General features: G+C 41.6%; 3 protein-coding genes across 8 annotated transcripts in view; 1 reads left to right on the top strand and 2 right to left on the bottom strand.

Moving 5' to 3' along the window:
* The window catches only part of arhgap18 (Rho GTPase activating protein 18), a 46,564-nt gene extending 33,797 nt beyond the window's left edge, over positions 1–12,767 (bottom strand). For 3 of the 5 annotated variants that reach the window (XM_079887552.1, XM_079887551.1, XM_079887553.1), the window contains exons 1-2: positions 12,559–12,767; positions 8,286–8,372 (exon numbers count right to left, since the gene is read on the bottom strand). In XM_079887552.1, coding sequence (XP_079743678.1) covers positions 8,286–8,372; positions 12,559–12,743 — 272 coding nt within the window. In that variant the 5' untranslated portion in view covers positions 12,744–12,767. The remainder of the gene's footprint in view (positions 1–8,285; positions 8,373–12,558) is intronic. The other 2 variants (XM_079887554.1, XM_079887555.1) reach the window with 1 other exon arrangement.
* A 19,664-nt stretch (positions 12,768–32,431) lies between these two features.
* On the bottom strand, positions 32,432–45,476 carry tmem244 (transmembrane protein 244). Its single transcript, XM_079887635.1, has 6 exons — positions 44,973–45,476; positions 44,651–44,736; positions 43,303–43,379; positions 38,993–39,118; positions 32,779–32,823; positions 32,432–32,693 (listed from the first exon to the last, which is right to left on the bottom strand). Exons 1-6 carry the CDS (start codon positions 45,063–45,065, stop codon positions 32,596–32,598), a joined length of 525 nt encoding a protein of 174 aa, XP_079743761.1. The 5' UTR covers positions 45,066–45,476; the 3' UTR covers positions 32,432–32,595.
* Positions 45,477–48,537: 3,061 nt separating this feature from the next.
* l3mbtl3 (L3MBTL histone methyl-lysine binding protein 3) lies at positions 48,538–141,052 on the top strand (the record flags this gene model as incomplete). 2 transcript variants are annotated; one of them, XM_079887536.1, is made up of 22 exons in its annotated part: positions 48,538–48,805; positions 50,655–50,780; positions 51,247–51,358; positions 54,255–54,405; positions 60,811–60,940; positions 63,008–63,092; positions 63,178–63,272; positions 84,840–84,944; positions 85,025–85,160; positions 88,019–88,110; positions 88,742–88,893; positions 91,071–91,147; positions 93,081–93,166; positions 93,402–93,512; positions 103,181–103,295; positions 117,202–117,304; positions 120,703–120,846; positions 122,367–122,471; positions 123,832–123,923; positions 133,479–133,633; positions 133,767–133,829; positions 139,373–141,052. In XM_079887536.1, 21 exons carry the CDS (start codon positions 50,679–50,681, stop codon positions 139,514–139,516), a joined length of 2,355 nt encoding a protein of 784 aa, XP_079743662.1. In that variant the 3' UTR covers positions 139,517–141,052. The 2 variants fall into 2 exon arrangements, with proteins under 2 accessions (XP_079743662.1, XP_079743661.1); XM_079887535.1 differs by lacking the exon at positions 48,538–48,805 and adding an exon at positions 49,457–49,480.
* Between the last annotated feature and the right edge of the window lie 3,127 nt (positions 141,053–144,179).

The following is a 144,179-nucleotide window of genomic DNA, read 5'->3' as shown; positions in this document are numbered from 1 at the left end:
GCATGACACAGCAGGAATGAAGAGCTCCCGCTGCTTATCCTGCCAACGGGATCAGGACAGGAAGTCCCAAAAAACAAGGAAATAAAGATGCTATTGTGAGGCTGATTGTTCGCCTGGTTTCTGGGGCAGGACGGGCACAGAGAGCTCTCTCAGACGCTGGATGAAGGTATAAATAAAAGCTCAAAGCTCAGCACTCTTCACTGCTGCTGGACATCCGAGACACTTGATGTCGGCAAGCGGTTTTCTGGCTCGGATCAGGCGTGTAGCCAAAGATTTCAGTTCACTGAGGTTGTAATGGGGGCAGTCGCTGGAAAACGGTGATCAAGCAGAAAGTAGCTCTTCAGTTTCTGGGTCACGGCTGCTTTAACCCCTTAACTGTCACCCCCCTTTATGAGAATGGACGTTAAAATGCACTATTCAAACTTAAATGGTTGTAATTCAAGAATGCTTTTGGGTATAGACCCTAGATTTGGTCTTGTTTTAAAGAAAACACTCAGCAGAGTATTGCTGCGAATTGTTGAAAGCACTTCAAAAAAATGTAAGTATGAAAAAGTTATGGAAGTTTAAACTTACAGTAAATCAAATATACTGTACTTAATATTTTTCCTTTTTTTATAAAATATGTATTTTACAAAATATTTTTTACTATAAAATTAAAGCCATATATCTAACCAAGTTGTGTTCCAAATTTGAAGTTGATATCACAAAAATTGAAGTTCCCATGAGATTTTGTTTAGGCGTAGTACCAAAAATAGCCACCGGGTGACATTGAATTCCCTTGAATTTAATTGTATGCATTCTGCCGTAGCAAATTAATACATTTCTGTCCAAATATCACTTCTGTCACAAAATATGGGACCTTGAGACTCAGACCTTTCTGACAATATGTGTTTTGTCAAGATTAGAAAAGGTTTTGATCATAAATTATGAAACATGACGACGCCCAAAAGGGGAGAGGCCAGAAAAAATAATTTAGAGTACCGTTTCTATGGCAACACAACGTCCAATTTCAAATCGGTTTTCACAGGATGAATTCTGAGTTTGTAAGCTTTCAAATGATACCTAATTTATGATAACTACTAAAATATGTGATGTATAAAAAAGCGATAAAAAATATATTATATTTAGAGGATAATATATATTATACTTTTTAGAGGATAATTTTATATATTTTTTTATGGACAAATACTAGTTTATATATTTTGGTTAAAAAAAATTAGCATGAAAACCAAAGTTTCAATTATTAAAAGTGTGTGCGTCGACTTTTTGTGACGAAGGCCAGAACTCCTGTTATGATGTAGATTTTTTGAGGTGCACTAATTGCATAAATTAATCTATTTTTGTTCCTACATAATTTTTAACAAAAAACAGTGGCAAAATATCTATTTAGGAGTCTTAGACCTTTCCAACGATATATAGTTTGTCATGATTAGATTAGGATTTTATGGAAGCATATTGCATTCACCTGAAGAAAAAAATCTACTCTGTTTTTCTGAATTAACGAGTTAATTATCTCAGAATTACGAGATAATTTTTCATGAAAAAAAAGTTTTTGCTCTGTTTTTCTGAATTAATGAGTTAATTATCTCAGAATTATGAGAATTTTTTTTCTTGAAATAAAAATATTTGATCTGTTTTTCTGAATTAATGACTTAATTATCTCAGAATTATGAGAATTTTTTTTCTTGAAATAAAAATATTTGCTCTGTTTTTCTGAATTAATGACTTAATTATCTCAGAATTATGAGATCATTTTTCATTAAAAAAAAGTTGTTCTGTTTTTCTGAATTAACGAGTTCATTATCTCAGAATTACGAGATAATTTTTCATGAATAAAAAGTTTTTGCTGTTTTTCTGAATTAATGACTTAATTATCTCAGAATTATGAGATCATTTTTCATAAAAAAAATTTGTTCTGTTTTTCTGAATTAACGACTTAATTATCTCAGAATTATGAGATAATTTTTCATTTAAAAAAAATTTGCTCTGTTTTTCTGAATTAATGACTTAATTATCTCAGAATTCTGAGATAATTAACTCATTAATTCAGAAAAACAGAGTAGATTTTTTTCCTCAAGTGAATGCAATACGCTTCCGTAGGATTTAATAGTAATATAGTGCAGTAACCTTAGGTGTCCCGGTACCGGGACGGTGACTGAACCTGACGAAGACCTTCGGGTCGAAGCGTCGTACAGTCCAATAAAGAGACTCACTGGAAGCAGTGGCAGTGCGCCGACGTTTCTTTACTCTCAAATCAAAGGGTTTGACCATTTTTTTAAATAACATCACTGACCAGAAACTGGCAAATCATGTTTCAAGGCCGTTTCAGAGAGAAGGACATGATTTGATGGGGGAACGAGTGTTTGATTGAGCATGAGAAGAGAAAGAAGTTCATATATCTGCTAAAAGCTGCTTAGCCAACATTTAAGAGTACACTAGCATATAGCAACTAACACTTCACGGGGTCTTTAATATGAAGACACCATCCAGCCAGAACAAATCAAACATTTACTCTTTTAACAAATCACCCTTCTTCGTCACGTTGGCTGAGGTGATTTGCATTTGCAGTCGGTCACATGCTAATAGTGGCATCTCAAATCATTCATTGCGAATACACGGCTCTCGAACGAAAAGGGGGAAAATCAACAACCTTTCCTCGGCCATAAACGCTGCGGTTCATGGTTTAGCTATTAACAAGGGTTGGTGTCGAGGGGAACCGGGGGAGTGAGCGCGTCTCTCGGTGGACTCGACATGCTAAAGGTCAGGCTGAAACACAGCAGATAAAGAAAGAGAAAGGGTCAAGAGTCACATTGTTTCTCAATTTGCATAGACAAACAAAAGAGGCAGTCTACAGCAGACAAAACACTAACACACTGTGTGTCCTCGCGGAGATGTGCGAGCGCGGGACGGGCTGGCGGTGGTTACAGAGGCCGGTCAAAGGGCCAAAAGCAGTGTAGGAGTGCGAGCCGTTTCTATGAGGAGCGGGAGTGTGGCGGAGGAATGCGGCGGCTTGGAGACGTGACGCGCTTAAACATGTGCTTTCATGTTACACTGCTGAGAGAGAAACACACTGAACTGGCATGATGTGATGCATTTCAAAGGGAAACAGAAATGGATCATGGGACTTGAGTTTGTTTTCAATTTAAACCAATATTGTAGGCGTGTAACGATGCCCTCACGTCACGATTCGATACATATCACGAGACTCAACTCACGATACCATATTATTGTGATACTCTAAGATATATGATAGAAGGATAACAAAACAATTTTTATTAAAATACTGATTTTGTGTTACATTGTGTGTGTAAATGAACAGGCTTGGACTTGGTGCTGAAACCCAAAACACAGGACAATAGAGACGCCAGAATAACAATATTCATGATTCTGAAGCTGAAAATACTGAATTATTTAGATGAATCTGCTTGCACTCTTTCACTGACTAGATATATTTAAAATAGTGTAGGACACTTTTTACTGCTAACATCAGACATTTGGCATTATTAAGAACCATAAATATTCCCCCATTGCATTATTATACATTATATTCAACATTATATATAGCAGTTTAATGTAGTTCTGACACTAAAACTCTGAAAACTTGAATTTTTTCTCACACAGTAAATTTTATGGTAATACTTTATTTTACAGTGTCTTTGTTACATATGTTACATGTACTTACCATAGTAATAACAGTAAATTATGCATAATTACATGCAACTAACCCTCAACCAAAGCCTAATCCTACCCTAACCCTATAGTAAGTACATGTAGTTACTTAATATTACTCAGTACTTAAATATATAATTACACTGTAACAATGACACCTTAAAATAAAGTGTAAACAGTTTTATTTTGGGTGAACTATCCATAATACAGATTGCCACTGTCCACGATACATATTGTTGCATTTTTGTATTAAGATTGTGACACGATATATTGTTACACCCCTACAATATTGCATATGCAGGTTAAAATGACTTAAAGCACCACTTTATTGGTGTGTGTTTTTCATGAGGTGCTCTTTTCACTTATCATTGGTATATGACATAACCATGGTAAATGACAGCGCTACTGAAACACGCATAGTCAGATAATATGACCTCTCCTTTAACGCTCTCTGATCTTGATTAGCTGATGATTAATAAAGTGCAGCTCATATGTATCTGTTGCTTTCGTTGACTTGAACGTTAAACTTGCATATAGTGCGGGAACTGAAGACACTTGAGGCCAGGTGTAAATCCTGCACCGTTTTAACTAATCAGATCCACGCATTAACTGACATTATTTTCTATTTTAGTTTTTTTTTTTTATGTCAATTTTTATTTATATTTTAGTATGCATGTATTAATATTCAAGCATGTGTGTGAAGCTAATTAAATTACAGTTTTCTCATTAAATGAGAAATTATCATTACAATACATTTTCATTGTGTTTTATAAAGAAAAAGATTCTAATTTTAACAGGCCATATTTATGGAAGCTTGTTTCCGCCACAGAATAAAACATTTTAAAAGATAATTGCGACAGTTTATCTCACAATTGCGAGATATAAAGTCAGAATTGCGTGAAATAAAGTCAGAATTGCGAGATATAAAGTCAGAATTGTGTGAAATAAAGTCGCAATTGCGAGATATAAAGTCAAAATTGTGTGAAATAAAGTCGCAATTGCGTGTTATAAAGTCAAAATTGCGTGAAATAAAGTCGCAATTGCGTGTTATAAAGTCAAAATTGCGTGAAATAAAGTCGCAATTGTTGAAGCTCCGCCCCCTGTGCCGGGAGCAGCAGCTCATTTGCATTTAAAGGGACAGACACAAAAAGGTGCGTTTTTGCTCACCCTCAAAAAGTGACAATTTTAACATGCGATATTAAAATATCTGTGGGGTATTTTGAGCTAAAACTTCACATTCACACTCTGGGGACATCAGAGACTTATCTTGTGAAAAGGGCATTATACCACCCCTTTAAAAAGTCGCAATTACCTTTTTTATTTTTCACTCTGGCGGAAACAAGCTTCCATACATATTTTACCCACACTTAATAAATAATAAGCAGAGCTGCATGTACTGGGAGTGAAGTCACTGAAGGTTTCTCTGGGGGCTCGTATGATCTCAGTGTGTGTGAGTGTCGCGACACACACTCCTCTTCGGGAAATAACAGTGGATTATGAGCTGTGTTTCCTGATCCTGTGGGACTCGCTGCTGGCGTCTCCATGGGAACGGCTCAAAAGCTCAGGAGTCCGAGCGGGATCGGAGGAACAGCCGAACGCTGATGCATCAGGACCGTGTAGATCGACCTTTACACTGTTCAAGAAGGATGGGGAAGAGACGTGTGTATATATGATGCTCAGGTTATAGTTTATCACATCAGCACTTCAGATGCGCGAACACGATCGACTCAGAGTTAAACTATCTCTCAGAGCCGTCTGAGAGTTCACACGTCTCAGCATGAGTGGAAACTATTTCATGCCTACCTTTGTTTCTTTGCTTCCTGCAGGAAGACGTTAAAGCTCATTCTCAGTGGCACACAACAAAACACAACGAGATCGTCCCTAAAAGCTTATTTTTTTAGGGTCGCTTTTATCTGATTATTTTGAAATTATTATATTTTTGGAACTTTTGATATTATGCTTTTATTTTGTTTTTGTTTTTCACTTTGTCTGTATGACACTTTCATTAATGCATTCATTGTTTGTATAATTGTATGTTTTATTGGATCTCATTCTTGTGAAGTGCTTTGAGATGCTACTTTTAAAGATGCTTTAGAAAATAACGTTTATAATTATTATTATTATATATTTTTATTTAAAAGATTGCATAATAAGACCATGTCACGTCACACATAATCTCAACTTTATTTGTGTTGAAGTGAACTTCTCAAACCAGACATAGAGGAGCAGATGATCTGTGTCTGTGATGATTGCGCTTGTTTATTCTGTACAGTGTGTGTGTGTGTGTGTGTGTGTGCGTGTGCGTGTGTGTGGTGAAAGAGACATCTTTGAGTCCTGACCCTGCTGAACATCCAACGCCCATCACAGACATCACACACAAAGCACGAGCGCACTATGAATGAAATATTCATTATGCAATGGTACAGCCACACAGGATGGAAAGTCAAGCGATGTTTACCATGTCAGCACCGGTTAAACCATCAAACACAACAACACAAAACACACACACACACACACCCTTCCATGCTCCTCACGGAGATACTCCCAACGTCATGAGCATGATCCATGTGTACCTTCACAGATACTTCACCTTCATCAGAGAGATGCCGAAATCCAGCCACATTATGAGCTAACGCACACACACACACACACACGCGCACACACACACGCACCGACTCCACAGGCTGCTTTATTTTTTCCAAATTCAGTGTTTTCCATTTTAATGGTTTATGTACAATAATCTTATTGAATGAATTCATGAAACTTTGACGTTAAACTTTAAATGTTTTATTTTTAGAGCTGTGAGTTTGTGTGTGAATCTGACGATAGTTTTCTGAACTCTTTTTCTTTCCTGAGCGATGAGACTTAAGTCCAAAGTGCACTTCGGCTGTCTGTGACGGTCCTTGCTTTAATATGCATCTGGGGTCTCATTTATAAAACTGTGCGTAGGATCCTTACTAAAAGTGTACGTGCGCCCGAAAGCCAAAAATGGCGTACGCCACGAAATATTCAGACTTATAAAAGCATTCGTACGCCAGAACCTGCGCTAGATTCACTTTATAAATCCCAGTCAGCGGAAGATTGTGCGCACATGCGTCTCCACCCGATATAACCATATATGGAGCTTACAACGCCTAGTTTTACTATGCAGATCCTCATCTACATATCATTTGCATATGATTATTCATCCACGTGATAATGTTTAACGGTACAAGACACATTACATTAATAAAAATCACGTAGCCTATCCTTCCCTTGTTTTTGAATATATAAATCAAATAGTGTAAAATACATTTCAGAGAAAGTTTTTCTCAATCTTTTCCACTTGCCGAATTGTATTTTTAATTGATTTATATTTTTAATGGAAACAGATAGGCCTTGGGCATTATTTGCACAAAACTATTATCTCAGACAATCTTGTATTATCATGATAAGCAATTATCTCTGTGGTTAAAACTTTAAAACACAGCATGCCACAGGAAAAGTGTTCAGAAGCGTCGCATCCACTACAAATATATCTATTGTATTGTAACTTCTCAGTAATGATTTCATGTTTAAGTGTTTAACTCCATTAATTTGAATGGCATATTTAATCTAAATGTTTATATCAGAAGTAAAACATTATTTTATTTATTTAAACAGTTATTTGCGTCAGTAAACGATCCATCGCGCCATTTAAGAAGGGATGGATATTTGCTTCAAGTGACAGGCTTGGTGAGTGAAATTATATTTGTATTATCTTTCTGTATGCGTTTAATTTTCTTAAGATTTTCTGTCTAAAAGTGACCAAAAATACATTTAACTCCAGCTCACCATCGGTGTCGCCAAAGTGCTCCATCTCCAAAACATTCGTACGCATGGGTCAGAGTTTGCGTGAAGGTGCGCAAATTTTTTTAATGTTTTTATAAATCACAACTTATGCGTGGGAAGTGGCGTACGCCTCTCTCAGGGCCTGTTTGTGCGTACGCAACGGGTATAAATGAGTTTTCGGCTTTTATGTCGGGCAGAATCTGCGATCTCTGACCCAGTTTGTTCGCTGGCGCCCATGGCTGAAAGACGCTGTGTTTCCCACCAACTGGCAACCCGGGGTGTCGAAACCCCATTGGGTGAACTGGCAGTGGGCGGAGTCACACAGACCAAACCAGCAGTTTCCGGCTGTAGAAGTGTTTCTCGGAGAGACCAGTGCGTGTTTCCTAAATGTCTGCAAACATATCATTGTATTTTTATGCTTTAGTACGGTCAAACAAACACATACAGCACCTTTAACATGAGCGAGCTCAGCAGAATGATGCATGAAATCAACGAATGTTTGGTAGGGAAATAAACTACAATAATGCATTCTTAATAAAAAAAGTGCTTAAATAGACAATTTCCTTTTATTTTGAGCTGGAATTTGACAGACGTTTCTTTGTGATGGACTATTCTCCCACACAGTGCTCTGTTAGATCCAATTATAGACACAAACTTCTTTTTTTAAACATGCTTCCATGCTGAATCTAAACAACAGGCCCGTCTGCAAACAACCAGCAAAAAGCAGATGCCCGAGCAAACAGCCAAAGGCCAGTTGGCAGAGCCTCACACACACACACACACACACACACGAGGAACACAGAAACCTTCTCCTCAGGCCGCTGTGCTCCGGCCGGACGAGTCCTCGAGGGAGTTGTGGTCGCAGCTGCTGAACGAGGAACACACCTGTACATCTGAGGACACACACACACACACACAACAGCCAGCATCCCGTTTCACCACCGTCAGCTCCAGCAGGAGCACACACACACACACACACACACACACGTCACAGAGTGGACATTAGTTCAGACGGTCTCTGTTAAAGGCACCATGAAATCAAAACTGACTTATTCTCTTCTCTGATGACGAGGGCGGAGCAACCTGTCAATCACACGAGATCCACCAATAAGAGTAGGGATGCGCCAATACCATTTTTTCAGAACCGATCCGATCCAATATCAGCAGGGTTTTTTTTAAATCAATGTAGAGTTTGCTGAACTGATAATTACTCTTGTGTGTTAAAGGGATACTCCACTTTTTTTGGAAATAGGCTCATTTTACAACTCAAGTTAAACAGTTGAGTTTTACCGTTTTCGAATCCATTCAGCCGATCTCCGGGTCTGGCAGACGCTTATTATACTTGTGAGCGGCTCATATGAGGAGTTTCTGGGTGTTTCTCCCTCAGATCTGCTTCGAGGTCTTGATTGTGGCATTTATTTGAGGTTTAGAATCCATTATTCCTGTAATTCTTTTGTCTTTTATGAGTTTAATAAAGAACTCTGTCTCGTATTCTGTCCAAACACACCGCGTCATCTACGTCAGGTGACTGTAAATGCGTTTCCATTGCAGTTTTGCGAAATATTTCTTTTTCGAATTGCCTGAAAAACCCCCTCATGCGAGCGTGAAAACTTTTTTGCGATAAATGGGAGTTTCCATTGGCCGTATTTTCAATTCGCAATTTCAATTTGGGTAATGGAAACGCAGCTAGTGTCTGTCGGCCTCCACCAAAGACCCTTTTTGACCCAGGAAAAGCCCTGAATCGGGAAGAAAATATCAGTGCAACTTTTTTCAACTTTTTAAAACTGGTCGACTGATATGGGATTTTCGATGGCTAATGCCAATTATAAAGAACATCATGTTTGACCGTTTGTCATTGAAGCTGTTCAAATATGTTATAATAGCTACATCAATGACAATAGATTAACATGAAATGCATTAACAGTGAACACAGTAAACTAGGTCTTAACGATATTCTGTTTTAACATCGACATCGCGATGTGCGAATGAGCGATATCACATCGCCGGAACATGCGATGTGAAGGGTAGTAGCACCCATGGTGTATTAAAAGAACGGTAGCACACAGTAAACACGAGTTTGTTGTATTGCTTGTTGCTGGGGTGACATACACGTTCCGCGTGCTTGCACAGTGATTGGTTCGCTGAGCCGCTGCTCACCGCGCTCACAGCCAACATTCACTGGCATCCTATAGCTAAAAATGGGCGACGAAGAATAAAAAATAAATAAATAAATAATTTGATTTCGTACCAAAAAGAAAGTCAAAATCAGCTATTTGGGACTATTTCGTCTACAAAAAGGAGGATGTTGACCAAAAAGAGGTACTTTGCTGGAGTGTTATAAAGTTGTGGATGGTTGTCTTTTTTAAAAAGTATTTTATTTTTCGTGTTCGCATTTATGAGGAAAAAACAATGTTACGTGACAGTTCTCCATTACGGACGCGACCGTTATGAAAACGGCACTAAAAGACTGCTTTAAAACTTTCACAGAGACCTCAAACAGAAAGCACAAAGCCTTTCTTTAAAGTGAATTTCGTTTTGTATTAATTATATCTTAATTTTAATCAGTGTTTCTTTATCCAATTTCCTGGATTTAATAAATAAAAAGTAAATATAGCAGACATAATCACGACACGGAGGCGCCAGCGCCTGAATCCATGAACCGAAACTCAGCGTATAAGGTAGCCTACTCGCCTCACACACCTAAAAAAAATATATAAATATATCTATTATCTACAGAAATCTCTACTTTTAAACAGAACCATTCAAAACAAAATAAAACTATGTAATCCCTATGAAAAGTCCATTTCTCTCCCACGCGATCACTACTGCGAAGATCGTCAACTTCATCTTTACAGAAAACACTTGTTTATTAATAAACAATTAAAATGTCTCATTGTAGTATTTTACATATTCATTATCATTACTTTTGCTGGTTCTTTGTGACAGCTTTTAAGTGCCGTTTACATGAACGCGTCACTGCATCAGCACCGAAAACAGAGAGACAGAGAGAGACACAGAGAGAGAGAGAGAATAAGATTTTTTGACAAATATTTTTTTCGAATTCTGACAGAAATATGTTCTAATTTTGGAATAAAATATTAAGTGGCCTTTTTGTCACTTGTAATGAAGCTTGCTTAGTGAAATTATTAATATCATGGAATGGTAGGCTAATTATTGACTTTAGCCTGGATTGATGGCACGCAATATCGCAATATATATCGTTGGGAAAAAAATATCGCAATTTAATTTTTTTCCAATATCCTGCAGCCCTACAGTAAACCCTAATAAGTTAACAGAACTGGAAAAAAATGTAGAAGATCAGTTAAAAAATGTGAGGTTAATAAACTCCAAGACTAGAGCTTTATATTTTGGATTTGTACTAAACAAGTAAGCTATAAACACTAAAGTTTAGCTAACTGATCTTAAGTGTCCCGTTGTGCCTGTACTCACGCTACTATAATATTCACTTAAAATATAGGCTAAGCGTAGCCCATTATCCACTGATAACACTGTCTGTGAGGATGTGTGGTTATCGGCTGAGGCTATAATTGTGTGAATTATAAGTCAATGTTTTGTAGCATTTCAGGAATATAACATACATCTCATTCTTGTAATTCCGTTGAACTGCATCATATCAGCATCAGCCACTGATAAACCTGTGGTTTGGTCATGTGACACTGCAGTGTTTACCAGCTTTGGTCATCCAATAATGAGTCGACTATTAAAATGAACAGCTATGTTATTTCTTAACAATAGTTAACAAATAAAACACAAATGTTTTTTTTTTTACTGTGTTGTTATAGTTATTATTTTAGAATTATATAAAAATTATGAGAAAACTTGATGAGAAATATAGTTCGTTTTAATAAATAAATAGAACAATAATAGTTGCATTGTTAATGTTAATGTTTGTTTTATTGATGGTTTAAGTAATGTATATTTATTTAAGCTGAAGATGGTGTCAACACTAAGGGTGTGAAACATTAATTTACATCTGCACGCCTGGTTAAAGGGTTAGTTCACCCAAAAATGAAAATTCTGTCAGTAATTACTGCACGTCACCACGTAGGCTCACAATTGGCCGAAGCAGGTCATGTGTGTGATGCGTGATGACGTGCAACACAGACGCGCAACGCAAAAACACTATGTGAAAAGACCCGAGGCCCAGAGAGAAGGAAATGAATAGTGGAATAAAGTCGTTATTTTTGTTTGTTCTTGCGCACAAAAAGTATTCTCGTCGCTTTATAAACTTAAGATCGAGCCACTGGAGTCACTTGGACTATATTAACGATGTCTTTAATACATTTTCCGGGCCAGCAAGTTTCAGTCCCTTAGAAGCCTATGGAGGAGTGATCCAGCTCTCAGATTTCATCAAAAATATCTTAATTTATGTTCCGAAGATGAACGAAGGTCTTACGGGGTTGGAACAACATGAGGGTGAGTAATTACTGACAGAATTTTCATTTTTGGGTGAACTAACCCTTTAAACTACCTCATGTCTCAAAGCACATAACATTACAGTAATAATGAACGGCCCTAACTCTGCATAGCAGGTAGGACATCCTATCACTGCATTCGGACCGAATCCAATGATTGGACGAACATTTTATGGTCCTACACCTTACACACACACACACACACACACACACACACACACACACACACACACATTTAGACCACTTAACTTAGTAATTGCTGTCAGGATTTGAAGAGACTTTCAACCAGCATAACAAAAAAAAATTCTGGAACAAATCACCTAAGTTACCCTGCCTTTAAGCAATATACAGTACAAGTTCCCAAATACTACACAATCCCTCAAAAGCTGAAGTAACTTAGATCAAACCAAACTCAACTCAACAGCAATATTAGGTTACCAGCAGCTGCTTAACAAACTTCCACAAAATCTCCACAAGATCTGTCCATCTTCACAGATGTGTAATGCCTAGCTAGGCAGCACGGTGGCGCGCACGTATATGACGCCCACCTCACTAGGTTTGAGACACAGCCCTAGGATACAGTTGCCATAAATAGTGCACACTGCTCTGGGTAATAAATGAATGCGTTCATGCGATCCCTCACCTCGCTCCTAGAAACTCCGTTTGCTCTTCCTTTGCTCTCAGCACGGCTTCAGCATTGCTGGTGTAAGCGGTTAACACGACGCCCTGCTCGTCCTGCTGTCGACTCATCTTCAGTGCCACATTATTAGGGAAGTTTCGGTGTAACTTCGGACGAACTGCGGCCGCTCGACTCTCCCCTGACAACATGAATAATCAGAGTCATGAAGCTCCGCCCCGTGGGCGGCGACACGACCAATCCTGGCGTGGCGAAGACTCGTCTAATGAATATTAATCGCATTATGTCACGCTTACCCACCTGATTGGCTGAAATGCATACGTTGTTATCGTTTATTATGGTGAAGGCTTGACTCATGAATATTAATAAATTATGTACACATAAAAGATACGAGTAAATGCAGCGGGGCGAGACTCATGTTGTGCTGCTCTAAAAAAACGATTAAACGTTTTAAATTAGACAGTAAACTTCAGTCAGTCCCTCAGAGATTAAATCATGTTTATATACTGTTGCACAGCGGCATCTATTGATCCCCAGTGATTTACCTCAGCTCGCATCTCAGCTGATGTGTATTAATTTAATTACCTTAGTTCCGTTAATTAATAATGGCACCTCATATCTATCGGTCAGGTTGATGTGAAAAATACTTAAAAGCTTAGTGTATTGTTCTGTCACGTATAAAGCTATGTTGAGACCAAAAACCCTTCAGTTGATCAGTGATATTTTCTCACGGACGTCGTTGCCTTTTCCACTACATCGATTTCTGATTCTGACTGACCTAACTCCCGTTGCTCGTGTTTTCCTGCTGTTCTAATTAGTTTTAGCAGTCCATCTTCGGGATCTCTTTTTATCAGAAACACCATCAGCTTTACTCGTGGATATGGAATGAAAATATGCTTGACTGCGTTATTGACATTGTGGCGATGTGAACTAATTTACAGTAGCCTAGTCAACATTTGAAGTGGATCAACAAAAGTTCTTCTAAGTTGTAAAACGAGTATTTTTCAGAATTCATTTATAACTTTGATGAAAGGTTTTGATCCATTTCAAGTGTTGACTACTGTATATTAGAATAATACATCAGGTATAACTCTCTCCAAACTTTACTACTTTGCTACTGTCTAAACTTTACGTTTTACTGCGTGCAAAACAATAAGCAGTAAGCACCAACCAATGGTAGTGATTTTGAACTTAAGAAAGCTGATCAAAATATATGCTGAGGACCAATAGCGAAACATAACCTCCAAATAAATCTGCATTAACCCGCGCTTGCTCTGTCTCTCACGGTGCCGGAATGAAAAAATCCCAAATCTGACATTTTCCGGAACAGGATCCGGCTCAAATTAAGCACTGGCTGTACGCGAGTCTGGCTCCGGTGGAAGAGTGACCTCTGACCCGACGAGTGACCTCTGACCCGACGCCTAACGAGTAACCTCTGACCCGACGCGTGACGAGTGACCTCTGATCCGACGAGTGACCTCTGACCCGACACCTAACAAGTGACCTCTGACTCGACGAGTGACCTCTGACCTGACGCCTGACGAGTGACCTCTGACCCGACGCGTGATTAGTGACCTCTGATCCGACGAGTGACCTCTGACCTGACGCCTGACGAGTGACCTCTGACCTGATGAGTGATCTCTAATCCGACGCATGACGAGTGACCTCTGACCCGACGCCTAACGAGTAACCTCTGACCCGACGCGCGACGAGTGACCTCTGATCCGACGAGTGACCTCTGACCCGACACCTAACAAGTGACCTCTGACTCGACGAGTGACCTCTGACCTGACGCCTGACGAGTGACCTCTGACCCGACGCGTGATTAGTGACCTCTGACCCGACACATGATGAGTGACCTCTGACCCGACACCTGACGAGTGATCTCTGACCCGACACCTAACAAGTGACCTCCGACTCAACGAGTGACCTCTGACCTGACGCCTGACGAGTGACCTCTGACCCGACGCGTGATTAGTGACCTCTGACCCGACACATGATGAGTGACCTCTGATCCGACGCCTGACGAGTGATCTCTGACCCGACACCTAACAAGTGACCTCCGACTCAACGAGTGACCTCTGACCTGACGCCTGATGAGTGACCTCTGACCCGACGCGTGATTAGTGACCTCTGACCCGACACATGATGAGTGACCTCTGACCCGACACGTGATGTAGGAGTAGCGAAAGCTCAGGTGAGAGTCGACGCCTCTTGCGGTTCAAACAACGAGCTGGGCAACAAACTCTTATTATAGTTTATTAGATTATAGTTTTTTAAAGTTATAAATAGGGGTATTTTTCTTACACAAACGCATGGCTTCGCTTCAGAAGGCCTCTATCAACCCCCTGGAGTCGTAAGGATTACTTTTATGATGGATGGATGCACTTTTTTGGGCTTCAAAATCTAAAGTAATATTGAGTCCCATTATAAAGCTTTGAAGAGCTAGGACATTGTCTAATATAACTCTGACTGTGTTCGTCTGACAGAAGACTGTCATATACACCTAGGATGGCTTGAGGGTGAGTAAATCATGGACTAATTTTCATTTTTGGGTGAACTATCCCTTTAAAATGGGTTTTGATCTCAGACACACGTTTAGGGATTTTCCAGTCAGAAATATACTTTTGCTGATGTCATTGTTGTACAAAGAGCAGAGCCTATCAGAAGATTCGGTGACCCAACACAAGCCTAAAGCTGAGACATGTGCTCGTTTTGTTCCATTTGCCTGTAATTTGCCTTTCGTGTGTCAACAACAACGTTCCCCACAGTCAAGATTAAATTACATCCTCCTTCCTGATGACATATTAAACTGTGACATATTATTCCCCAAAATCTTCATACAGTGACTACCAGTAAGATTTATAAAAAAAAACTAACAATTTTTTTTTACACTTTGATCTGACCATGTTTTGCTTAAAGGGGTGGTATAATGCCCTTTCCACAAGATGGAAAATAATTATTTGATGTCCCCAGAGTGTGTGTGTGAAGTTTTAGCTCAAAATACCCCACAGATATTTTTATATAGCATGCTAAAGTTGTCACTTTTTGAGGGTGAGCAAAAACGTGCAGTTTATGTGTGTGTCCCTTTAAATGCAAATGAGCTGCTGCTCCCGGCGCAGAGGGCGGAGCTACAACAGTTTGTGGGTGTGGGTGTGTGTGTGTGTGTGTGTGTGTGTGTGTGTGTGTGTGTGTGAGCAGCTCCGATTACCTCACACAGACTTGCACTAAAAATTTCAAAAACTTTTAGTCTTTTATGTTCAAACCGGAGTCAGACAATGATGGAGAGAATCAAGAAGAAGTGACAACATGTAGAAGCAACAGGACATTTCTGAATGGTTAGTTGATGAAGTTATGAAGCTTATGTGTAGTTATCTTCTAGTCACTGATTAGCATATTTTGTCTTGATAATCTATAAATCGTGTTCCGGGGGCGGGGTTTATGTAAATTATAGGGTTGGTGATGTCACTAACCCGGGAGGAGTGTGGTGTAGTCTCTACCAGCCGTTTGTTGTAGTCCTTAAAAAGCGATTTCTGTAAAAGCAAATATCTCCCTTTGCTTTGAACTTTGAGCGTTGTAACTTTGCAGATGTTGTTTATGCTAAAAAAGCAACATTACACACTAACTAAAGTTAGAAAAGTCAAATCATAATCAACCACCCCTTTAAGTGTGTTTTCTTTAATTGCTAATGCTCTTTTTACACACAGACTGAACACAATGAAGCATTGCTTGGTGATTGGTTGAGCTAAACTGGTATTATCTAATTGTGTAGTTAAATTTAACAGCTGACAGATATTCAACATAATTCATGTGTGAGACAGTCTAACAGAAGGACGGACTAAACCAGTCAAATATCAACTGAGTTCTGCTCATCTTTTACTACCATTTTCTAGACTATAGCGAATAAACTGTGATAATGTGAGAAATGTTGAAGGTGTCTGAACACACTGAGGTCTGACTGATGGCTGTGTTTGGGCCGAGCTGAGAGTGGAGGAACACCGGTACACTGGAGGACATTATTTATTCAGTTCAGTTCCTTAACGCTCTTCAGAACACAACCGCACGTTTCCATTACCATCATCAGAGCCGTTTGTTCAGCGTGAGCGTCTGCAAGCTGTGCACGGTCCAGTCAGAACAGAAGCACATGCTTGTTTTCACAGCTGATCTGTTATCAGACCCATACACTATATTAATGAGGACGGCAGAAAACACAAACATGGATTTTGCATTGTCTCATGTGGTATTATCATTGTGTTGTATATTTAAAATAACAAATTTAAATGATTTTAGAGGTGTTTGAAGACAATCATGCATGGTGTGTTAGTGACACAATCAAAATATTGACTGATTAATAATTAAGCATCAACTGCCTTAGGTGAATGGTGTAATTTCTGCAACAAAAGCAAAAGCATATCATTTCTACCAATTCACTGTAAAAAAAAATTATATGATCAATAAGTTATAACAACGTGTTTTTACATTGCTTTAACTCGTCAAAATAAGTAAAGCAATTTTCAACTTTTTTACAGAAGTTATGCAAGATTCAACTAATTTTTTTAAGTCAGTTTAATGTAATTTAAGTTGAAATGACTTAAACATCCAAGTTGATTGTACTTAAAAAATTAAGGCAGCAACTTTTTACAGTTGTGTGCGCCACCGTACATTTACAGTGGTTGCTAGGGTGTTCTAGGTGGTTGCTATGGTATTTTGGATGGTTGCTCGGGTGTTCTGGGTGGTTGCTAGGCAGTTGCTAGGGTGTTCTGGGTGGTTGCTATGGTGTTGCTAGGTGGTTGGTAGTAGTCAAAGATGGTTACTATGGAGTTTTTAATAGAGTTCTTAAAATCTTTAAGAACGAGTGCCATTAGTACGGCATTCAGTGTAATGAAAATAATCATTTTGAAAATGAAAATGAAAATCAGTGTAATTTACAGTGTAATGAGTGTTGTGTGTGCCACCATAGGGTTATGTGTTACTGGTATGAGTAAAAATAAAAAAGTTGCTTTGTCCAAAATTGTGTATGGTCAGAGTAGGTACTGATGAAGAAGAACTTAGCCTACTTTCCGTCTGTTAATGAAGTGCTAAAAACACCAGGAAACGTTCTTTAACTAGCGTTCTTCCAGTAATGTTAATAGATCGTTTTGTTTCAAAGTTATCTGGCCTTAATGTTCTAAAAATATTAGCATATTTATACATTGTTCATTGTTTGTTTAGTTGGAATTTCATCTTACATTTAAATGTTACTACTTGTTTCAGAACATTCAAAAGTAACATTTCCGTAATGTCTGCAAAATGTGGTGCAAATCCAGCGTTTAATGTTGTTTATGTGTCTATGTGGTGTTTTTAATATGCTTAAACCATGTGTAACTTCATAAGTCGACAGCATTGCTGAGTATTTCCTCCTTAAAACTGCAGTGAACCAAAGACAGTCTCAAAAACACGCTTTGAAATCGCTGGTGTTTCTGACGTCACAAACTACCTTGTAACCAATCAGATCAACGTGTGATCGTCAACCAGTGGATCTCTGAGCTGAGTGAGTGAGTGGAGGCGGGGCTCATTTGCTTATTCATACAACCGCGCATACTAAATGAGGCAAGGGTGTCGAGTTACATTCAAGATATTTTAAGGCATGAAGACATTAATTTCAAGGAAACAACATTTAAATGTAATTTTAGTGATCAAAGATGAGTTTTAAGGGATAAAATGATTGACTACAGGGGGAAATAGAAATAACATTTTCCTATTGGGAATGTTAGCAAAACGTTCTTACAACATATATTTGTTAACAGGGAAGTATGTATGCGAGTAGTTTTCGTAGAAACTAACTATGTAGTGAGTACTGACATGCTACAGCCACCAGGTTGAAATCGTCATGTGACCTGTAACGTCATCCGTCATGATGCTATTGACTGGCATGCACAAATGTGCTCTTGAACCTGTCAACACTTAGTCAACATTCCTATTGGTGAAAGATGTTTCACTGAGAAAAGAGGAAGAAATTATAAAGTGAGAGCTCTATTCCTTGAGAACATTATTTCTGCCCCTCCTGCAATCTCATATTGAACGGTCTTTTTGATCATTTAAATTGGAAAAATATATGGTCCGGACAGCAAAGGCTTCTCCTCACAAACAAAGTAAAAGAAATATCTTTTAAATTAATTCATAATATTCACCCAGTCAAAAAATGTCTTTTAAAAAAATTCAGATTTGATTTTGACACTAATTGCTCTTTCTGTCAGAATGACACTGAGACTCTTCTTCACTTGTTGTGGTCGTGCAGTTATACTCAGTTACACTATGTTATACTATGCAACTTTGGAAAGATGTTAGTTGGTTTATCTCAAGCAATATCTTGCAAAATTTCTCTATGAATCCCAAAACTGTTTGTTTTTGTTTTTTTTTTGATTTTTGGAAGTGGATTCAAATGCCTGCTTTATAATAAATTTAATTATTTTCCTATGTAGATTTTATATTCACAAATGTAAGTTTTCAAATTGTAAACCAATTTTTTTTGGTATTCTTACGAGAGATAAAACATTATTTGATTACAATTTCTTCCTCCCTTAACCCAAAAGCACTCAGAACATGTACAATTTGCTTTATATCGTAATAAATGTTTAGATATCTTTTAATTTAAGTAATGCCCTCTTGTCTTTCTTTTTTGTCTTGTTTTTGTTTTTTATTTTATTTAGGCCTACATCACTGTCTAACTGTTTTTTTGTTTTGTGTGATGATGTTGTTGAAGTGTTTTCTTTCACTATTTTTATATTTTTGTTATTCTTAATAATTATTGTTGTGTTCTGATTCTGTTATTTCACATTGTAAACTGAATGTTCAAATAAAGCATAAAATAAAAAAAATAAAAAAAGTATGCACAAATGTGCTGGATGTTTGTGGGACGTCTGTGGGATTGTTTCAGCATGGAGCGTCTGATCGCTGTCCTCAACAAACACATGACCTCAGGAATCATGTGACGTCCGAAGCATGATGGGACAAAGGACAAAGTTTAGTACTGAGGTTTAGGGGTTTGTCATTAATGACAAATGTTGTTTTTATCTCAGATTTGCTTTTTTTGTAGTCTTTTGTTCACCTTTATCATGCATGCTTTTTTTGTGCAACTTTTCCCATATTTGGATTATTTTGGCTAATGCATTTGGTAAGTTTTGTTGTTTTCTTCAGTTGACATCTTGGACAACTTGAACACAGTGCAATATTTTGACCAAAACACCAGAAATAGGGGTACAGTAGGAGTCCATTTCTGTCCCCCAAGGTACAATCTACACTAACGTACCCCATAGGGCTTATTATTGGACCTCAAGGTACATATATGTATCTTTTTGAGGATCAAAAAGCATTAAAAGGTACATACATGTACCGTTTCTTTTAAAGGTTAAGGTGCAATATTGTACCCTTGAGGGTACAGCCCCAGTGACAAGCCACTGTACCCCTAAAGGTACAATTATGTACTTTATTTTCTGAGAGTGCAGTGTTAACAATCTTCAGGAAGTCAATCTATCAGCTTCTTTCTTATAGATAACTTAGGGTGGGAAAACATGAGCATAGAGCGAATGGCAGGTTTGAGCGTCCTTGTCGAGCTCGTGTTGTGATACTGCCCTCTAGTGTTCACCGCTCACTTCTGCGTCTTCAGCCTCTCTCTGTTTCACACAAACAAACACATCATTCTGGCAGTTTACAGCCATTACAGAGCCTCCTTCTCATCTGAATCCGTTTCTACACTTACTTTTATGCATTTGACAGACGCTTTTATCCAAAGCGACTTACATTGCACTTCAAGGTAGGCTACATTCTTATCAGTTCTTGCTTTCCCTGGGAATCGAACCCATGACCTTGGCCAAGACCAACGCTCTACTGTTTGAGCTACAGGAAAACAGTCAGAAGCCACAACATGGTCAGTTTCAGAGAGTAGCAGGTCAGTTTGATCATCTCTGAGTCTTTATCATTCTTAATAGGCTTAGTTTATTTGTGGCTGTCCACATCTTAAAGCTACACTGTGTGATATTTCCCCCCATCTAGCGGTGAAAGTGTATATGACTACCCAGTGAATATTAGTTTCTGTTCCTTTCAATTCCGAGGTAGTACCCCAGAGTGCAGTCTGGACGATGGGGCGGGGCGACACTTTTAGGCGGGGCGACACGTGTCGCTCCGCCCACACCCAATTTAATTGGTTTATAATACCGCAATCTTATTGGTGTAGACGATTCAGGTCTGAGCATGCGCATTCCTTTAAGTACGATTTTATGAATGATTTGGCCGTATTAAAGAAATATTAAATGCTAACTTTAATCGTAGGCTATATGTCTATCTTGTCGGTTTACCATGGTAATTTTTGTTAAGATCTATTGGCTAATGTTTTATTGTACTTAAGAAACAGAATGAATGAAGTTATTGTTTAAAAACGAACGCAGGCCTACTTCAAGGAGATGTTTTACAAACTCGGGATTTTACGCAAAGGATGATAATTCACTGTAAGAATGTAAAAGCAGCTGATTTTAATTTTTAAAGCACGACCGTTTTTTGTTGTCATTTTTTTAACGAAAGGTTGTCCAATGCGTGCATTATTTGGTAGGCTACAAAGTGCAAATAAAATGTTTAATGGCAAACTCACGTTTCTTTGTTAATAAAATGAGGGCCTGTTGGTTCTGTAAATCCCTATGTTATAGTTTTAAAGATTCATGTTTTCTATAAGTGTCAACCGTAGGCTTCTTTGACTATCTGTTACTGTGACATCAGGCCATTGGGTTTTGTGTGTTGGCTACAATAGAATTAAAACCGTGTAGTGCTGAAATGTGAAAATAAATAAATAAATATGTATTTACTAAAACAGATTTATTATATCGATCTGGGCTTGTATAGCCTACTATTTGGTAGGCTAGCCTATTATTGTCTTATTTGTCACTGTGGTTTTGCTTTAAAATAAAATAAAACACACTTTCGGATTTATGCGATGTTTTATTGAAATACAGTGAATTATCATCATTTGTGTAAAATCCCGAGTTTGTGTTTATTCACTGATCCTAATGGAAAAACGAAGAAGCATTTACGAATGATTTGAAATTCCGGAGCCCTGCATGACACGCGGAAAAATATTGTCTAGCCTATATCAGCCTATAGAAATGATCTCTCCTTTGATAGCCTATGCTATGCCAGTAATTTCATGCTGTCATGACCATTGCTCACTAAAAGTGGCACTGACTTATCTGCAGGGTAAATTAATAAATATAAGAGTAGGCTATCTAGGCTAAATCTCAAACAGTAATTTATCAGCAACATATTTCATGATATTGCCTAGCCCTAAAACTGCTCAAAATTAGCCTAAGCTTACAATATGATTTTTTTTTAAAGCTGCTTTGAGACGATGTGAATTGAGCGCTATACAAATACATTTTGACAGTAACTTCATCTAACTTGATTCGTAAATTCAGCAAAATATTATCCAATTGATCATTAGGCTACTGTACTGAAATCGGAAATCCCCATGGTTATCATCACTTAATATTTCTGTAGTATGGCCAAACAGCGTCGTAGTCGTAGATCATTCATAAACTCCTACCATAGACTCGTACATAAAGGAATGCGCATGCTCATGCCTCAAGCGTCTACGCCAATTAGATTGCTGTATTATAAACCAATAAAATCGGGTGTGGGCGGAGCGACACGTGTAAAAGTGTCGCCCCGCCCCATCGTCCAGACTGCACTCTGGGGTTACTCATTCCGAGGGCATTTTAACTTTAAAGCTATTCATCACCTGTGATCCGTCGCAGCACAGATTTATGTTACAAGGTAAACAATACTTTTTCACCATTGACACGAGGAAAAGTAACGCAAGTTATACTAGAGGTCGTTCTGGCGTTATGCACAACCATGCTGTGGTTAGACAAGCAACTATAAAACTTCGAATTTACACAAATAGGCTGAATTACCTGTCGAGAAGAAAGCAGGCAACTTCGGTGTCCATTTTAAAATCTTTGCTCCTCATGAACTCTTTCCATCTGGGAAAAGTTACTCCAATATTGACTATGGTCTTGTTGATTTGCCTGTCGCGTTGACGTTTTAATTCTCTCTTTCGCTTCCTTGGCGACTCTGCTACATGTCCTCGAGAATAGGCGTGATCCTCCATCAGCAATCTTTCAAATCTGCCGGCAGTCGCGAGTAATCTCCCTCTCGCATTCGTCTCTGTGTCACAGTGTAAAACGCGAAAGGCGAAGCTTGAATTTACAGGTATGTCCCTCTTTGGCGAATGTATTTTCAAGATGGAGGCGCAACATGGCTGCCGCCATTTGAGCGACTCGCTCGTATGCATTATAAATGGCAGATTTTACGCTTAGGAGAATACTTTATTAGTTGGTGGAAGTAATTACACATCAATGAGCACATATACTTTTGATAGAACAAAGTGTTTTTGCTAAGAATCAACTTAAACAGTTACACAGTGTAGCTTTAACCCTCATGGTGAAACAGATGAGCCAGACACCAGCTCTGAAGCCACATGTAATCACTGACGTCAGACGCATTTGTTCAGTGTCGTGGTTCACATTGAGGAGCACTACAGATTGTAGCTTCAAATTCAGGTTCATTCAACTTCATTCAATGCTCTGAGCTCTTCTTGAGTTTATTTAATTTTTTATTTAAAGAAAACTATTTGTCCTTGGATCATTTTTCTAATAACTTCTGTATTTGTCATTCAGTTTGTGACGAACAACCCTTTTTGTGGAAAGTGCTGTTTCAGTGCAGTCGTTCCCTATACAGTCCCTCCAGGATTTCACGATTTTTTTGTGTGATTTTTGCGATCAAAATGACTGATTTTGTGGTGGTAATTTCCAGAAATTTGTGAAAAAATTTGCGATTTTTATATTTTATAATTAGGACATCACATTTACCATAAAAGTATTATGTCAGATGCACAATAGTCATACATGACACAAATCACAAACAAAATGCATAAAGCTTGTTTATTTTGGTCTAATCAAATTCTCATCAAATTAACTTTTAAAACAACCTATGGGCACAACCAGGAACATCCAAGAAATTATTTAAATAATCAAGTAAACACTCAGTAATGAAATAAGAACAAAGGAACAAATAACAAAAAGAAACAAAACAGGACAAATAAATACAAGGATACAGTTACAAACAGTGGATAATTTACGTTTTTTTAAAAATTGTGCTGTAGCTATTGTTGTTGCTTGATTAACATTAACAACACTGACAACAGCAGGTAAATTAGGTTACTGTCACTTTAAGACCTACTACAGTAATGACAAACGTCCCAATCAGTTATTACTGATAGTTTTACGTAAATACTCGCCAAGATTAATATTTTGAAGTAATTGTTGCTATGTGTATTTGTTCAAGCGCTATAAAGAGAATTTACGCTGACAGGCGGTGACACGCAGTCAGTCACACACACGCACACGCACGCACACACACACACTGCAGTCAGGCAGTCACTCGGTCAAAACAAAACAATTTACCCCCATTCTCGTGCAATATATCAGGATATTGCTTAGCCCGCTCCTTGGCGCTTATGTGAGAGGGCAGGTGAGACAAATTTTCTGTCGCCATGTTTCTGACAGACCGCTCACAGACATCACGCGTGCGCAACATCTGTATCCACGTAAATGCATTGAAACTTTAATTAAACTAGAGATATTTCAATTGGGTGATTATAATTTAATGTTTTGTGAGGTCTTTTTCATTTTTGTGATTATTTTGCGGTTAAATTAGGAATTATGCAGGATCGCAAAAAAATGCGACAATTTGTTGATTTTGCGTTGTATTCAGCGATCGCGGAATCGCGAAAAACTGGAGGGACTACGGCCATTACCAGCCGCTTACAGTCAAACTGGAACTAGCAACACGTGGCATCACAAAAGATACAGCGTCCTAGATTCAGATCACGAGGAAGACGGCTGAGAAAGAAACGTTGAGCTCAAACTCCACAGAAATCTCATGCTCTGCCGGAGGAAACAGCGCTTCTCCTCTCTCAGGGTGAAATGGATACAGGCCGGCTGAAGAATGGGCTGAAATGTTATCTGTTAATAGCGGAGGTGTCAGAGCTGCTCCACACATGCTGCGGTTATCATGCATTTTCAATCAGCGTCTCTCTACATGCTGCTCTTGTTGATGCACTACGCGTTTCATGAAGTTTACATTTTCATCAAATTTCATCAACATCATCAAATGCATTAATGTTTGCAATGACTTTGACAACCAGTTTAATTGTATTTACAGTTTCAGGCAGAGAAGAAGTCAAAATCACACAACCACTACTGCAAAGAAAAAGTATTAAGTAGTATTGAAGTATTAACATTTGTCTGAATGTCTTTGCAGTTAAACTAGTCCTATGTCAAAGCAAGCATCACTTATAGTAAAGAAAGTTGCACAAACACACTTTATAATCAAAACAATCAAGTTTGTCGGGTTTGAACGGCTAAATCAATAGATGAAGACGGTTAATGCTGTGTGTTTGTTTGTGGTTAGTTAGTTAGTTAGTGGGTGATGTTTCTGGTTCATGTGATTCTTGAGCAGAACTGACTTCATACGTCCACTAAAATCACCAAAACACCAGCTGATTCAAACACAACGAGACTTCAAACATGATTAGCTAAAAGTGACATTAGTGAAGAGAAAAACCCAGCAGCGTTTGACAGACACAAACGGAAAAGGTCCTGGTAATTATCTGTCAGGATAACTGTGTTAAGTTTATCTCCTTTGACCCTAAAACACAACACAATGCCAAGCGTAATTCAAAATACTGGTAAAAATTCAATTGCCCTGTTTTTACAGGCAGCAAATACAGTGACTCTTGATCTAAACAGTTTTTTGTGCCTCAAACACGTCCTTTTCTGAAAGATCCCAGCGGTCTCACCGAGAATGAAAAGCCCGGCGTACTCACCAGAGCTGCAGGTAACACACCAGTTTGGTGACCATGACCTCGGCCGGGGTCAGAGGGCTGTGTGACCCCCGTATGGCAGCATGTACTGAGCTCAGTCCTCACGCACCTCACCTGCTCCCCTTCTCTCCGCCTATGCATAATCCCATTAAATGATTAATGAATTTTTGACACCACGAGAGAATCCTCAGACACAGGACGCCGCCAGACAACCTGACCACACACTGCACTGCGAGCAGGAGTTCTTTGCTATTTTACTTTTTCCTAATCTTTTATGTTGAATCAGTCATTTTACAGCTGCATGAATGTATTAAGCAGATCAGAAAGACCTGATCGCCTGTGGAATCTCTCCATGTTTAGATATATATTAAATCGGGTGCTGAGGTGACCAAATACACCAAATAATGGACACAATTTGCAATTTGGTAATGCTTTCCACCATAACTATCGTGAGGCGGTGGCGTGTTACTGCTAATACTTCATGCACTTAATCCAACCGGATTACAGGACAGCGGCTGTTCAGGATTAGAGCACACTTTAACTGCACTGCTACATCTATAGTTCCCTTCTAAGGGTACGTCTACACGACAACGATATGCTTAAAACGTAGAAGTTTTTCCTTTGAGTTTTCCACGTACAGACGACACCATTGTCAAATCGATCCCCATTCACACGGATCCGCGAAAATGACTAAAAACGATGTATTCTGCTGCCAGGCCACTAGATGGCGCTGAAACACTATAGACTGAACACGTGATACACATGTGCATGACCTCATCGTCTTCACAGATTCGCGTTTTCGTTGTTTACATGGAGACGGTGTCGTGTAAACAGCCCCTAAAACTTGTCTAGGTCACATTTCACCACAAATTCAATTGAGAAAAAAGCCTAATTCAGTGCCTGTAGATCTTTTGCATCTTGTCAGTAAACAATTCCCCTCCAAAGTGGATCTTAAACGCTGCGATGCAGTTGACGCGATGGGAAAGCTCCTGCGTGAGGCGGTGTCTGAGAGACGTGTCTAAACACGGCAATCTTATTGGTCAAATGTATGGACGTGGCGACATAGCATAACGCGTCAGTAGCCACGTTTCCATTACCCTTCAAATTGTGCAAATTGAAATTGCGAATTGAAAATATGCTCAATGGAAACACGTCAATTTCGCAAAAACTCCCGAATTCGAAATTCGACAACTCCTCGGCAATTCGAAAAAGAAATATTTCGCAAAACTGGAATGGAAACAGTTTTTGCGCATTTACAGTCACCTGACGTAGATGACGAGGTGTGTTTGGACAGATTACGAGACAGAGCTCTTTATTAAACTCATATAACACAAAAGAATTACAGGAATAATGGATTCTAAACCTCAAATAAATGCCACAATCAAGACCTCGCAGCAGATCTGAGGGAGAAACACCCAGAAACTCCTCATATGAGCCGCTCACAAGTATAATAAGGGTCGTTCCTTACCATTAATGCTTGAAAACACACACATATCTCCTTCCATTAATAATAATGGCCAGTGCAGTGGCTGGGATATAGTACATAAACCCACCAACGTCCGTTGCCATGGTTTTGGGAATGATTTTACTGATCACGAGAGGAAAAATTAAGTTTTAATCGCATAACATCGGTTAATGGAAACGCTGTCATTTCGCAATAGTTTTTTGTCGACATTTAGAGGAAAAAAAAACGCAAAAGTTTTGCGCAAATCTGTAATGGAAACGCACCTAGTGAGACCATAAATAGATGCCAGAAATGCACGTCGCCAGCTTCTCCGTCTTCAGAAGCTGCATGTGTGAGTGTGTGTCTGTTCTTGTGTGTGTGTCTTTAGTCAGTAGTTAAGCTGGGTGCACATTTTAGCCACGGTTTGACCGTCTGAGACACATTTAGCAAATCCTTAAAGAGTCCGCTGATTCTACCCAGACAGCAACATAATGTCGGCCCACATCTGGTACACGTGGATTCCACACGGCCCAGATTTGGGCCGGATCTGGGCCGACACTATGTTGCTGTCCGGGTAGGCTAAAATCTGAAGTCTCTAATCGTTAGTTTGACATGCTCACCGACAGCCGATTCATGACCATTGCGATAAAACTTTACCTCGACGAAATTCTGGCGGTTTGATTCACAGTCCTGCAGTGACTTCTCCTACGACACCATTGTTGAGATTCACGTGCTGATTGTTGATGTCTGTGTGTGTCATCGGAGATTAACTTTTCGTGCTCATGTTTGTCAAAATCTTCTAAATGATTGCTATAATATTGCTGGATCTCATGCTGCAGTCACACAGGGTTAGTGATGTGAATATTAATGGTACAACACAATTGTTAGATCAGTGAATCCGTCTATTTCATGATGATTATAAAGCCATCAACAGGTAACCATCATCACCTGATCTCATTTCACTTTAGCTTTCTTTACTCCTGCAAATGTGTTTGAGAAACACACCGTCACAGCAGCAAAAAAAGACAAAAGATATAACGAGTTAAGAGCCCAACTAATGGAAACACTAATCACCGTTATGGTGACTTCTAATGAAACACAGAGTTAAACCCCTGTTAATTCTCAATAAAAACTTTTGTAGACGTCTGACAGAAATAAAGTCAGTCTGGTTAGTAATAAGTGAAGCTGGTAATGCTGTTTGTGGAGTTGTTTAATCCTCCTCTGCTGAGATCTTGAGAGATTTAATGTCGTCTTTTCTCTTCAGTTGATTTCATCTAAGGCTGTGTCTGAAGTCAGTTGTAGTTCTTGTGTTTCTGCTCGTCTCTTTTCCTGTTCTCTTCTTTCCTTCAGTGATTCTGCTTGTTAACAGGCTTATTAAGGCTGAGATGACTCCATATTTAATATACACAGATTCAGGGTTCTCAAGTTTGATCAAAAGCTTGGAGTGAGATCACATGTGGTTGGGGGAGGAGCCTAATGGAGCCCCGCCCCCACCCCCCAATTTTATCCATTGTTAACCCGCACAAATTGAAATTATAACAATTGGTAAATCTAATAAATGACAGAGCAATTCATCACATCAAATATACTCTTTAATGTTATATTTCAAAATTACAAATAAGTTATACAAAAATTACAAAAATATAATGAATTGCTCCAAACAGTTTGGAAAAACAAATATTTTTGCATTTTGAATATGTCTAGTCGAAACGGTATAATGATTTATTGTGTGGTGGGACATGTGAACAAATGACATATTAGAGTATTATTAAGGTGTGTGTGTGTGTGTGTGTGTGTGTGTGTGAGTGTGTACACAAGAGTACACACTCCAGCTTATGAAATGTGTTTTGTGTTGTAAGTGTTTGAAAAATACAAATGCAATGGCAATGATTAATGTATGTTTTGACAGGATATATATTACCCAGAGCACTCTGCTTTAATACGTATGTAGCCTTAATGTAACTAGAAATACTATTAATACAGTATAATATATAATTTAAAATAAAATAAAATAAATAAATTTAAATTTATTTAAAATAAAATGAAGAAATACATCTTCATTCCTTCCCATACCCACTAACATTTCCCTTAGTTTCAGATAACGTAAGCTAGCCAAACTGAGCCAAAGCTTCTGGCCTGGTTGCAAAGTAGTTGTAGAGTTTTTGACTGCATCAATAATAATGTATGATGGGCTATATATTAAATGTTCTATGCTGCGTTCCAGTCCACTTTTAGACACGCACTTGCGAACTTCCCTAAGCACTTCCCCTCGGGGGAATCCCTGCCGCCATTTTGAAGTGCGTTCCACTTCGTGAAGTGGACAAGGGAAGTTTAAATGGACAGACCCTCGTTCCCTCGATTTTGACCGAGGGAGCGAGTCTGCTTCAAATGTACACTTCAGGCACCTATATGTCCCACAATGCAACACGATTGTGACGTCACCGCATATCTCGTCTAATCACCACCACACAGACAACTCTATGATATATTAATTATAATTTTTTTAAAATTTAAAACAACCCAAACACACCTATAAACATTTGGATGCTGCATTAAACAAATTCTTAAAGGGAAAAAAATGTAAATAATAAATCAACTCCACAGCTGATTCCAAGTGATCAAGGGGTTAGGACGTTCCAGTTCAGCCCATTGCAGTTTCCGCCAGTAGTGGGCACTCGCAATGACGTACATCCGAGTGAACGAGACGAAGGGAAGTTAGCAAGTGAAGGGCATGACAATTTTGGACTGGAACGCAGCCCTAGCCTAAAAATGTTAGACGAGCTTTCTTCCAACTTACCTTCTCCATCATCACGACGTGTGTTCGCGCGATGTTGTTGGTTACCTAGTAACGAACGTACGGTGGCCGAGAATGTTCCGTCAACTTCCGTGTGTTCGCGCATCTGTGTTGCCTATTAACGAACGCAATCTGGCCAAGATACGCGCTGGCGGCAGGAAACTTCACTTTGTGTGCCCGCGCCTCGTATACAACGTTATATATAAAGCTTGCATGACAACTTGGTTGGCATTGCCTTTTCAGCGTGAGAAATACACGGTGTGGCGTGTGAGCGTGTGAACTGGTTGAATTGCGTGTGTCTCACGGCCAATGCGTGAGACTTGAGAACCCTGCAGATTTTATGGCTCAGATAAGGCCCAGTTCTGGTGTATTTCTTTGCTCTTGGCTGATATGTGGCATTGCTATGGCCTGCTTGTGGCCCAGATCTGGCAAACAGGAGTGAGCCGCCCAAGTGCCGTCATTCTGCGCCGCATGTGGGCCAGATCATCTTTCCACATGTGCCAGATGTGGGCCAGATCTGGGCCGACACAATGTTGCTATGTGGGAACCGGCTTTAGAAAAACTATGTCAGGACTAAAGTACAGTAGATGTGATGCCATGGCCCTGCTTCATTAGGCGGGCGACTGTGTTTGATGTGTTTCATGCTAGGTCAGTCCTTGAGTGGGCTGACTGTGTTCAATGACACAAGTTTAGCTTACCAGGGCAAAGCATACCAGCAGTGTTGTAGTCGAGTCACCAACTGTCGAGTCCGAGTCGAGTCTCGAGTCCCCGTGTTCGAGTCCGAGTCGAATCACCATTACCTGAGTTCGAGTCCGAGTCGAGTCTCGAGTCCCCAGTGTTCGAGTCCGAGTCGAGTCATCAAGGTTGAGTCTGTGTTATATTTCAAGACTGCCTACATTTCTCTACTCTGGCACCTTTAAAGAGCTGATATAATTATAAAAGAGGGTCTACATTAAACAAAAATGACACCACTGTGTTGTCAAATATAAATAAATAAATAAATAAATAAATACAATATAAATAAATATAAATAAAAACTTTTGATTTCAATAATGTAGGCTATTAGTAGGCTAAATGTTCAAATTAACATTAACAATGCTGTAGAAGTGCAGTTTATTAATAGTAGCCTAAATGTTAACTAATGTAGTTAACTAGAGTTTAATAAATGGAACATTATTGTAAAGTGTTACCGATTTGTTATACACCGATTCAGACGTCTCATGAGTTCGTTGTTGGACAGATGGACAGTTGTTTTAAGTTGTTTGTCTTGGAGCCCAAAACAGGAAAAGTGTAACATCTTATATCAAATTTGAAAACCTATTTAGTCAGAAACTTCATCCAACGTCATTCATTTGATGAATGCTCAAGTCCGATTTTATATATCCTCGAGTCCGAGTCCAAGTACGAGTCATCAGTCCGCGAGTCCAAGTCAAGTCACGAGTCCTGAGAATAGAGTCTCGAGTCCAGAGAATAGGGACTCGAGTCCGAGTCCAGGACTCGAGTACTCCATCACTGCATACCAGTAGCTTCCTTTCGGCCTAGCCTTCCTAGACACCTTCATCAAGTGCATGGATGCCACTCTGACTCCTCTGCGACTCCAGAGCATTCGTAGCCTGGAAATCCAGACCCAAATCTGAAAGATTAATGCTGGGTACACACCAAAAGATAATCGGGCTGATTTTGGGCCGATTTCACCCCTTTCGACAATCCTAGCTGTGTCCCGATTATCTTGATGGTTCTACAGATTATCTTATCAGATTTCCCCTTGGTGTGAGGTGTGTTAAGAGTGTCCGAACCTGATCGGAAGAACGTCGGAGCCGCCCCGATCGCGACTCGTAAATATTCAACATGTTTAATATTTACGATCAGAAATCCTGATGTGTGTGTGGGGGAGAACCCCGAGAACAAACGCACGCACGCTCTGGAGATTATCACGTGAAAGGAAACAATATCCAATCAGAAAGTGAGATGATGGAAGACGGAAGCGTAACAAACGCAGTCATGGCGCAGCACAAAGTGAAACTGATGTGGACAGCAGAGATGGAGGATCAGCTTGTTGATCAATCCAACAAGTATTGTTGTTCCAACAACAAAATCATTCCAAACAATATCATCGCAATTTCTTCCTGCATATCGTCCGCCAGTCTCGCGAGATTTTACAAGATTTCCTGTGTTCACAGTCGAGACTCTGGTTGAAAATCTGTTGGTGTGTGTTGTGCTGTCTTTGTCACATCATGGCACACACACACTATAGGAGCAAAATGCTTAAATGTAGGATTTTTTGTCCTCATGTTTGTGGTCTATCACATTTTGAAAATCTTATAAGATGTAAAAAATCTTTTGGTGTGTACCCAGCATAAGGGTCTGGCGTGGACTAATGAAACTCGCCCAGCTCGAGGGGCGGCACCAAGCATGCATTTGAAAATCTCACTGCACGCAATTGGATAACACTACGACCAATCACTGTCGTGATTTAGCTCGCCTCTGGCCCGCCTATATCAGATAACCCGATGTGATTGGTGCAGCTCCGATACAAGGGCATATTTAATGAGCATCCTTACTCGATGCCAGAGTAACTCGCCGAGCAAATTCAACTTGTGCTCTCGCAAAAACTCTGGATTTCCAGGGTAGAGGATTCGTGTACTCAACGACATTAGCCCAGTCAGAAGAGTAATAGAAGAGTTAGTGTTTTGCGTTTAAATGTTAGAAAGGCCACCAAAACAACATGGTTTACTGGAATTATTTTATCAGCATAAGCAGTTTCCAAAACAAATCCATAATGCAAAATATTGAGTAGGAATAACAAAACCATTTCAAACTACACCATGATGTAAAAAAAAAGTTAAAACAGTACAAAACTGAGAATATCGATCCCTGTACATTCTCCTCAGTGCGTCAGAAATCCTGAAGATCTGCGGGATGTACAAAATTATATCTGAAGAGTCGGTAAGCCATGAGTTGCCCTCCAGAAATCATCATCAGTAACCCAGAGCCTAAAGGAGAGAAGACAGACGTACAGTTATCATTACATTACGCACACGAGGAGTGGCCTGATTCACTTTAGAGAACAGAAGTTACCGAGAGCAATCCACCAGTGCTCTGTTGAGGGAAAATCAGCCATAACTGAAACAAAAACGACAGACAAAACAGGAAGACAAATTAGCCATCATGTGCTTTCAAATATACATTTATAGTGGATATAAAAAGTCAAAACTGCTGGTTTAATACAATGAAACAAAGATAAATCATATCAGAATATCATGATGTTGATTTAGTTGTGCTGATGATTAGTTCATTCTGAACACATGCGATTATAAAGGGGTGTGGACACTTATCCCGTTAGTTTTGATCTGAAATCACTCTGTTTTCAGTGGCATTGGTTGAAATGTTTACATCAAATGTGCAAAAGTTCTGAAATGATTGACAGTAGTTGAGAAAAGTGATGTTGGGCCTAGAAAAACTGACATCATTTTGTAATCATATTGCGTAGTTGTGCTTGGAGTTGTTTTATTTGTGATAATAACGCAATGAAACATGCCAAATTGTGCTGACATCATTTTTGGCCATACAAAGAAATTGAGCATGCAAAAACAGTGAGCCATCCAAATATTAATAATTGATTAAGTTTTAATGACTAATGTTTTTCTTTGCAAAGTAAAATAAAACCTGTAGCTTGCAAAAATAATTTTGTAATATTTAAAAAATATATAAATTATTTTCCTCATATTTTGATGGTTTAATCAAACTTGTAGGGTCATTAAAAGCAAATATTTCCTCCGAACATCATCTTTGGCAACTACTGTAGATCAATATTTGCTGAAAAGCTCTCAAATGAAGATAATTCAAAGAGATCTGCCTAAACTTTTATGCCATTCAAATAAAGCATCGAGTAGAAATATGTCTGTAGAAGCCCTTATATTTTGTGCCTGGCCACTGACGGCCTTCACACCACAGTAATCGCTTCAGTCCAAGCCGTTCACACAGGACATGTTCCTGTATTTCATCTGGTTGGTTTATGCACATGTGAATACAGTGTCTCTGTTTCCATTACAGATTTGCACAAAACTTTTGCAATTTTTTTCTAAATGTCGACAAAAAACTATTGCGAAATGACGGCGTTTCCATTAACCGATGTTATGCGATTAAAACTTCATTTTTCCTCTCGCGATCAGTAAAATCATTCCAAAAATCATGGTAACGGACGTTGGTAGGTTTCTGTACTATATCCCAGCCACTGCACTGGCCATTATTATTAATGGAAGGAGATGTGTGTGTGTTTTCAAGCATTAATGGTAAGGAATGACCCTTATTATACTTGTGAGCGGCTCATATGAGGAGTTTCTGGGTGTTTCTCCCTCAGATCTGCTTCGAGGTCTTGATTGTGGCATTTATTTGAGGTTTAGAATCCATTATTCCTGTAATTCTTTTGTCTTATATGAGTTTAATAAAGAACTCTGTCTCGTATTCTGTCCAAACACACCGCGTCATTACATCAGGTGACTGTAAATGCGTTTCCATTGCAGTTTTGCGAAATATTTATTTTTCGAATTGCCTGAAAAACCTCCTCATGCGAGCGTAAAAACTGTTTTGCGATAAATGGGAGTTTGTGCGAAATTGACGTGTTTCCATTTAGTGGAGCGGCTAAGTGCTTATGTTTGGCAGAATCGTTCAGTTTATGATACAAGTGTGAAAATTGGCATGAGCAGTCTCCATGGGTCACTTGACAAGAAAATTGTCCGAGCCACTTGAAATTTCAAGATGGCGGCCATTTTTCAAGATGGCCGACACCTTAGTGGAGCAATTAGGCTTAAGAAATCATTTAGTTGGTGATACAAGCATGAAAATTGCCATGAGCCTAATTGCTCCACTAAGGTGTCGGCCATCTTGAAAAATGGCCGCCATCTTGAAATTTCAAGTAGCTGTGGGTGGCTTATTGTCTAGTGACCATCAGAGACTGCTCATGCCAATTTTCATGTTTGTATCACCAAATAAACCATTATATCACTTAACTGCTCCACTAAGGTGTCGGCCATCTTGAAAAATGAAAAATCTTGAAATTTCAAGTGGCTCGGACAATTTTCTTGTCAAGTGACCCATGGAGACAGCTCATGCCAATTTTCACGCTTGTATCATAAACTGAACGATTCTATCACTTAGCCGCTCCACTAATTGGGTGGATTTTCAATTCGCAATTTCAATTTGCGCAATTTGAAGGGTAATGGAAGCGCGGCTAGTGAGTGTGCTTTAGTGAGGTGTGCAGACTCACAACATGAAGCTGCTACTTCAAGCTTGATTACTCTGAGAAATATTTATTACAGAAATCAAATAGCCACAGGCCACAGGCCACACACTTCATTGTATCTGTCTTGGTAAACATACTTTTTCACTAAGCATTACGTCATTTTCCAGAACGGCAACTCCAGTTCACAGATTAAAAGAAAAAGACATAATTCTGTGTATTCACTAATCTAATTCATTCAATCTCCACAGTGCAGGTCTCTCACCGTACAGTGAAAAGAGCTGAACGCTGTTTTACAGTCGTCTGAGGCTGACAGAGTGTTGTGTGGGTGAAGATGCTTTTCCACTAATAGATCTCTCAAACTCATCATGAACTCTGATGAATGCAGCACTGACTGAGACACGTCAGGATTTAGCTCTTATATTAGGGATGCTCACACAAAAATCAACATTTTTATCAACATTTTAAGGTCAAAGGCACTAAAGAAGAAAATGGCGAGATTTGCTAGCTTTTTACTTCTTTGTTTACTTGAATTATATGGCGTTCGCTGCACCTGAACCCCAGATCAGCTGAATTTAGTGTTTGCAGCAAACGCATCCGCTTCTGTTCAGTTACAGTCAGGACCAGTGGTGGGCGAAACACATTACAAGTAGCGAAAGTTACATAATCGGATTACTTTTTTCAAGAACTACAGTTACTAGTAAACACATTACTTCTAAATTCACAACAAAACATATGAGTTAATTTGTTTGTATTTAATCTCACTTTATTAACCTGCTGGCCTTCGATGATCCAATTCAACCATACTAATAAGCAAAAATCACTTTAGATAAACATCACATTTTTGTTTCTTTTTTAAATTTATTTTTTATTGCTGAAGTCAGAGTGTTGAACTTTCTTCTTCTTCGGTCCAGGACAGCAGCACAGCTGTGAGGTGTGTTCGAGCGGTGCCCTCTACTGTATAGGCTTCAATTTGCATTTCTTTCAGCCTGAGGGTTATTCATTTCACTTTTGGTGAGAAAAAGCCTTTACAATTGCCAAAAATAGAACGTTTGTTTTATTTTTCTTATTAAAAAACAAAAAAAAGCAAGCCCAGCCAAGGTGAAAAATTTTATGCAAAAATACTTTCCAAAAAAGTTACTAAGTAATCAGTAAAGGGTTCAATCAGCTAGCCCAACATTTGGTCAACACTGCAGCAAAAATAGGAAACTTTGATGTCAGGGAGATTTCACCACACCCAACAGCAGTATCAAGACACGTAAAAATGTTGTTGACGAAATCACTGCAATAATATCCAAGTTTGGATGCGCAATTACAGCAGACATATTGACAGAATATCGTAAAGCATCATTTTTGTCGGCAAATATTCATTACATTAATGGCCAATCTGAGCTACATTCAAGAGAGCTTTTTGCTGCCCCTTTCGACCCAAGCACCTCAAAGACGGGTGCAAACATTCGAAGGCTCCTGCCGCAGAATCTCAGAGTATTTGGCATTGATGCGACAGAAATGGGCAGTAAGATCGTGCCAACATGATCAGTGCCTTACGAGGAAACACGAGACTAAGCTGCACAGCATACATACTAAACGTGACCCTGTCCCGGGCGTTTGCTCCAGCCGTGATGGAAATATCACCAGAGATCGCTATAATGACATCAATATATACAGTAAGGACTGACAACGGCATCTGGAACATCTGCGCGCTGTCCTGAGATCGATGAGGGTGGATGGGCTACGGGGCGTGTGGAGGTATGGTATCTGGGCTTTCACTTGGGACATGGACCGGTGCGTCCCCACATTGATAAGACCAGAAAGGAGGTGAGACAGCTCCTGGGGCTGGCGGGGATATTATAGGAGGTTTATTCATAATCATTCTGAGCTCACCAGCCCGCTGACAGACCTCACTAAAAAGGAAGCACCAGATTTGCTCCAGTGGACGGAGCTGTGCCAACAGGCCCTAACCAAGGTAAAGGCTCCCCCATTCAGTGGCCCGCTCTTACACTCTCCTAACTTTGATCTCCCTTTTTAGTAGCAGACGGACTCGTCTGACAGGGGTCAGTCCTGTCCCAGGTGATCGGAGGATAGGAGCAGCCAGAGTCGATAGCTCTCAAACAGAAAGACTAGATACAGCACCATTGAAAAATGTAATAATAATAATAATAATAATTTGTTACATTTATATAGCGCTTTTCTAGGTACTCAAAGCGCTTTACATGGAAGGGGGAATCTCCTCAACCACCACCGATGTGCAGCATCCACCTGGATGATGCGACGGCAGCCATATTGCGCCAGAACGCCCACCACACACCAGCATACTGGTGGAGAGGAGACAGTGATGAAGCCAATCAGTATATGGGGATGATTAGGAGGCCATGATGGACAGAGGCCAAGGGGCAAATTTGGCCAGGATGCCGGGGTTAAACCCCTACTCTTTCGATAGGTAATGCGAAGTCATTGATGATGATGATAACCCCTGTTTTTAAATCCAGTGATTGGCGGAGAGACGGGATATAAGCGCCCTGCAGACCTGGGACAGCGAGAGAGATTCATGCTGCACTGATTGTGTTTGGACTGTTTGTTTTGGTGAACGTGCTCGCCACTCTGATTCTACGTCATTTCTATCTGTGAACGTTCTACATACAGATTTTTTTTTTTATTATTAATTGTCAAACTATCTGTTTATAACTTATTTAATTATTAAGTAAAATAAATATAATTATAAATATAAATTATATATCGACTAGGGCTGGTTAAAAAAAATATCGATTTCTCGATTTTAATCGGTCATTTTTACGAACCGATATCGATTCTTAAATCCCATGAATCGATTAGTCATCCTGTTTCCAGTTGATGAATGAATGTAACATTGTTGCGCATCCCATCCAATAAATCGCTATAATCTTTGTGCTTTGCTACTATTGATATGAAACAAAGTCTCAGATTTCAAATTACGTCCATTTTCTTACGAAATTCAAAAACATAAATAGCATTTTGTCGCTGTGGCGTGAGATCGCTCTGGCTCAGCTCAAGAGAAGCACGTGATCTTCTCTTCCGCCTTAATAACACCAGTTACAGCGCGAAATAAACATGAATGAGCTTCTGAAAGTGTGTTAAATGATAGAGTACAACTTATCGAAATCCGTATCATGTGACATGGAATCGCTCAATCAGTGTTTCAACCGTGGAAAGACGTCAGTAAATCAGCTTGTAAACAATGTCATGTAACGTCACATTTACCTCAGAAAAACCATATCCAGTGATCATAAACTCGTTAGTCAGCGAGAAATATTAACTCTAGAGAGGAGCATTTTGCTAAATATATGCACCATATTACATATTCATTATAATTTTTAATGTTCTTCAATTTTTAATGCATGTTTGAATAAATCTGGCAGGTTTTAATGACAGCCACCATTTAAATGTTTATATTTCATATAACTTTATTATTATAAAAATAAATAAAAGTGTAATTGAAGTGTTTGTACACAAATCAGTTCATTTTTACCTTCAGTATTACAGTAGGCTAATGAAGCCTATAGGCTACAACTGACTCCCATAGTTTACAGCATTAGTGAAGAGATTTGTTTTCCTTGAGAAAATTTGCAATGTATTGTACCTGATATCCAAAATAATCAATATTGAATCAAATCGAATTGGAATCGAATCGAAAGCTTGTGAATCGAAATCGAATTGATTTGTGAAATTTGTGTCAATACCCAGCCCTAATATTGACCATCAGCCACACAAGATATTGGCATCTGCAATATTTGTCGACCAGTTATGCTCATATCAAGTTCTGTTTTTGTTTTGTTTTTGTATCATGTTTATCATTTTAGAATAAAACTGCACGTGTGTTCACATCCTCGAATCGCCATCAGTGGATTCTCATTACACTGAGAGACTAAATTAAACTACTTTCTGTGGTTGTCGGCAGCATTTTACTGCTTGGCTTGTTTTGAACCCATAATATCAGGCATTCAGGTTAACTTGTCAAATTGATTTGACCAAATATGCTTAATCTCAGGTCTTTAATGTGTGTTTAGATGCTCTCACCGGCTACGGTCAGTCCAACGTGCAGCAGTGTGACAGTGATGGCGTAGTCCCACACACACTCCTCTACGATCCACGCGAATATCAGACCGCCCACAACGTACGTCACCTCTGTGGAGATCACACTCACTGTGCAACAAACACACACACACGTCTGAAGGACAACTGCCGATGCAAACGCATGTTTTATTATGCACAAAACATCAGAACTTCTCTAATCAGAAGGTTGAGATCAGCAAATCAGCACTTCTTCGGTTTCAAAACTTACCAAGATCCAATGTAAAATAAGTGCTAATTTCCGTTATTGTTAATTGGTACCATCACTAAATTGTGTTGTGTCATGTATTGTTAATATACATCAGCATTATATGTGTCATAATTCCTGTCTTAACTTGTTTAGCTTGTTTGCCTGTTGATTTAAGCCCTGTGTCTAGTTTCAGTCTTTGTGAGTTCTTCTGTAAGGCAGGGGCAGGGGCTCCACGTGCAGCAGTCTTTATTAGAAAAACTCAAAACAAATTCGGGAACAGGACTCTGGGGGAACAGGGCTCGGAGAACAGGACTCGGGAACAGGACTCGGCGGGAACAGGACTCGGCGGGAACAGGACTCGGCGGGAACAGGACTCGGCGGGAACAGGACTCGGCGGGAACAGGACTCGGCGGGAACAGGACTCGGCGGGAACAGGACTCGGCGGGAACAGGACTCGGCGGGAACAGGACTCGGGGGAACAGGACTCGGGGGAACAGGACTCGGGGGGGAACAGGACTCGGGGGGGGAACAGGACTCGGGGGGAACAGGACTCGGGGGGAACAGGACTCGGCGGGGAACAGGACTCGGCGGGAACAGGACTCGGCGGGAACAGGACTCGGCGGGGAACAGGACTCGGGGGGGGAACAGGACTCGGGGGGGGGAACAGGACTCGGGGGGGGGGAACAGGACTCGGGGGGGGAACAGGACTCGGGGGGGGGGGGACAGGACTCGGGGGGGGGGGGGACAGGACTCGGGGGGGGGGGACAGGACTCGGGGGGGGGACAGGACTCGGGGGGGGAACAGGACTCGAGGGGGGAACAGGACTCGAGGGGGGAACAGGACTCGAGGGGAACAGGACTGGGGGGGAACAGGACTGGGGGGGAACAGGACTGGGGGGGGAACAGGACTCGGGAACAGGACTCGGGAACAGGACGGGGGGAACAGGACGGGGGGAACAGGACTCGGGGGGAACAGGACTCGGGGGAACAGGACTCGGGAACAGGACTCGGGGGGAACAGGACTCGGGGGGGGGACAGGACTCGGGGGGGGGACAGGACTCGGGGGGGGGACAGGACTCGGGGGGGGGACAGGACTCGGGGGGGGGGGACAGGACTCGGGGGGGGGACAGGACTCGGGGGGGGACAGGACTCGGGGGGGAACAGGACTCGGGAACAGGACGGGGGGGAACAGGACGGGGGGGAACAGGACTGGGGGGGGAACAGGACTGGGGGGGGAACAGGACTCAGGGGAACAGGACTCGGGAACAGGACTCGGGAACAGGACTGGGGGGGGAACAGGACTCGGTGGGAACAGGACTCGGGGGGAACAGGACTCGGGGGGAACAGGACTCGGGGGGGAACAGGACTCGGGGGGGAACAGGACTCGGGGGGGAACAGGACTCGGGGGGGAACAGGACTCGGGAACAGGACTCGGGAACAGGACTCGGGAACAGGACTGGGGGGGGAACAGGACTCGGGGGGAACAGGACTGGGGGGGGACAGGACGGGGGGGAACAGGACGGGGGGAACAGGACTGGGGGGGGGAACAGGACTGGGGGGGAACAGGACTGGGGGGGAACAGGACTGGGGGGGAACAGGACTGGGGGGGAACAGGACTCGGTGGGAACAGGACTCGGGGGGGGAACAGGACTCGGGGGGGGAACAGGACTCGGGGGGGAACAGGACTCGGGGGGGGGGACAGGACTCGGGGGGGGGAACAGGACTCGGGGGGGGAACAGGACTCGGGGGGGGGAACAGGAGTCGGGGGGGAACAGGACTAGGGGGGGAACAGGACTAGGGGGGGAACAGGACTCGGGGGGGAACAGGACTCGAGGGGAACAGGACTGAACAGGACTCGGGGGGGAACAGGACTCGGCGGGAACAGGACTCGGGGGGAACAGGACTCGGGGGGGGAACAGGACTCGGGGGGGGAACAGGACTGGGGGGAACAGGACTCGGGGGGGGGAACAGGACTCGGGGGGGGAACAGGACTCGGGGGGGAACAGGACTCGGGGGGAACAGGAACAGGACTTTGGGAACAGGACTCGGCGAACAGGACTCGGCGGGAACAGGACTCGGCGGGAACAGGACTCGGCGGGAACAGGACTCGGCGGGAACAGGACTCGGCGGGAACAGGACTCGGCGGGAACAGGACTCGGCGGGAACAGGACTCGGCGGGAACAGGACTCGGCGGGAACAGGACTCGGCGGGAACAGGACTCGGCGGGAACAGGACTCGGCGGGAACAGGACTCGGCGGGAACAGGACTCGGCGGGAACAGGACTCGGCGGGAACAGGACTGAACAGGACTGAACAGGACTCGGGAACAGGACTGGGGGAACAGGACTCGGGGGGAACAGGACTCGGCGGGAACAGGACTCGGGGGGAACAGGACTGAACAGGACTGAACAGGACTCGGGAACAGGACTGGGGGAACAGGACTCGGGGGGAACAGGACTCGGGGGGGGGGAACAGGACTCGGGGGGAACAGGACTCGGGGGGAACAGGAACAGGACTTTGGGAACAGGACTCGGCGGGAACAGGACTCGGCGGGAACAGGACTCGGCGGGAACAGGACTCGGCGGGAACAGGACTGAACAGGACTGAACAGGACTCGGGAACAGGACTGGGGGAACAGGACTCGGGGGGAACAGGACTCGGCGGGAACAGGACTCGAGGGGAACAGGACTGAACAGGACTGAACAGGACTCGGGAACAGGACTGGGGGAACAGGACTCGGGGGGAACAGGACTCGGCGGGAACAGGACTCGAGGGGAACAGGACTGAACAGGACTGAACAGGACTCGGGAACAGGACTGGGGGAACAGGACTCGGGGGGAACAGGACTCGGGGGGAACAGGACTCGAGGGGAACAGGACTGAACAGGAATGAACAGGACTCGGGAACAGGACTGGGGGGGAACAGGACTCGGGGGGAACAGCCAACATACAACGTTAAGAACTCACAAAGACTGAAACTACACACAGGGCTTAAATACACAGGCAAACGAGCTAAAAAAGATAACAAGGGGGGCGTGGCTAATTAGAAACACCTGGGGAGACTAATAGACAAGAAAAACTACAAAGGACTACAAAACATGGCACAGGACAGGAAATGACAAAAAGTCCACACAAGACAAGGGGAACACAAGACAGGAATTATGACAATATGTAACTCTCAGCATCTGCCTTCCCTTATGTCATTTTGACCCGAAACGTATTTATTTAAAAAAAAAATTTAAATCAGAGGGGTCCAATACCTTAGGACTTGTGTCACACTTGAACCACGAATACACACACAATGTTTTACTGGATTTGAGGAGTTTATGTGGTTTTAATAAAAAAAGAAACAAAACCTTTCCTCGCAGGTCAATTTAGGAATGTGAGGAATGCTTCAGTATTCATAGAAAAAACTAAAAATGCTCCAAATTCAAACTAAAGATGCTAAAACTTTAGCAAAAGTTATTTAATAATGTCTACAAGTGTATCCGAATGCACACTGAAGAGATAAATTCAAGGACTGACTTAAGGACCCAGAGGAACAGCTCATTTGCTCCATATAGAGCTACAAGGCCATCTAGTGGCAAGAGTCATGACATTTCATGATATATTATTTTTTTCCACAAGAGGGCGGCAAAGACACCAGAAGTGACCCAATGTGACAATTATTTTGAGCTGATCTGAGCTGGTTTATGCATGTTTTGAAAAATTTATTTGAATTTAAGTTAAAAGAATGTGAGGGATGTGCTTGAATATATTATTTATTAATAATAAAAAAAATAATAATAATAAAAAAAAAATTATATATATACCAAAAAACTGATTTAAAAATAGAAAAAAATATTATAAAAATGAAATGATATGACCTTTCTGGACAAAAAAAAAGGGTCATTTTGACCCGCGAGGGAAGGATCTGTTCCAGAATGAGAAGATGAGGGTTAAACAGTCCTCAACTGCAGATCATAATGCAAAGTTTGTGTGACTGCAAGTGTGAGTCTTGAGCCAGTGTTCAGTCAACTACAACTTTACACAACATAAAGTATCCACTGTATCCTTGAACCAAGCCTACCCAAATATTTTGGACTTTGCCATGATGGTTGAGTGGTGTAGTCGAAAGGCGCTAACAAGCTGTCAACCTCGTCGACCCTGATTACAACAAACAAACAAACAAACAGACAGCTTGATTCAATTCTGTAACATCTCTGTAACATTAGTTCAGATCAAGAATGGGATAACGTTAATAGTTTACTACTGTAATTAAGTTTACTGTAGCTAAAAAACAACAACAAATGGATTAGGAGAGTAGAATCCAATTTGCATCAAAAATGATCCTGCTCTATTCTAATTTAACATCACAAAATTCAGGAGACCGGGGCCTCTTTTATAAAGACGTGTGTGGGATGATCCTAAATGTGAACATACAACAACTTACAAAATGTTCCTGTGATCGATTTTTTGAAACGTCCATATGCACGTAAAAAAAATTCCTAAATGCATCGCACTTTATAAATCCACAGAATACCCACAAATATGGTACAAACTTTATGGATTATTTTTATTATTGTTGGTTGGTACACATGCCCTACAGTTGTCAGATGCATAAGAACATTTTCACGTCAGTTTCTGCCTTTATAAATCCTGATTTGTTCCTCATCATGTTGGATGAAGTCCTAAACGAGGCCCCAGACTTTTAGAAGGAAATGTTCTATATGGAACCATAAAGGGGTCAGTCAGGCACTTCACAAACCTTTTAGGGGTTCCCATAATGTGATCATTGTATTTAGCTTAAATGAATTAATTCTGTATTTTAATTCAATTTTATTAATTAAACAGCTCGTAAACAAACTTTATCACAAAAAAATAAATAAATCAATAACCCATTAAACATGAAAGTATTATGCAATCATTTAAGACATTTCTCCTTATATAGAACCTTTTTGGCAAGAAGTGTTTGAGTCTAGAACCCTAGAGTTCTGTATAGAACCCCACGGAACCTTTCATTCCAGGAGAGTGCAGATGTCACATCACATAGTGACCCGACACATGTTTCTCGCACAAAACTAACAGAAAAAAAAGTCCAAATGTTTTAAATATAACATGAACCATAGCATAGGCCCAACAATATGTTAATTAAGAACACGATGTTCATGGGTTGAATAGGAGAACTGGACGTTTTGTGAATGCATAAAGAACAGCAGCAGTGATTTACATGAAACTAATATCACAAAGTGCTAAGATCCACTGACGTAGACTGTTTTTTGCTCAATACAGGAAGTCAGACGATCACCACATAAAAAACAGACACACAGAGAGAGAGAGAGAGAGAGAGAGAGAGAGAGAGAGAGAGAGAGAGAGAGAGAGAGAGAGAGAGAGAGAGAGAGGGAGGAAGTAGTGCCGCTCAGTGTGGAGAACCTCACCTGAGAATGCCGATGCAGAGACTGACCACAATATAGTAGACCGAGTAGAAGCACACCATACACATCAGCAGGTTTTCAAGAACAGCCTGACAATAAACACACAACACAGTTGTTTGACTGCTGGGAAATATGTCTACACAAGTTATAGTCCTAGTTTTATCAGTATTGTTTTTGCAGTGTCTAATCAAACATGTTCCATTGTTCATGAGCCTGAATTATTTGTCGGTCACAGAAATCAATCACAGAAGCCGTCTGGAAGTAATGCATATAGACATGTGGCGCTAGTAGTAAGTGAACTATGCTGGAGTGGATCAAACTTTACCCATGTGTCCTGGATCTTGCCGTTGATCGGCAGCTGGCCATGGCGTTTGATCAGAGTGGTCCCACAGCACCGGCAACAGTAGTCCAACAACATGAATGGCCGGCGATTCTTTGATGGACGCTAGCAATAGCACAACTCTGAATCTGCGCATCTGTCATGGCTGCTCTTAATAAGATTAGCAACACTCCCGTAAATCTGTTGAGGATAAAGCCCACCGACAGGCCTGGTCTACGCTAACTAATTACACACACACACACACACACACACACACACTAAAAATACCCCTCATTCAGTAAGGACCCGCTAGAATACCTCACATTAGCACACCTGCTAACAATACTTCTAGCATTGCTAACTTGTGAACACATTTTAGAAATGGTGCAGATTTCAGAAACAATATAGGTCTGAGTTACTCCACAATGACGCACACAATCAAGGCCTACTTGCTTGAGAACCGGGTCATTCCTGTTAGGAAGCACCTTTATTATGGATCGATTTGAAAGCAAGCAAGCAAGCAACTTTATTTATATAGCACATTTTCAAACAACAGACGTTGCCCCAAAGTGCTTTACAAAAATGAAAACATTAAAATCATATAACAAAGCAAACATAACTTATTTCGAAAGCTAAAGAAAATAAATACGTTTTTAAATAAGACTTAAAAAGGGAATATTGTGATTAAATAAAGGAAATCTAATGGCATGCCCTCAAACTAAAGTAGCCTATACCAAATGTATTTTCTGTTTATTCCTGTGTTCACTTAATCATGATACTTTGATTTAAAAAAAACAAAACAACTAATTTTCTGACAATTAAAACCTTTTGATTTTAATATATCATCCATATATGCCAAAAAGGAGCATGTTTGGCTTCTCCAGTAAAGCCAGTGAAGAACGTTCTCAGTGCTGTGCGTGGTTTTCTAGAAACATCTACATAGTTAAGGGAGGTTCTGCCGCACAGAGCCCAGACCCGAGTCCCACTGAACACCTTTATGATGAATGTGAACGCTGACCGTGAGCCGGGCCTCACTATGGCTCTGATTGCAAACACACTGCAAAAGCCTGAAGCTTCTCCTCTGCAAACAAAGGCTGTCCTGCAGAGCTCAACACACCTGCCTGCAAGAGTCTAACATGCCTACGATAAGACCTTGGCTGTGTCCGAACTACATTTTTCCCTACTACATCACTCCACTAATATAGTCCACTTGAAGGAGTGAATGAAAACGAGTGATTGAATTCAGACACTGAGTGTGGAGGAAGGGTTGCCACTTTTGCATCGTTTCTGCGGTTTAATAATCATTTGAATCGTAGCACACTGGCAGCTCCAGTCGTAGGCTAATGAACAGATTTATCCTAAACTCTGTCATGGAAACTAGCATATTAGAAAGGAATGTATACCTGTATGATATTACGCTGTAGCCACATTGGACCAGCGGTTTGGAGAAAGGATGGATGGATGATTCAGCTGCGGCGCCATCTTCTGGGAATACATTTGACGAGTGGCGCTCACAGTGCATTATGGGTTTTTCTCTAACCGTTGAGAGTACATCAGTTGTACACTCTTTATTGCAGTGCATTGTGGGATTGAATGAGTGCACTTCACATGATTTCCCACACCACTACAAATGGCTGTTCCTTCAAATACGTCCCTATTTAAGGGTAACTGGGGCGATTTCAGACACAGGTGTGTTTAACTGGGGATGACGCTGAACTCTGCAGGACACTGGCCTTTTAGGAACAGGATTGGACACCCCTGCCATGGAAGAACCAATTCTGGTTCCCCAAAGAACCTTTCAGTGATCAGTTTTTAAAAAATAACTTTCTTAGTGTGAAGAACATTTAAAAAAATCTAAAGAACCCTTTTCTACTATAAAGAACATTTTGTGGAATGGAAAGATTCCATTGATGGTAAAGGTCCTTCATGGAACCATTGATACCAATAAAGAACATTTATTTTTAAGAGTGATGGGTAAGGTAATAAACAAAGCAGCTTATAGATGAAGAAATATTTAGCGATTATTTTTGCGGTGCTAATAGCGATCTTCTATGATCAGAGCATCTTACAAGACTAACAAGACTAGAAATGTAATAGAAGAATTGAATCTGTAGAGATATAGTAACAGGTCCAGCGATAAACCTGACACAAGATCACACGAATCATCTCTACCTTGAAAATCAACAAAGGCCTACATTTTTCATGTTGGCATTTGACTCTACTGGAAGTCGCAAAATTTTAATTAAAGCTAAAACCAAAGCCACCTGTACATACTGCAACTTCATTCTTGTTTTAATAAATTAGCAAACAAAATATTTACATTAGTCTATCTAGTCTATCTCTAGTCTAAATGGATTACCAGACAAATAACACAAGGTCTAAACTAGAGTTTGATTAGAAGTGTGGATGACAATAGATAAAGTCTGAGTTACAGTTGGATTGCACTGATAATTAGCAGTTTTAACGGGAACAAATTGCTCAAATTACTTAGTTGGGTAACCTAATAGTATGGCCAGTTTATTTTATCACTGTTTGTCATGATTTACCCCTGTTTCACAGACAAGGCTTGAGTCTAAAATGCATGTTTGAGCTTAAAATATATCAGTGTCATTGTTTTGTCTCAAGATGCACACAGTAATGTTTTTTTGCTAAGGCACGTTTATAAAAGCTGCATAAATGTCCTAGTTTAACTAAGGTCTAATCCTGGCTTAATCTAAGACCTGTCTGTGAAACCTTTTAGATAAAGTGATTACATTAAAAGTGTCAGCATCATTTACGTGTTGAACAGCAGTGTGTGTGTTATTCATATCAACTGTTAAATCCCACCTATTTTAAGACTGGACTATAGTATAGTAGAACATAATTCAGTAGTTTTGTAGTACATTAATGTACCTAGTGTTGTTCATAGTTCAGTTAATTCATTTTTCTAGTATATTTATTGTTAAGTACAGCTGAATATGGTGTATTTCTTTAGATGAGTAGAACTCAATATAGTTTTAAATGGTCAATTATAGCATTGTGTTGTTCTAAACTAAACTATTCTATAGATTAAGTTAGTTCAGATTAAAAAAAGGGGCTATTTTGTGGTTCTGTACAGCACAGTTTAGTAACATAGTTCAATATAGTTTAAACACATTATTCATGGAACGTGTTTACCATGTTATAGTTTCAGAACGTTCATAGAACAATAACGTTCCTAACAAAATGTAATGTTCACATAACCAGAAAACATTTACAAAGCAGGACGTTTTGAACGTTCAGAAATACTGGTTTCATAACTTAATGGGAAGGTCAGCAAAACGTTCTTGTGATATATTTTCGTTAGCTGGGCTGTTGTTTAGTTTAGTAGGCTATAGGCTACAACAGTAGAGCCAGTGTTTGCTGTTCAGTTCAGTAGTCCAGCAAGTATAGCTGGTTGAATATGTTCACCTACACGACGAGAGCAATGCAGACAGCTATCACACACTCACATTTCTACATCTCCTCTCAATAAAACCACACGCAACACGCCAGAGTTTGATTGTTTGTATTTACTGAGATGTTTATGCGCATTTTGGAAGGGTCGGTCGCGCGCAGGAATATATTCTTAGTAACAAACACAGAAATGGCGATGTTTTACGCCCTCGGAGCACGTCGCTGCGCATTAAAAGCCGCACAGACAGGTTTGAGACGAGCCTGGAGGGTCCGTGAACGTGCGCGATATCGTCGAGATTCGTCGGGATTGTTTCAGCGCAAAACTTTCGTTATTGTCATGATGGGCGAGTGTGAAGCGCGACGGCTGTGCGCATGCGCACTGGAGTCCGCCTGGCCAATTTCTCAGTACTCGTGGGAGAATTTGGGTAAGAAACAGACAAATTAAAACAATCGCACGCTAGGATAAACTGCTCGTGTAGCATTGTATACTGTATAATAAACCGTGTTAGACTTTCGCGGGAGGTTTAATGCGACGGAATAATAATGAAAGTTAGATATAAAGTAGAAAACGCCTGGACGTGTCATCAATAATATGAGCAGCAGGAAGAGAGAGAGAGAGAGAGGGAGAGAGAGAGAGAGTATGAAATAAAGAATAACGCTAATGAATGACACTCAAAATAGACGCAGTCGATAGAAAGGATCAAAGTGTGTATTTGTGGCTGATGGCAGGAATAAAGCGTGTATTTATGAGTGTGTGTAGAATAATGCAAAGCAGGAGTGCATTCGCTCCTGTACATGGCAGGAACTGACCGTGCGAAACAAAACATGTCTCGATCAGCCCTGCGATCATCTGCTCAATCATTCACTTTAAATGTCATTGATCAGCAATAATGACGCGATTCGCCAGGCCTGTGTCTTTCAATTATATAGTGAATATAATTCCTGCTCCGCCATTTTGAGAAACTGCCTTTAAAACACATTAAAGAAAAGTGTTTTAATATCTGACACTGCGCCGTCTGAAATATGTCATCACTGCTCGTCCTCGTCGATATTTGAGGAAAAATAACACCGTCGAGATGAATAATTTCACCTCATTCAGTGTAAACTATTTAATATAATAGAGCTGGATACAAGCAAACGCGTTTAATAGAAAAAAACCTGGTGCGTCAAAACTCATGTATTTTATTTTAATTTGTTTTTCATTTAAAAAATTACATTTTATTTCAATCATCATCATCGTCGTCTACAAATTTAATCTTAAAAATCATTAGTAAAAAACTGTTATCTGAGTAGATGTCGATTTTGATGTCGTATTGTACTTCACGTTAAAAAAGTAAAGCGTTTGCTCGGAGATTTTAAATATTCGTTGGGAAAATGAACTTAGTTTATTTATACAACCTAATAAATACCAAATGCAGCAGCGAAAATCATTTCACGTGCAGATATACCACAATTATTCAACTTTGACTTAATAATTTAATGCTAAACGATGTTAAAATTAATCAAAACACGCAATGCGTAAAGAAAATGTTGTAATATGTGACAATATTGCTAGCATTTCTTTTGATTTCATTGTTGAAAGTTTCCAGTAGCGCCGCGGCTGAGCGACCCCTGTCGGCGGCCGAGGGAACCACACACACACACACACACGCTGTAGGCCTCATGCGCCACTCACACACACTTCTGCTAAACTGGCTTTAGTTAGCAGACACACTGTGTGCTCTAAACACTGCCTGTGTGTGTGTGTTCATAGCCTGTTTATGTGTCCTTCCAGATCAGCTTGCTACTTAAGCTATAGAAACAGTTGTATTGGTTTATGGTTGTTCAGGAGTGACTTTTAGGCTAAAGGTTTTGAAGGACAGATAAGAAGACTTCTTCTAATATTTTTTATGATATATATATAGATTATAAATGATAGAGAGCTTACAAATGCATTGTCTACTGTCTAAATGCACAAAAACAGTGCAATTCATTAGGTGACAGCTGTTAAACCAGTTCTGGACTAAAATAACATGGTAATTGTTTACATAATTGTTTGCTGGAATAACCTTTAAAAAGTGTTGTTTGAAATGATTTTTCATTAGTATACGGATGAATCCCACAATCCCTGTAAAGAATATGTCTGGGCTGCATTTTACCTCAAAAACTAATACTTAATCAACATTTAGCTTTGGTTTCCTGGAGTAAAAACACACTTAGAGGTGAATTAATGTGCATGTGAAAGATTTTCAGTGGTGTATTGTTAAGTGTGTGAGGTGTGCTGTGCTGTTGCAGGTTAGTCGTGTGTGTGCGTGTGTGATGGAGTCGTCGGGCCCGAGCGCAGCCGCTCCAGAGTTTGACGTGTACGAAGCCATGGACTGGAAGGACGGAGTGGGAACTCTTCCCGGCAGTGAGCTCAAGGTGAGGGAACACACACGCAACCTAAAAACTGCATTCCCAGCATGCAATAGCCGTCATTTCACCGTCTAGGTTAACTATAGACCCGATATAGTCCGGCTTTAAGTAACCCACTTCTAGCCAAAATAACCTTGAATTTGGTTACATGTTGTTTTTTGCCAAATAACTTGTGAGATTTATGATATTCCATCATGTAAGCAAAGTAACCAGTGATTGGTTTCATTTCTTCACTCTAATTTCTTTGTATCTATGTGATGACTAGTCTATTCTTGGGCTTTGGTTTAAACGTCTATTAAATTCTCACTGACAGCCCAAATTTCTCCTTGTTTTAGCCTAGACGTCTGGACTGTGTTTGGACGGCTATTAGATGTCTTTAAAACGCAAAATTGCTCGCTGGGTTAATCCTGTGTGTGTGTTAGTCGGGTACATCCAGCAGTGTGTGAGCGTCTCTGTTGTGTGTGTGTGTCAGTTCCGGGTGAATGAGTTTGGGGTCCTGGAGGTCATAACGGACGAGATGGAGGAGGAGAGGGGCAAAAAAGCTCACGCCACCACCACATGGAGCGTCCCCACGGCACAAGAGGGTAAACGCACAATAACACACTCACGTCTGGTGTTCAGTGCCCTTTCCCTAAGACACTTTGCCCCTTTGTTACTGTCTCAAGTTTTTATTAGTTCACTTCAGTATTAAAATTTCCTGATAATTTACTCTCCCCCACGTCATCCAAGATGTTCATGTCTTTCTTTCTTCAGTTGAAAAGAAATTAAGGTTTTTGACTAGCCTGGGAAAACCCAGACAACTTCCGGCAAATTTAGATTTGCTCTGCAAGTAGTCTGGCAAAGAGCTCATTCAAGCCCATTTCTAATCCGTCGAAATCGCGGCACCAGGTCTATCCAATTGACCCTTTGCAGGGAGCTTGATTGACAGGCGATCTAACCAATCATAATCCGCCATCCGCCATTTTGTCCGACAAAGCAGTCAGGAGAGATAGCAGATTAACATGGGAGGATTTGAACTTGAAAAACGGAGTGTACTGACACCTTTCCGTGGTTAAAACAATATTCCTTCTTATGTTCATTCATGTTTATTTGATGCTATAAATTAACTAGAAGGAAGAGATGATCGGTTCACGAGCAGCTTTAACTGATGCTCTACAGCGATCTGTCAGACACATTTAAGAGCCACAAAACGGTATGTATCGTTTAAATTTCTTTTAAAAAATGACCAAATTTGAAAGGTGAGACTTTGTTTAATATGTTTAATATCAAAAGTAACCGAAAAGTAACCTGGACTGTCCTGTCTGTCAGCGTGTTGTCAGTCTCCTCTCTGCTCCGCGATGTATTTTTCACTGCGTGAGAACATGGTGTGGCGTGAGAACAACGTGGCTTGTCGGGCATAGCGACAGTAACTAAGGGGGGCGGGTCTTTGCGAAGGGTCAATTGCGCCCAGAGGCATTTGAGCGACGTCCGTTCAACTTTTAAATGCATTATTATTATATTCAAATTGCAAACACATGAGGACAGTCTCCATGAAAGACCCACTGATGAACGTGCTACTACATTTCTCTCCGAAACGGTAGGAAATGAAATTAGATTTAATAGAGGATTTTAACTGTGACACGATGATTGACAGGGCAGTTTACGTGAAAGGACGCACGCGACAGATCCGTCCGATAAAGATGACGAAGTAGTATGTCCCAAAACTTGCCTACTTTTTTGCTACACATTCAAAAGTAAATACCTTTTCTTCACAAAAAGAGTTCATACTTTTATGGCGTAGTGTAACTTAGGACGCAGCATATGGCTTTACACGATGCCGATCGCTCTGATTGGTTTTAGGTCTATCCAGCTGCGCCCAGAGGCATTTGAGCGACGTCTGTTGGTGACGCCCCTTTGGAAATGAGTTATTAATGAAGCTTTGCCAGACCATAACTCAGTTACTACTTTAACCAGGCTAGTTTTTGAGGAAAACATTCCAGGATGTTCCTCCATATAGTGTCTTCAATGGGGTCCAGCGGGTCGAAGGTCCAGATGTGAGTTTCAGTGCAGCTTCAAAGTCTCGACACGATCCAGCCGAGGAGTAAGAGTCTCATCTAGACAAACCAGCGGACATTTTATAACAAACAATAGACATTTATATACTTCTTAACCACTAATGCTCGTCTTGCACTAGCTCTGCGATGCGCCACACATTACGTAAATGAAAGGTCAAGCGTGTTCCGGTTTAGAAAGGGAGCGTAGCATAGTTTTTTTACCTTTTATTTATTTATTCAAACCGTTGTACCCTGATTGGACCCCTTTGAAGTCACTATATGGAGAACAATCCTGGAATGTTTTCCTTAAAAACCTTTCTTTTCGACTGAAGAAAGAAAGACATGAACATCTTGGATGACGTGGGGGAGAGTAAATTATCAGGAAATTTTAATTCTGAAGGGAACTACTCCTTTAAAGTGGTAAAAAATAGTGGATGCAGTTTTCAAGTGGGCTGGAGTGAGATTTTAATCTGCCTTAAAGAAATTGCTAAATGACACAGTAATGTGATTAAAAGAATCTGGAAAGAGAAAAGCATCTTTTGACAGTGATTTCAGCTGATCGCGTCAGTGCTGGTGAACAGATTCAACACGTTTACAAGAATAACTTGTAAATAGTTATGTGTTGTTTTAAATGATCTATATGGATGAATCCCACAATACTTGCCATGCACATACAAACAAACAGCATGATAGCTACTAAATCAACATTTAGCTTTGCTTTTTTGGAGTAAAAAGTTTTTAATGGACTCCTACTAGGGATGCAGGATATATATCTGCCACCATATCGGTATCGGCCGATATATGTTCATTTGTAATGTTATCGTTATCGGCCCAATAAGAAAATTTGGCCGATATATTAAAGCTGATAAATAATTGAGTATGTCCTTCAGCTGAGTCAATTCAGATGTTCACTGTTCACCATGGTGGCTTTAAATTGCTTGAAATATGATTGGAGTCACTTCAAAAAAGGAAAATACAGTTCAGTGCAACTGAAGTGCAAAATCTGTCATATCGGCTACATAAAATAATGAGAACATCATTATAATCGTGTGCTTGGGACATGGATTTAATGGTGAGACTTTTGTTTTTGTAATCAGGCTCTCAAAAATTATATAAAAATTTTAATTTAGATTTATCGGCCAATGTATCGGTTATCGGCTTTTAAATATAAAGAATTATCGGTATCGGCCAAAATTTTCATATCGGTGCATCCCTAAGTTTGGGAATGATTCAAGATTGATTTAACCTTGCCTTTAAAGCTATCCAAACACACCGATTCTCCATAGCCTTTCATCTGAAGAGAGCCCAGGTTTGTCTGAGACCGCAGGTGATGATTGGTCAGTAATGTTAGAATCAGTCACTCAGTTAGTGGAATATTGTGATGTGAATGATGTTTAATCTCCCTGAGGATTGTACATTTTCTCTGTGTTGTCCTGATTTCCCTCAGCTCTGTCCTCACGGCCGGTCTCACAGGAGGAGGCGTCGTGGGCCCAGCGAGGCCTGGTGTGTGTGCGCTGTAACAGGAAGGGCTCTGTGGTGGACTTCCTGTCTGATGGACTTCACTGCAGCGAGCGCTGTCTGCAGCAGGACCAGCAAGAGTAAGTCAAAGTCACTCATCACTCCACGGACGATAACTATAACCATAAAATATGGTTCTTGAAATCATTATAAATATTAAAGAGTAGCAGAGCCCACAGCACAACTATATCGACACAGAGGAACGATATCGTTTTAATCACTTTCAGAATGAGTGTAAACGATAAAAACATTGACAGCCAATCAGAATCCATCCTGCTTTAAAGAGCGCAAGCATTTAAAGTGACAGACAACAAAACTGCAGCGTGCTTATAATAAACGTCTCGGGTTACGACTGTAACCCTTGTTCCCTGAGAAGGGAACGAGACACTTTGGGGGGAACGCTCTTAGTGTAACGCATCTGAAGTATGAATGAAACGAATCCAATCCTGATTGGTGCTGCTTCATGACGTAACGGAAGCTACAAAGGGACGCCGGCACACAATAGAGTTAGCTTCTGTGATGAAGCAAGTCGCTCCCAGGCAGGGGGAGTCGTGGCAAAGGGACGCAGTGTCTCGTTCCCTTCTCAGGGAACAGGGGTTACAGTCGTAACCCGAGACGTTCCCTTTTGAGGAAACTCGCACTGCGTTGATGATGACACTTTGGGGAATGAGTACCCACTATGTCACAACGAGCCCTGCCTGTCCCAGTGTGAAGCTGCACACAGGCACACTTAGGACGAGAGCACTAGAGTGCCAGGCGTAGAAGGAATTTCCAGGCTATAGAATCTGATGAAAGTATGAGGGGTGGCCCATCCTGCTGCATCGCACACTTGGATTCGGGCTCCTGAGAGGAAGGCTCTAGAGGACGCCATGCCTCTGGTTGAATGATCCCTCACGGCCAAAGGTGAAGGCAAGGGTGATAGGCCATAGAGATAGCCTGAACGATCCAGTTGCTGATGGTCTGTTTGGATGTGGGAAGCCCCTTCTTGGGTGACCTGAAGCACACCAGCAACTGATCTGACTTCCGCCATGAAGACCTCTGAACATAAATCTTGAGAGCTCTGACAGGGCAGAGCAAATTAAGTCTTTCTTCATCCACCGTCATGTGAGGTGGAGGATGAAAAGCCTGCAGAACCGTAGGGCGTGCCACATTAGATGACACTTTAGGCACATAGCCCGGTCTGGGATGCAAGATAGCCTTAATATCGCCTGGAGCAAACTCCAGCACCCGTGAGATATAGAAAGGGCCTGACGATCTCCTACTCTCCTCAGAGAAGTAATGGCTAATAAAAAAGCTACCTTGAGGGAAAGGTTCTTGGCCTCAGCCGACTCTAGAGGTCGGAATGGGGCCTCGACAAGCCCTTTGAGAACCACTGCCAGGTCCCATGTGGGAGCTCTGGTTTCCGCAGGTCTCATCCTCCAAGGAGGAAACGTATGACCAGCTGATGTCTCCCCTGGGGCCCATCACCCAGAGGAGCGTGGAAAGCCACAATGGCAACCACGTACACCTTGAGTGTGGACGGGGTAAGACCAGCCGAGAAGCGATCTTGGAGGAACTCCAGCACTGAAGCCACCCGGCAGTTAACTGGGTCCACCTCATGCTCTCTACACCAAATGGTGAAAATTGTCCATTTTAGGCCGGACGGTTTCCTCATGGAGGGAGCTCTAGAGCCGAGTATGGTCTCGACTACTCTTACTGACAGACTGGCTTCTAGGTACTATACCCCCTCAGGGGCCAGACCCACAGTTTCCATAGCTCTGGGAGAGGGTGAAATATTGAGCCCTCTGCCTGCGTCAGCAGGTCCCTCCTGATGGGAATCTCCCATGGAGGGCCCTCTAGGAGCGATCTTATGTCTGAAAACCATACTCAGGCCGGCCACAACGGAGCTACTAGAAGTAGACTGACCTCGTCGCGTCGGACCCTCTCCAGAACTCCCGGGAGCAGAGTGATCGGGGGAAATGCGTATAGACTCAGCCTCGGCCACGTCTGCACCATGGTCATGAGGGAGAACCACAGTGGACAGTGTGTCATCTCTCAAAGATGCAAACAGATTCACTTCTACTGGGCTGAACCTCTCGCATTTTAACTCCACCACCTCAGGGTGAAGTCTACATTCCCCGGGCCTCAGCCCCTGCCTCGACAGGATGTCTGCTCCCTGATTCTGGTCCCCTGGGATGTATGTTGCTCTGAGAGACAACAGTCTCCCCTGAGACCACAGGAGGATCTGATACGCCAGTATGCATTTAGAGGGTGTGATCTCAGAACCCCCTGATGATTTAGATAGGACACCCCTGACCATATTGTCTGTTCTGACAAGAACGTGATGACCCTTGAGGTCTGGCAGGAAACTCCTCAGAGCTCAGAAGACCGCCAGCATTTCAAGGCAATTTATGTGCCAGGGGAAATGATGGTCCTGCCATAGACCTCTTGTAAAGTGGCCGTCCAAGACCGCGCCCCAGCCCGTGAGGGATGCGTCTGTCGAAACTGCTTCCCGGCGACATGACACTCCCAGCACGGGACCTTGGGACAGGAACCAAGGTCTCTTCCACATAGATAGGGAACGAAGGCATCTGCGTGTAACCCTGATCATGCGGAACGGGTAAAACCCCTTGGTTCTCAACCACCATTGTAGGGCCCTCATGTGCAGCAGACCAAACGGAATGACATTGGACGCTGCTGCCATGAGCCCTAACACTCTCTGAAAATGCTTTACAGTGACGGCTTGGCCTGGCTGGTCACAGTGGCCAGGATGGGCTCGATCCATGCAGGAGACAATTGTGCCCGCATCGTGACCGAATCCCACACAACACCAAGGAACGTGGCTCTCTGGGCTGGCACCAACACACTTTTCTTTGTGTTGAGTCTCAACCCCAGGCTCTGGATGTGGGCAAGGACGACATCTTGATGCCGAACTGCCATCTCTTGTGAATGGGCCATAATAAGCCGTTGAGTCGTTGATATCATAAGTCGTTGATATAGTTCAGCACCCTGATACCCTGAAGCCTCAGTGGGGCTAGAGCTGCATCTATGCATTTGGTAGGCCAAATGCATAGATGGCCAAACGGAAGAACTCGATATTGGAACTAGGCCAAACGGAAGAACTCGATATTGGAACACTTCGCCCCCTGAAAGCGAACCTCTGGAACTTTCTGTGAGATGGAAGGATAGATATGTGGAAGTATGTGTCCTTCAGATCTATCGTGACCAACCAATCCTCGGATTTGATTTGGCTCACGATAATGGGAATAGTGAGCATCTTGAACCTGAATCTCCTCAGAGACCGATTCTAGTGCCTAGAATTGGATGCAACCCCCCCATCCTTCTTGGGAACTATGAAGTAGCGGCTGTAAAACCCGGACTCCCTGTCCGGCGGAGGAACACGTTCTATAGCCTCCTTTGCCAACTGGGAGTTTACTTCTTGTTTCAATACCCAACCCTGCTGTGGGTCACCTGTTTTTCAAACCACCCCGTTGAAATTCGGTGGGCGGAAATTGAACTGCAGCCTGTACCTATATTCTACTAAGGGAACCAGGGATTTCGGGTATAATTCGAGATTCGTTCTCGATCCCCTGAAGCGGCTCTCCGGCAGGGTTCGGTCGAAAATGATTCTCGATGTGCGGACGCAAGCGCTGCCTGGCCGCAAGACTCTGGGGCAGACAGAGCAGCGTGTGTTCGCTGGAAACCGATGTGTCCCGAAGCGCACTTGACGGCGGGATACAGACATCGATTTCCTGAGGGCTCCCCAGAGGGGAGGCTCTTTTGGTTTCGTTCTCAACACCCTGAAACGGTACCCTGGAAATGTAGAGTTCTCGTGAGAGCACAAGTTGAATTTGCTCAGCAAGTTTACTCAGGCGTCGAGTAGGTGTTTGGTGTTTTTAGCCCCCAACGGCGCCTTCCAGGCAGTGAGGGGATGGGTAGGTTTAAGGTTGAGGTTAGGGTTAGCTGCCTGGAAGGAGCCATTGGGGGCTAAAAACACCATCGAGCTGTCGAGTAATGATGCTCATTAAATATGCCCTTGTATCCGAGCTGCACCAATCACATCGGGTTATCTGATATAGGCGGGCCAGAGGCGAGATGACGACAGTGCTGTGACGTCGGAGTCATTAGTAAACATTACAAGATGGCTATGGATGAACACCAGTTGTTTGAAACGGCTTTGGCCGCTACAATGAGCGAGTTAGACTTGGCCTTTTATCTAAAAGAGGAACAGAAGACGCCGCTCGAATCCTTCCTTTGCAAGAAGGGCGTTTTTGCTGTTTTGCCGACCGGATACGGCAAGAGTCTAATCTACCAGTGAGCTCCGCTGGAAGCTAAGCGTATGGGGCTTGTTGTGATTGGTCGTAGTGTTATCCAATTGCGTGCAGTGAGATTTTCAAATGCATGCTTGGTGCCGCCCCTCGAGCTGGCCGATTTATCGTTTTCAGCCTATTAAGAAAATGTGGCCGATATATTAAAGCCGATAAATAATATATTATTTCATTCAGCTGAGACACTTGCACTGTTCATCATGATGGTTTTGAATTGCTTGAAATATGATTGAAATCTCTTCAAAAAGGAAAATACAGTTCAGTGCAACGTGCAGCGCAAATCTGTCATATCGGCAACATAAAATTATAATGAGAACATCATTATAATCGTGTGCTTGGGACATGGCTTTTCATGGTGAGACTTTTGTTTTTGTAATCAGGCTCTCAAAATTATTAAAAAAATTATATTCGAATTATATTCAAAATGTTCGGTGCATCCCTAATAAAAACGCATGTGAAACAATATGCAGTATTGTAAATATTTCAAACAGTAGCATGCTTAATTATAGTCACATGACCTTATTACACTAAGTGGCATTTAGTTGGGTTGGAAATAAAAGAGTTATTTAGTGTTTTAGTCTACTTTTGTGTAAAATCAACCTGACGTTTGTCTCTCTGATCAAACAAGTCGAAGGAAATTACAGGCAATATGGTTTCCGGAACATTTATTCATGAAGAAGGAAGGTCAGCTTGAGTGCAGTGCAGTGTTTGGACACACAAGGTTCCCACACTCATGAAATGTCTAGAAATGTCAGGGAAATTTAGCAACTCTGAAATTGAAGCTTCATTGGAGGGTATGAAGATTCATTGTTTTTTTTAGGGTATGAATTACACCAAACATATGTAACACACTGTTGCATCCCATTAAGATATAAGTTCAAATTATTATTAGTGAGGACTTATGGAAGAATTCATACTTGAATTAAGGAGAAATTTTGCTCAGTGATGATGTTCAGTTTTAGTGCTAAATTTACTAAAGAAATTTAGCAAAATTCATGCAAATCAGGCAATGCACAAATTAAAATTAATAACCAATTTAGTGCTTCTACGGCGCAAGACTAGCACAATCTAGTGTGCTTTACTGGGTTTTTACAGCATTGCTCAATATCTGCTTGTGTTTCTGATGCGTTGATGTATTGCATATTGATATAGAGCTACGAATGACTACGAATGAAACTGCTGTATCATTTTCTAGCAAAAGTGTTTATAAATTTATAACTGTGAACGAGTTACATTACAAAGAAAATGTTAAATGAAAAATGTTAGCATAAAAAAAAAAAGTCTGACATAAAAATATGTTACTAAACATAGATATTCAGCACACTTGTGGTAGGGCTGGTGCAACCGTTGGCAGAAATCCTAACACGTAAATACTGTTTTAAGAAAGAGGCCACAGGATGTTGTGCTGGGGTTTTCCGGTCTCTCACATGCTTAACCTGAGAATGAATACAGAGTTATTGAATGAGTGAATCTGTGTGACATAACGCCACATGTGTAATGAAGATGAACACTATACCCCACAGCACTTCCTCTCTCTCAAACACACACACACACACACACACACACACACACACACACACACACACACACACACACACACACACACACACACACACACACATATAAGCACAAACAAGATGATGGTTATGAGATGGGTAATTGGACCCATAATGGGACATGAACATTATTTTCTTATACTTGATATCTACAGGACATGTCTCTGTTCAAATAGTATTTTGTCATTCAAACTAAAGTAGATTAGTCAAGTCTAGTCAGCTTTATTTCTATAGCGCTTTTTACAGTACAGATTGTTTCAAAGCAGCTTTACAGAGATAACAGGAAAATAATGCGACAAAGTTTGTTTCCAGAAGAAAATAGCGTAACAGTCCAGCTTAAGTAAGCTCAGTGATGCTTCATTTGTGTTGTAAAAAAGTTATTAATTTAGTTAATTTATATATATAGCCGCTCTGGAGAAAACAGTGATGTCGTCGTCCAGCTCAGTTCAGTTCTCATGTAATAATGTCAATGCAGGAAGATCAATATTATTGTTGAATATTAAATTAAATGTCCCAACTAAGCAAGCCAAAAGCCGTAAAAAGCATCTATATATTAAGATGCACAAATGAATAAAGACTGTAGTTTTCTCTGAGTCTGCAGTGATGTTGTGGTGCGTCACAGAGCGCTGAAGAGAGACGGCTCCAGGACGAACGGAGAGGTGGTGGTGAGGAAGAGATCCCGTCTTACGGAGAGGAGCACTGAAGACGTGGACAGCTCCATCGAGGTCCCCGAGGAGGAGGACGACGACTATGTCAGTTTACCTACTGTTACTCTTCATCTTCCACTTTCATATCCTTTATAGAGCAGTGACGTGTGGGTCGGACAGAGAGAGGTCACTGTGTTGACATTTTAAAGGCACAACATGTACAGGCAAAACCACTAGAGCAGTGTTATATACAGTACTGTGCAAAAGTCTTAGTCATGTTAATACCCCCCCCCCCCCCGCCGACCCAAAAAAAAAATGTTTTTAAGTCAGTGATTTATATCTTTTGCTGTAGTGTGTCAGTAGGAAATATCAGTTTACATTTCCAAACATTCTTTTTGCCATTAATTGTAATAATCCAGTGAGATTTGTGTATGCACAAGGAGTCTGACAACAGCCGGTATGATCTGATCTCACCATCATCGAGTCCGTCTGTGATTACATGAAGAAACAGAAGAAACTGAGACAGACTAAATCCAGAAGAACTGCGGGAACGTCTCCGAGACGCTTGAAGAAACCTTCCTGCAAAGCTACAGGACTGTGAAAAGCACTGGCACTTGTGTTAAAATGCTGTAAAGTGAGAATGCTTTCAAAAATAAAATCACAAATTGAATTTATTTATGATTTAACTTCTATTAACTAATTCAAATCAATATATGGTGTAACGACCCTTTGCGTTTAAAACGGCTTTTGTCCAGGTACACTTGCGCATAGTTTCTCAGGGAGCTTTGCAGGAAGGTTTCTTCAAGCGTCTCGGAGACGTTCCCGCAGTTCTTCTGGATTTAGTCTGTCTCAGTTTCTTCTGTTTCTTCATGTAATCACAGACGGACTCGATGATGGTGAGATCGGGGGGGGGGGGGGGGGGGGGGGGGGGGGTGATATTAACATGCCTAAGACTTTAGCACAGTACTGTATTTTGTTGACTTGTGTACTTACATTATCCCAGATGTTTCCAAGAATGTTGAAATCCAGAGAAATAAGTGTCCGTGCGTCGCCTATCAATGACATCACACCCGCATTATCCTCGATTTCTGGTTATATTTTGCAGAAACCATGGAAACACTAAAGACGCTTTAATATATTACATGTTTTATTAGCCAAGGGAACAACTGTATGGATACATTTATCATTAATCGTTGTTATATATCTCAACACTGTTAGTCTTATTGTTTGAATCGCTTGTTTTCTTGATTTTCCGCGAGTACCATGTTTTTACCGTGCCTCAGAGAAAAACACTATCTTGTCAAGTTGCTAACATAACATAGCTTTATTTTTAGTAACAATAATGCTGCATTTTCTCCACCATACAATATGTTTTAAAATTAATTGCATGCCATTTAGCAACACAAGCCATCCAGCTTTTATTAATATGAAAAACTACAACCTCTAGTGGCGAAAAACTACATATTGTGCCTTTAACAGTCCCTAAAATAAAAATTCATTATTTTCCACTTGCAGCCTCAAAAAACTTTGAATGTAGTGTATAAAAAAAATCTATAAAGTTATATAAACAAGTTATCATAATGTTACACATGTAAACCTTTTAAAACACCATTTGTGGTAGCTATACACAATACTGTGTGCAATCAGTATTAGGCCGATTTCATAATTAATAATGAATTTTTTTTTTTCAGGTTTCACAAAAATAACTAAACTAAATAATTTTCTTCAGAATAACCAGTATTAATTCCCCCCCCCCCCCCAAAAAAAAAAATTAACCTTAAAACAAGATACATTTGCTGGTGGAGTTAAAGATAATGCATGCGATGATAGGACTTGTTTTCAGTGATCTTGAATTAAGGTTCCTCCTGTCAGGATTGAATTTAAGGAAGGGACTCAAACGCAGGGGATAATAGGTGTTTATTAATAAAAAAAAAATAAAAAAACTTGTAGGGGAGAAAACTAGATCCACTTTAGGGCAAACATCGTGAAGAACACATCAAGAATAAACAGGGATGCAAACAGTCATAATTATCAGATAATGATCAATAATTCAGAGAATGGGACACCGTACTTGGCTACACGTCACTTTCACTCTCATGTGTTTCTTCTGTTAGCCAGTGCTGATGAGGAAGCAGATCTGACCCTAGATTCCTGTTTTGATGTGTGTAACAGGAAGAGAAAGAAAGCCGGCGACCGGCGCGCGGGGCTACCAGAGGCCGAAGGAAACGCAGAGGAGACGCAGCTCTGCTCAGATACAGTGAGACACACACACACACTCACTCCTCCAGGCGACAGTCACATGATCGCCATGATGACACCTGTGGTTGTTTCCCATGATGCAGCGGTGCCGTATGGAGGCAAGAAGAAGGCGTGGTGCTGGGCCTCGTACCTGGAGCAGGAGAGAGCCATCGCTGCCCCCAGTAAACTCTTCAAAGAGGTGAGACGACACGGGCCTTTGATTCCACTTTTATACACACTTATATTTATACTTATATAAGTTAACTTACACCCAGCTAGCAAACATTTTCTAAGAATGTTTTGCTAACATTCCTGTTAAGCTATGAAGACGTTATTGTTCTCTGAACATTCAAAACGTACAGTTTTTTACATGTTTTGAAAGCTTTTTTTTTCTTGGTTTTGCAAAAGTTAAAGGGGTGGTTGATTATGATTTGACTTTTCTAACTTTAGTTAGTGTGTAATGTTGCTGTTTGAGCATAAACAACATCTGCAAAGTTACAACGCTCAAAGTTCAAAGCAAAGGGAGATATTTGTTTTTATAGAAATCGCTTTTTAACGACTACAACAAACGGCTGGAAGAGACTACACCACACTCCTCCCGGGTTAGTGACATCACCAACCCTAGAATTTACATAAACCCCGCCCCCGGAACACGCAACAAAGGGGGTGAGTCCATGTTGAGAAGAGGTGATAGCATTTGCTAACACACAAACTGTTGAAGCTCCGCCCCCTGTGCCGGGAGCAGCAGCTCATTTGCATTTAAAGGACCAGACACAAAACGACACGTTTTTGCTCACCCTCAAAAAGGGACAATTTTAACATGCTATATAAAAATATCTGTGGGTTATTTTGAGCTAAAACTTCACATACACACTCTGGGAACATCAGAGACTTATTTTACATCTTGTGAAAAGGGGCATTATACCACCCCTTTAAGGGAACATTTTTATCATTTGGAAATGTTGCTTTTGAATGTTTCTCTGAAACAAGTTATGTTCATGTTAATGTTAGACGAACATCCATCTAAATATTTTTGGAAAAAACATTCCATGATTGATGTATAATATTTTTGTGCTAACATTTTGAAAACATCATAAAAGACCAGATTACTTTGATCGAACATTCTAGTAATGTTACTGGAAGAACGTTTGTTAAAATAATTTAAGTGAACCTCGCCAGAACGTTCGCTAAAGTTCTGAGGACGTCCCGTTAGCTGGGCATCTAGCGAAGCACCCGTAGAGGATTGTTGATTAGATGGATTGTATTTTCATGTTACAGCTGCAAACTAACATGATGGCAATACTGTAAATATGTCAATCTTACTTTGTACATGGACTTTAAAGTGGACTTAAACCTCTTTTTAGTTGTGATAGTGTGTCACACACAGTCCACATCACATTCACACTGGGGTTTTAGGAAGCCAAATAATATTTCATAATAAGTATATTTATTTAACTTGGAACTACAGTAATAAAATGACAATGCTGTCTTGATTCCAACAGTCAAACCCTCAAGCTGTGCTTTAGGTTTCTGTGAAAACAGGTTTACACACGCTGGACGGTTTATCTATCTGGCTCATACAGGATATCATTTATTCATTTGTTCATTTAGCAGACGCTTTTATCCAAAGCGACCGACAAATGAGAACAATAGAAGCAGTGAAACTAACAGTAGGACAACAATATGCAATATGACCCTTCCCAGTTTAATCTAACACAGTACATGTATTTATTTATTTATTTTTATTTTTAATAAAGATAATAGATATAGAATAGAAGAGAAAGTGTTAGTATTACTGGTCAAGTGCTGTCGAATAAGAAGCATCTTCAGCCTTTTCTCGAACGTGGCTCAGCCGCTCAGGGGTGTGTTTCCCGAACAACGCCGTAACTCGCGGCTTCACTACCGTAGTGCGATGCATCGTTGAAGAAATCAACTAGCTAATCACAAGTGTTTCCCGAAACCGTATTGTTGCAAAGTGATCGTTCAACCACGTTGGTTTATGACGTCACGCACGTGGAGGAGTAATAACTTCTTTTAATGAATCTGTTTGAGATCGAGTTAACGCTAGATGTTTTGCTATAAATTACAGACATGACATCTGAGGACTATTTATCATTTTTCTCAGTTATTTTGCTTTATTTCCAGATTCAATCATAAGCTCGTTCTTACATAGCAGAGCACGTACACACTTGCACTCTTCAAAAACGGTGCTTTAAATCTCTTGACACACTAAAAGTCGTAAATGACATTTGTATGTACTCTAAATTAAAGACACAGGTTGTACTGAATGTCAGCTTGCTTATTTGGCTCAAGATCAGGATTTATTGAGTCCACATGTTATGAAATCTAGAAACTCTGCTTCTAACCACAGGTCGAGATCTGTCGTCCCAAACACACAACTCTGCGATGCTGTTTGCGAATGTTCGTTAGAACGATGGCTTCGGGAAGCACAGACTCGTTGAACTGCTGATAACGACGGAACTTGCGAACATAGTTGGCCAACGATGCTTTTGGGAAACACACCCCTGGTTGAGTTAGATCATTCCTCCAGCAGGGAACAGTCCGGGTAAAGCGACGTTCGCTTGCAGAGCGCAGGTTTCTGGATGGTACATAAGTTTGAAGTAATGAGTTTAGGCAGAGCCCGTCTACGGAGAGCCTGGCCACTCCCTATTGTACCGAATTGTGGTTGTAGTTCCACCAGAGCTCCACTGGGGGCGATCGCCCATGAGTGCAGAATGAATGGGAGTCTATGGGGCTAGACGGCTAAATGTGTCTCTTTCACCTGATTGCCGTTGAGAAATCTCAGATTTGATTGTAGGTTTTGCAAGTTCAACATGGGTTATAGGTCGACAGTTGAATGAACGAGTACGTATGTCCTTTCCATTTCTTACAGGTTGAGTTGTTGTTGCCCATAACACGCTAGCATTCTGCTAATGAACGCTGATTGGTCAGTGAAGGACTGATTACGACCAGAGATACCGCTTGATGGCATCGTGTGTGTGTGTGTGTGTGTGTGTGTGTGTGTGTGTGTGTGTATTTTCGGCGTGGTCTTTTAAAACAACAAAACAAAAACTCTTCTAGCATGTGTATTTCCCTGTGTCAGCTGTGTTGTGTGATTCCCTGTGTCAGCTGTGTTGTGTGTTTACCTGTGTCAGCTGTGTTGTGTGTTTACCTGTGTCAGCTGTGTCGTGTGTTTACCTGTGTCAGCTGTGTTGTGTGTTTCCCTGTGTCAGCTGTGTTGTGTGTTTACCTGTGTCGGCTGTGTTGTGTGTTTACCTGTGTCAGCTGTGTTGTGTGTTTACCTGTGTCAGCTGTGTTGTGTGTTTGCCTGTGTCAGCTGTGTTGTGTGTTTACCTGTGTCAGCTGTGTTGTGTGTTTACCTGTGTCAGCTGTGTCGTGTGTTTCCCTGTGTCAGCTGTGTTGTGTGTTTACCTGTGTCGGCTGTGTTGTGTGTTTACCTGTGTCAGCTGTGTCGTGTGTTTGCCTGTGTCAGCTGTGTTGTGTGTTTGCCTGTGTCAGCTGTGTTGTGTGTTTACCTGTGTCAGCTGTGTTGTGTGTTTACCTGCGTCAGCTGTGTCGTGTGTTTCCCTGTGTCAGCTGTGTTGTGTGTTTGCCTGTGTCGGCTGTGTTGTGTGTTTCCCTGTGTCGGCTGTGTTGTGTGTTTCCCTGTGTCGGCTGTGTTGTGTGTTTGCCTGTGTCAGCTGTGTCGTGTTTCCCTGTGTCAGCTGTGTTGTGTTTCCCTGTGTCGGCTGTGTTGTGTGTTTCCCTGTGTCGGCTGTGTTGTGTGTTTCCCTGTGTCGGCTGTGTTGTGTGTTTGCCTGTGTCAGCTGTGTCGTGTTTCCCTGTGTCAGCTGTGTTGTGTTTCCCTGTGTCGGCTGTGTTGTGTTTCCCTGTGTCGGCTGTGTCGTGTGTTTCCCTGTGTCGGCTGTGTTGTGTGTTTCCCTGTGTTTACCTGTGTCAGCTGTGTCGTGTGTTTGCCTGTGTCGGCTGTGTTGTGTGTTTCCCTGTGTCAGCTGTGTTGTGTGTTTCCCTGTGTCAGCTGTGTTGTGTGTTTCCCTGTGTCAGCTGTGTTGTGTGATTCCCTGTGTCGGCTGTGTTGTGTGTTTCCCTGTGTCAGCTGTGTTGTGTTTGCCTGTGTCAGCTGTGTTGTGTGTTTCCCTGTGTCAGCTGTGTTGTGTTTCCCTGTGTCGGCTGTGTTGTGTGTTTGCCTGTGTCGGCTGTGTTGTGTGTTTGCCTGTGTCGGCTGTGTTGTGTGTTTGCCTGTGTCGGCTGTGTTGTGTGTTTGCCTGTGTCGGCTGTGTTGTGTGTTTCCCTGTGTCAGCTGTGTTGTGTGTTTCCCTGTGTCAGCTATGTTGTGTGTTTACCTGTGTCGGCTGTGTTGTGTGTTTACCTGTGTCGGCTGTGTTGTGTGTTTACCTGTGTCAGCTGTGTTGTGTGTTTGCCTGTGTCGGCTGTGTTGTGTGTTTCCCTGTGTCAGCTGTGTTGTGTGTTTGCCTGTGTCGGCTGTGTTGTGTGTTTGCCTGTGTCGGCTGTGTTGTGTGTTTGCCTGTGTCGGCTGTGTTGTGTGTTTGCCTGTGTCGGCTGTGTTGTGTGTTTGCCTGTGTCGGCTGTGTTGTGTGTTTGCCTGTGTCGGCTGTGTTGTGTGTTTGCCTGTGTCGGCTGTGTTGTGTGTTTACCTGTGTCGGCTGTGTTGTGTGTTTACCTGTGTTAGCTGTGTTGTGTGTTTACCTGTGTCAGCTGTGTTGTGTGTTTCCCTGTGTCGGCTGTGTTGTGTGTTTGCCTGTGTCGGCTGTGTTGTGTGTTTGCCTGTGTCGGCTGTGTTGTGTGTTTCCCTGTGTCAGCTGTGTTGTGTGTTTCCCTGTGTCAGCTATGTTGTGTGTTTACCTGTGTCGGCTGTGTTGTGTGTTTACCTGTGTCGGCTGTGTTGTGTGTTTACCTGTGTCAGCTGTGTTGTGTGTTTGCCTGTGTCGGCTGTGTTGTGTGTTTCCCTGTGTCAGCTGTGTTGTGTGTTTGCCTGTGTCGGCTGTGTTGTGTGTTTGCCTGTGTCGGCTGTGTTGTGTGTTTGCCTGTGTCGGCTGTGTTGTGTGTTTCCCTGTGTCAGCTGTGTTGTGTGTTTGCCTGTGTCAGCTGTGTTGTGTGTTTGCCTGTGTCGGCTGTGTTGTGTGTTTGCCTGTGTCGGCTGTGTTGTGTGTTTGCCTGTGTCAGCTGTGTTGTCAGCTGTGTTGTGTGTTTGCCTGTGTCAGTTGTGTTGTGTGTTTGCCTGTGTCAGCTGTGTTGTGTGTTTGCCTGTGTCGGCTGTGTTGTGTGTTTGCCTGTGTCAGCTGTGTTGTGTGTTTGCCTGTGTCGGCTGTGTTGTGTGTTTGCCTGTGTCAGCTGTGTTGTGTGTTTGCCTGTGTCAGTTGTGTTGTGTGTTTGCCTGTGTCAGCTGTGTTGTGTGTTTGCCTGTGTCAGCTGTGTTGTGTGTTTGCCTGTGTCAGCTGTGTTGTGTGTTTGCCTGTGTCGGCTGTGTTGTGTGTTTCCCTGTGTCGGCTGTGTTGTGTGTTTCCCTGTGTCAGCTGTGTTGTGTGTTTGCCTGTGTCAGCTGTGTTGTGTGTTTGCCTGTGTCGGCTGTGTTGTGTGTTTGCCTGTGTCGGCTGTGTTGTGTGTTTACCTGTGTCGGCTGTGTTGTGTGTTTGCCTGTGTCGGCTGTGTTGTGTGATTCCCTGTGTCAGCTGTGTTGTGTGTTTACCTGTGTCAGCTGTGTTGTGTGTTTAGCTGTGTGTCGGCTGTGTTGTGTGTTTCCCTGTGTCAGCTGTGTTGTGTGTTTCCCTGTGTCAGCTGTGTTGTGTGTTTCCCTGTGTCAGCTGTGTTGTGTGTTTCCCTGTGTCAGCTGTGTTGTGTGTTTCCCTGTGTCGGCTGTGTTGTGTGTTTACCTGTGTCGGCTGTGTTGTGTGTTTACCTGTGTCGGCTGTGTTGTGTGTTTGCCTGTGTCGGCTGTGTTGTGTGTTTACCTGTGTCGGCTGTGTTGTGTGTTTCCCTGTGTCGGCTGTGTTGTGTGTTTGCCTGTGTCGGCTGTGTTGTGTGTTTCCCTGTGTCGGCTGTGTTGTGTGTTTCCCTGTGTCGGCTGTGTTGTGTGTTTCCCTGTGTCGGCTGTGTTGTGTGTTTGCCTGTGTCGGCTGTGTTGTGTGTTTGCCTGTGTCGGCTGTGTTGTGTGTTTGCCTGTGTCGGCTGTGTTGTGTGTTTACCTGTGTCGGCTGTGTTGTGTGTTTACCTGTGTTAGCTGTGTTGTGTGTTTACCTGTGTCAGCTGTGTTGTGTGTTTCCCTGTGTCGGCTGTGTTGTGTGTTTGCCTGTGTCGGCTGTGTTGTGTGTTTGCCTGTGTCGGCTGTGTTGTGTGTTTCCCTGTGTCAGCTGTGTTGTGTGTTTCCCTGTGTCAGCTATGTTGTGTGTTTACCTGTGTCGGCTGTGTTGTGTGTTTACCTGTGTCGGCTGTGTTGTGTGTTTACCTGTGTCAGCTGTGTTGTGTGTTTGCCTGTGTCGGCTGTGTTGTGTGTTTCCCTGTGTCAGCTGTGTTGTGTGTTTGCCTGTGTCGGCTGTGTTGTGTGTTTGCCTGTGTCGGCTGTGTTGTGTGTTTGCCTGTGTCGGCTGTGTTGTGTGTTTCCCTGTGTCAGCTGTGTTGTGTGTTTGCCTGTGTCAGCTGTGTTGTGTGTTTGCCTGTGTCGGCTGTGTTGTGTGTTTGCCTGTGTCGGCTGTGTTGTGTGTTTGCCTGTGTCAGCTGTGTTGTCAGCTGTGTTGTGTGTTTGCCTGTGTCAGTTGTGTTGTGTGTTTGCCTGTGTCAGCTGTGTTGTGTGTTTGCCTGTGTCGGCTGTGTTGTGTGTTTGCCTGTGTCAGCTGTGTTGTGTGTTTGCCTGTGTCGGCTGTGTTGTGTGTTTGCCTGTGTCAGCTGTGTTGTGTGTTTGCCTGTGTCAGTTGTGTTGTGTGTTTGCCTGTGTCAGCTGTGTTGTGTGTTTGCCTGTGTCAGCTGTGTTGTGTGTTTGCCTGTGTCAGCTGTGTTGTGTGTTTGCCTGTGTCGGCTGTGTTGTGTGTTTCCCTGTGTCGGCTGTGTTGTGTGTTTCCCTGTGTCGGCTGTGTTGTGTGTTTGCCTGTGTCAGCTGTGTTGTGTGTTTGCCTGTGTCGGCTGTGTTGTGTGTTTGCCTGTGTCGGCTGTGTTGTGTGTTTACCTGTGTCGGCTGTGTTGTGTGTTTGCCTGTGTCGGCTGTGTTGTGTGTTTCCCTGTGTCAGCTGTGTTGTGTGATTCCCTGTGTCAGCTGTGTTGTGTGTTTACCTGTGTCAGCTGTGTTGTGTGTTTAGCTGTGTGTCGGCTGTGTTGTGTGTTTCCCTGTGTCAGCTGTGTTGTGTGTTTCCCTGTGTCAGCTGTGTTGTGTGTTTCCCTGTGTCAGCTGTGTTGTGTGTTTCCCTGTGTCAGCTGTGTTGTGTGTTTCCCTGTGTCGGCTGTGTTGTGTGTTTACCTGTGTCGGCTGTGTTGTGTGTTTACCTGTGTCGGCTGTGTTGTGTGTTTGCCTGTGTCGGCTGTGTTGTGTGTTTACCTGTGTCGGCTGTGTTGTGTGTTTCCCTGTGTCGGCTGTGTTGTGTGTTTGCCTGTGTCGGCTGTGTTGTGTGTTTCCCTGTGTCGGCTGTGTTGTGTGTTTCCCTGTGTCGGCTGTGTTGTGTGTTTCCCTGTGTCGGCTGTGTTGTGTGTTTCCCTGTGTCAGCTGTGTTGTGTGTTTACCTGTGTCGGCTGTGTTGTGTGTTTCCCTGTGTCAGCTGTGTTGTGTGTTTACCTGTGTCGGCTGTGTTGTGTGTTTCCCTGTGTCGGCTGTGTTGTGTGTTTCCCTGTGTCGGCTGTGTTGTGTGTTTGCCTGTGTCGGCTGTGTTGTGTGTTTCCCTGTGTCAGCTGTGTTGTGTGTTTGCCTGTGTCAGCTGTGTTGTGTGTTTGCCTGTGTCGGCTGTGTTGTGTGTTTGCCTGTGTCAGCTGTGTTGTGTGTTTGCCTGTGTCAGCTGTGTTGTCAGCTGTGTTGTGTGTTTGCCTGTGTCAGTTGTGTTGTGTGTTTGCCTGTGTCAGCTGTGTTGTGTGTTTGCCTGTGTCGGCTGTGTTGTGTGTTTGCCTGTGTCAGCTGTGTTGTGTGTTTGCCTGTGTCGGCTGTGTTGTGTGTTTGCCTGTGTCAGCTGTGTTGTGTGTTTGCCTGTGTCAGTTGTGTTGTGTGTTTGCCTGTGTCAGCTGTGTTGTGTGTTTGCCTGTGTCAGCTGTGTTGTGTGTTTGCCTGTGTCAGCTGTGTTGTGTGTTTGCCTGTGTCGGCTGTGTTGTGTGTTTCCCTGTGTCGGCTGTGTTGTGTGTTTCCCTGTGTCGGCTGTGTTGTGTGTTTGCCTGTGTCAGCTGTGTTGTGTGTTTGCCTGTGTCGGCTGTGTTGTGTGTTTGCCTGTGTCGGCTGTGTTGTGTGTTTACCTGTGTCGGCTGTGTTGTGTGTTTGCCTGTGTCGGCTGTGTTGTGTGTTTCCCTGTGTCGGCTGTGTTGTGTGATTCCCTGTGTCAGCTGTGTTGTGTGTTTACCTGTGTCAGCTGTGTTGTGTGTTTAGCTGTGTGTCGGCTGTGTTGTGTGTTTCCCTGTGTCAGCTGTGTTGTGTGTTTCCCTGTGTCAGCTGTGTTGTGTGTTTCCCTGTGTCAGCTGTGTTGTGTGTTTCCCTGTGTCAGCTGTGTTGTGTGTTTCCCTGTGTCGGCTGTGTTGTGTGTTTACCTGTGTCGGCTGTGTTGTGTGTTTACCTGTGTCGGCTGTGTTGTGTGTTTGCCTGTGTCGGCTGTGTTGTGTGTTTACCTGTGTCGGCTGTGTTGTGTGTTTCCCTGTGTCGGCTGTGTTGTGTGTTTGCCTGTGTCGGCTGTGTTGTGTGTTTCCCTGTGTCGGCTGTGTTGTGTGTTTCCCTGTGTCGGCTGTGTTGTGTGTTTCCCTGTGTCAGCTGTGTTGTGTGTTTCCCTGTGTCAGCTGTGTTGTGTGTTTACCTGTGTCGGCTGTGTTGTGTGTTTCCCTGTGTCGGCTGTGTTGTGTGTTTCCCTGTGTCAGCTGTGTTGTGTGTTTCCCTGTGTCAGCTGTGTTGTGTGTTTCCCTGTGTCGGCTGTGTTGTGTGTTTCCCTGTGTCGGCTGTGTTGTGTGTTTACCTGTGTCGGCTGTGTTGTGTGTTTACCTGTGTCGGCTGTGTTGTGTGTTTCCCTGTGTCGGCTGTGTTGTGTGTTTACCTGTGTCGGCTGTGTTGTGTGTTTACCTGTGTCGGCTGTGTTGTGTGTTTCCCTGTGTCGGCTGTGTTGTGTGTTTCCCTGTGTCGGCTGTGTTGTGTGTTTCCCTGTGTCGGCTGTGTTGTGTGTTTCCCTGTGTCGGCTGTGTTCTGTGTTTACCTGTGTTGGCTGTGTTGTGTGTTTCCCTGTGTCAGCTGTGTTGTGTGTTTACCTGTGTCAGCTGTGTTGTGTGTTTACCTGTGTCGGCTGTGTTGTGTGTTTACCTGTGTCGGCTGTGTTGTGTGTTTACCTGTGTCGGCTGTGTTGTGTGTTTCCCTGTGTCGGCTGTGTTGTGTGTTTACCTGTGTCGGCTGTGTTGTGTGTTTCCCTGTGTCGGCTGTGTTGTGTGTTTCCCTGTGTCGGCTGTGTTGTGTGTTTGCCTGTGTCGGCTGTGTTGTGTGTTTGCCTGTGTCGGCTGTGTTGTGTGTTTCCCTGTGTCAGCTGTGTTGTGTGTTTGCCTGTGTCAGCTGTGTTGTGTGTTTGCCTGTGTCGGCTGTGTTGTGTGTTTGCCTGTGTCAGCTGTGTTGTGTGTTTGCCTGTGTCAGCTGTGTTGTCAGCTGTGTTGTGTGTTTGCCTGTGTCAGTTGTGTTGTGTGTTTGCCTGTGTCAGCTGTGTTGTGTGTTTGCCTGTGTCGGCTGTGTTGTGTGTTTGCCTGTGTCAGCTGTGTTGTGTGTTTGCCTGTGTCGGCTGTGTTGTGTGTTTGCCTGTGTCAGCTGTGTTGTGTGTTTGCCTGTGTCAGTTGTGTTGTGTGTTTGCCTGTGTCAGCTGTGTTGTGTGTTTGCCTGTGTCAGCTGTGTTGTGTGTTTGCCTGTGTCAGCTGTGTTGTGTGTTTGCCTGTGTCGGCTGTGTTGTGTGTTTCCCTGTGTCGGCTGTGTTGTGTGTTTCCCTGTGTCAGCTGTGTTGTGTGTTTGCCTGTGTCAGCTGTGTTGTGTGTTTGCCTGTGTCGGCTGTGTTGTGTGTTTGCCTGTGTCGGCTGTGTTGTGTGTTTACCTGTGTCGGCTGTGTTGTGTGTTTGCCTGTGTCGGCTGTGTTGTGTGTTTCCCTGTGTCAGCTGTGTTGTGTGATTCCCTGTGTCAGCTGTGTTGTGTGTTTACCTGTGTCAGCTGTGTTGTGTGTTTAGCTGTGTGTCGGCTGTGTTGTGTGTTTCCCTGTGTCAGCTGTGTTGTGTGTTTCCCTGTGTCAGCTGTGTTGTGTGTTTCCCTGTGTCAGCTGTGTTGTGTGTTTCCCTGTGTCAGCTGTGTTGTGTGTTTCCCTGTGTCGGCTGTGTTGTGTGTTTACCTGTGTCGGCTGTGTTGTGTGTTTACCTGTGTCGGCTGTGTTGTGTGTTTGCCTGTGTCGGCTGTGTTGTGTGTTTACCTGTGTCGGCTGTGTTGTGTGTTTCCCTGTGTCGGCTGTGTTGTGTGTTTGCCTGTGTCGGCTGTGTTGTGTGTTTCCCTGTGTCGGCTGTGTTGTGTGTTTCCCTGTGTCGGCTGTGTTGTGTGTTTCCCTGTGTCAGCTGTGTTGTGTGTTTCCCTGTGTCAGCTGTGTTGTGTGTTTACCTGTGTCGGCTGTGTTGTGTGTTTCCCTGTGTCGGCTGTGTTGTGTGTTTCCCTGTGTCAGCTGTGTTGTGTGTTTCCCTGTGTCAGCTGTGTTGTGTGTTTCCCTGTGTCGGCTGTGTTGTGTGTTTCCCTGTGTCGGCTGTGTTGTGTGTTTGCCTGTGTCGGCTGTGTTGTGTGTTTCCCTGTGTCAGCTGTGTTGTGTGTTTGCCTGTGTCAGCTGTGTTGTGTGTTTGCCTGTGTCGGCTGTGTTGTGTGTTTGCCTGTGTCGGCTGTGTTGTGTGTTTGCCTGTGTCAGCTGTGTTGTCAGCTGTGTTGTGTGTTTGCCTGTGTCAGTTGTGTTGTGTGTTTGCCTGTGTCAGCTGTGTTGTGTGTTTGCCTGTGTCGGCTGTGTTGTGTGTTTGCCTGTGTCAGCTGTGTTGTGTGTTTGCCTGTGTCGGCTGTGTTGTGTGTTTGCCTGTGTCAGCTGTGTTGTGTGTTTGCCTGTGTCAGTTGTGTTGTGTGTTTGCCTGTGTCAGCTGTGTTGTGTGTTTGCCTGTGTCAGCTGTGTTGTGTGTTTGCCTGTGTCAGCTGTGTTGTGTGTTTGCCTGTGTCGGCTGTGTTGTGTGTTTCCCTGTGTCGGCTGTGTTGTGTGTTTCCCTGTGTCAGCTGTGTTGTGTGTTTGCCTGTGTCAGCTGTGTTGTGTGTTTGCCTGTGTCGGCTGTGTTGTGTGTTTGCCTGTGTCGGCTGTGTTGTGTGTTTACCTGTGTCGGCTGTGTTGTGTGTTTGCCTGTGTCGGCTGTGTTGTGTGATTCCCTGTGTCAGCTGTGTTGTGTGTTTACCTGTGTCAGCTGTGTTGTGTGTTTAGCTGTGTGTCGGCTGTGTTGTGTGTTTCCCTGTGTCAGCTGTGTTGTGTGTTTCCCTGTGTCAGCTGTGTTGTGTGTTTCCCTGTGTCAGCTGTGTTGTGTGTTTCCCTGTGTCAGCTGTGTTGTGTGTTTCCCTGTGTCGGCTGTGTTGTGTGTTTACCTGTGTCGGCTGTGTTGTGTGTTTACCTGTGTCGGCTGTGTTGTGTGTTTGCCTGTGTCGGCTGTGTTGTGTGTTTACCTGTGTCGGCTGTGTTGTGTGTTTCCCTGTGTCGGCTGTGTTGTGTGTTTGCCTGTGTCGGCTGTGTTGTGTGTTTCCCTGTGTCGGCTGTGTTGTGTGTTTCCCTGTGTCGGCTGTGTTGTGTGTTTCCCTGTGTCGGCTGTGTTGTGTGTTTGCCTGTGTCGGCTGTGTTGTGTGTTTGCCTGTGTCGGCTGTGTTGTGTGTTTGCCTGTGTCGGCTGTGTTGTGTGTTTACCTGTGTCGGCTGTGTTGTGTGTTTACCTGTGTTAGCTGTGTTGTGTGTTTACCTGTGTCAGCTGTGTTGTGTGTTTCCCTGTGTCGGCTGTGTTGTGTGTTTGCCTGTGTCGGCTGTGTTGTGTGTTTGCCTGTGTCGGCTGTGTTGTGTGTTTCCCTGTGTCAGCTGTGTTGTGTGTTTCCCTGTGTCAGCTATGTTGTGTGTTTACCTGTGTCGGCTGTGTTGTGTGTTTACCTGTGTCGGCTGTGTTGTGTGTTTACCTGTGTCAGCTGTGTTGTGTGTTTGCCTGTGTCGGCTGTGTTGTGTGTTTCCCTGTGTCAGCTGTGTTGTGTGTTTGCCTGTGTCGGCTGTGTTGTGTGTTTGCCTGTGTCGGCTGTGTTGTGTGTTTGCCTGTGTCGGCTGTGTTGTGTGTTTCCCTGTGTCAGCTGTGTTGTGTGTTTGCCTGTGTCAGCTGTGTTGTGTGTTTGCCTGTGTCGGCTGTGTTGTGTGTTTGCCTGTGTCGGCTGTGTTGTGTGTTTGCCTGTGTCAGCTGTGTTGTCAGCTGTGTTGTGTGTTTGCCTGTGTCAGTTGTGTTGTGTGTTTGCCTGTGTCAGCTGTGTTGTGTGTTTGCCTGTGTCGGCTGTGTTGTGTGTTTGCCTGTGTCAGCTGTGTTGTGTGTTTGCCTGTGTCGGCTGTGTTGTGTGTTTGCCTGTGTCAGCTGTGTTGTGTGTTTGCCTGTGTCAGTTGTGTTGTGTGTTTGCCTGTGTCAGCTGTGTTGTGTGTTTGCCTGTGTCAGCTGTGTTGTGTGTTTGCCTGTGTCAGCTGTGTTGTGTGTTTGCCTGTGTCGGCTGTGTTGTGTGTTTCCCTGTGTCGGCTGTGTTGTGTGTTTCCCTGTGTCAGCTGTGTTGTGTGTTTGCCTGTGTCGGCTGTGTTGTGTGTTTGCCTGTGTCGGCTGTGTTGTGTGTTTGCCTGTGTCGGCTGTGTTGTGTGTTTACCTGTGTCGGCTGTGTTGTGTGTTTGCCTGTGTCGGCTGTGTTGTGTGTTTCCCTGTGTCAGCTGTGTTGTGTGATTCCCTGTGTCAGCTGTGTTGTGTGTTTACCTGTGTCAGCTGTGTTGTGTGTTTAGCTGTGTGTCGGCTGTGTTGTGTGTTTCCCTGTGTCAGCTGTGTTGTGTGTTTCCCTGTGTCAGCTGTGTTGTGTGTTTCCCTGTGTCAGCTGTGTTGTGTGTTTCCCTGTGTCAGCTGTGTTGTGTGTTTCCCTGTGTCGGCTGTGTTGTGTGTTTACCTGTGTCGGCTGTGTTGTGTGTTTACCTGTGTCGGCTGTGTTGTGTGTTTGCCTGTGTCGGCTGTGTTGTGTGTTTACCTGTGTCGGCTGTGTTGTGTGTTTCCCTGTGTCGGCTGTGTTGTGTGTTTGCCTGTGTCGGCTGTGTTGTGTGTTTCCCTGTGTCGGCTGTGTTGTGTGTTTCCCTGTGTCGGCTGTGTTGTGTGTTTCCCTGTGTCAGCTGTGTTGTGTGTTTCCCTGTGTCAGCTGTGTTGTGTGTTTACCTGTGTCGGCTGTGTTGTGTGTTTCCCTGTGTCGGCTGTGTTGTGTGTTTCCCTGTGTCGGCTGTGTTGTGTGTTTGCCTGTGTCGGCTGTGTTGTGTGTTTCCCTGTGTCAGCTGTGTTGTGTGTTTGCCTGTGTCAGCTGTGTTGTGTGTTTGCCTGTGTCGGCTGTGTTGTGTGTTTGCCTGTGTCAGCTGTGTTGTGTGTTTGCCTGTGTCAGCTGTGTTGTCAGCTGTGTTGTGTGTTTGCCTGTGTCAGTTGTGTTGTGTGTTTGCCTGTGTCAGCTGTGTTGTGTGTTTGCCTGTGTCGGCTGTGTTGTGTGTTTGCCTGTGTCAGCTGTGTTGTGTGTTTGCCTGTGTCGGCTGTGTTGTGTGTTTGCCTGTGTCAGCTGTGTTGTGTGTTTGCCTGTGTCAGTTGTGTTGTGTGTTTGCCTGTGTCAGCTGTGTTGTGTGTTTGCCTGTGTCAGCTGTGTTGTGTGTTTGCCTGTGTCAGCTGTGTTGTGTGTTTGCCTGTGTCGGCTGTGTTGTGTGTTTCCCTGTGTCGGCTGTGTTGTGTGTTTCCCTGTGTCAGCTGTGTTGTGTGTTTGCCTGTGTCAGCTGTGTTGTGTGTTTGCCTGTGTCGGCTGTGTTGTGTGTTTGCCTGTGTCGGCTGTGTTGTGTGTTTACCTGTGTCGGCTGTGTTGTGTGTTTGCCTGTGTCGGCTGTGTTGTGTGTTTCCCTGTGTCGGCTGTGTTGTGTGATTCCCTGTGTCAGCTGTGTTGTGTGTTTACCTGTGTCAGCTGTGTTGTGTGTTTAGCTGTGTGTCGGCTGTGTTGTGTGTTTCCCTGTGTCAGCTGTGTTGTGTGTTTCCCTGTGTCAGCTGTGTTGTGTGTTTCCCTGTGTCAGCTGTGTTGTGTGTTTCCCTGTGTCAGCTGTGTTGTGTGTTTCCCTGTGTCGGCTGTGTTGTGTGTTTACCTGTGTCGGCTGTGTTGTGTGTTTACCTGTGTCGGCTGTGTTGTGTGTTTGCCTGTGTCGGCTGTGTTGTGTGTTTACCTGTGTCGGCTGTGTTGTGTGTTTCCCTGTGTCGGCTGTGTTGTGTGTTTGCCTGTGTCGGCTGTGTTGTGTGTTTCCCTGTGTCGGCTGTGTTGTGTGTTTCCCTGTGTCGGCTGTGTTGTGTGTTTCCCTGTGTCAGCTGTGTTGTGTGTTTCCCTGTGTCAGCTGTGTTGTGTGTTTACCTGTGTCGGCTGTGTTGTGTGTTTCCCTGTGTCGGCTGTGTTGTGTGTTTCCCTGTGTCAGCTGTGTTGTGTGTTTCCCTGTGTCAGCTGTGTTGTGTGTTTCCCTGTGTCGGCTGTGTTGTGTGTTTCCCTGTGTCGGCTGTGTTGTGTGTTTACCTGTGTCGGCTGTGTTGTGTGTTTACCTGTGTCGGCTGTGTTGTGTGTTTCCCTGTGTCAGCTGTGTTGTGTGTTTACCTGTGTCGGCTGTGTTGTGTGTTTACCTGTGTCGGCTGTGTTGTGTGTTTCCCTGTGTCGGCTGTGTTGTGTGTTTCCCTGTGTCGGCTGTGTTGTGTGTTTCCCTGTGTCGGCTGTGTTGTGTGTTTCCCTGTGTCGGCTGTGTTCTGTGTTTACCTGTGTTGGCTGTGTTGTGTGTTTCCCTGTGTCAGCTGTGTTGTGTGTTTACCTGTGTCAGCTGTGTTGTGTGTTTACCTGTGTCGGCTGTGTTGTGTGTTTACCTGTGTCGGCTGTGTTGTGTGTTTACCTGTGTCGGCTGTGTTGTGTGTTTCCCTGTGTCGGCTGTGTTGTGTGTTTACCTGTGTCGGCTGTGTTGTGTGTTTACCTGTGTCGGCTGTGTTGTGTGTTTCCCTGTGTCGGCTGTGTTGTGTGTTTCCCTGTGTCGGCTGTGTTGTGTGTTTGCCTGTGTCGGCTGTGTTGTGTGTTTCCCTGTGTCAGCTGTGTTGTGTGTTTGCCTGTGTCAGCTGTGTTGTGTGTTTGCCTGTGTCGGCTGTGTTGTGTGTTTGCCTGTGTCAGCTGTGTTGTGTGTTTGCCTGTGTCAGCTGTGTTGTCAGCTGTGTTGTGTGTTTGCCTGTGTCAGTTGTGTTGTGTGTTTGCCTGTGTCAGCTGTGTTGTGTGTTTGCCTGTGTCGGCTGTGTTGTGTGTTTGCCTGTGTCAGCTGTGTTGTGTGTTTGCCTGTGTCGGCTGTGTTGTGTGTTTGCCTGTGTCAGCTGTGTTGTGTGTTTGCCTGTGTCAGTTGTGTTGTGTGTTTGCCTGTGTCAGCTGTGTTGTGTGTTTGCCTGTGTCAGCTGTGTTGTGTGTTTGCCTGTGTCAGCTGTGTTGTGTGTTTGCCTGTGTCGGCTGTGTTGTGTGTTTCCCTGTGTCGGCTGTGTTGTGTGTTTCCCTGTGTCAGCTGTGTTGTGTGTTTGCCTGTGTCAGCTGTGTTGTGTGTTTGCCTGTGTCGGCTGTGTTGTGTGTTTGCCTGTGTCGGCTGTGTTGTGTGTTTACCTGTGTCGGCTGTGTTGTGTGTTTGCCTGTGTCGGCTGTGTTGTGTGTTTCCCTGTGTCAGCTGTGTTGTGTGATTCCCTGTGTCAGCTGTGTTGTGTGTTTACCTGTGTCAGCTGTGTTGTGTGTTTAGCTGTGTGTCGGCTGTGTTGTGTGTTTCCCTGTGTCAGCTGTGTTGTGTGTTTCCCTGTGTCAGCTGTGTTGTGTGTTTCCCTGTGTCAGCTGTGTTGTGTGTTTCCCTGTGTCAGCTGTGTTGTGTGTTTCCCTGTGTCGGCTGTGTTGTGTGTTTACCTGTGTCGGCTGTGTTGTGTGTTTACCTGTGTCGGCTGTGTTGTGTGTTTGCCTGTGTCGGCTGTGTTGTGTGTTTACCTGTGTCGGCTGTGTTGTGTGTTTCCCTGTGTCGGCTGTGTTGTGTGTTTGCCTGTGTCGGCTGTGTTGTGTGTTTCCCTGTGTCGGCTGTGTTGTGTGTTTCCCTGTGTCGGCTGTGTTGTGTGTTTCCCTGTGTCAGCTGTGTTGTGTGTTTCCCTGTGTCAGCTGTGTTGTGTGTTTACCTGTGTCGGCTGTGTTGTGTGTTTCCCTGTGTCGGCTGTGTTGTGTGTTTCCCTGTGTCAGCTGTGTTGTGTGTTTCCCTGTGTCAGCTGTGTTGTGTGTTTCCCTGTGTCGGCTGTGTTGTGTGTTTCCCTGTGTCGGCTGTGTTGTGTGTTTACCTGTGTCGGCTGTGTTGTGTGTTTACCTGTGTCAGCTGTGTTGTGTGTTTCCCTGTGTCAGCTGTGTTGTGTGTTTACCTGTGTCGGCTGTGTTGTGTGTTTACCTGTGTCGGCTGTGTTGTGTGTTTCCCTGTGTCGGCTGTGTTGTGTGTTTCCCTGTGTCGGCTGTGTTGTGTGTTTCCCTGTGTCGGCTGTGTTGTGTGTTTCCCTGTGTCGGCTGTGTTCTGTGTTTACCTGTGTTGGCTGTGTTGTGTGTTTCCCTGTGTCAGCTGTGTTGTGTGTTTACCTGTGTCAGCTGTGTTGTGTGTTTACCTGTGTCGGCTGTGTTGTGTGTTTACCTGTGTCGGCTGTGTTGTGTGTTTACCTGTGTCGGCTGTGTTGTGTGTTTCCCTGTGTCGGCTGTGTTGTGTGTTTACCTGTGTCGGCTGTGTTGTGTGTTTAGCTGTGTCAGCTGTGTTGTGTGTTTCCCTGTGTCGGCTGTGTTGTGTGTTTCCCTGTGTCGGCTGTGTTGTGTGTTTCCCTGTGTCAGCTGTGTTGTGTGTTTCCCTGTGTCAGCTGTGTTGTGTGTTTCCCTGTGTCAGCTGTGTTGTGTGTTTACCTGTGTCGGCTGTGTTGTGTGTTTACCTGTGTCGGCTGTGTTGTGTGTTTGCCTGTGTCGGCTGTGTTGTGTGTTTGCCTGTGTCGGCTGTGTTGTGTGTTTACCTGTGTCGGCTGTGTTGTGTGTTTCCCTGTGTCGGCTGTGTTGTGTGTTTGCCTGTGTCGGCTGTGTTGTGTGTTTCCCTGTGTCGGCTGTGTTGTGTGTTTCCCTGTGTCGGCTGTGTTGTGTGTTTCCCTGTGTCGGCTGTGTTGTGTGTTTCCCTGTGTCAGCTGTGTTGTGTGTTTCCCTGTGTCAGCTGTGTTGTGTGTTTCCCTGTGTCAGCTGTGTTGTGTGTTTACCTGTGTCGGCTGTGTTGTGTGTTTCCCTGTGTCGGCTGTGTTGTGTGTTTCCCTGTGTCAGCTGTGTTGTGTGTTTCCCTGTGTCAGCTGTGTTGTGTGTTTCCCTGTGTCAGCTGTGTTGTGTGTTTCCCTGTGTCAGCTGTGTTGTGTGTTTACCTGTGTCAGCTGTGTTGTGTGTTTACCTGTGTCGGCTGTGTTGTGTTTCCCTGTGTCAGCTGTGTTGTGTGTTTACCTGTGTCGGCTGTGTTGTGTTTCCCTGTGTCAGCTGTGTTGTGTGTTTCCCTGTGTCAGCTGTGTTGGCGATGCCTCGAGAGAAAAGAAAGTGCAGAGCGCGAAAGCACCAAAGTGACTAAAGGATTGGCGTAAAGCAGTATCTCTGGTCGTACGATGTGTATGACGTCACTGACATTTTAAAAGACTTTTTAAAGCAAATAAGTGACTCTAACACCTAAATTTAACACCCAGCAATGTGTAATTTCTTTGCATCTCCTTTCGAATACAACATTCAAATTACTAGACAAAAAATTATATCCTGAGAAAAGTGGATTTTGAGGGGTATAGCGCCATAGACCTCCATTCATTCTGCACTCGTCCTGTGAGCGCCCTCATGTGGAGCCAGAGTGGAACTGCAACCAGTTCAGAAGCCGGAAGTTCACTGAGATTGGAAGTTCTCCCCTTATTAGACATTCTCTGGTTTAGGTAAAAGGCAGAGCCAGTGGTTGTTCTGTAGGCAAACATCAGTGACTTGAATTTGATGCGAGCAGCAACTGTGAGGAGAGGAGTGACGTGTGCTCTCTTCGGCTCAGTAGATCAGTTCATCGTATTGGTTGTTGGCCGTAACATAAAAAAAGTTAGGGTTCAGTTTCTTCGTTTTAATAAATGTGCAAAGTTATCACAAATCTTGTTTTTGTTTTGTCATTTAGGTTATGAAGTGTAGATTAATTTGATCATTTCAGCATATGTGTAACGGACTATCAGACTATCATTATTCACTCACAACTACATTTCCCATAATTCACTGCCCGGACTCATCATCCCTGATTATCACATTCACCTGTGTCTCATTATATTGTTTAGTTCACCCCATATAAGCCTGGTTCACCTCATCATTCCCGGCGAAGTCTTGTATGTTATTCCACTGCATTTCTGAGTGTTTCCTTTGTTGTCATTGTTCCTGGTTTTTGATCTCTGCCCGTGTCCTGGTTTTCCCGTTCCTGCCTCACCCTCTGGTTTTGTCTGTTTGTTTGGATTGCTTGCCTGTGTATGACCTTTGCCTGGATTCTGATTACGATTTTGATTTACTTTAGTAAACTGCATTTAGATCCTCAACCTTCGTGTCTCGGAGCAGTTCATAACAATATGGCTGTGTGTCCACTGTCCACCAAAGAATTTTCCCCAAAATTTTTTCAGTGTTTTTTAATGGGAGCGCTGCGTATTTAAAAACGGCAGCAGTGTAAGTGTTGAGCGTTTTATTCCTGATGCTCAGAGTTTAAAATGTTCAACTTGGGAAAAACTTAGGAAAAATGTAGCACTCATGTCTGTCATTTGTTACACAGCCATCCAATCACAGTGCAGGAGGAGCGGGACAAATCAGAGATGGTCTTATTATTGGGAGATATGAGTGTCCGTAGCAAACTTTGATCACATTACAGCCTTGACGTCATTGAATTTCAGTTGAGTTGTACGACAGTCAATCACACGTCACGCAATTGTCTGTGACTACTCTTATAAAACAGCATTTTTTCAGTGTAAACTCGAATAATAGATAAATCCAAAACGAATGTTTTAAGAGCTAGCATGTTGAAGATTAGCTGATGGGCTGGCGATTCATTAAATGATGAGCCGTTTTCACACAGAAGTGGTTTATTCAGTGCAGTGAAGCCTCCATTGACATCCATTAAATAGTGGCTTCTGGTCTCCTTCCCTGCGCACCACAGCGTTAGCAGGCGTTACACACGTTTTTGCTAGCCTTGCAGGCTTGACTTCAACAAGTGGCTTTGGGGAAATACCACATGACCAACCGCCACATATCCTGCTCGTACAATGGCAACAACAAGCACAATGACACAACAAAGCTATTTAAAACGAGTCAGAGAAAATCGACACATTTTGACATTCAGAAACAAACTATGGCCCCTTTCACACATACAGGGCCCTATTTTAACGATCTGAAACGCAAGTATCAAACGCAAAACGCAAGTAACTTTGTGGACGCAAATCTAAAATGTGTTGGTCTGAAGTCGCTTCATTACTCATAGGTGTGGTTTGGGCGTAACGTGAAATAAACCAATCAGAGCGACATCTCACATTCCCTTTAAGAGCAGGCGCGCTTGTTCCATGGCGGATTGCTATTATAACGGCGGATTTGCCAGGAGCGGTTCACAGCCGAGGAGACCGACGTTCTCGTCAGGGCCGTAAAACACAGAGAAGTGACATTGGGGATGGAGAAACACACACAGATTAGCTTTGGTTAAACAGGCGTATGATAATTTGGGTAAATGTGTAAGCTAGATTATGCCTATTTTTCACATCTTCATGGACACAACAATGATTTCCCTCCTGTGGTAATATTTTTCCTTGTAATAATGTATGATTTGCAAAAATGTGAACTGCGTCTGTGTAGATGAGAGAAGTAAAGTGTGTGTGTGCGTTGTGCACACGCTACATTGATTATGGCCAAGCATGCGCCCTTAAAATAGCATCTGAATAACATGCGCAACGCGCCACTGACTTTAGACTCGGTTTCTCCTGGTCAGTGGCGGAATTGTTTTCTGAAACTGCAAAATAGCACCAGGGAACGTTTGCGCCGGAACACGCCTCCTCTTTTCGCTGAACCGCCCCCGGGAGCGCAAGTTCATTCCCTAATTTACCGACGTGCGTCTGTGGAGGGAAAAGTCCGCTGTGCGCGGGTGCAAAATAGGAATGAAACATGTGTCGCTGTACGAAGTCAATTGCGCTGGGTGTGAGATAGGGCCCATAGTCTTTACTGGTAAATTACCAGTAACAGATCATGTGTGAAAAGGACCTCTTCAAATATACTGGTAAATTGGTTCTTCGGCAATAGAATTGGAAGTTGTAACATTACCAGTAAATTACTGCTATATGCGCTGTGTGAAGGCGGAATGAAGATTACCGGTATTTTGCACGTACGAGGTCAGCTGATGTAAGAAGTGATTTGGGCCAATCAGAAGCCGTTGAAAGAGCAACAGGTCTGGGCCGTTCATTAAATGATGACGCAGATGATGCGTTTACTCAGCACTGTTTACAAATGTCTTCAAATCGGAGTGATAGATTTGTCAACAACTCAGAGGAACAGTTAGCGATACTGTCACGTATGATGAAATAACTAGCCTTCTTCAGGAGCAAGGCATAACTTACGGTTAATGACATCATCACAGAGTTTATGGGTGTTTTGGAGCTGATGTGTGATGGTCTGTTACCGGTAAAGAGCCAGAACGGCACACACACAACTTTTAGACTGTGCGATCTCTGTGTTAGATCTGCATCATCGCTGTCTGTCTTTAAATCTAAGTTAAAAATTGTTTTTTTTTATTTGGCATATAATTAATGAGGAAGTTATTTTGCATTGTGTTTTTATTAAATATATTGTATTGTCTTATTGTTATGTTTTTATTGTGCAGCACATTGGTCAAACTAGGTTGTGATTAATTGTGCTATACAAATAAAATTGACAATTTTGACATTTTGAATTGACCGGTAAAAGTTGTTCTGGTAATTTACGGGGATTGCTGTGTGAAAGGGGCTTATGACGCGCTCTCAAGCGCCTGAAGCTGGGTGTTTTCAGGAGAGCGCCTGGCATGTGACTACAAACGCACATGGCCTAATGCTGCAACATCACAACATGTGAACATTTTTTGAGATTTTCTGAATGCACTGTATTAGTGAGCATTTGTATGCTGGTGCATCTCTAGCTGTATAAGGAGTGTGTGACTGGACTCTCTCTCTGTGTGTGTGTGTGTGTGTGTGTGCGTGTGTGTGCGCAGTATCAGTCATTTCCGCAGTGTAAGAACGGCTTCAGGGTTGGCATGAGGCTGGAGGGCATCGACCCCGAACACCCGTCCATGTACTGCGTCCTCACCATCGCGGAGGTAACAACACTACTCTAATAGCAGATGCAGAAAGAGGAATATGATGTTCTACTTTTCACAGAATCTTTGCATTTCTGCAGGTGTTGGGACATCGAATCAGACTGCATTTCGAGAAGTATTCGGACTGCTATGACTTTTGGGTGAACTCCAACTCTCCCGACATCCACCCAGCGGGATGGTGTGAGAAAACCGGACACAAGTTGCATCCACCTAAAGGCAAGAGACACCAGTAACTCACAGAATACCCGATATGTGTTCAATGTAGGGGTGTGACAGTTAGTATATAACCGTGAGATGGTTATAGTCGAACACCGTCATTAGATCTCTATAACCGCCAAAACCGTGTTATTAAAATATTTTTTACAAACATTTTTTATCATAGAGAATGTTTAAACACTAATTAAAAACAATTGTTAACAGTCTGTGTCATTAATGGTCTACGTCGTTTCCAACTGTATTTGATTCTTTGCCAAGTACCAACGCAAGTTTTGTTTTGTAAATCGCCAGACATAATTTTTACCACTTCATTAAGTTTTTCTTTAGAAAGCCTTTCTTTAAAGCGAATTTCGTTTTGTACAAATTGTATCTTAATTTTAATAAATGTTTCATCAACCAATTGCACGTATCTAATAAATAAAAAGCAAATGACAATATAATAACCGTGACATGGAGGCGCCGGTGCGCCGCGTTCACTTGCATTGCATTGTGTGAACTATAGCGCATCTCGTCGTAAATGAATGAAACTCAGCGTAGGCCTATGCCTCATACATTAGCATTAAATATCTTTGCTGCATCCTTTCTAGAACAGACAAGGGCTTTCTTGCGGCTCGCATCAGCAGAGCATTGCATCGTCCATAGACCGCAAAACAATCAGCGGATGGCGGGCGGGTGCGGCTTTGAAATTTGGTCAAAAAACGTTGGTGCGGATGCGGACGAAATAATACCCCGTCCGCGTCTCTATCGATAACAACATTGAACACTACACAAATATAAAAAATTTTTTTTTTTATTTAGGCGATCAAATAGCTAATCAGTGTCTGCTCGTTTATTGAAACTAAGTTGTCCTATAACAGACGAACGCCCCCCCCCCCGCCCCGCCCCGCCCCGCCCCGCCCCGCCCCCAGTTCAATGGCCAATCCAGAATCAGCGTTAATCACATGATCACAACACACAGAGCTTTCACCGTGAGACTCTAACGCGATTGACACTTTTCACACGCTCTCACGCCACACATCCATTTTCTCACGCACAGAAAAATCGCGAAGCAAAGAGGACATGGAGACTGACGGACTAGACAGAGCAGTTACTTATGATATAAAAAAATCTCTGCTCTCAGATTCTGTCAATTTTATTACGAAATTAAAACAATAAATACCGTTTTGGCGCTTGTAAATGTGACGTAACAGATCCCTAGCGCACGTGACCCGATCATCTCTACTAGCTAATAATAAATAAACTGTCACGGTTAAATATAATACAAAAAGTGCGGGAGAATGATAGTTTATTATTAAAAGAAAAACAAATACAAAAACAAAACCCACGAGGGGGAAATACAAACCAAAAACAGAACATAAACTTACTAGGGAATCACAGGGTACGGGAAACATTAGACAACGAACCGACACAGACTGCAAACAAGAGGGGACTTATAAAGGGAACTAATCAAGAGGGAACAGGTGGAAGAACTCAAACAATAATCAGATAACAAGGGGGAGGGATCAGACAATGACATGAGCACATGGCCCAAAATAACAAAACACCCATGTGCAGCACAAGACAGGACGGGCATGTGACATAAACACGAACACTGTTGAAAGATACAGTACAACTCACCGAAATGTATATTCCTCATACATGATATCGATCAATTAGTGTTTTTCATCCGCGGAAAGGGTCAATAAAACAGCTGGAGAACATGTCACATAACATTTACCTCAGGAAAGCCCTTTAATGACTATAATATGGGCTATAGCACGTTAGTTGGCTAGAAAAAAAGAGCTATAGAGAGTATTTTGCTAAATATGTGTACTGTATTACATATTTATTATATTTTTACTTTACGTATTTTATTTTACTTTTACTAAAGTTGTTATTATAATAAAAAAACGCATTATATTTCATTTGAGTTATTTTTAACCTTAAATAATACCACCAGCTAATAGGGTTCTCTGTATGTTTACATCATTAGGTGAGGTTTTTTTTCTTGAGAAAAATGAATGCCTATCTTGTGTACCTAATATTTATCCAAATGAGTCAATAAAAAATCAAATCACAATAATTTAATTTAAATGAAATTGTGAAATTTGTGTCAAGCAATAATAACAAAACGTAGCTTACCAGAAATTGTACCATTTAAACATTGTAACATGTTGACACTAAACCTAATAAAATTCAGTTTAGTTACTAAAATGTTTTGACAATCACAATACACTTATGACAATAACGACCCCCCCCCCCCCCATCCATAAATCTCACTCCAAGCTCAGCTCAAAAGTTGGCAGCAATGCAATACAGCAGAAACACAAGATGCTCTGTTACTTTCTCTGTCCTGAAATTTAGGTCAGGAAAGGATGTTTTTGAATTAGTCCAAAATATGGTTTAAAAAAAATGTTAACACTTTACAATAAGGTTCATTAATGCATTTACTAACATGTACTAACAATGAGCAACACATTTGTTACTGTATTTATTAATCTTCGTTAACATTAGTTAAATCCAGCTGTTCATTGTTTGTTCATGTTAGTTCACAGTGCATTAACTAATGTTCACAAATACAACCTTTGATTTTTATAATGCATTAGTAAATGTTGAAATTAACATTAACAAAGATTAATAAATGCTGTATACGTGCAGTTCATTATTAGCTCATGTTAACTAATGTTAACTAATGAACCTTACTGTAAAGTGTTACTAAAAAATGTAGTGCATTGTCTTGTTCTTGAACAAGCATTATGCTTTTGAAACTCTTTAATAATGAATGTGTGTGTCGTTGAAGTTGTGATGTGTGTGTTGACTTGGACTGCAGCAGTGTGTGTGTGTTGTTCCTCACATGGCCTGTGTTTGTGTGTCTGTAGGGATGAAGGATGAAGAGTTCAGCTGGTCCTCCTTCATCAAACTAAATAAAATACAGACGGCACCCAAAGCCCTCTTCCAGAACCAGAACATGGTGAGTGTGTGTGTGTGTGTGTGTGTGTGTGTGTGTGTGTGTGTGTGCGTGTGTCATTTCCACTAGATGGCACTGTTTCACTTCATTTAATAAAGCACTTGCACTAGACCAAGACACTGTCATCCTCAGCACATTTACCTTACACTACACACTTCACTTATATTATTATAACATGCTTGGTTTTAACATCTGGATTTGATTGGATCCTGACATGCTCCAGATACAGTCAAACCAACATTTATTCAGACAACATTTCTCACATTATCACAGTTTATTCGCAATAGTTTAGAAAATGGTAATAAAATATGACAAGAACTCAGAGTTATGAACTCAGTTGATACTTCACTTTGTTCAGTCTGTGGTGTTTAAAGGTCGCATTAGCAATTAAAGAAAACACACTTCAGCAAAACATGCTCAGGTCAAAGTGTCTGAATACTTTTTGGTCCCAAATGTCACTGGTAGTCCCTGTATGAATAATATTTGTGTATAAAATGTCACAGTTTACTTTATTTTGCTCTCCTCACTTTCATAAATGAGCTATAGTGTCCTGCACACACTAGTGAAACTATATCTGGTGTCTGAACATGTTTGGTGTGAGTGTATGATTGGATGTGTGTGTTGTGTTTCTCAGACGGTGACGCCGTCGGGGTTCAGGATTGGGATGAAGTTGGAGGCGATCGATAAGAAGAACCCCTCGTTCATCTGTGTCGCCACGGTCTCCGACATGGTGGACAGCCGCTTCCTGGTGCACTTCGACAACTGGGATGAAGGCTATGACTACTGGTAAACCCACAGCTCGGTGTCTCTGAGTTGTGTTGCTGCTGTGTCCCTTCCCAAAAGTTTTTTTTCCTTCTGTTTTTTAATTTTATGACAATTTTTTTTTTTTTTATCAAAACATGCACTAACTTGCTTGAAGCCGTTGCGTATGCATTTGCATGACCACATGAATGTTTTTAAAGAGCTGATTCTTAACCCTAAACCAGTAAGTGTTGTTATAGTAAAGTACTGAAAGTGATTTTTACTCATTAATCCTAAAGCAGGATATTTTTCCAAACATTCATATTAATGAAATTCTGGTAGAATCATTAAGTTTTGGCATTTCTCTCAATTTAACCACATAGATCACTCTTATAAAATATTAATAACCCATGACATTTCTCTTTCATGCTTTGGATTGGATTGTCTTTAAAAAAAACTGATCACTGTGGCTTTTCTCTTCACAAAGTTTGAACTTTTAACCCGATATAAGGGGAAATATAATGAAAACATTTATTGAAACCATGTGGGGCAAAAACAACATGAAAGCATCATATTTAAATTTGAATGAGTTATGGGTAGAGTTATTTTTTATTCTATGCAAGTTCTGCAAACATACATATTGGCTGAAATTGTGATGAAATAGTGATGAAATAGATGAAACTGAACAGGCATACATCTATCACATGACTGAGTTGAGGATCTCGTTAATTATATCGGTCGTAAGTCATGAGGACACACATGCACATTCTCATTCTTATCAGTGACCCAGTTATCATTCTCTGTGTGTGTGTGTGTGTGTGAGACTGTGTTTGACTGACTGTGTGTGTGTGTGTGTGTGTGTGTGTGTGTGTGTGTGTGTGTGTGTGTGTGTGTGTGTGTCAGACCCCTGTATAGAGCAGGCAGAAAGCTTTTAGCTGCTCATGAATTACTCAGGAGAAGAGGAGTCTCTCTCTCTCTCTCTCTCTCTCTCTCTCTCTCTCTCTCTCTCTCTCTCTCTCTCTCTCTCTCTCTCTCTCTCTCTCCCTCTCTCTCTCTCTCTCTCTCTCCCTCTCTCTCTCTCCCTCTCTCTCCCCCTCTCTCTCTCTCTCTCTCTCTCTCTCTCTCTCTCTCTCTCTCTCTCTCTCTCGCTCAGTCACACTATCAGATCTGACAGCTCTGAGACAGCGACAGCACGTCTCCTCACAGCATTACCGTCCCACTACACCTCCCAAACATCGCATACACACATTTGTTCCACTTTATTCAAACACAATTTGAGTAGTTGAGAAGAATTGGTGTGTGTTTTGGCACATAGTTCTGTTACACCATCTCACCATCAGATGTTGGTGGCCATGTGTGATCTGGATCTTGTTAGATCACTGATTCTCCACGAGCGTCCAGCCGAGACCCAACACTGTCAGTGTCAGATCTACTGGACAGCACAAACAGCATCTGAAGCCACTAATGCTCATCAGATCACGCTAATGAATAGAAATGATGCTTTCGTCTAGAGAACTATGATGTAAACGTGTGTAAACATCAATATTTCGCTCTGTTAAAGTATTTTGATGTATTTTAATTAGTGCTGGGCTAGTTTGTGTTTACATAATATATGTGTGTGTGTACTGTGTATAATTATTTTGTATATATAAATACACATGCATGTATATATTTAAGAAATATTTGCATGTATATACTGTATATATATTTCTATATTATATATAAATATTTTATATAGAAATAAATAACTCTTAAATATATACATGCATGTGTGTGTATATGAAGAGTTCAGATGCAACAGCCTCTAAGTGCCATCTGAAATTTTCTTCTAGAATGATCTTTTTTATCAAGCTTGTATATTTAAGATCAATAATTTCACTTAAATGGCAATGCAAATGACCTATTAATTGTCATGTAAGTGAAATTATTGAATTTCAATATACAAGCTTTATAAAAATCAGTCAGATGGCACTTAGAGGCTTTTGCCTCTGAACTCTTCATATATATATAAAAATAATGATATAATTACAGTACACACACATATATTATGTAATAATTTTAATGTGTGTTTCCTGTCCAAAAAAGAAGAATTTTATTTTTCCAAAGTGTGCATTTAAAGGGCTCAATTTTAATGAATAAAAAATGGATTCAGAATGTTAATCTTTTTTAAACTGCATGAAATAGAGGATAATGTTTTGTTGTGCACATCTTGTTTTCTGCAGGTGTGATGCAACCAGTCCTTATATCCACCCGGTCGGCTGGTGTCTGGAGTATGGCAGGACACTCACCACTCCTCCAGGTGATGCAGGCCCACAAATCATCTCAAAAAACCTACATTTATTTCCCCCCAAATAAACTGAGATTAGAAACACTATTACTGAACTGCTCCAGAAGGACTATGAAGAGCTGGAGGAAGAAGAAGGAAAGCCCCGCTCGCTGTAGTTTCTAATCTCAGAGATGCAAGACGACGCTAGGATGTTGTGCTGGTTTAGATCTTCAGTGCATGTGAAATCCATTCAGCATTAAAATATTAAATAATTCATTTGTAAAACTTCAGTATGAGTGAAAGATGAGTAGAGAGCAACAGTAGAGTTCTGGTGTTGTGCAAGATCCGATCCTCCCAACGCATCTATAAAACACTGTGAATGATGCAATCGAGTCGCTCTCCTACACTCCCTCACATATTTCTATATCTGTGAATATTTTGGCATACATTACTATAATAATTGTTGGATTAAACATATTTTCCTATTTGATTATATCACGCTGCCTCGTATTACGACTTTATTTATCAATGACAAAATGAGTTTGCGGCGGTCAGGTGGTACAAGTCGAAGCTCTCCGGAAATACTGAGTTTACAAGTTGTAAGTACGAGTTCTACGAGGACATGAATGCTTTTTACAAGTCGCAATCTCGTTAGTAATTCCTGTGAGTAAAACATGGGCGCACTTTCATTCCCAGTGTTTTATGGGATAAGTAGTTCATTCCTTCGTAACGGATGTCCACCGTGATTGCTCTTTTTATGATGTCTCCATCAGCCTCTTAATTCAGTGGCATTTCTAGTCAAGTCAGCTTTATTTATACAGCGCTTTTTACAACACAGAGTGTTTCACAGCAGCTTTACAGAGATAACAGGAGAATAATGCAACAAAGTTTGTCTCCAGAAGAAAATAGCATCTCAGTCCAGCTGAAGAAAGTTCAGTTCATTTCATTTTTTTTAAAAGAGAGAACAGTGTATGATTATGATCCAGGAGCATTACAGGTCAGAAGTCAGATTGGATCAGAACATTCAGAATATTATCCAGTTCCATCTTTAGCACTGTCCCATTGTCACAGTTATCCCACAGTGCACCATAAAAACCAGTGAGCATTGAGCAATTCCAGCAGGCTTTCGTGAGTCTCTCAGTCAGACTGCATGTGTTAGACTTAAAGGATTAGTTCACTATATAATTTACTCACCCCAATGCCATCCAAGATGTTCATGTCTTTCTTTCTTCAGTGGAAAAGAAATTAAGTTTTTTGAGGAAAACATTTCAGGATTTTTCTCCACACAATGGACTTCAATGGCAACCAGAATGTTGAAGTTCAAATCAATGCAGTTTCAAAGTCTCTGCACGCCACGCATTGCGTCATCACGATGGAAAGGTCACGAGTCACGTCATCTATCTAAGTTATTTGTCTGTGTTCTCCGGTTCAGAAAGGAGGGAAGGGCGAAAAACTCCATCTCATTTTCTCCAACTTCAAAATCGTCCGACATCTTTGTTTTAATTTATTAGGGGCCAAGCACCGAAGGTGAGGAGGCACCTATTGTAATTATTATTATTATTTTTATCTTTTTCTTGACCTTTCCAACGGGATGACGTAATACGTGGCGCATCTCAGAGATGGCACAAGATGAGCATTTGTCGTTAAAAAGTTTTTTTTTTTGTTTTTTTTTATTAAATGACTGATCGTTTCGCCAGATAAGACTCTATTCCTCAGCTGGGATCGTGCAGAGACTTTGAAACGGCATTGATTTGAACTTCAACATTCTGGTTGCCATTGAAGTCCATTGTGTGGAGAAAAATCCTGAAATGTTTTCCTCAAAAAACTTAATTTCTTTTCCACTGAAGAAAGAAAGACATGAACATCTTGGATGGCATTGGGGTGAGTAAATTATCAGGAAATTTTCATTTTGAGGTGAACCAATCCTTCAATCTGACGGACCCGCCTCACACTCTCTGTGCTGTAGATTACCCTGATGAGAAGAACTTCTCCTGGGAGAAATACCTGGCAGAGACCAGTTCATTACCAGCTCCTGCTCGGGCCTTCAAAGTGGTGAGTGTGTGAGTGTGTGTGTGAGTGTGTGAGTGTGTGAGTGTGTGTGTGTGTGTGTGTGTGTGTGTGTGTGTGTGTGTGTGTTGCCAAACATCAGCAGAGACCCCTGGCTGTGAGTGGTGCCATGCTGAAACATCTGCCTGAACAAGTCTCTCTCTTTCTCTCTCTCTCTCTCTCCCCCCCTCTCCCCCCATCTCCCCCCCCCCCCCCCCCCTCTCTCTCTCTCTCTCTGCAGAAACCTCCTCACAGTTTCCAGCCCGGTATGAAGTTGGAGGTGGTCGACAAGAGGAATCCTGTTCTGATCCGAGTGGCCACAGTGGTTGATACGGATGAACATCGACTCCGGGTGAGAAACTACCTTTTTTTTTTTTTTTTTTCATGATTAGAATTTTTTAAAATAATAATAATTACAAATTACAAAGCTAGAATAGCAGCAAAAATACTGAAATAAACAACAAGAAAAAAACAAAATAAGAAAAAAACACATACTATAATACCTCAGGGAAATTCAAAAGGAACATTCAAATAAACCATGGCAGCAAATGATCACATATATTAACACACTTCTGAATACTTTGGTCACTTTCTCTGCACTCTTCAGACAGAGAGCACAACATCAGTCTATGTGGGATCACACAAAACACATTCAATGCCGACATCTTTCAAATTACATAAATTATTGTCTCACTTAGACACAAACACCACCAAAACTCGATGGATCATGTAACACTGCAGTGAACTACAAACAGTAGAGAGTAGGACTGTCAAAATGGCTGAAAAGCTAAATTCAAATTTCTTTCTGCAATAAGCAAATATAAACCAAATCAAGCATCACATCTTTTATTGAAATGAAAGGACATTCACTTTTGAAACGATTGTTCTTAAATAAAGTATAATTTCCTTAATGTGCATGCAAGGAAAATTAGGTTACAATAGTGCATAGAACTGTGTAAGTGCATCAGTAACCCGAGAAAACACGCGGCGTAATATAACGTTACCACATCAACACAAAATAGCAAACCGCCATTCAGAAACACTCCACCTCTACTCACTACTGGGGCTGAACGATTAATCGCAATTTACATATAATCGCACTTAAATCGAGATGGCTTATCGCGATTTTGAAATGGCAAAGGCTGCCATTATTTGTTATGTGCAGTTTGTCAGTGATGTACGGCTCTGTAATCGCTGCTCCATCTGAGAGCACTGTGAGTTTGAGTCGCTTTTAACATGCATTTGAAAAAACAACACGCGTCAAACATCTTTCCAAAACATGAGAAGCATTTATGAACCTCTTGTCCAACAACAGACAACATTTAATAACATGCATTTACTCCAAACTCACTTCATTACGACAGTTGAGCTCCTCCTTCTGAGATAATGAGCTTCTTACACAGAATAAGGCAGTTGTGTGTTTATTAGTCATGTTTAATCAATCAAAGAGTTTCAATCTTCTGTTTATTCAGATACAGCGATAGGGATATCGTGTGGTTTTATTGCGATTAATCGTGCAGCCCTACTCACTACATCTACATATTGTTGGTCAAAAACACCAGACTCTCCTCTTGATCTGAGCGAGTGCTATGCGCTTCTGTTGACAGTGTCTCCAGCTGATGAACACACACACACTCACACACTCAGCTCTGACGATGTGAAAATGGTCAAGTATGTCATTGGTTTTCGTCAGCAGGCCTTTTCCCGCCATTTTTGAAGTGAACAGCGCAGCGCTGTAGACTGGATTAGCTCAGAGAAACACACCACGGCAGTGACGTCATCGTCATGTCTCGCGCGCCTCTTGACACCAAAAATTCAAATGCTCATTTTGTAATTTTTTTTATTCAATGAATATTCGAAATTCAAATTTTCACTTGACAGCACTAGTAGAGTGTCATTCTTGTTTTGTAAAGAAATTGTACAAAATAAATCATTGTGTAATTCTACCTGTTGTCCGTGTTATAAGGTCAATGTTTTATGAGCGACACCTTCAGTTGTTCAAGTGACTGATTTCAGATCATTATTTTCATTATTACACTGACACAGGGGGCCCTATTTTAACGATCTGAAACGCAAGTATCAAATGTGAAACGCAAGTAACTTTGTGGACGCAAATCTAAAATGTGTTGGTCTGAAGTCGCTTCATTACTCATAGGTGTGGTTTGAGCGTAACGTGAAATAAACCAATCAGAGCGTCATCTCACATTCCCTTTAAGAGCAGGCGCGCTTGTTCCATGGCGGATTGCTATTATAACGGCGGATTTGCCAGGAGCGGTTCACAGCCGAGGAGACCGACGTTCTCGTCAGGGCCGTAAAAGAGAGAGAAGTGACATTGGGGATGGAGAAACACACCCAGATTAGCTTCGGTTAAACAGGCGTATGATAATCTGGGTAAATGTGTAAGCTTATTTTTTCACATCTTCATGGACACAACAATGATTTCCCTCATGTGGAATATTTTTCCTTGTAATAATGTATGGTTTTCTAAAAATGAAAACTGCTGCATCTGTGTAGATGAGAGAAGTAAAGTGTGTGTGTGTTGTGCACACGCTACATTGATTATGGCCAAGCATGCGCCCTTAAAATAGCATCTGAATAACATGTGCAACGCGCCACTGACTTTAGACGAGGTTTCTCCTGGTCAGTGGCGGAATTGTTTTCTGAAACTGCAAAATAGCACCAGGGAACGTTTGCGCCGGAACACGCCTCCTCTTTTCACTGAACCGCCCCCGGGAGCGCAAGTTCATTCCCTAATTTACCGACGTGCGTCTGTGGAGGGAAAAGTCCGCTGTGCGCGGGTGCAAAATAGGAATGAAACATGCGTCGTGTACAAAGTCAGTTGCGCTGGGTGTGAGATAGGGCCCAGGTTCTGCTCTGGCGTCGGCTCGGCGGCTGAAGGTCCACACATGGTTCAAAACGCATTTAGATTTTATTCATCATTACGTGCATTAAATGTCATAGTGCTGAGCTTTTTCACAGATCGTGTCCTTCATAGGGACTGAATATGATCTGCTTCCGTGTCGAGCCTTTACTCATCATGTTCTGCAGTTTCGCAGCATTATCTTGCTTGTGTTGCATCTTTATCAGTCCAGTGTCTCACTGTAATTGTGAGATGCAGTGATAGTGCCCGATCTCTCCACCGTCTGTTCGGGAGTTCAGGAGCAATCAGGAGGACTCATCCCAGCTCCGTCTCTCCTGTGAAGCTTTGCTCCACATAGAAACGTGATCTGCCAGTCCTCCGGCGCACCGATGGAGCTGGAAATGCTCTTCATGCACATGAATGCATGTAATATGAGGCAGATTTCTCCAGTTTTCAGTCATCTCTGCTATCAGAGGCGGTGATAAATGTTTCAATTCAGCACATCACGATTCATGACAGCACTGGATTTGATTCACAATACTGAAAAATTATTGTATATTGTATTTTTTGGAAAGCTATTTTTCACTCCACAGCAAATGCTTCAAATTTAAAACAAACGTAAATTATTGAGTCATTCATTATAAACATGACACCCCTATAACCACTGGTGTGTGGGAATTACACTATACAAATACATTTACGTAACTCTCTTATTCGGCACAAGTCCAGATATGGACGTTTTGCGTGCTTGACGTTAATATATTTGCATGTTTCGGAGGATTTAAAAAGACATGATTTATATTCTGGAAAATATGGTAATTTATTGGTAATCTAGCACAACTGCAGGGTTTTTCTAAATGTTCAGAGCAAGACTCTGACAAGGCCGAGAACAATCCAGCACTGTTTACTCCGACTGAGCAAAGCCACTTGAAGTCGTTCATTTTTAATGAGAGTTGACTTTGAGAGTTGGTTTGAGGCAACGTGAGCGAGCGAGTGATGCGACGGAGAAGAGTAGAAATAGCTTTCGGCAACCTAACAGCCCTTCTTCACAGAATCTGCAAAAGCCAAGAGAAAGGCGATTTCAGCCATTATGTATGCAGTAAATTATTATATTATATTTATATTAGCCGTTATTTATGTAGTAGTTAAGCATGAACACACCAGAAATTGTGTGAATAAACTTGAAACTTGCTGAATAAACTTGAACATCGCTTAATAAGTGCCATGCAAATCAATAATTAATGTGGATATACTTTTAACTTCAGAACAGGGGGTTTAAATTGTCTTTATTACACTTTTTTTTATATTACATGCAGCAATTTATTACTCAAAACTCAAAAACCAACACTAATTAAACATAATGATTCTTATTGTTTAGTTTAGTTAATATATAAATCACAGAAATATAACATTATGTAAATCACTTACTACACACAATGGTAAATAATGGCTAAAAGCGGTGACACTTTAATTCGATGGTCCACTTTAGACATTCTACACACTACATGTCAGCTGACTCTCATTAGAGTATTAGTAGACTGCCTGCTTAATATCTGCTAACTCTTGATTGTGTTGCTGACATTATACTGACTATATGTAACTTTGCAACTTCACGTCCGCTTATTCTAACCCGAACACTAAGAGTCTACTAATACTCTAATGAAGGGTTGTTAGTAGAATGTCTAAAGTGGACCATCGAAGTAAAGCGTTGCCCTAAAAGACATTTATTATACATTCAGTTAACCATTAATTATTGGCTTATTTCTGCATATTTATCCTTCAAATGTTTGATAAGTTGTAATTAAAATATGTTAATTTTAAAAATACAGAAACAACTTATTTAAAAAAAGTAAAGGTCAATAAAGCTTTAGTGTTGTAACAAATAAATGATATTTTATTATATGATATGATTAATATCTTATTTTTAGATATGATGGTTTCATTATAAATATGGTGATTATTTATATTTAAAGATAATCTATACGATATAAATAAGGTGGACACCCAACTTAATATATGATATCTCCCATCTGTATCTGATCATGTCAACAGATGGAAAAGTCTGCAGCTGTTTATTATCATGTTAATTATTGTGTCTTTCACAAGAAATACCATACTTTTACATAATCTCCACTTATTGAAAAACTATTGCTTTAACCCTTTAGAACCTGAAGCTAAAATAGGTGTTTTTCACTTATTTAGATTTTTTTGACTGCAAAATTCTAAAACAATGTGCTATCTTCATGTGCAAGGTATCATCTTTTTCAGATTAGCTTTCAACAAATTACAGTTATTGACCATTATTGTGTGTGGTGAGTTTGTAAATAGAATTTAAATGGACAAAAAAAAAAGCGAGAATAAATTTACAACAATTCTATTTACAAACTCACCACACACAATAATGGTCAATAACTGTAATTTGTTGAAAGCTAATCTGAAAAAGATGACACCTTGCACATGAAGATAGCACATTGTTTTAGAATTTTACAGTCAAAAAAATCTAAATATGTGAATGATTTTTATTTAGAAAAAAACAGAAAAATCACGAACGAAAGAAACTAACACTTTAAAGTTGAAAAATTAACTGTAATACATATATACAAGTCTTTTTTGTGACATTGGGTTGCACAGTTTTCATTCAGGACACTTTTTTTCATACACGCGCACACATAAATGCATGCATTCATAGGCACACACACATACACATGCACTCACTACATGCTAAGATACATGAAAGAGTAACGCCATCCTCTCCCAAGTTTAATAAAAAATCATCCCAATCCCCTCTTCTGCTGTCTAACACTTCTTTCGCCATGTATTTATTTGTTTCTTTTATTATTTTATGCAATCCAAAACACTCTAACCTGCCGTGCTCGTATCTCTCTGTTCAAATCCTTCCTTCCCGCTCTGCCAGAAAGCTGCTGTTATTAGCTTACGGAAAGCATGAAATTATCGTAATGAGCCGTATATTGCCGAAAAGCGCATGTTGTCTACTGTCAGGGGCAATTTGAATGGTTTTGAAAGTGCAAACGGTTGAAGAGTTACAGTAAAATGAATACAGCTTGCTGGTATGTGTCGGCGACGACACAGCCGGTTTAAAAGGGTTAAATACCTTGAACAAAACTGAAAATCATTAACAAGAACTTTGTTTCGAAATATGGTCATTAATTCTATTGATTCTCATTTGCTACATAAATATAAAATTTAGAAAAAGCATTAAATATTAGATTAAATCAGTGCAGAATCAACTTTGCGTTGCTGTCGGCGATCGAGTCATGGATCAGACAAATTTCCACGTGCATCATCAAAACTGCTGAGCTGAATATGTGTGCATCCAGTGCTTTAAAAGAAAAGAGAAGAATCCGCCTTTTACCTCGGTGCGCCTTTATCCCATTTCTTAACATCAAGATTACTTGTATCATGTACACTACATATAAACAGCATGTTCTGCATATGTATGGGTCAGTATATATGAAAGCATGTGACAGACAGGGGTATCCTGGAAAAAGTGACTCAATAGAGGATGCTTGTTTGTATTTGCATTGCACAAGCTGGCAGTGTGAGAGCACAGTGACCGCTGCTGCTCGCTCTCGGCGTACTGCTAACCTCTGCTTAACACTGAACCACAGCATGACCCTCAAAATAAAGGGTTACCCACTTCTCTTCAGTTGTATAGGTTTCATGATTTCACTTAATTAGTCGTTTTATGTAACCATAAAGCGCAGTCCAGAAAAATGAAAACTGTATTTGGGAAAAATTAAAATGGATTTCACAGGGCACTAATAATATACCGTAACCATTTGAGTGTAATTGCAGTTGTTGGTTTCAAGGTGGCAGCAGAATCCACACACACACACACACACACACACGTCACTGACACTGACTGAGAGAAATAACAGATGTTACTGTCTGTCTCACACTCTTCTCTGACTCTCGCACACATCATTCGTGATCCTCCACAGACGGTCACCCATCAGTCTTTCTCTTATACACACACTCAATACTGGGTTCACACGTGTCTGTCATGTTCATGTGTTCAAGCATGACCTCCTCCAGTCCTGCTCGCTCTCATGGCCTGTGTTCGATGACATTCACCGGAGCGCTGGATGGGTTTGGTGGATTCCCACTGCGTTTTAAAATACCCCATCAATATTCCCTGAAGCAGCTGAAAAAGACCTTTACGTCCGAGTCTTTGATGGTTTTCCGCGACGCCCTCGACTCTCCCACATCACAGAGACAAGACGATTTGATGTTTTGTCATGTCCGACTCAAACCCCACACTGTGTATCTGTGCATCCTTAAATAGTTCATTTAATAGTAAATTAAACAGTCTAAAATCCAGGCTGTATAAAACTAAAAGATCTAAAATCCCAAATAACCCGAATTTCGAATTTCATTTCAGTAACGTTAGTAAAACTTTAATACATTCACTCATCCATGAACATGATTCCCATCGGATTGCTTTCCATCGGCTGTGGAGGTGAAGACAACAACTCCCATGATTCCACACTCATTCACGGCATCATCACGTCATCAAGCGACTCCTTTGTTATTGTTTTGAATAAGCGACCTCTAGCGTCAAAACTTACACACTGTGCCTTTAATTTAAGTACTAAAATTACTTAAACTGCATACTAAACCTGAAAGTCCCCCTGTAGTCAATAATTGTATCCCTTAAAACTCATCTTTGATCACCAAAATGACATATTTAAACATTTTTTCCTTGAAAAAAAATGTCATCATGCCTTAAAATATCTTGAATGTAACTTGACACCCTTGCCTCATTTAGTATGCGTGGTTCTATGAATATGCAAATGAGCCCCGCCTCCACTCACTCACTCAGCTCAGAGATCCACTGGTTGACGATCACACGTTGATCTGATTGGTTACAAGGTAGTTTGTGACGTCAGAAACACCAGCGATTTCAAAGCGTGAATGTGCACTGGCCGAATTAACTTCATTTTTATTCATATCTTGCACATCTACTGCAGTCAGATTCACCCGTGTTCACTCTGAAGGAATCACTCACATGGCTGGGCACTTGTAATGACACATCAAGGATGTTAAGAGGCTAAAAGCAGGTTTAAAACTTGCCCCATTGAAGTCAACAGGGTGCAGATTTTAAAGAGAGGATAACACGGTGTAGGCAACACCGATTTCTGTCGTTGTTCTCTGTATTGACAGCACTCCAAATGTACAAAAAAATTAGCTCAATGTTAAAATTGACCGGAGTTCTCCTTTAAAGCATATTAAAAACACCACATACATATATAAACTACATTAAACATTTTAGAACTACATAGACAAAAACTACTGAAAAAAGTACTGAAACTTTAACTAAGCCTAAAATGAAAATAAAAAATAAAATCTAATTCAAAATATTAACAAGAAATATAATGGTATCTCAATGAAACTGGTGTGAACAAAGCCCGGGGAAGCGAGATGTGGTTAGAGATATTGATATGTTCAAATTGATTTAGTCATGGATGGAGGTGTGGAGATAGACGCATGCAAACTGGAAGGAGATTAAACAACAGAGCGACCGATAAGAAGAATGCAAATGAAACATTTCTTTATCTCGAACTGTCATGCAGTGAATTAAAATAGCCAGTCTGGTCTGGATGTCCACCACTGAGAACACTGCTCGCCTCTGTAGTCCGTTCCCGATTCCCCAGGAACCGGTTTGATCCGAGTCCTGGAGACAGGCTGTCCTTTAAGGGCTGCTGCTCTTTTCTTCTCTTTGTCTTGATCGCAGCCGCTCTTTTTAAAGAGTTGTGAGCATCTCAAATTCGACCCTGCCAGCAGTCTGCTCTCTGCCAACGCTTCTGATTCCAGCTCGAACGGCAGCGTCTCTGGAGATCTGCTTTGCCATATGAAGATAATCTTCTCAAGGGACATTGAAATGCTACTAGCCAAGCTGTTCCTGCTTCCATCTGACGTGCCTCGGGGTGTTTTGTACCTTATATAAGAGTAGGATCATCCATACATCCAGCACACATTTGTAGTGACTTTCAGGCAATGTCATCAGAGAGAGACAGCGTGACCCTGCAGGATGATCCCACCTGGACTCAAGTGCATTTATTAAGGGCACGATGTCGATCAGACCTGTCATCCGTTACAGTAATAGCTCACAGCCTTAACCACTCATGCTTTCCATCAGACGCCACACTTCTCTCAAACCTCGGGCACTTTATGGGAATTTAACCACCACTGCACTACAGAAACTATCAAAGTCACTGCAAAAAGGATTTTAATTTTCAGTGTTTTTCCTCTAAGAATTTTATAAGCGTTCAAAACGTCCAAACTTTTATAACATTCTGACAATGAAAATCCTTTTTCCAGTTACTTTGATAGTTTCTGTCGTAAAAAGTGTTTTAAAAACAGGGTTTCTCGGTTATGTGAACGTTAAAGGAACATTCTGTTTTGCAAATATTATGGGGACGTTTATTTTTGTATGTTCTCTGAACGTTCTGAAAAAATTAGACGATCGTCCAATTAAAACATTTCGGGGGAGAAAACATATAATCAATGTATAAATAATGTGTTTGTGCTAATGTTTTGAGAGCATTATAAAAGACCAGATAACTCTGAACAAACTTTCTTTTAGCTTTACTGAAAGAATGTTCCTTTGTAACTTTGAGAGAACCTTAAAAGAACGTTTCCTGTTAGCTGGATTTGTCTTAAATTTAACTAAAAACTAAGACTAAGGTTTACTAAGACAAGAAAGAAAAAACTTTAACATAAACATTCAACTTTAAACATTTTAATATATTTCCTGAAAACATTTTATTTTATTTTATTTTTTATTTTAAAACATTTTGCTTCAAGGATGTTTAGATATTCTAGACAAAATACAAATTAAGACAACCACCTAGCAACAGCATAGCAACCACCCAGAACACCCTAGCAACCGCCTAGCAACACCCTAGCAACCACCCAGAACACCCTAGCAACCGCCTAGCAACCACCCAAAATACCTTAGCAACCGCCTAGCAACACCATAGCAACCACCCAGAACACCCTAGCAACCACCTAGCAAAAAACTTTCTGGTCCAAACTTTCTCAAGCCAACTTAAAGTTTGTCTCGACGAACTTTCGCATCTAGTTATTATTTGCATTGTAAAAGATCTATCAGAGTGACCTGCATTGCTCTCTTTCAGATCCACTTTGATGGCTGGACAGATGAGTACGATTACTGGACCGATGCAGATAGCCCAGATATTCATCCTGCCGGCTGGTGCGCCAAAACCGGACATCCACTGCAGCCTCCAATCAGTGAGTACATGTTACACACAACCATTGGCCTTCCCATGACACACGCTAAGCAGCAATACTATGAGGCCTTCGAAGACACGTATTCTTACAGATAAGAATGTGTCCTGAACAGACGTGATATGATAAGATTCCAGCGACGAGCAATTCCAAATTTCAGAATCAATCAAAATCACAGCCAATCAGGAGAGAGTGTGGGCGGAGTCTCTCTGCAAGAGCACTGCACTCGCAACCAAATCAATCAGAAATCACAGCCAATCAGGAGAGAGTGTGGGCGGAGTCTCTCTGCAAACGCACTGCACTCACAACCAAATCAATCAGAAATCACAGCCAATCAGAAGAGAGTGTGGGCGGAGTCTCTCTGCAAACGCACTGCACTCACAACCAAATCAATCAGAAATCACAGCCAATAAGGAGAGAGTGTGGGCGGAGTCTCTGCAAACGCACTGCACTCGCAACCAAATCAATCAGAAATCACAGCCAATCAGAAGAGCGTGTGGGCGGAGTCTCTCTGCAAGAGCACTGCACTCGCAACCAAATCAATCAGAAATCACAGCCAATCAGAAGAGCGTGTGGGCGGAGTCTCTCTGCAAGAGCACTGCACTCGCAACCAAATCAATCAAAATCACAGCCAATCAGAAGAGCGTGTGGGCGGAGTCTCTCTGCAAGAGCACTGCACTCGCAACCAAATCAATCAGAAATCACAGCCAATCAGAAGAGCGTGTGGGCGGAGTCTCTCTGCAAGAGCACTGCACTCGCAACCAAATCAATCAAAATCACAGCCAATCAGAAGAGCGTGTGGGCGGAGTCTCTCTGCAAGAGCACTGCACTCGCAACCAAATCAATCAAAATCACAGCCAATCAGAAGAGCGTGTGGGCGGAGTCTCTCTGCAAGAGCACTGCACTCGCAACCAAATCAATCAGAAATCACAGCCAATCAGAAGAGAGTGTGGGCGGAGTCTCTCTGCAAGAGCACTGCACTCGCAACCAAATCAATCAAAATCACAGCCAATCAGAAGAGCGTGTGGGCGGAGTCTCTCTGCAAGAGCACTGCACTCGCAACCAAATCAATCAGAAATCACAGCCAATCAGAAGAGAGTGTGGGCGGAGTCTCTCTGCAAGAGCACTGCACTCGCAACCAAATCAATCAGAATCACAGCTAAAATGACATACTGTGTAATGAGTGACTGATACAATCTTTGTCACTGAATACACTTGTTTGTTCACAGTTTGAATGTTCTTGTTTCCATTCATTTATTTCAAATATTCAATTCAATTCACATATCTTTGTATATCGCTTTTCACTATACATATTGCTTCAAAGCAGCTTTAATACATGTCTACATTTCAATTTAGAGTGATGATGTGAATTATCTATTGTCACTTTCAGTACGGCTATGAAGGTCATGCAAAATTATAAGGCTGGTGAGGACCAAAACTCTGATTAACATGGAAAAGACGCATTTTATCACATGTCGGTGTGTCACATCGCGTCTGTTTAGGCAAAGCGAAGGAAATGCTGAACTGTCACAACCGGTGGTTGAAGATACAGGCACATGACCATGAAAATGAATGTCAAAGTAAAGTCTTTAATAGATAATCCAAAAGGCAAATACAGATCAAGGCTGGAATACTGCAATAACACGTATACATAGACGACACCGGACACTGACAACTGAAACAGAGCAACTTAAATACACTGGCAAACAAGGAGGATTAATTACACACACCTGAATGACGAATGACATCAGTAACCATAGTAACAAATGAGGTATTCGTGAACCGTGACACGAACACAGGCTAAGTATATATTTAATTCAATACAGTAAATATCAATAAAATAGTTGCGTCTACTTAAAATGGACAATGTATTAGTGTTTATGTACTTATTATATACTGTGTCTTATTAACATCTGAATTCATTGTGCCTCTCATTCGCAATGCGCTGTTTGTGTGAAGTATGAAGATGGAGCCTAATTAGTGTGTTCCCAGTGGGTCTCTTACGAGCTTCAGTTTCCTTTAGGATGCTCTTCCTTCAATATTTATCCTTCCAACAACAAAAGACACTGGCTAAGAATAGATTATTTGCATTGTATTGATAATGCAGTGCAAATGTCTGGCTATTTTACATAGATGTTTTTTAGATCAGGTTTTTTTTTTTATAGTACTGACTATTTTTAAGAAAGGGATTCAGACAAAACTATAACTGTTCAATTCATAGCCACTCTAGCAGTGTCCTGTGTCATATCTGTAAACTGACTGATCGCCTCAGACCCTCTACATGACAGACGCTCTCCTTGTTTAATGGAAAATTGTAGCCTAGAGAGATCGAGAAGTAATTATGTGGATATAAAGAGGGATGGAGGTCTGACAGACCTCTGGCTTCCTCTCTTGTCAATATCTTCTATTAGCTCCAGAGGATGATGGGAAAATGCTGTTGAACAATAAGCTTTTCGTCAGTCAGTCTGGCTGATAATCGTCTTCTCGTTCTCGTTCCCTTCCTCTGTGTCCATGGAAACGGATCGGAGGAATGTTTAGAAATCAGAAACTGGCATCAGGATGTGACCGACTTGCTGAAAGAGAGAGAGAGAGAGAGAGAGAGAGAGAGAGAGAGAGAGAGAGAGAGAGAGAGAGAGAGAGAGAGAGAGAGAGAGAAACAAAATGAGTGTGAGAGAAGAGAGAAAAACCAGTGAAAGACAAAATATCCATATGAGTTTGTGTATACTATGTCTTGAGTCTATATATTCTTTAAATATGTATCTATATCTTTATGAGTCTTTATGCTGTATGTACTGTATTAATACTTTATATGATTTTTAGCTCACGGATTTATCTCAACTTTTGATTAAATATTATTAGGGTCAAAATATTTGGTCATTGCAGAAATGATGCCACAACCTCTTAATTTGGATACAAATGTAAAGAAATAATTTCACACAGTAAATATTGTAATAGTTTATATTCTTTGTTGTGAGAGTTTTTTTTATGATGGAATTTTATACTTTTTTTGTAGATTGAAAGTCTTTGTGTGGGGCAAGGGTAAAATAATTAAATCTAAAGTAATAAAAGATGACCTTCATATAACAAAAATAATAATAATAATAATTAAATAATAAATTAACTCCTGGGACATAAAAGTGCCCAAAGTTGAAGAAACACCCATATACTGTATGCATATTTCATTGGATTTTATTAGGGGTTCAAGTGTGTAGCGCTGAAACCTGTTGTAATTTTCTAAAATTTCTCAGGATCAGTAGCCTAGAAATCTAGATGCAGCCTAGCGGCAGCAAAATTTATTTTACAGCCAGGGTAGTCTAGCAACTCTCCGTTGACTTTCCAGCTGGAAAAACTAAACTCTAGTCAGGCCAATCACATCGTGTGTAGAGTCGGTGGGCGGGCTTAAAGCAACAACATGGAACTTTTCCTCTGCGGTCGCCCTACAGGTTGGAAGCGGAATTGTCCATTACCGCTGTCGTAAAATGATTTACGGTTACTGTATATGAAGCATGTAGGGTTTTTTTCATATGGGCAATGATAATATTATTAATCTTCCTCCTTTTATAATTTATACATATTTAGTAGACTAAACATTTTAACTCAAACATTTGCGATTTGCATGTCGATTACAATGCTCAAATCTGAACGAGAATGATAGCGATAGCATCCTAACCATCTAAAACTAACGCATGTTAGTGTTTACTAGCTACCAGATTGATAATTCGCTCATCTACTAGCTGATTCATGAAGATAAATAAATGGAGGACCAGATAGTTTCCGTAACGCAGCCAGGCAGACAACAGATTAGAAAAACTAAAGATAGTATGCAAGCAATTTACAGTTACTTACTAGTTCAACAGCATGACGGCCAAGTCAGCATCGGTCTGGTAACACTCCTCCTCCATTAGCTCACGCCAGCGAGCAAACGCTCGACCAATATTGATCCTCGTCCTGCCTTTCAGTTTATCACTCTCCCTTTTCCTCTTCCGACTCTACTCCGACAAAACCTTGGACTTCTTACGTTTCGCTGCTGCTTCAGCCATGACGAAAACAGACGCACGAAAACAAACGCGTTGGTTGGCCACATTTGAGGAAGTGGTGGGCAAAGTGACGTATGCCGTAAAGCAGTCGAATTTTGTAGTTCTTTTTGAGCGCTGGTTACTACCCGCACCGCGAAGTTACATAGTGCCAGTAAAAGCGATACAGACCCCGTCAGGCTCTGGCAGACGTCTCATTCAACCTATTGTAAGTCGATGTACTATCACAAGGGTCTTGGAAATATATTATGAAGGTTGAAAAGCTACATGTTGTTAACATGACAGAGTTGTGAGTGTGACGGTTCCACGTGAATTCCCTGCTACTTGAAAACAAAGAAGAGCTGCTGGCGAACAGCGGTCTTTCGAATCGGCTTTGTCCGCGACTCTGGAGGACTTGGAGTTAAGCTTTTCTTTGAGAAAAGAGCAAAGAACGGCACTTAAGTCATTCTTAAAAAAGGAAGATGTGTTCGTAGTTTTGCCGGCCAGATACGGCAAAAGTTTAATCTATCATCAACTAGCTCCGCTGTTGGGAAAACGCTCTGGTTGGTTGAAGCGCTGTCCTATTGCGTGCAGAGTGAATTTGAAAGACAGCCGTTTATCCGCCCCTCGGATTGAGCCGTGCCAATGGTGAGTTGCCAGACCTAACTTCTTGATGTAGGTCTGACTTGCCAGGCTACAGGATCAGCATTCTCACCTAAAAGTGATCAGGCAGACCAAACCGTAAGTCATATAGACTTGAAACTTTGCGGGCTGGTAGTTCTTACACTGTCTACAACGTCACCGAGACTCGCCCCGATCGGCCTGACGGGGGCGCTGCAGTGCTCAAAAGTGTGAAACTGCTCATAACTCCTAAACCGTCAGGCGTAGGCTCAAGTGTCTTATATCGTTGGAATCCTTAGCTCAGATTCGATTGTCGAAATGTTTGTGTATTTTGGATTTTTTTTAAAACCTACTTTTGCAAACTAGTCCTAGGTTTTTGTCCTGATCAAAACCAAACCAGTGCAGCAAGATTCTCTGGAGTCTGATTGTCAAATAGTATTAAAAAAAAAAAAAAAAAACTATTTGATGGGGTCGCCAAAATGTTTGAACTTTTACTAAAATGGCTGTAACTCGTGAACGGAATGAGATATTTTACGTGGCAACTGGCCACTTGGTGGCGCTATAACATGGAAAAAACGTCTATAACTACACAATCCTGAGTCTGATTGACTTGAACATTTGCTTGCGGTGTCTTAAGGTGCCAAGACTGAGTTTGAGGACGTTCACGTATCTTCTAAAACCGTGGCCGGCTGCGCCCACAACATTCGTACCACATCCTTATTTTGAGTTTTTGGCTCAACCTTGATAAAACCACTGCGGCCCCCCTTGGGACTCTCTAGGTCAAAAATTGTCAAAAATTATTGGCCTTTGGATTGCTATAGCTGGGGCATTTAGAAAGTAGGCATAGCCAAGTCCACCCAAAAGCCTATAATTCCTAAACAGAAACTCGAAACTTCACGAAGATGGGTAAGAGCATGTGACATGTGATTCTAAACAAGCATGCCAACTTTTATGGGGATCGCCCCATAGTTGGGGCTATAACTGTTAAAAAACTTTAAAACCACATTTTCCTCTGTAAATTGCCTGTATTGGCTGTAAATCGTCTATTCCATCAATGATCTAGGTCAGAGGTCACTAATAGGCGGACCGCGGTCCGGATCCGGACCCAGCCGCCGTTCTGTCCGGACCCGGACCAATAACCCATAAATTATTTAGAATTATTGACTTTTGTCGGAGCGTTTCTATTTTAACCCGCGCAGCTTTTCTAGCATCTATGGTACTGGTTTAGCGCGGCCCAGGAAACTCACAGACCAATAGCATGCGTTGTAAATCATGTCATGTGATACTACTCGAGTCAGACAGCGAGAGATACACACACACACACACACACACACACAGGGAGAGACGAGACGAACGAGAGACAACGTTTTACATGGTGTGCTCTAAAAAAAGAAAAGTTGACAGCGAAAACAGAGCTTTTAATCAAGAATGGACAGATTCTTACATGTTCATTCTTCCCACGGGCAGTTCAAAACCGGTATGTCTCATATGTTCAGAGACTGTCGCGATTATTAAAAGCGGCAATGTGAAGCGCCACTATGAGACAAAGCACAAATCTTTTGACCAAACATACCCACTTAAATCCGCACTGAGGGCACAGAAAATAAACGATCTAAAAGCCCAATATGATCGATCCAGCAGAATCCTAACACATTCATTCACTGCCCAACAACGTGCTAACGAATGTTCCCTTAAAGTTGCTTGGATTTTGGGCAAACATAAAAAACCATTTACTGATGGAGGGGTTGTCAAGGAGTGCATGAGTGCGGTAGCTGAAACCTTATTTGAGGGAAAACAAAAAGAAGACGTGTGTAAAAATCAAGCAAATACCTATGTCAGCATCATCAGCCACAAAGAAAACAGAAATATTAACCCATGACGTGCTAGCTCAGCTGGATGAAGCAATTCACAAGGCACCATGCATAGGCTTAGCTGTAGATGAGTCCACTGATGTGTCTGACAATGCTCAGCTGTTAGTTTTTGTGAGGTTCTTCAACAAGGACAAGGAAGAATTCTGTGAAGACCTGTTAGGTGTCACACCCCTTCAGACCAGTACGAGAGGAGAGGACATCTACCTGGCCATAAAGGAGATGTTAAAGAAGAGGGAAATAGAGCTGAAGCAAGTGGTTTCAATAACCACAGATGGAGCCCCTGCCATGGTAGGGAGAGAAAGAGGAGCTGTGGCAAGAATGAAAGATGACAATCCTCAACTCATCTCTTACCATTGCATAATTCACCAGTCAGTCCTGTGCTCCACCCTGTCAGACGAGTATGCTGAGGTGATGAACACAATGATGAGAATGATAAACTTTCTCAGAGCTTCCTCTTCCCATCAGCATCGCATGCTCAGGGAATTTCTCAGAGAAGTTGATGCAAATGCTGATGACCTTCTGCTACACAACAATGTAAGATGGCTCAGCAAAGGTAGGGTGTTGGAGCGCTTTTGGTCTATCCGAGGGGAAATCGCAGCTTTCTTGGCACAGCTGAAGAGCCAGAAGGCAACAACATTTTCTCTCTTTTTGGAGGATGACAAGAAGATGGATATTGTGGCTTTTTTGGTTGATATCACTTCACACCTGAATGAACTGAATTTAAAGCTACAGGGCAAGGACAATTCAGTTTGTGATCTGATGACAGCTGTCCGCTCCTTTCAGAGGAAACTTGTGTTGTTTAGGGAAGACCTGCTGGCAGACTGTGCACACTTTCCAACTGTGAAGGAACAGGTTCAGGGTGAGAGAGATGTGTCTTCTTTTGTTGACTTTGTTGACAAGCTGATTGTAAACTTCAGCAAGCGTTTTGACAGCTTCAGCCTTGGACAGCAGCTCACCCTGTTCATTCAGAACCCATTCCTCATCACAGATGTCAGGGAGTTCTCAAAGGAAGTCACACTGCTCTTCAAGTGGGAAAATGCCGGGCCTCTCCAGATGCAACTGATCGATCTCCAGGCAGATGTGGCCTTGAAAGAGCATTTTGGAAAAACTGATCCTACCACTTTCTGGCTTCAAATGGTCCCAGAGACCGCTTTCCCAGGTCTGAGGAAAGTAGCCTTGTACATCTTTACCATGTTTGGCTCCACATACAACTGTGAGGCAGCTTTCTCCACAATGAACATTATTAAAAGCAAATATCGATCCAGGCTCACCAATGAGCACCTACACATGTGTTTGAGAATGGCCCTGACGCCATTCCAGCCCAGATTTAAAATCCTGGCAGGACAAGCAAGGGCTCACTTTTCTCACTAAGCAAGAGAAAGTGTGGAAGTGGGATATAAAAGGGAAAGAAAGAGAAAAGGAGGTGTTAAAGCTGTTCAATTGTTAATGTGTTGAGATTGTTTATTTTAATATGTGTTAAAACTTAAGATGTGAAAGGAAGTTAACTAAAAAGTAAAAGGGAAACTCAAGCTATACTTTTTATTTCATTTTTCTAAAATTAAGCACTTTATTTTGAGATGCACATTTTTCAAAAGCTCTCTGTTGTGTTTTATTTATTTATAATTTATTTTTAAATGCAGCCTTTCATTTATTTAAATTGATCATTTATTATTAGAGTACTTATTATTTCCCTACAGCTCAATATATAAACTGACAATAAATATTGTTGAAATATTATTAAATTTGTACTTTCATTTTATTTGACAGTCGTCTCTTGACTAGGCTACTTACATATTTTCATACAACTACTAACTAGGCTGTGGCACTGAATGATAACACAAGTTAGTCATTATGATGTTGCGGACCTTTGGTTGCTGAATTTTTTTCTAACTGGACCTCTTAGAATTTTAATTGAATACCCCTGATCTAGGTGGTTACAGGCTAGTTAAAGAAAACATAATACCTTTATATGCTTGTGCTTAAAGGCCTTAAAACACCTGAACCCCGATAATTGCTGCTGAAAATCATGAAGACAACAAATTAATTAAGCAAATATGAAAATTCTAATAGCAAATAGGTTTAAACAAAAATAAAATCTGTCTTAATCAATAGTTTACCATAAATCCAAAGTATTGTATCTAATAAGAAATAAGGACCCAAAATAAATAAGATACTTGCAGGATGAAAGGAGAGATAGAAGAGAAGAAGCAGAAGTGAAGAACAAAATAAGAGCAAAGACTATATACAGTATGCAGGAAACTTACATCCAACTAAACTTGTGGTTTGGTCTGATAAGAAAAGGTCAAACAGACTTATCCATTATTTCATTGTTGGTGTAACGGCTAGGTCGGCGTGACCGGTCAAATGCTACGGTTGCAAAGATAGACGAGGTGTGGTTTCGACGCCTTTAAGACCTTTAAGAGAATATCGCAGATCTTGTGTTATCTCATGTCTGCAGAGATGGAAACAGACATATTCTGATACGAAGGTACATCACGTAATCAATTCTGATGGGATCTTACAGCACAGAAGAGGCACTAAAGACCTGACCATTTGGAAATAATCAAACATTTCAGAGCAAATAGTAGAAAATATATAAACTATTGGTAACACTTTACAATAAGAATCATTAGTTAATGTATTAACTAATATGAACTAATAATGAGCAATACATTTGTTACAGTATTTATTAATCTTTGTTAATGCGAGTTAATAAAAATACAGCTGTTCATCGTTTGTTCATGTTCGTTCACAGTGGATTAACTAATGTTAACAAATACAACCTTTGATTTTAATAACGTATTAGTAAATGTTGAAATGAATATTAGCTAAGATTAATAAATGCTGAAGAAGTATCGTTCATGTTAACTGAGGTAGTTAACTAATGAACCTTATTGTAAAGTGTTACCAAATTATTAAATAAATCAATAACATGCAAAAGAATAATGCAAAATAAAGAATATAACGATTAATAATGATGTTAAAATGAATACATAGCTATCAATGACTAGATTTCATAAAGAAGAGATTAATAAGATTCAAATCAGAAATAAAAGAATAAAAGGAATTTTGCATACACCACTCCCTTTTAAAGAGGAACTTTAACTCAGCCTCATGGTGTTGGTGCTGTGGGAACCCAATGCCCACTGTGCCATACTGAACAAATGCCTGCTAACTTTTAATTACTTAACCAGCATTAGTGACCTAGGGCAGAGCGAAGGAGATCTCAACTGCCCACTCTTACTTAAGGCGAGACACTACAGGTGAATAGGGTAAAAATTTTAAATAATAGATATCACCATGAACCTTCCTCAGTTGATTACTTACACAAGTATATGAAAAAAAATTATTACAAGTTTTAGAAATTTGTATGTTTAATTATGCAAATTAGGCATTATCTCATTAAATATGCACGATTTTGCATATATTTTCGGTAGATAGATCTGAACATATGATAAAGCCAGGTGCAAAATTATTGTTTCATTTTAATTACACACAAGATGAAAAAATTAATTCAGAGGGATTTCAGGATATATGCTTTCATTACCTAGGAAATCAAAATATAAAGAAATTCGCCATTTTTTTTTTATTAAAGCAACAACATGGAACTTTTCCTCTGCGGTCGCCCTACAGGTTGGAAGCGGAATTGTCCATTACCGCTGTCGTAAAATGATTTACGGTTACTGTATATGAAGCATGCAGGTTTTTTTCATATGGGCAATGATAATATTATTAATCTTCCCCCTTTCATAATTTATACATGTTTAGTAGACTAAACATTTTAACTCAAACATTTGCGATTTGCATGTCGATTACAATGCTCAAATCTGAACGAGAATGATAGCGATAGCATCCTAACCATCTAAAACTACCATGTTAGTGTTTACTAGCTACCAGATTGATAATTCGCTCATCTACTAGCTGATTCATGAAGATAAATAAATGGAGGACCAGATAGTTTCCGTAACGCAGCCAGGCAGACAACAGATTAGAAAAACTAAAGATAGTATGCAAGCAATTTACAGTTACTTACTAGTTCAACAGCATGACGGCCAAGTCAGCATCGGTCTGGTAACACTCCTCCTTCATAAGCTAACGCCAGCGAGCAAACGCTCGACCCATATTGATCCTCGTCCTGCCTTTCAGTTTATCACTCTCCCTTTTCCTCTTCCGACTCTACTCCGACAAAACCTTGGACTTCTTACGTTTCGCTGCTGCTTCAGCCATGACGAAAACAGACGTACGAAAACAAACGCGCTGGTTGGCCACATTTGAGGAAGTGGTGGGCAAAGTGACGTATGCCGTAAAGCAGTCGAATTTTGTAGTTCTTTTTGAGCGCTGGTTACTACCCGCACCGCGAAGTTACATAGTGCCAGTAAAAGCGATACAGACCCCGTCAGGCTCTGGCAGACGTCTCATTCAACCTATTGTAAGTCGATGTACTATCACAAGGGTCTTGGAAATATATTATGAAGGTTGAAAAGTTGCATGTTGTTACTTTAAGATGTCACATAAATCAGGCCAGGAATGATTTATTAACAAATCCCTCTGAAAATATCTTCAGAATACTGCTAAGTGTATAACTGGAGAGTTTGGTGTACACAGGCTGAGATGTTTGTTCTGGAGAATGACAAAAAACTCATTTTGAGAAAACTGCATTTCAAGAGTTAAACAGCTCTAAATGAGATTTCGTCATTAGCTTTAAATCCCCCTTTGAACATTCACGATTGGTCACTGATAGAAAGGAAATGCCCATATTTGGGTTACACAGCGTTATGCAGGAGTATCAGAACTTTACAACGATACCGGTCATGTCAGACTTCAGTGAACAGACAGATCTCGGCATAATAGCGAAAAGTGCTTTCGGGAAATCTGGCGTGAGAGCACGGAGACTGAAGGGGCCAGAGGGAAAGAAGGCCTTTCACCACTGAACCCCTAGGGAAGCGCTCCACCTGACAATCAGGTCTCTTGAGCCGATGCAGTCCCTGACAACAACAGTGTCGGCCCAGATCCGGGCCACATGGTACAAGTGGATTATACCCGCACCAGATGTGGACCGGATCTGGGCCGGCACTATGTTGCTGTCTAGGGTCCCGTCAGGCTACTACCTCAGATATACACCGGAGGGGCTTCTGAGAGAGAGGGGTTACTCTCTACCACATAGCCCTCATCAGCTGATAGTTGCCCAGCCCTACAGTTCCAGCAATGAACCCCAAAGTTCAACCTCCATAACTATTTTATCAGAGTGGGCGACAGAAAGGAAACTGGGACGCTACTAGAGATCATGCCCATTCCTTCCAGCCCATTCCCTTGCCTTATCATTAGGGAATGTTTCCAACTCCATGTCTAGCTCATAGACTGTAAAAAATAGGTCTAGCTACATGAATGTGATTCCATAGGAAGTTTATCAGAATTTCCTCCGAACTCTCGGTACCGGCAAGGGCAACAGATGCGAACATGGGACGCAAGTGGCAGTATTTCCCACCATCATCATCTGTATTAGCCCATTTAAAATATAGAGGGAGCACATCAATACCACCCTTGAACTGCCAGGACTGGAGGAAGGTGACGGCAAAGAGGGAGTGAGCCGCCAGTGGCGATATTCCCCACTCTCCGTTTCAGCCCAGCCTATTATATGTGAATACAGAGGGAACACATCGCTCCGTACCCCCCGTAGCAGAAAGGGCAACGGATGAGGAAGCGAGATGCATTCACCCCTATAACAATATCGGAGGATACTGAGACCATCTTCATATTTTGCATTGGAGAGGGCGACAGAAAAAGAGTGGGACGCGATAGGCGGCATTGCCCAGTCTCTTTCATCCAGCACTATATAGCTGTGTGATACAAGGCACACCAGTATCATCTCCATCTGCTGCTATGTAGGCATGAGATGAGTAAGTTGTTCATTTTCCATTCTACAGCCCAGCCGCTGACAGAGGAGACTTATCCATGCTGCTAACTCCATTACACACAGAGCACGACAGATAATGAAGCAGGACGCCATCGGGAAAAAACACACTTATAGTGTCTCTATCATAAAAATGGAGAAGGAAACAGATTAGAAAAGTGGAGCACCGTTTTATGTACCTCAGCCACTACCTACCCGTAAAACATGTAGTGAATAGTCCCTGTCGCAATACAGATGAAAAAGTGGGATATTTTCACCTGAAGTCGTCTATTATATGTATGTAAAATAAGAAACTCCCCCCTCAGAGGGAGGGACGACAGTAGGGAAAACTCTAGCTCAAATATACAGTACTGTGCAAAAGTCTTAGGCACATTAGTATTTTCACCCCAAAAAATGGTTTTAAGCCAGTTACTTATATCTTTTGCTGTAGTGTGTCAGTAGGAAATATCGGAAACATTAATTTTGCCATTAATTGGTATAATCCAGTGAGATTTTTGTATGCACAAGGATGAAAACAGCCAGTTTTTTGACATCACAGTTGACAGCTGTGGGATTCTTACAAAGGGCCTTAAAATAAACGGTTTGATTTGATTTATTCTATGTTTTAAATTTTATTTGGATGATTTTATCTTGACTAGTTGAAGTTTGTGCATACTTAAAGGATGAGTTCACCTCAAAATGAACATTTCCTGATAATTTACTCACACCAATGCCATCCAAGATGTTCATGTCTTTCTTTCTTCAGTGGAAAAGAAATTTCAGACCAAGAAGTCGCAGACCAGCACAAGACAAACAATTGTGGTTAAAAAGCAATACTTTAATTTTTTTTAGAAAATGACTGATCGTTTCGCTAGATAAGACTCTATTCCTCAGCTGGGATCGTGCAGAGACTTTGAAACGGCATTGATTTGAACTTCAACATTCTGTCTGCCATTGAAGTCCATTGTGTATATATTATATAACATAATATATATATTCACACATTAAATTGAATTCCTCTGATATTTTCTGATCTCAGGTTTAGACCACTATTAATAGCCTACATACTCCTTTCTCTTTACTTTTGTTACTTTCCACTTTCACTTTTGTTTTGTCTACACACAAGCATCATTGTGCAATTAATCTACAATGGCAAACTCAATGAGTCCAACACGCCTCCATGCTGTCTCTCCTTCACAAGCTCTCTCAGCGGGCATTAGGCTAACAGGTATTCATTTCCAGGACGTTTACACGCTAGTAAATGATCTGTTTTCATTTTTAATCATCTAAACCATTTTGCAGCCACGGTACTTTATAAAAGTAGCCCAAACCAGCGTATCCCACAGCTCTGAAAGTGGGTAATCACTTATCAAAAACAGTCCTGTAAAACTCGACAGTGCTGCAAACTGTTGAATCTCACTGTATATTATGTCAACTGATTTTGTGGTTTCCAGAGTGAGGATGATGTGTATAATATGTGATGTGTTTCTGTGTGTGTGTGTGTGTTTTCATAGCTCCTCAGGACATGTTTGAGACATCTGAGCAGGGTGGCTGTCCCACGGCAGGCTGTAAAGGAGTGGGTCACATTAAAGGAGCCCGCTACTCTGGACACCACAGGTGTGTGTGTGTGTGTGTGTGTGTGTGTGTGTGTGTGTGCTGTCTTCAGCATCACTGCAGTCCAAAGCCTGTTTACACATACAGTATATTCACACGTCACATGAAGTTTTGGTCTGATATGAATGAGGCAAAAAATGTGGATGACAAAACAAATGTAATTACACTGTTTTGATGCTGCATGTTGTTCTTTGCCTTGTGGCAAACTAATAGCCATCGTAATATCATGTGGTTCAGAGAGCTCTGTCTGATACTGGACTTGATTGAACAGCTGAGTGGCTTGTTGATGTCCAGGTCCATCGCATTCTCCTGAGTCAGATCCTTCTTTAATGCTTTAAAGCAGGGTTCCTCAAACTCAGTCCTGGAGGGCCACTGTCCTGCACAGTTTAGCTCCAACCCTGATCAAACACACCTAGCGGTGAGTTTCTAGTGATCCTGAAGACATTGATTAGCTTGCTCAGGTGTGTTTGATCAGGGTTGGAGCTAAACTGTGCAGGACAGTGGCCCTCCAGGACCGAGTTTGAGGAACCCTGCTTTAAAGGAATGTTCTGTACAGGATTCATGGGTGCAGTCTGTGACGTGCTGTCGATAACAAAGTAATTTCAACTCGTCTCAGAGTTTGTAAAAACAACAGTAATGTGCTTACACTTGACTGAAAGTGTTGTTCGAAGACTTTTCAATTTAAATAACATAATAAACGTGCTTTAAAGGGTTAGTTCACCAAAAGCTTCTGTCATCATTTACCCTCACGCAGTTAAAAACTTTCATTCATCTTAAAAATACAAATAAAATTATGAAGATATTCTCTTATCGTTTCTGTCCCTCCATTAAATGCCCACATAACCAGCTTTAAAAAGCTTTAAAAAGTTCATAAAGACATCGTAAAAGTAATCCATATGAATAAAGCGGCTTAACCCAAGTCTTGAGAAGATATACAATACTTTATATGACGTTTTTTGGGGGGACTTTTATTCACATAAACATTGATCATCATTAAATGTGGTCAACAGAAGCTCAATCGTGCTTGTGTGACATGCAAGAACAAACCGCATTGTGTCTGAAAAGCCCTGAATGTCATTTCCAGCAGCGTATCATAGCTCAGGTTCACTGGACTCCAATGATCACTGAGCCCAGATCAGTCCAGAGCACAGCTATCGGCCTGAGGAAAGGTGTTCGACGTCTGTTCACTGATCTCTCTGTTTATTAAGTCAGTTTGAGAATAATCTCCCAGAGTGCAGGAAAATCCATACGGATCAAAGCTCATATGGAAAATATCACTTTACCGGATTAAACACGCTTCATATGTGTAATTTGTACCCTAATCCAGAAGTTCCCAAATTTTCTGTCAGCCAAACCACTTAATATTATAGATGTAAAATATTTCAATATTTCAAAGCTCTTGTTAGTTGTGATGGTGCCTCAGTCCACATTACTGTTGTAGGAATCCTGGCAAATTGAACACTACCACTACTACTACTACTAATAATAATAATAATAATAACATAACATTTTGCTATTGCACTGTACAAAGAAAACATGAATATTTTATAATAATTATTATTTTATTTTACATTACAAGTTACAATACTAATATTTAAGTTCTTAAATTCTTCACTTCCCAACATTCAAACCGTCAAGCTTTCCCCCTCAGCCTGAGCTCCAGACGCTGTGATTGGTGGATCTCTCTGAGGATTATGGGTGGTGAAGTTCTTCACTGCAAATTCAGCTAGTCAGTACAGCTTATTAAACAAAGAGCAATAACTATCCTTATTACAAAGTGTGTGTAAGTTCTGTTCCACTAGCGCACCAAACCGAAGTGATTATTAACCAAAAATAATGATTGTTTCGGTCCAACAGAAGGATACATTAAGACCTGAGGAATCTGACCTAATATGATTGGTTTCTTGAATGTAAAAACAAAATGAAATCAAAAAGATCTTTGGGATGTTGACTTCACTGCAAAAAAGTGAATTTCGTACCCAGAATGTCTGTCTTGTTCTCCAGTAAAAATATTGCAGCATTCATTTACTTGAAATAACAAAAAAAAAATATATATATATATATATACACATACATACATATACACTACTGGTCAAAAGTTTTAGATCGGTAAGATAGATTTTTAATGTTTTTAAAAGAAGTCTCTTCTGCTCACCAAGGCTGCATTTATTTGATAAAAAAACAATTTAAAAAAAACAGTAATAGTGTGAAATATTATTATAATGTAATGTAATGTAATCAGCTGTTTTCTGTGTGAATATACAGTAAAGTGTAATTTATTCCTGTGATCAAAGCTGAATGTTCAGCATCATTACTCCAGTCTTCAGTGTCACATGATCCTTCAGAAATCACTCTAATATGAGGATTTGATGATCAAGAAACATTTATGATTATTATCAGTGTTGAAAACAGTTGTGTACAAATTTTTTTCAAAATTCTTTGATGAATAGAAAGTTCAAAAGAACAGCATTTATTTAAAATAGAATATTTTCTAACATTATAAATGTCTTTACTGTAACTTTTGATCAGTTTAACTCATCCTTGATGAATAAAAGTATTGATTTATTTTATTTATTTCCCCCAAAAATAAAATTAAAATTCTTACTGACCCCAAACTTTTGAAGGGTCGTGTTTAATGTTACAAAAGCTTTAGATTTCAGATAAATGCTGTTCTTTTGAACTTTCTATTCATCATAGCATCATGAAATAAACATGTAAAAAACTGTTTTCAACATTGATAATAATCATAAATGTTTCTTGATCATCAAATCCTCATATTAGAGTGATTTCTGAAGGATCATGTGACACTGAAGACTGGAGTAATGATGCTGAACATTCAGCTTTGATCACAGGAATACATTACACTTTACTGTATATTCACATAGAAAACAACTGATTTACATTAGAATAATATTTCACAATATTACTGTTTTTGTTTGTATTTTTAATCAAATAAATGCAGCCTTGGTGAGCAGAAGACACTTCTTTTAAAAACATTAAAAATCTTACCGATCTAAAACTTTTGACCGGTGGTGTATATGTAACTGTTTACTTATAGTTTATGCTTAAAGATGATAAAACACCTGCCAATGGGGCCAGAAAAACTTACTTTCCCATTTGCATTTTATTTTCCTGGCCCTTATCGGCATGTATTTTGTCTAGTTTTAATCTTCAACTCACTCAGTTCTGATCAGTTTTTCCGAAAACAAGATATCATAAGTCATTTTGCTCCTCCAGTAAACATATCTTGCTTTAAGAATGTTGCAATATTTGTACTGGAAAATAAGACAATAAAACTGATGAAGAAAATCAGTTTTTGCAGCGTAGACACAAAGCAGCTAATGAACTCCAATGATAGCAGGTCATGTTTGTGAAGTGACCCGTGCTTCCCGGTGTTTCAGTGCTGTGGGCTGCCCATATTCTGATATCAACCTTAATAAGGACTCGGTTCTGCCGGATCGCCTGAGCGGAGAGATGCCGGGAACCGGAGTGGGTCGCCCGCGCAGAGCAGAACCCAGCGCAGAGACTCCAGCTGACGCCAATGAGTGAGTGTTCGTTTCTCAGAGGATCTGGTTAATTATTCACAAGGCCTCTATGATGGAGAACTGCTGAACTGAGCGGGAAATATCGATGATTATGAGCTCAATCTTGCATTCATAGTGCATAAGTTTGCACCCCCTTTGTGATGTGTATCAACATGACAAGATCTTTACACGTTTTCCACACGACACAATAATAACACAATGGACACAGATCATCCTGCTGAAAGGTTTCTGTCCTCTTGGTTCTTCTTGATGATGAATGACAGTGTGTGTGTTTTGTGATAGTTGTGTTGAGTTGGTTTACATAAGGTCTTAAAGGTACAGTAGCAAAAACAGGCTGTTTCATCCTAACTCGGTGGCATTTTGCGATGCATTAAAACTGAATGACTCCGGTTATAATTAATGAAGCTGTCTACACTTTCGAGCTCACACACACACACACATTTGAATAACCTCTTATTATTACATCAAAGTCAGCTCATGATGTCTCTGGCCTATTCACTTGATCTTATATGTTGCCAACCATGTCAGAGATGGAAACTCGCGTCTGGAATCCACATGTGGGCCGGGGGCCGGTTTCACAAAGCTATTTTAGAGCGGTCTATAGTGTTAGACAAGTCTAATATTTGCTCATAGACTAGTCTAATGCAAGTTAGACTGTTTCACAAAAATAAAGACTGACTTAATTTAGACCAAAAGAGTTAGACCCCTCTTACCCCAGGCTAACTGAGGTCTAAGATTCTGTTACCTTGGCAACCAGCAGTAACACTCAGTTACATTACACACAGCCAAAAGAAAAGAGAAAATGGCTCTTAATTTACACATTTCTTCTCGTTACTACATTCTCCGCTAAATTTCCCAAGTAAATGTCCTTGTAACTGTTATACTCCTCCAACACACACATATTCTCCGCTGGGGTAAACTGCACTGAGCGGCTGAATGCGCTTACTCGATCCGCCATGTTTTTTGTTTTGAAAAGTGCCTTATTTTACCCAGAATGCATTGCAGTGTAGTCCTACTTAAGATAGTCAGAGTCTTAAGTGCTTTGTGCAACGGTCTGATTTAGATGTCTATCTGAAGTCTGACTATCTACTATATCTAAGCCATAGTCCAAGTCTATCTTTGTTCACCACACCGGGTCTGGGCCGACACTATGCTGCTATCTGGGCCACCAAATCAAATTATGACATTTTTGGTGCAAAAAACTTGAACATTCCAAGTGGGCAAAAATCAAATGGAAAATGCGACAAAGGAATTATGGCTAATTGAATTATAATCTGGAAATTGAATGCATTTATTTATTTAGTATAAGGGCATGCTTAGTAAAGAGTAACACTTGCTCATGCAAACACATTAGCATAAATTAGCATAGTCACACTTTTGATTTGCTTATCACGTCATGACAGGCCCTGAAAGCCACAGGTGTGTTGTTTGAGATAAAACTGAGGACGTTGTCATGTCTGGCCTTCTGCACACCTTCAGTGATGTGTTCGTTTCTCACTGTCTCGCCTCCATTTCTCCAGCAAACCCGTCACCCCTGCCCCATCTCACCCGGAGAAGCCCAGCACGGCAACCGTCGCCATGGAAACGACTGTAAAGAAGCCTGTCGTCACAGAGACCAAGCGAAGGTTAGATTCAGTCACTCACTTGGTGAGAGAAAATCAAACTTTTACAGTGTTTCTCAGTGACAACAAAACACTATCATGACCATTTTACAAATTAACTAATATACAACTAATGAGAATGAAGATTGCAGTAATGAGTTTAAAATGTCCGGGGAATATAAGGTGTAATAAATGCTCCTAGCAAATACTTAATTGTCTGTATGCAAACAGAAGATCCTCTGACACACACACACACACACACAGCTGTCCTTGACGCCGTCTAACCAGCTGATTCAGTGTTTACTGGGAGTAAAGTGACGCTTCTCGGTTGCACTGTTGACATAATGACCTGTTAGTCAACAGAGCTTTATTTTCCACAATCTGTTGCGATGACTTGCTCCATACTATGGCTCTCTCCATCATCTCGGAAGATACACTTGCTTGTTTATCCTGAGATTGCGTTTCTCCTGTTCAGCTGTTCAGAAATAGCCTTGAGAATCTTCTGTTTACTGTACAGAAGGGATTTGCATAATGAGCTTTATATTACACATGAAATATATGCAAAATCATACCTCAGCTGGAAATATTTGCGCAGATTTTAGATCCTTGTATCTGAAACATTGTCTAGTAAGCCCTTATAAATCATAATGCTATACTTCATTTAGAAATGATAAATTGATCATTAATAAAGTATGAAAATACAATTATTAAACACATTATAGATATGCTTATAAATCAAGAATAAAGCATTTATTGCCGTATTTATAAACTGCTTATTAATGTCTATTAATGCTTTATAAATGACGAATTAACTGTTTACTAATGCTTAACTAATGATTAATAGCGTGCAGTTATTATAAAGTGTTTTTATGTTCAAAGAACATTCAGAAATAATGTTTTCATAACTTAATGGGAACACTAGAAAAGTGTACTTAGAACACAAGTTTGCTGTTCTGATGATGTCATGAAGTGATGATGTCATGTTGAAGTGATGATGTCATTATGATGTCATGATGAAGTGATGTCACGTTGAAGTGATGATGAAGTGATGATGTCACGTTGAAGTGATGTCATGATGAAGTGATGATGTCACGTTGAAGTGATGTCATGATGAAGTGATGATGTCATGTTGAAGTGATGATGTCATTATGATGTCATGATGAAGTGATGATGTCATGATGAAGTGATGATGTCATGATGATGTCATGATGAAGTGATGATGTCATGATGAAGTGATGATGTCATGATGATGTCATGATGAAGTGATGATGTCATGATGAATTGATGATGTCATGATGATGTGATGATGATGATGTCATGATGAATTGATGATGTCATGATGATGATGTCATGATGATGATGTCGTGATGATGTTCTCCCTCAGGGTTGGTCGTCCCTGTAAAGTGCGTAAGGTGGAGGAGCCGCCACAGGAAGAGGAAGTGGAGAGTGAGGTGTCATCAGTCACCGAAACCAAAGGTAGATCTACACCGACATCAGTGTGTCTCTTCATACTATAGACCTTATGCGCCAGAGGAACGAGGGCGCCGCCATCTTTAGAATATTGTCTTTTAACTTCTATTTTTGCGGTCGCTCTGTATATTTCTATGGCGCTGCTGTCCAGGAGTAATTAGCTTTTGAAGTGGATTTGCTTAATGTAAAGTTAACAAACGTTATCATGAGGATTGTAATGTTTAAAGCAGATGACTTAACAAATGTCAGTCGACTGGGAAGATTTGAAAACGAGCCGTTCATTAATAAACACGCAAAATCACTGTGAAAATACAGACCGGAAGACAAAAGACAACGAGCGCAGCGCTGAAAAGGGGCGGAGCTACATAAGATCTATATTTACATGCAAAAACTGCTTCTTTAGAGGTTAAGTCAGGTGGAAGGGGCCACCTAAGGTGACGGTCACACACAGCAACAGAATCAGTGTCTGAAGCGTGTGAAATTCAATGTTGATGATGTGATTCATATTTGCAGAAGAGCTGAAATCATTTCTTTCTGTGATGACTCACTCCATCTCTCTTTCTGCCTTCCTGTTTCGTGCTGGGATTGTGTCTCCTTCCAGAAGAGCCGGTCTCTCCCTCTTCCTCTCTGAAGGTTTAGTGGCAGTCACTAATGAGGAAGAGGGTTGGATTGAACAGCAGGTCCTTTGTTCCTCGGCTTAAAAGCTTTTTAACTCCGTCCGGTAGCAGATAGTGAGAGATGTGAGGGTGGACTTGGAAGCGTCGTGGGCGTTGCGAGGGATAATCTTCTGGGGCCCGAGACACATTTAATTGTAATGTAAGAAAAAATGATGAGGACGTTAATGAAGAAGTTTATTGCAGCTTAGCAGTGTTAAAGAACTTGAAGCACCTCGGGTCACAACATCCTGAACTCAAACCCCAAACGCTGCGGGTACAGTGAGTTCATTTTCATCTTCTCCGTGATAAATCAAGCTCTTTTAGCCGCTGCGCTTATTCTACTGGAAGCAGATCAAAGTGGAACAACATTTTAGGCCAGGACACTGTAAAAAAAAATGTTTTACAGTAATCTGGCAAAAAAAATTATCATTAGAAGGAGCTTTTATTTTAAGTCACTTGCAAATGAGGAATACAACATAAGCGTTTCATCCTGAGGAGGCAGAAACATGAGTATTGCTGAGTTAGTTCACTGGCATCTTTAGATGTCTCTTGAACTTGATGTGAGCAGAAAAGCTACAAGTAAAGTGAGATGAAGAGATGTGCAACGTGCGCCCCGATATACACTACCGGTCAAAAGTTTGGGGTCAGTAAGATTTTTTTAATGTTTTTAAAAGAAGTCTCTTCTGCTCACCAAGGCTGCGTTTATTTGATCAAAAACAATAAAAAAAACAGCAATATTGTGAAATATTATGACAATTTAAAATGACTGTTTTCTATTAATTAAATGTAATTTATTCCTGTGATCAAAGCTGAATGTTCAGCATCATTACTCCAGTCTTCAGTGTCACATGATCCTCCAGAAATCACTCTAATATGAGGATTTGATGCTCGAGAAACATTAATTATTAATTTCAATGTTGAAAACAGTACAAATTTGTTTCTTTGATGAATAGAAAGTTCAAAAGAACAGCATTTATTTAAAATAGAATATTTTCTAACATTATAAATGTCTTTACTGTAACTTTTGATCAGTTTAACTCATCCTTGATGAATAAAAGTATTGATTTATTTTATTTCTTTCCCCCAAAAATAAAATTAAAATTCTTACTGACCCCAAACTTTTGAAGGGTCGTGTTTAATGTTACAAAAGCTTTAGATTTCAGATAAATGTTGTTCTTTTGAACTTTCTATTCATCATAGCATCATGAAATAAACATGTAAAAAACTGTTTTCAACACTGATAATAATCATAAATGTTTCTTGAGCATCAAATCCTCATATTAGAGTGATTCCTGAAGGATCATGTGACACTGAAGACTGGAGTAATGATGCTGAACATTCAGCTTTGATCACAGGAATAAATTACACTTTACTGTATATTCACACAGAAAACAGATGATTTACATCATAATAATATTTCACAATATTACTGTTTTTGTTTGTATTTTTAATCAAATAAATGCAGCCTTGGTGAGCAGAAGACACTTCTTTTAAAAACATTAAAAATCTCACTGACCCCAAACTTTTGAACAGTAGTGTATTTCAATCGAAGAACGAACAAAATCGAATCGAAATCAAGTTCTTTTGGAGTTTGTTTTGGGAGTTCGATAAAGCAACTTTCTGGAAAAGTTCGCTCTGGCTGGTAAACACCTTCGACCTCCCATTGGTCTGTGGCGATGATGATGTAATAGGTGGGCGTGGCTCTGAGGCCCCGCCCTCTTTGAGGTGTAAATCTCTGGTTCATTTCTTCTGTTCAGACGCGAGTAAAAACACACTGGAGAACCGCTTTATAGTAGAAACTGAAGCTGTAATTCTAACTGAAAGCGACACTGACACTGTTTTTCATGTTTAATACAGTAAAACTGTAGCAGCAATCTATAGTATAAAGTGCTGTAGAAATAAACATGACGTGACTGGAGTGCTGAATCACAGAGCTGGTGCAAACACTGATCAGATGCTTTCTGAACTGCTGTTTTCTCACCGCTGGCATTTGTATCGTGTGTTTATTTAGTTATTGAGAGGAAAGTGCACATATTTACATAAACTAGCTCTCAGCAGCGTGGACGCCAGCGGGATGTTCGCTAACAGTACGTCACTGAAAAGGAAAACCTATTTTTACCCCAAAGCGAAGAATAAAAAAGCAAATAACTTTGCCGTGAGTATATCAGGCCTTTAGGCTCATCCTGGATCATTTGCAGAGGTTCAGTTGAAGAGCAGTGATCCAGTCTAGAGATGACGAGAGCCATGACTCTCCCTGATGGTGAATAATGCAAACCTGCATGAGCGGCTGGCAGGGCCTGGGGGGTGTTCGGCCGGGGATGTGACTCTAGGTTCCTCTAGAGGATGAAGCCGGACTCAAAGCAGCAGAGAGCCGTTGTGATGGGAGGATCTGGTGATTAATGGTGTCGTGAGCGGCTGACGGACACACAGACGGTTTGGAGGCAGCTCTTGCAGGCCACAGGGATTGTTTGTATGGTTAGAGTGGGTTGTAAGGCAGTGGAGTTGCCTGAGTCTGCTTGAGTGTGGTGGGATAGTGCCAGTGAGGACAGATGTGTTGATGATGAATGTGATTACGGACCAAAAACCTTTAGGCCCAATCCCAATTATACCCCTTCACTTTCCCCTACCCGTCTGTTTTGCGCGTTCACGTGAAGAGGTAGGGTTGTCTCGATTCTCTTTTGGTTGGAGGGGTAGGGATAGGAGGAAGGGCCAGATACCCCTTCAAGTTCTGTTTATTTATAGAGCACATTTACTACCGGCTGTCAACCGACCAAAGTGCTGTACAATAATTACAACCAGATACACAATGAAACAATCAATGATCACTTGTAATCAATAAATACAAAAATCCAATTACATATTAAAAGCTGAATCAAACAGATGAGTTTTCAGAGCAGATTTAAACTCGGATTGGATTCAAACATAGGTCTGTACCTCCAACGTGTTTATACAACACCACAGAATACAAGTCCTCGGACGTTTTACATGTACAGCTTCTAACGTTACGTTAAAATTGCAACTAAACGTCTTTGCAGCCATCATACATACCATAAACTGATCCACCAGCAAACTTGGGCGTCAAAGATATCGTCGTCTCCGAACTTCACAAGACAAATGCAAAAAAAATAGCTGAAACCCACGCAACTGCGATGACTGCGGCTGAAGACGGCATCTTGGAAGTTTGTGATTAACATCAGCGCATCTCTTAGCGACGACGTATAATGACGTGTAACGGTGGTAGTGGTGTCCCATTTCTTAGGGGAATATTTTCACCCCTACGCCTTGCCACTCTGTTTCAAGGGTCAAGGGTAAGAGGTAGGCGAAGGGTTAGGGCTAGACGAAGGGGTATAAAATAGAATTGGGATTGGGCCTTAGATTTGTGCATCTGGGCATATGCTTAAATACGGTAAATCCAGCCAGAAGTTAAGTGGAACTGTGGGAGTTTCTGAGGAAATGGGTCAGTCCCACTATGCAGTGCATTTCCCCATCACACATGCCATAATATATTGGATAAAATGTTAAATTGACAATTTTTGCAGATTTTCTTTTAGCACAGAATCACAATTAAAAGAGCATAGGGGTGAATTTAAAGGGATAGTTCACCCAAAAAAAACTGTCCTTATTTACTCACCATCATGTGCTTCCACAACAGCTGGACTCAAAAGAAGATATTTATTCAGTCAATATTGTTTTAATTGATTGTTGAACTGCGGTAATACTGTTGTGAGACATGAGACTTTAATTAAAAAAAAAAACACTAAACTGTTTATAAAAGTCAGTAATATTATCGATGTAACTGCACTGATACTATCAAATGAGAGCAAATTTGAACTGCATTCAACTGAATAACACTAACTTTGCAACATCAACACTGTTATTCAAATTAACTTAATCAACACTAAACTGAATTGATGTGAATAATTACACTATTTTCTTCTGTAGAGCTGCTTTACAGCTCAATTAAATGTGTTGTTTTTTTATTGATGAACTTTGCACCATTAACACTGTTATTTTCCAGTTAATTACTGTGAAGCAGCTTTGAAACAATCTCTATTGTATAAAGCGCTGTAGAAATAATTGTGACTTTTGCACTGGCATCCCATAATGCATTCAGATTCTAATGCCTCAATAATTATATGAAACAAACACACTGCAGAGACATAATCTGATATATGCACTCTCGTCGCCACTTCATTTGTCTTTTTGAGTTTCTAGTGCAAGTTCCTGTCATTTGTAACTTTTTCACTGGAGTACATTAGAGGATGATTTAGGAGAGTTTCATCAGGGTTTAATAGACTGTGAGAACAAACATACTCTATTGCCACTTAGATATCTAGATGTACTCTGCCGCATGGTTTTTATGAATTCCCTTGAGGAAGTGTTTTTATGACTGCTAATGACTTGGATAGGGCCATTATCAGAGACATTTATGTGTTTATATAACAGACGTCAGATGGTTCCCACTGGCTATGTGCTCTGGTAATGAATGTCTGAAACTGAGCATCCATAGCCTCATAACTGTGCAGTGATTATCCAGTACTGACTGCACTCATTCACCTTAGTGTCATCACTAGAGCGCTACTCACACTGAAGTACGAGCATGTTTTTTTCTTGAGAAGTTGTGAAGGTCTGAATATAAGTGTGCTTTCACACTCAGGGCCCTATTTTAACGATCTGAAACGCAAGTATCAAACGCGAAGCGCAAGTAACTTTGTGGGCGGGTCTCGCCCTAAATGTAAATGTGTTGGTCTGAAGCAGCTTCATTACTCATAGGTGTGGTTTGGGCGTAACGTGAAATAAACCAATCAGAGCGTCATCTCACATTCCCTTTAAGAGCAGGCGCGCTTGTTCCATGGCGGATTGCTATTATAACGGCGGATTTGCCAGGAGCGGTTCACAGCCGAGGAGACCAACGTTCTCGTCAGGGCCGTAAAACACAGAGAAGTGACATTGGGGATGGAGAAACACACCCAGATTAGCTTCGGGTAAACAGGCGTATGATAATTTGGGTAAATGTGTAAGCTAGATTTATGCCTATTTTTCCACATCTTCATGGACACAACAATGATTTCCCTCGTGTGATAATATTTTTCCTTGTAATAATGTATGGTTTTCTAAAAATGAAAACTGCTGCGTCTGTGTGTAGATGAGAGAAGTAAAGTGTGTGTGCGTTGTGCACACGCTACATTGATTATGGCCAAGAATGCGCCCTTAAAATAGCATCTGAATAACATGTGCAACGCGCCACTGACTTTAGACGAGGTTTCTCCTGGTCAGTGGCGGAATTGTTTTCTGAAACTGCAAAATAGCACCAGGGAAAGTTTGCACCGGAACACGCCTCCTCTTTTCGCTGAACCGCCCCCGGGAGCGCAAGTTCATTCCCTAATTTACCGACGTGCGTCTGTGGAGGGAAAAGTCCGCTGTGCGCGGGTGCAAAATAGGAATGAAACATGCGTCGGTGTACAAAGTCAGTTGCGCTGGGTGCAAGATAGGGCCCTTAATCTGAAAAACGTGGTTCTGTTTTTGTGCCAGAACCACGGTACATTTGCATCATCAAAGCGACAGCTGTTGCTACTGAAGAGCCCCTTTCACACAGAGATTATGGAAAATACACGGATAATGTGTCCCGGGATTTGTCCCGGGATCGTTTGATTTTGGTTCATTCACACTGCCATTGATTTTCCGGAATCTGCGAGTACGTTCACACACATCCCGTAAAGACACGCGACGTCAGGATGTGACGTGTAACGTACGCGTCGAAAACATGTACACTAACGCATCGCGTACAGTTCCACAAAGCTGGCGAACGATCTCAGCTTCAGCGCGGATAGTAATGAGCTCCTGGTCTCTGCTTCATTCCAGTTTTTTTTTTCGTTCGTTCTTTGTTGATGACGAACACAAACTTCTTCTAAGAACAACAGAGTCGCACGATAACTGTCATTGCGATGGCACGTGCGTCATCACTACAACACACCCTTTACGGCATTGGTCCTGGCTTTTGTTCACACAGGGTGCGTTCCGAGACTGATCCCGATGATCCCAATGTTACTAGGTCCCCATCCTGGCGTCGATCCCGGGACGTGTTTGCATTCACACAGAAGGCACTCTAGCAATTTTACAGCAATTTCCCGGGATCAACGCGCTGTGTGAAAGGGGCTCAGGTGACACAGGAGGAAGCAGCGTAAAAGTAAAAAGTCACGTTTGTTCTACTTCTAATGACAGAAGTGAGAGGAAGAGGATCAGGCGTGACTTTTTACTGCGCCGAGTCGAAGTACTCCCAAAAGTGCTATTCCGCCCTACATTATAGTTATCCTTTTTTAACCCGCTTAGAAAAGCGGCACGTTTTATTTTGTGTCACCATACTTGGTCGTATAACTACTCGTGTAACTGTTTTTAAATAGGGAAAACGTTGATGTGTTTGGTCACTTCTAAATTCATTGCTGTTAGATACCACTGAATATACTGGGCTAAGCTAAGTGCTATCAAAGTGTCACCGCACGCTAGAGCGATTGAGTGCACGCACTGAGATGAGAGAGGTATGTATCAACTCGTCTTAGTTAAGGGAATAACATAGTTTAATATGAAAAAACGGTGAAGTATCCCTTTAACAACCTCCATACCTGTGTAAACAACACAGAGATACTGCTTTACCAGCCCTTGGCTAATTTATCGTAGATCACAACTTCTTATTCAATAAAAGTGCAGACTGACCTTTAAAGGTGCAGTATGTAAGAATGACAACTAGTGGTTGAAATAGGTACTGCAGTCAAATTCAAAACATAGGACATCGTCGTTTCTCCTGCCTCCTGCTCCTCAGACTGGACGGCCACGCAACAGGAACGAGCGCAATGGACAATGAAAATTGGTAAATTGGCAACATGCAGTATCGCACAGACCAAAACAATAATGAACATTCCAGCCTGGAAATGCACATTTCAAAATAAAATAACTGGCTGCAGAAGTGTTTTTCAGAGAAACGAGTATGTGAACTTAGCATGTTTCCTCAATATATGCAAACACATTATGGTGTTTTTATGCTTTAGTAGAGTGAAAAAGCTACATACAGCACCTTTAAGTGCAGAGAGATGAAATCTTCCTGTATTGACGTTATCTTGAGATAAGCACGCTTTCTTAAAACGTTCTGGGCTGTGTTTCCCGAAAGCATTGTGAGCTAAGTTGATTGTAGATAACATGGTCTCCATGATCATCTTGGGCTCATGATGCTTTTAGGGAACGCAGCGCAGTTCCTTTTTGTTCCAACTTTAAAGAAGGACTCTGTCAGAGTGAATTAGCCATGAAACGGCAGCGGTGTTGTGTCAGTGTTTGGCCTCCAGCACGGAGCATGACGGCTCATGAGTGCTGTGCATGCCGCACTGAAGTGGACCAGCTGATGAATTTACATGGCTTTTGGCGCCGCAAGAAGGCTACTTTATTCGTAAGGCGGTTCCGAACAAATGAAAAAATAGCAACACCCACAAGGTGAAGTGCACAAACGAGGAAAGTAATTTTGTCATTTATGAACAAGATTTACTTTTACTGTCAAATTTCAAAGCACACAATTTGCCGTAACAAACATCTCTCAGATTTAAACAGTTTAATTAGTGTTACTGCAGCCAATTAGACCTGCCACTGTCTATGATGTCATCAATAATAATAAAACGGCAATAATGCTGAGAAAAAGAGAAAAGTCACTCTTGCTTGTCTGTCATGTATAGAGTGGTATTAGACGCAGGATTCACACATGGATACTTTTAACGCTTTCCCCGCCATTGACAGAATTTTCCAGCAATCCGTGTTTCCACTGTTATACGGTAGGGGGCGCTATTACACATCTTCTGAAAGACAAAATACAAAATTATTCCTAAGTTTCCCCCTTTTGACTGGATGGTAATGAAACTCAAAGACGTGTTGGTGTTCAGTTTCATCTAATTGCTTTGATAGCATGGGATTTCTTGGATTCGGAATATATTTCAATATGGTATTACTGTAGAAATGGTGCAAATTTCTCTTATTCATGTTTGTGTTGTGTTAGGTTTTAACTTAATGTAAACGTGTGCAATTTGGCCTGTAGGGTCATTGGGTTTTGGTGATGTTTGTGTCTAAGTGAGAAAATAATTCATGTCAATTGAAAGATGTCGGCATTGAATGCATTTTGTGTCAAAGCAATGATCCTCAGTTTACCTCACATAGACTGATGCTGTGATCACTGAGTGAAGAGAGTAGGAAAAGAGTCTCAAGTATTGAGAAATGTGTCCTAGTGATTGTAAAAAAAAACACTAATTAATATATTTTACTGTACATTTAATTGTGGACTCTCATTTTTGCCTATTTGAGTCAAAGCTGTAATAATGTAACTATAGCAGAGCTGTGTGTCCTCTTGCCCTCATGAAAATGGATTATGGATTATGGATGGACATTGATGATCATTAAATGGATTTAACGCATTGTCTTTCTCAGGTTACCAAGGTTACAGTCGTAACTGAGATGTTTTCTTCCGGGAACGAACATATCACAATATTCCTAATTTTTAATCATTTGTGCCCAAGCTATACGCAGAATAAAGGGGCGGGGCCTGGTTGAGTTAGTTAGTAGTGTGTTAAACTGGCGGTTATGGAAAGGGGCGGGACATTTCCCAAACACACTCGAAGCGCTCGACCAATCACAACACACTGCTCCAGCCGACCAATCAGAGCACAGTGTGCTTTTCAGGAGGAGGGGCTTCATAGAGACAGGAAGTAAACAGAGCGTTACTGACAGACTGGGAAGAGAGGAGCCGCAACAATGGAGAATATGAGGAGAATAATCAACATTCAAGCAGGAGAACCTGTTCTAGTAGAGCCTGAACACTACATCAAGACTTGAGAAAGTCTTTAATAACTCCCCTCTCTCTTTCTCTCTCTCTTAGAGTTGACTCTGCAGCAGGCTTTGCACCAGTCTGTATTCATGCCATGTTCCAGCCCGTCTCCCAGCATGCCTCACTGCTGGGATCAGCACAGCAAGCTGCTTCCGACAGTGGCGGGCATCACGGCCGGGAAAGTGGCAGCGTGGAGCGTGGACGAGGTATCTCCAGATCACACCTGTTACGCTTTGTTGAGTTAATGCTGTGTTATTTTAGGTCAGCTGATTTGTTTTGAACCCAGCTGTTGTAAACTGCAGTGCCGTTCCTCCTCTAATCCTCATTGTTATTCTGCAGGTGATTGAGTTTATCCAAGGTCTTCCAGGCTGCAAAGAACAAGTGCGCACCTTCAGAGAGGAGGTAAATTATTCCCTTTAATCACGAGCAGAGTTAGAATGACTGAATCCTCAGAGAAGTGCTGAACTAGTCCTTCATCGTAAGGAGGAACTGGAGCATTTAAGGAACAGAATCTCATGGTGCTTAAGGAAGAGGTGCATGATGGGATATGTGAGAAGATCTCATTGAAATCATTTTTAGGCATGTCAAGTCATCCCACGTCACTGCATCTTCCTGTTTACCACTAACAAGAGTGTGTTAAACAGGCCGGAGGGCTAGAGCTTTAAATAATCCTGCTCTCTCTCTGTCTATCTGCTCTTCCTCCTCTCTCTCTCTCTCTCTCTCTCTCTGTCTATCTGCTCTTCCTCCTCTCTCTCTCTCCAATTCAATTCAATTCAAATGAGCTTTATTGGCATGACTGTGTAAAATAGCACAATATTGCCAAAGCAATAGACATATACAAACATATACGTACATGTTGATACATAAAAGTGAACAATAATAATAATAATAAAAAAAAAAAATACATTTCAATATTATGCATAAATATATCACAATGAAAAAAAAAAAAAAAAAAGTCCAGAGAGCAGTTTAAGGGAAGAGGGTTCAGCCCTTGTCCCTCATATGATGGCAGGAAGACACATACTGCGCTGCCAGGAGAACACACTCTTCTTTCTCTCCCAGAATATAAGACAGTTTGTCTATGAGGCTCGCTTGTTGGAACTGGGGTAAAATCTGAGCTATTAGTGTGAAATAAGAGTCTCTGATGTGTTTATACTTGCTGCACTGGGTGAGGAAGTGTAGCTCGTCCTCTACGACTCCATCAGTGCAGTGTGAACACAGTCTGAGCTCTCTCACACACACACACACACACACACTCGTCCTCTACGCCTCCATCAGTGCAGTGTGAACACAGTCTGAGCTCTCTCACACACACACACACACACACACACACACACACACACACACACACACACACACAGTGCAGTGTGAACACAGTCTGAGCTCTCTGGCTCTCCAGCTCGGCTTGTGCCGGCCCGTCTCCACACACAGACTGTGGTCACTAATGCGATACCTCGTCAGGAGCTTTCTCTGACCATAGTTACTGATATCGCTCAGGTATGGGGCCAATTTATAATCAGACTTTATTTTGTGGAAGTATTTTAATTTATTTACTTGTGTGACCTTTATCTGCCAGTCTTGTATGTATTCTTCTTTGGTTATGTTCCCTATTTCTTTTACTTTTGCGTGTCTGAACTGAATTGTTGGATTAAGTTGGTGTTTTTCCACTAAATGTGTCATGGGGTCGCTCTCGGGGTGTCCTGCCCTGTGTCTGAGAGCGCAGTGATGGTAACTCTCTGTCTGCGCGTCTGATAGATGGAACCAGAACTTTGCGGCTCTCTTCTGGATCTCAGATAGGAGAGGGAATCTGCCTAATTCTGCCCGGCAACCCAGACTCGGAGCGTTTCTGTGAGTTCCCAGGATGTTCTTGCAGAACTCAAGGTGGAAAGTTTCAACAGGGGTTTTGTCCCAGGAATCGTAATTTAGTTTAAATCTCTCCTCTATCTGCTCTTCCTCCTCTCTCTCTCTCTCTGTCTATCTGCTCTTCCTCCTCTCTCTCTCTCTCTGTCTATCTGCTCTTCCTCCTCTCTCTCTCTCTCTCTGTCTATCTGCTCTTCCTCCTCTCTCTCTCTCTCTGTCTATCTGCTCTTCCTCCTCTCTCTCTCTCTCTGTCTATCTGCTCTTCCTCCTCTCTCTCTCTCTCTGTCTATCTGCTCTTCCTCCTCTCTCTCTCTCTCTCTGTCTATCTGCTCTTCCTCCTCTCTCTCTCTCTCCTCTATCTGCTCTTCCTCCTCTCTCTCTCTCTCTGTCTATCTGCTCTTCCTCCTCTCTCTCTCTCTCTCTGTCTATCTGCTCTTCCTCCTCTCTCTCTCTCTCTGTCTATCTGCTCTTCCTCCTCTCTCTCTCTCTCTCTGTCTATCTGCTCTTCCTCCTCTCTCTCTCTCTCTGTCTATCTGCTCTTCCTCCTCTGTCTCTCTCTCTCTCTCTCTCTGTCTATCTGCTCTTCCTCCTCTCTCTCTCTCTCTGTCTATCTGCTCTTCCTCCTCTCTCTCTCTCTCTGTCTATCTGCTCTATCTGCTCTTCCTCCTCTCTCTCTGTCTATCTGCTCTTCCTCATCTCTCTCTCTCTCTCTCTCTCTCTCTCTGTCTATCTGCTCTTCCTCCTCTCTCTCTCTCTCTGTCTATCTGCTCTTCCTCCTCTCTCTCTCTCTCTGTCTATCTGCTCTTCCTCCTCTCTCTCTCTCTCTCTCTGTCTATCTGCTCTTCCTCCTCTCTCTCTCTCTCTGTCTATCTGCTCTTCCTCCTCTGTCTCTCTCTCTCTCTCTCTGTCTATCTGCTCTTCCTCCTCTCTCTCTCTCTCTGTCTATCTGCTCTTCCTCCTCTCTCTCTCTCTCTGTCTATCTGCTCTATCTGCTCTTCCTCCTCTCTCTCTGTCTATCTGCTCTTCCTCATCTCTCTCTCTCTCTCTCTCTCTCTCTCTGTCTATCTGCTCTTCCTCCTCTCTCTCTCTCTCTCTGTCTATCTGCTCTTCCTCCTCTCTCTCTCTCTCTCTCTCTGTCTATCTGCTCTTCCTCCCCTCTCTCTCTCTCAAATTCAAATTCAAATTCAAAATGAGCTTTATTAGCATGACTGTGTAACACAATGTTGCCAAAGCATCAACATATTATATATAAATAATAAAACAAATAAAACATATATGTATAGATCATGTCATATGTAGCATAGTAAATATAAATAAATAGATAAATAAACACAATTTATCCTAATAAATGAATAAATACAGTGGGTCTCTCTAGAGAATTAGCTGACTCTGGCGTTGTGAATAGCTATCTCTCTCTCTGTCTATCTGCTCTTCCTCCTCTCTCTCTCTCTCTGTCTATCTGCTCTTCCTCCTCTCTCTCTCTCTCTCTGTCTATCTGCTCTTCCTCCTCTCTCTCTCTCTCTGTCTATCTGCTCTTCCTCCTCTCTCTCTCTCTCTGTCTATCTGCTCTTCCTCCTCTCTCTCTCTCCTCTATCTGCTCTTCCTCCTCTCTCTCTCTCTGTCTATCTGCTCTTCCTCCTCTCTCTCTCTCTCTGTCTATCTGCTCTTCCTCCTCTCTCTCTCTCTCTCTGTCTATCTGCTCTTCCTCCTCTCTCTCTCTCTCTCTGTCTATCTGCTCTTCCTCCTCTCTCTCTCTCTCTGTCTATCTGCTCTTCCTCCTCTCTCTCTCTCTCTCTGTCTATCTGCTCTTCCTCCTCTCTCTCTCTCTCTGTCTATCTGCTCTTCCTCCTCTCTCTCTCTCTCTGTCTATCTGCTCTTCCTCCTCTCTCTCTCTCCTCTATCTGCTCTTCCTCCTCTCTCTCTCTCTGTCTATCTGCTCTTCCTCCTCTCTCTCTCTCTCTCTCCTCTATCTGCTCTTCCTCCTCTCTCTCTGTCTATCTGCTCTTCCTCCTCTCTCTCTCTCTCTCCTCTATCTGCTCTTCCTCCTCTCTCTCTCTCTCTCTCTCTCTCTCTCTCTCTCTCTCTCTCTCTCTGCTCTTCCTCCTCTCTCTCTCTCCTCCTGTTCTCTCTCTGTATATCTGCTCTTCCTCCTCTCTCTCTGTCTATCTGCTCTTCCTCCTCTCTCTCTCTCTCTCTTTCCTCCTCTCTCTCTCTCTCTCTCCTCTATCTGCTCTTCCTCCTATCTCTCAATTCAATTCAATTCAATTCAGAAAGCTTTATTGGCATGACAAAAAAGTACATTTTGTATTGCCAAAGCATCACAACAACATAGAAAATGATTTAGAACATTTAGTACACAAAATTATAATAATAGTTAAATTAAATAAAAAAGAGAGTATTATATATATTATCTTGGCTAATTATTGCAAAAATAATAATACAGATAACATAAAGCAATAATAATAGTGTAAACAAAGATTAATAAATAAAATAAAAAGGATTATATTGCAGAGATCATGTATATAAAAAACAAAAATAAACAAACACTGAACTTGAACATTATATATGTGTGTAGGTGTGATGGGATGGGTTAGGCTGTGTGTGTGTGATGGGGTGTGTTAGGCTGTGTGTGTGTGTGTGTGTGTGTGTGTGTGTGTGTGATGGGGTGTGTTAGGTTGTGAGTGAGTGTGTGTTTATTGGGTGTCTGCTGCTCTGCTCGTCCCTCAGGATGTGGAGGGACGAGCATCTCTCTCTCTCTCTCTCTCTCTCTCTGCTCTTCCTCCTCTCTCTCTCTCCTCCTGTTCTCTCTCTGTATATCTGCTCTTCCTCCTCTCTCTCTGTCTATCTGCTCTTCCTCCTCTCTCTCTGTCTATCTGCTCTTCCTCCTCTCTCTCTGTCTATCTGCTCTTCCTCCTCTCTCTCTGTCTATCTGCTCTTCCTCCTCTCTCTCTGTCTATCTGCTCTTCCTCCTCTCTCTCTGTCTATCTGCTCTTCCTCCTCTCTCTCTCCTCCTGTTCTCTTCTGTATATCTGCTCTTCCTCCTCTCTCTCTGCTCTTCCTCCTCTCTCTCTGTCTATCTGCTCTTCCTCCTCTCTCTCTGTCTATCTGCTCTTCCTCCTCTCTCTCTGTCTATCTGCTCTTCCTCCTCTCTCTCTCCTCCTGTTCTCTTCTGTGTCTTTATCTTTTGTTTTATAATTTGATTTACTATGTGCAAATGGGAACTGCATGAATGAGTGCTGACGGACATTGGGGTCCAAAAGTCTCAGATCACTGGTGAAAATTATTGTACTTCTTTTTCTCTTTTATATTATAAAACCAATTATTGTGTTCCACTAATTTGACAGGTCAAGTGTTTCTGCAAGAGTGCTAATATATATTAAAACAGCAGTGCCTCTCTTTTTTTTTTTTTTTTTTTTTTAAACTAGGTAAGTATCTATTGCATCTAAAATGGAAGTTAACATAAATCACTTCTTGTTTATTGAACTGTTGGATTAAATCAGTGTCACACTCTTAATATCCCGCAGCCAGTCCACTCCATGCACACAACTGTCACGCTCAATCAATCACTGTAAATCGTGCGATTGATTGTCTAAATTCACTTGTAGCATTTAAAGTGATTGATTTTAGTTTTTAGTGGTTTAATTTTAATTTATTTAGACAAATTGATTCTTTCAGTATCGTCCATTAATCCGTTATCATCAGCCGTAATATGAAAATAATTATCGACTTATCGAATTTTAATATTGGTGCATTCTTAGTTATAAATGATCTGATCTAAATATGAAGAGAAAATAATCAATTGAGATGAAGCACCTTTCATTTGTGCAGTATATGATCATACATATCCACATCAACACATTATTATTTCATATATAGCACATTTTCCATTGAATTGCCAGCATAAATAACTACATGGTGATGAATAATCACCACATGTCACACATAAACAGACATGAGATCAGCAGTCAGTAGTTTATGACACGAACCTTCATCTTCAGCACTGACAGCTGTGTGTGTGTGTGTGTGTGTGTGTGTGTGTGTGTGTGTGTGTGTTTATCAGCTGATTTATTGTTGTTTGGTTTCAGCAAATTGACGGCGAGGCCTTCCTGCTACTGACTCAGGTGGACCTGGTGAAGATCCTCAGCATTAAACTAGGACCTGCGCTGAAGATTTACAACTCCATCCTGATGTTTAAAACCACTGAGAACTCGGCCTGCAACGAACTCTGACCCGCCCGGACCGCAGAGCCGAGAGCGTCCATTACCGCTTCAGTCAAAGGGCTCGTCGTGAAGATTCATACAGTATATACATGACACTATTGCACATGCTGAACAAGATTTAGATCATGCCAGAATGAGCAGGTTGAGCACATATAATGACATTCATAATTCATTTAGACAGACACTTCTCTGCACCATCCTTTATAAACGTGTATATGTATGCAGTTATTAAGTCACATGACGGTTTCATGTCGTGCCCTCTCATTACGGGGTGGGTGAGAATGTATATTTCGTTCGCTGAGGGGTTATCGGAGCGCCTTTCTGAACTCAGGTGCTAAACGAATGCAGGTACATGCACTGAAGAGCCGCACAATTTCTGTTTCCAGGTAGAGTTTCTCTCACAACTCATTCTTCTCTTCTTTAATTCATAGCTGTTGATCATTTAAGTGTTTGCAGAGGGATATCTGTGCCCTTTGCACTTCATTTATCCTGAAAATGCTTCCATTCAAATCATTCTCTGTCATGTTCAGATTATCTGAACACTAACTTTAGAGAGCTAGTCAAAATTAATGAACTCAAAAGAGCAAGTGTGAGGTTAGAAATTAAGACGTTTTGCGAAATCCCTCATCAACACCAGTTCTGCATGAAGGATTGGTGTGTTTGAATATCAGTGCAACAGATAAACACCAGTCCTCTTTGATTTTCTTGTTTCCAGTGTGCTGTGATGTCATATTAATGCATCATAAACCGTCCTTCTCTTCTTCATCACGACTGCGGTCATTAGTCATGGATTGCAGTGTGTAAAGTATAAAGGCCCATGTATTTTTCCATGTTCTCTCTTTTTTTGTTTTGATACGGTGGATGTATAAATGGAGAACGAAGGGTTAAAGCTACACTCGAGGCACAAATAAACATTGTGAGAGCCATATTTGGTATTTTGTAATAGAATGTGCACAGTATATAATTTTCCTTTAATATACAGACATGAGTATTAATTTTGCTTCTGTTGCTGAGGCATGCAGCGTTAAATACAGGAAACTTCACATTTATTCACGTTTAATATTTTGACTATTTAAAATGAAGTGATGGAATGTGGACACGTTTGTTAACAAATCTAAACAATTGTATAGTGTTGAAATGCTGGTTTTACTCAGCTGTATGATTTTTCATATATTCAAAACTCATTTATCATGTACATTTTTTTTGTCACGGGAGCTTGTGATGAACAGTTGGTTTGGGGATTTAAGATGAAGTATAAAAACGTGTAAATAAGGAATGGTTTAGTGTGGATGTGCAGCACTGGTGTGTGGACTACTAAACTTCACTGTAATTCATTTGCAAATAAACTTGATGATCCAAACGTCTGTGTCAACACAATGGTCTTTTTAATGTTTGCATAATTTAGATTAAAATGTGGTGTCTATTTTGCTGCTGGTTTTCAAGGATTTGATTTCATTAGGATACTATACTGCAGTATTCCTCAACCACTGATTGATTGATTGATTGATTGACCACTTGCTGAATAAAACATGGAACATGATCCATACACATCATGGGCCCTATTTTAACGATCTGAAACGCAAGTATCAAACGCGAAACACAAGTAACTTTGTGGGCGGATCTCGGGCGCTGTTGCTGTTATACCGGCGGGATAAATGACTCTTGCGCCCGACGCAAATCTAAAATGTGTTGGTCTGAAGTCGCTTCATTACTCATAGGTGTGGTTTGGGCGTAACGTGAAATAAACCAATCAGAGCGTCATCTCACATTCCCTTTAAGAGCAGGCGCGCTTGTTCCATGGCGGATTGCTATTATAACGGCGGATTTGCCAGGAGCGGTTCACAGCCGAGGAGACCGACGTTCTCGTCAGGGCCGTAAAACACAGAGAAGTGACATTGGGGATGGAGAAACACACCCAGATTAGCTTCGGTTAAACAGGCGTATGATAATTTGGGTAAATGTGTAAGCTAGATTTATGCCTATTTTCACATCTTCATGGACACAACAATGATTTCCCTCGTGTGATAATATTTTTCCTTGTAATAATGTATGGTTTTCTAAAAATGAAAACTGCTGCGTCTGTGTGTAGATGAGATAAGCAAAGTGTGTGTGCGTTGTGCTCACGCTACATTATGGCCAAGCATGCGCCCTTAAAATAGTCCCTGAATAACATGCGCAACGCGCCACTGACTTTAGACGAGGTTTCTCCTGGTCAGTGGTGGAATTGTTTTCTGAAACTGCAAAATAGCACCAGGGAACGTTTGCGCCGGAACACGCCTCCTCTTTTCGCTGAACCGCCCCCGGGAGCGCAAGTTCATTCCCTAGTTTACCGACGTGCGTCTGTGGAGGGAAAAGTCCGCTGTGCACGGGTGCAAAATAGGAATGATACATGCGTCGGTGAACAAAGTCAGTTGCGCTGGGTGCAAGATAGGGCCCTATGTGATTAATGACTCTTGAAATGATCTCCAAAAACATTGGTACTGGCAGAATAGATAACCCTGAGAGAACATGCATTGTGATCTCTCTGAACTCGATCTAAACCAGGTTGGATTTGTTTGTTTTCTTGAGCATTAAACATACTCTGAAACTCAGAGTTTGTTCAGCTAGCTTCTGCAACTGCCCACAGACAAAAGCTGCAAGGAAATATCTGCGAACAAAATGTGACAGCTGGAGCCACTTAAACATGGGCCCATATCGAAGAGAGAAAGACCTCATTTTTTGATGCAAAATGGCATTCAGTGCAACATTGCAAGGACCTAGTAGCTACTACTTGCATCACACAGTTATGTCTACACTTACCAAAGGCTGATTTTGTTGATCTCTGGAGATGTTAACAAAAGTGTTGGAACTTGATGTGCTCAGCAACGACATTCTCCAGGGATTGATCTATGAACAGACACTGGGCAAGTCTGAACGTGTGTCTGGTGTTGGAAGGAAGCTTTATATATTTGTCTTGTGTACGTTCCTTTCTTTAAACTCATTAATCTATGAATGAACACATTTCACCCAGATTCTTGTCACACTTCCCCCGTTATCTACAAACTCAAAGATAATTCCTGCTCTTGTAATCTCACAATCTTAGTTTTAAGGGAAATATATATGTGCTTTTAACAGGCCCTCAAAGAAATTTGACAGTATGAATGTTGCATATTCATTCATGCTTCGTAGGGGCCGTAACCAGGGTCCAGGGTGTCAAGAGTTGAAACTTAAATAGGGAGACATGTAAATAGGGAGACATGCCAGGGTTTATTCTGAGATAACAATCGGCTGGATGTACATTATTCCGCTTTTTACACGGGTACTTGCCACATAAGTATATAATTAGATATGAAATATTGATCTGAGTCGAAATATTTTATTAGGTTTTTTAGCGCAAAGCTTTTGCTAGCACGGCAAGTTCAAACTAGACAGACAATTAAGAGTCATTCCACTTATTACACAGCATTTCACCAAATAATTATGGAGATTAGACATATTGATTTGAGATGAAACCGTTTTAAGAATCTTTCCTGTTTTCCTAATCTTATAATCCAACAGTGTACCAAACAATAGTTGCAAAATTGCAGCAGCTACACTGGTATGAAACGAGAGCGAGTCCACGATTCTGGAGGACATAATTAAATAACTGCTTAAAAGAACAGCAAAGCAAACGCACACCATTTGAGGTGCAAGTTAAAGGAAAACACTTAATGCAAAGAGAATGTAACTGCACAACTTTTCGGCACACGTAGCCTTTGTCAAGGTCTCTGACTTCAGTAACCCGGATGAGCTGTGTTATCTGTTTCCAGCAGTTGTTATCTGGGAATAACTACAGCTAAATGGTGCGATTGACCAATCAGAATCAAGTATTTAGATTTAAATGCAAAAGAAGAGGGATGAGAGTTGGCTGTTTGAGTGAATGGTAAGTTTTAATTTAAAATGTTTGCAATACTACCTTTTAACGTTAGAGAAGTACCATATGTTTAAAGGTTTTTCCACTTGCTTGAACAATTTAATAATCTATATAGAGTTGATGAATGGATTAATACGTTGTATTAATGTTTTGTGTGTGAATACGTCTATGAAGGATTGTATTACGGTACTGTGTACAAAGAGAATCACATTACTGAAAAATCATTGTCCGTAACTTTAACAAGGTTTGGATTTGAATTCAAAATAAAGGAGAAACTAAGAATTAATTGTTGTATATGTGGTATACAGGACTGAATACATACTGTAAATGGATCATGTGTGAAATGGACGACAGGATTTTATTCACAGTTCTATACACAAGATTGTTAACATTAAGTAACACGTGTTTCAGACAGAATTGAGATGTTTTCTTTAAAAAACATTTTTCTCTGCTAATGTAAACTATTCCTAAAGAAGCCAAACCATCAAGCTTTGCATTTCACAGTAGAACATTCCAGCTGTGACATAATAACAGCTGTGACATAATAACAGCTGTGACATAATAACAGCTATGACGTGAAATACCCAGCACAGCACCCAGATATTGTTGTTGCATTTGTTTAATAAAATGTTTCAATGACAATTTCCTTAAAGGAGAACTCCGGTCAATTTTAACATTGAGCTCATTATTTTGTCAATTTGGAGTGCTGTCAGTACAGAGAACAACGACAAAAATCGGTGTTGCCTACACCGTGTTATCCTCTTTTTAAAATTTGCACCC

This window comes from Squalius cephalus (genome assembly GCF_949319135.1).
Source record: "Squalius cephalus genome assembly, chromosome: 12".
In the NCBI taxonomy this organism is placed as follows: Eukaryota; Metazoa; Chordata; class Actinopteri; order Cypriniformes; family Leuciscidae; genus Squalius; species Squalius cephalus.
This window is presented reverse-complemented; position numbering and strand designations above follow the sequence as displayed.

Coding starts and splice junctions, on each gene's coding strand:
- tmem244 (XM_079887635.1), bottom strand. CDS start 45,065: ATGTTGTTGGACTACTGTTGCCGGTGCTGTGGGACCACTCTGATCAAA. Junction 44,737..44,972: donor GCAAGATCCAGGACACATGG/GTAAAGTTTGAT, acceptor GTTTATTGTCAG/GCTGTTCTTGAAAACCTGCT. Junction 43,380..44,650: donor CTCTGCATCGGCATTCTCAG/GTGAGGTTCTCC, acceptor TGTTGTAATCAG/GGTCGACGAGGTTGACAGCT.